At 36.2% G+C, this 144,179-nt stretch overlaps 1 protein-coding gene and 1 long non-coding RNA gene across 4 annotated transcripts; one reads left to right on the top strand and one right to left on the bottom strand.

The window, feature by feature from the left end:
* Positions 1-54,566: 54,566 nt before the first annotated feature.
* LOC139037743 (uncharacterized) lies at positions 54,567-66,904 on the bottom strand. 2 transcript variants are annotated; one of them, XR_011490629.1, is made up of 5 exons: positions 66,818-66,904; positions 64,985-65,064; positions 60,265-60,341; positions 56,559-56,765; positions 54,567-56,395 (listed from the first exon to the last, which is right to left on the bottom strand). It is a non-coding gene; the product is annotated as an uncharacterized lncRNA (long non-coding RNA). The 2 variants fall into 2 exon arrangements; XR_011490628.1 differs by lacking the exon at positions 66,818-66,904 and adding an exon at positions 65,478-66,020.
* A 167-nt stretch (positions 66,905-67,071) lies between these two features.
* On the top strand, positions 67,072-112,982 carry PCDH10 (protocadherin 10). 2 transcript variants are annotated; one of them, XR_011490627.1, is made up of 6 exons: positions 67,072-70,565; positions 72,173-72,231; positions 72,786-72,892; positions 80,992-81,297; positions 88,364-94,622; positions 108,345-112,982. XR_011490627.1 is itself a non-coding variant. In XM_020869416.2 (5 exons), the coding sequence occupies exons 1-5, from the start codon at positions 67,938-67,940 to the stop codon at positions 108,362-108,364; spliced, it is 3,120 nt and encodes a 1,039-aa protein (XP_020725075.2). In that variant the 5' UTR covers positions 67,072-67,937; the 3' UTR covers positions 108,365-112,982. The 2 variants fall into 2 exon arrangements, 1 of the variants encoding a protein (XP_020725075.2); XM_020869416.2 differs by lacking the exon at positions 88,364-94,622.
* Positions 112,983-144,179: the final 31,197 nt, after the last annotated feature.

Below are 144,179 nucleotides of genomic sequence, written 5' to 3'. Positions count from 1 at the left end.
TTTTAATTTCCACAAACCATTCTACTGAAATAAGCTTTTGACTTCGAAGTTACTATTCCCTCTGGCATTACCTACTTCCTCATCTATGTAACTCATTGTTTTCATAACAGAGTTCACACATTACTCAATATAGGGAGTCTTACCTGGCTTAACCTAATCTGACATACCTATTCTATAAAATGTAGAATTCTCAAAGCACTTTTGTTACTTTGGGAATATAAAATAAAAGTTAAAACATACACAGGAACTTCCATTTCCAGGAATACAGCTGAGAAGTAACTTTGTTTATGGTCAATGGAACATGGCTGGCTAGGATTAGGACTCCCTCTTTCTTTGAAAATCACTATAAATGAATTTAAGAGATGATAGAGCAGATTTCTTTTGGCTCAGATCCAAGTAAAAGCAAAATCCTAAGAATTGATTATTCCTGAAGTTGCATTTGCCATGACAGCATTTCCTAACCCTGGGACACTGAACTCCAGAGTTTTCTCTTTAGGCAGCATAAAAAGAAACCAAATGCAGGCTATTTCCCACATGAGCTGTGGAACGGAGATCTATTCACCATAAATGTGAAATTCTAAAGGCATCCTTTAATATAATGATATACCAAATTAATCTGCTTCACCACTCATTGCCAGAAACCTGCCAGGAATTGTGCTAACTTCAGCAAATCTGTAGGTGTAAGAAGCTCCACTGAGGTTGTAATCAACATATCTAAACTGCTTATGTTTCACCATTTTAGCATATTAATTTGATATTTGCAATAAACTAGTTTCTAAGGTTCGTTGAGTGATTATGGTTATCCCTTATTTTGCAAATGGGAAATGTGGAGCAAGGGAGGATCGTTTTTTGCTCAATGTCACAAAGCTAGCAAATGGCAGAGCTGAAACTATCCAAGGCAACAATCTTTCTAAACTATTAAACTGCCTCCCTGTTTCATGTTGCTGCCACAAACATCACTTGAAAATTCTGATTGCCAAAGTCATAACTCAAAAGGTTGTATTCCTACACTCCAGATTTTATGGAATTAAAATGTCATGGCAAGGGTATATGTGAGCATTGAGTTTCTTTCAGATTTCTATGATGATTTTCTGCTGCTAAATCCAAATATTTATACATTTTATAGTCAACATTCATAAATATAATGTTTTACATAAAGTAACTGAATAAAGAAAAGTTAAAATAGTGAACATATTCTTTGTGTATTTTCCATTTTATAGATTATATATAGATGGTATGTAATAATATATGTTATAGGTGTATATATATGAGATTTGCTGAGTTTCTTAATGATCTCATTCTTTTTCTCTTTTCCATGATTTTTAAATCTTAAATCTTTTTTAAAAGAATCTATAGTATCATGGAAACATTTCAATATGCACATGTTCCTAAAAAAGGGAAATAAAAAGATATTCTCTTACATGAAAACACTAAACAATGATATCACTTTTATTAACTAAAAAGTATGTCTAAAATGGAAGTCAAGTTAGGAGAGTTTGAAGCATAATGGAATTAACAGTGAAAATTAAACATGCTAAGAGAAATGTTCACTGTTGATAAATTTAAATAATTCTGGTCTAAAAGTATGAATTAGCCAAGTCCAATAGGAAATAAAACAGAATAGTAACAGAATCCCTAACTCTTAATTTATAACCCAACATTGATTTCAAGGGCTTCCCAGGTGGCACAGCAGCAAAGAATCCACCTGCTAATGCAGGAGATGCAAAAGATATGAATTCAATCCCTGGGTCAGGAAGATGCCCTGGAGTAGGAAATGGCAATCAACTCCAGTATTCTTACCTGGAAAATCCCAAGGACAGAGGAGCCTAGTGGGCTACAGTCCATGGTGTGGCAAAGAGTCAGACACAACTGAGTGACAGTGTGTGTGCATGAGTGCACACATACTCACACACACACTGCTTCCAAAACTAAAGCAACTCCTTCACCCTCAACATGTGTTTTATGTGACCTGTCAGTAATCTTTTGACCATATGCAAGTTAATAAAAAATTAAGGAGTTGTCTCATAGTCTGAAATACCTTACTTCTTCTACAATAGACAGTTAAGAGCAGGGTACTATAACCAGAACACATGAATATCTGAAATGGATTGGCAAATCTCTCTCTCATACAATGACCTCTATCATGCAGCAGTTCTGTTCCCTTTACTCTGACATCTCCATGAAACAACCATGCAGCAGAAATTCAATAATTCTAAAAACATTCTCTCTTTAACTTCTCATACATATAAATGTTTTCTTTTAGGACCATGTGTATTCTTTTGTCCTGAGTTTGCCTGCCAAGAAAGGTGCGTGTACTTAATTTATGTTTCTGTGTGGCTGAAAGCCACTTGCAGTGTTCACAGACTGCCTGATAATATATTCTAGTATCAAATACAACCTATTAAAAGAGAACTTTTAAACTTAAATTCAATTATTTAACTTATTCACAAATGTATACTGTTCATTCACTATGTCACAAGCACTGAGCTAGCTGCCTTGGATAAAACTGCCAAAAAGAAAAACAAGGTTTCTTGGGCAATTCATGGTCAAGTAAAGAATACAGACATTAAGCTTGATAGAATATCCCTAGTGGTCCAGTGGTTAAGCACAGATTCAATCCATGGTCAGGGAACTAAACTCCACATGGCATAGCCAACAACAAAAACAAAAGTCTGTGACAGATGCTTTGATGGGGAAGTGCAGGGTGCTATGAAAGCAAATAATACGGATTCTTCACCAGTTCAAGACTCCATGAAATGATTCCTAAAAGGTAATATATTACCTTTTGAAGAATGAGTAATAATTAGGTGCTGCAGAGGGACTGGAGACATAGAAACTACTTATGGAAAAAAAATCTCTAAGTGAAATACCAGCAGGTTTCTGCAAAGAAATACAGGTGAAGCTAGGTATGTGTAGAGCACAGAATAAGAGAAGAAATCAAACTGGACAGGGAATCTTGGCCTCTGAAGGCTGTTACCATTTCGAGTTTAATGTTAAGCATAATGAAAAGTCTTTGAATCATTCTGATTCAAGAAGGATACGATCAGTTTGCATTTTTCATAGATCACTTGAGTTTGATGTCATAAATTAATTGGAAAGGAGATATACTGGAGACTGATGACTGGCTTTGAAGCTATCATAACAGTCAAGTTAAGATATGAGTGTTGGCACTGGAGGTAGATAAAACTGGAATGGTTTCTGGACTACTCTGAAGCAAGAATAAATCAGATTTGATGTCCAATTGGAGGTATGGTTGAGAGGGGCATGAGAAGCTAACCCAGACTGCAAATGAAGGGATTAGCTTTGGATAAGAAGTGATTACTCTTCCATTCTAAGTCAAAGATGATAAAGATGGGATGGGTGGAAATTTAGGTCAGTTGGCAAAAGCTTAATGAGTCTGTTAGATAGTTTCTATTTTTCAGGGGAGTAGAGGGAGAGAAGTGTGGTAGTTAAGAGGACTAAAGTGTAAGGATAATGATGAAAGTTTATTTAGTATAGCAAGCCAGGAAAAGTGCTGTTGACATAAATAATATTAGATTCTTGAAGTGAAGCGAAGTGAAGTCACTTAGTTGTGTCCAACTCTTTGCAACCCCGTGGACTATAGCCCACCAGGCTCCTCCATCCATGAGATTGTCCAGGCAAGAATACTGGAGTGGGTTGCCAGTTCCTTCTCCAGGGGATCTTCCCAACCCAGGCATTGAACCCAGGCCTCCAGCATTGTGGGCAGACCCTTTAACCTCTGAGCCATTAGATTCTTAAGTAGCATTAAAGGGCAAACTATGTACTTATGGTGAAGCTGATCTAACCAGCTGAGAGGTTTTCTCTAGTAGTTATGGTTTTATCAGGCTGGTAATGATAGTTAATACAGAGGCAATTGAAGTAACCTGATCAACTGCCCTGATTTTGCTGGTACTATCCAGGCTTTAGCACTGCATGTCCTGAGTCCACAGAAATCTCTCAGTCCAGAGAAAAACTGTTATGGTTGGTCACCCTCAGTGTTAAAAAAATATGTTACAAAGTACAGAAAGCTAGATGAAATTAGAGAAAGGAGATGGACTTGAAAAGCCAACGTGGTGGAGGGAAAAAAATTAGGGGTGCAAACAAGTTGTTAAGAAAATAAGTTTTGATTGAAAAGGGATGTACAAATTTATTAGTTCAACAGCCCAGTAGCTACACTACTAAATTCTAGAGTTTAGGTAACTAGGAGTTATAGGAGATAGACTGTTAGAAGTAAGAAAGACAAGGAACTGAGGAGTCAGATTAATTGATTGATTGATTGGAAAAATCAATACTTATTAAAATGATAATCTATAAGACAACCTTTTTAATAAAAGGAAGGACTATCGGTGCATAGGGCATTTCCCGTGGCTCTAGTGGTAAAGAATCTACCTGCCAATGCAGGAGATTTAAGAGATGCAGTTTTGATCCCTGGGTTGGGAAGATGCCCTGGAGAAGGAAATGGCAACCCACTCCAGTATTCTCACCGGGAGAACCCCATGAGCTATGGTCCTTGGGGTCACAAAGAGTTGGACATGACTGAAGCTACTGAGTGCATGGCACACACATATTGCTGCATAGGGTAAAAGGCATTTTACCCTAAGGACACATGGCTTCCCAGGTGTAAAGAATGCATCTACCAATGCAGTATACCCAGGTTTGATCCCTGGGTTGGGAAGATCCCCTGGAAAAGGAAATGGCAACCCATTCCAGTATTTTTGCTGGAATAGAGGAGTCTGGCAGTTACAGCCCATGGGGTTGCAAAGAGTGGGACATGACTGAGCACTTGAGAATACCTAATGACATGGGTCTTATATGGGCAAGAATTTTAAAAAACTAGATCAGCTACTGAGGAACTGAAAAGAGTATATACCATAGTTTGGACAGTGATGTACCTAGAGTATGGAAGAAGGAACAAACTACCAGAAAGAGACACAGAGAAGCATCCTCAGCAGAGGTGTTAAGTTTTTGCTGAAATATGAAATATGAGACAGGTTAGTTGAAGAAGTAAGAGCCTTCATTAATCTTGAGAAGTAAGTTCCAGAGGCAAGTAAAAATGCTATCCAACTTTGTCAGCAGATGATGAATTTTTCTAAACGTTTTTACCACAATTACAGATGGACACTAAATTTTAACAGGAAGAATATAACCCCCCAGACCTCACTCTTAGTTGGGTCATTTTCTTAGTGCTTACCCCAGTGAAAACTTTGACCAAGTATATAGAATTATCTGCAGGTGATGTATAAGTCATGAAATTAGACCCATAAATATAACCTATTCTCAGAATGTGAATATTTATTTTAAAGAAAATAAATTCTGTACTTTTTTTTAAACAAAAATCAAATTCCTTAGTAACCATATTAGATAATGTGTGAGTGTTGGTTTCTATGGTAAAGTACCATAAATTATAAAATGTATGCTTATCACAAGTCTGATGGTGCTGTAATTGACAGAACGATGCTAACACACACAGATGAGTCTCTTAACTCTTAGCTCTGTAAACCACAAACAAGGCAGACTTCTGGACAGAGGTACAAGCTTTCTTGGAGTTCAAATCTTCACAAATTCAGTCAACTGTTGAAAATAATTGTGATTCTCCTGGTGTGTTACTTGTCTTAACTTCAGCACATTCTTAGCCATTTGTTGTAAGGTTGAGTGCATCAAAGCTCAAATTTTTCCTTGCCACCCAGGATTCAGGCAGGCCTGCCTGAGCTTACTAACTGTATGTAACATGTCATAGTAAAATAAGTGATAGCTATGAAATTCTGAAAGAGATGGGAATACCAGACCACCTTATCTGCCTCTTGAGAAATCTGTATGCAGGTCAGGAAGCAACAGTTAGAACTGGACATGGAACAACAGACTGCTTCCAAATCGGGAAAGGAGCACGTCAAGGCTGTATATTGTCACCCTGCTTATTTAACTTATATGCAGAGTACATCATGAGAAATGCTAGGCTGGATGAAGCACAAGCTGGAAACAAGATTGCCTGGAGAAATATCAATAACCTCAGATATGCAGATGACACCACCCTTATGGCATAAAGTGAAAAACTAAAGAGCCTCTTGATGAAAGTGAAAGAGGAGAGTGAAAAAGTTTGCTCAGAAAACTAAGATCATGGCATCAGGTCCCATCACTTCATGGCAGATAGATGGGGAAACAGTGGAAACAGTGGCTGACTTTATTTTGGGGGGCTCCAAAATCACTGCAGATGGTGACTGTAGCCATGAAATTAAAAGACGCTTGCTCCTTGGAAGAAAAGCTATGACCAACCTAGACAACATATTAAAAAGCAGACATTACTTTGACAACAAAGGTCCATCTAGTCAAGGCTATGGTTTTTGCAGTAGTCATGTATGGATGTGAGAGGTGGACTATAAAGAAAGCTGAGTGCTGAAGAATTGATGCTTTTGAACTGTGGTGTTGGAGAAGACTCTTGAGAGTCCCTTGGACTGCAAGGAGATCCAACCAGTCCATCTTAAAGGAGATCAGTCCTGGCTGTTCATTGGAAGGACTGATGTTGAAGCTGAAACTCCAATACTTTGGCCACCTGATGTGAAGAGCTGACTCATTTGAAAAGACCCTGATGCTGGGAAAGATTGAAGGCAGGAGGAAAAAGAGACAACAGGGGATGAGATGGTTGGATGGCATCACCGACTAAATGGACATGAGTTTGGGTAAACTCCAGGAGCTGGTGATGGACAGGGAGGCCCAGTGTGCTGCAATCCATAGTGTTGCAAAGAGTCAGACAGGAGTGAGCGACTGAACTGAAACGAACTAATAAAATGTGATATACCTTACTTTAGTTAAATGACAAGAAATGTTAGAGCTTTGATTTTAGAATTGAGTGTGAGAATAAGATTCAAAGATAAATTGTGATCATGACATTCCAATTTAATTAATGTTCAGTTTCTACTAGCAGTTTGTTTTGAATATTTTATATATAAAATGCTGAACTTGACAAAATCTAACTTTTAATTGGAGACAATTACAAATGTTTGCTTATTAAGGAGGAGTTCATAATCAGATCTATGTTTTGTTAAAAAATAACAACTAGTAGAAATATGAACCACAATTGTTTGGGGAGATACTGAAGTTTAGAGGCAATGTAATGGTATGTGAGGAATCATGGATGGCTGGACTTGGGGCTGGGAAAGGTATAAGAGTAAAACTGAAAAGAAAAACAAAATTCAAGAAAAATGGTACCTGGATAAAATTAAATATAAGGCTAAGAAAGGTGAATGATTCAATGATGGCACCATGATCTCTAACATGTATAATTCAACCAATGCTACTACTGTGCTACTAAGACCAAGGGGGAGAAGGCAATCACTTTATTGATTTAATCCAACTTATAGAATATTTTAAAATTTAATTTTCCATATCATTCTCTGTTATTTGCTTTGTGTCTGTTGTTTACATAAGTTTTGGTAGGAGACTACATCTCATTTTAGATAGAGTCAAGGTTCCTGGGGTCCCACTACATCGCCTTCGTAGGACTCAGCTGCTCACCAGTGGACTTTCCAGATGAATTAATAGTGAAAACCCTTTGTCAAAGGAGGCTTATCTTATGATGGATTATATGCATATCCTAGGATTGTTTCAAAGAATAGGTAACATTTCTGAAGTGTCTAGTGTGGAATGCCTGAAACAGAGCAGAATCTCAATAACTGGATCTTCCCTAATTCATAGAGAAAACCAAATACACACACAAAAACAAATTAAACCTTAAAGACTATGTACTTAAAGAAATAACATTAAATTCTTTTTAAAGGTGACATTTTAAATATTATGAACTATCTCTGTCCTATAATATTTTTAAAAATAATTCTGTATTATTACTGAATTGTATATAACCTCCTAACAGTCTCCCACACTGCAGCCGGATTCTTTACCAGCTGAGTCACAAGGGAAGCAGTGCAGGAGACCAGGGTTCAATTCCTGGGTTGGGAAGATCTCCTGGAGAAGGGAATTGCTACCCACTCCAGTATTCTCGCCTGGAGAATTCCACAGACTGAGGAGCCTGGCAGGCTACAGTCCATAGGATTGCAAAGAGTCAGACACGACTGAGCAACTAACACTTTCACTTTCATAGTGACTATTAAGCCAAAACATTGAACATAATTGTATAAAATTCTGTAAAGATATTACATCCAATATTCCATTCTATAAATTATATGTATTGATGTTATTTATGCTTACAATGTACTTTGATTATCAGTCTAGAACTGTACTGTACTGTCCAACAGAATACAACATGAGCAAACATGAGCAAATTTTATATTCCGTATCAGCTACATCTAAAAATTGCAAAATACTTAAACTTAATATGTTTCATTTATCCAGTATAGCACACATATTACAACTTCAATATGAAATCAAAATAAAAATTATGATATTTTACATTTCTTTTTTCAAACTAAGTCTTCAAAATCCCACTGTAAATTTTATACTTAAAACATATCTCAAATCAGAAATGCTACACTTCAAATGCTCAAGTGTACATGGCACCAGTCTAGAAAATACTCATCCTATAAAATGCTCATCATATAAAAATGTTGACATATTAATATAATTTCAACAACAATCAAAACAATCCTCCTATACTATCAAAATTTTAACCTCAACTTTACCCCAATATCTAAATCAAGAAAAGTTATTTTATCAATTTTACCTTCTGGACAGTTTTACTAAAATTATAAAGATTCAAGAAACTACTCATAACTAGATTCTTCAGGGGAAATAATCACAGGAAAAGAAGTTACATTAGCCATTCAAGAGTATTACTTAATTAAATATATAAATAAATGTGCTCCTGATATGTCATTTCTAAGCAAGGTGGAGCCCCATATGATGAGAACACAGTTTGTCATGTTTTGTTGTAAATTATCTTTTTCTCTAAAAAGCTCAGCTCCCTGCATGTGGGGAGAAAATGATGAAGAAGGAGGATTGTGAGAGTTCAGACATCCCTGTCTGTCATCTATTAGTTTTGTGGACTTAAAGTACTTGCCTTATTGTTATGTAGTCACACTGAGACGATTTTATGTTTATTAAGTCTCAGTATATGAACTGGGACTACTAGAATGATTTTCCCTAAAAATATTTTTAAATGGTAATATATATGTGAAACAGAAATGATCTCAATAATAGTACTTCACTTGACTGTGTATCAGGTGAAGAATGATGCTTCAGAGTCTAATGGAAAAACTCCAATACAGAAATTAAGGAATAACAGTACTTTCTCCACTCTCCCTTACATGAAAGGGAATGCAGAATAATATTTAATTCACTGGGCTTAGAGGAATGCCAAATTCAACTGTCTAATTCCCCATAGTTCTATCTTCTATAGTTAAATCTAAAGAAAATAAGGCTGTGTAGACCCCTGCCATGAATTATAGGTAAAGTGGAGAAAGAAAAATGGGTAGCTTATCCATTCAACATTTTTCCAGTAACAACCACTCAAAGACTGTAGCAAGGTATGATCCAGTAAAATCCTTATTACCATGAAACAGGAAAAGACTTGACTAGAACAACTATAGATGTTATGAAGGGAGAAGGGAGGTCAATGGGGAATGCTAAGTTTAAGAATTCAAAAGATGTTACTAATTATACATATGTATACATATATATATATATATATACACATATATGTCCTTATACAATTAAGCCCTGAAAAGCATAGGATGATTCTAGGACAAGACCATTTGTTGTTGTTCAGTCGCTCAATCGTGTCCAGCTCTTTGCGACATTATGGACTGCAGCATGCCAGGTTTCCCTGTCCTTCACAAGATTTTTTAGTAGTAGTAATTTTAAATTGAGATCAGAATATAAAGGGTGTATCTATTGTGATATGTTAAATAACAAATGGGTATGGCATTGCAGGTATGTATGTGAAAGTCGTTCAGTCGTGTCCAACTCTTTGTGACCCCATGAACTATAACAACCAGGCTCCTCTGTCCATGGAATTCTCCAGGCCAGGGTACTGGAGTGGGTAGCCATTCCCTTCTCCGGGGTATCTCCCCAAGGCAGTGATCAAACCCAGGTCTCCAGCATTGCAGGCAGATTCTTTACCGTCTGAGTCACCAAGGGAGCTCAGTGGCTCAGACGGTAAAGAACTATTTTGTGATGTGTGCAGCATTACAAAATAGTGAACTAAATGCACAGTTCAAGTAAGAACTCATCTGAGAAAGAAGTAAGGTAGTTGGCCAGATGAAAAAATCTTTAACTTAAACATAAACACGGCTCCTATTTTCATCTCTGACATTAAGTAGCTCTAGACACCCATCAAGTATGTATATCTTTAGGGTTTTGGTGTGTTGTTTCTAACATAAACAAAAGAAGAGGATGAGAGTGAATTAGCTCATATAACACTTCCAAAGGAACTGGAAAATATTATCACTGACAAGGCACAGAGCAGAGAAGCCCTTCATAACTACAATTTCATTCATGTAATGTAGATAGCTGATCTGATCATATTTGATTCACTGAAATTAAAAATTTTGATGATGTATATATGCAAAGCATATTCTGCATTTGAGGTTGTAGGATAAAAGAGTTATATGTTATTTTAGGATCACAAAACTAGTCTTAATGTTTTCTCCAAATAAAATTACATGTTTAAACAGTGAATCTGTTGAAAGATATTTATTATTCTGGTTTAGACTTGGATTTTCAACACATTACAAAATAAGCTTTTTTATATATTACATAACCACCCTATGGATAACACAATTAAATTATATAGTACTTTAATTTAAAAGTATAAACTGGAAATTACTTCTACTATCTTCTTAAACTATAGAATTTAATAGTATATAATTGACCCATAACTACAACAGGCATCAGCTCATCTTAAAGAAAACACTGAAGCAATCAGACACCTCACAATTAATTTGGATCTTTACTATCAGGGAACTGAAGTTTCCCTGGTACATATATAGTTGGACTAACATTTATACAACTGAAGAAATTAAGTTTAAATTAGAAATTAATTGAAGCAAACAGCATGCTATTCTTTAAAAACAAATATGTGATTTCAAGAGCATTGGTGAATATGTTAACTGCTTAACAACTTCTGGTTTAACAAAGATGTTTACATTAATGTTCAGAAAAAAAATCTTTTTGAGTTTTCATTTATAAAGCTCTAAACGAGAAAAGTATTTTGCAACTTTATCAAAGAGATCAGCTACATGGAATGCAGAGTAACATGACCAATCAGTCATAGCACATCATATTTTTATTTCTATTGGGTACATTTGTTCAACATAAAGAGATCAAGCAGAGAAAATAAATGACAAATACTTCTTCAGACATCATTTGACCCAGCAAGTGTTAGACTCCCCTGGCAAATCACAGTGGCTGTAAATAATAGAGTTAATTGCAAGCCTTCTTCTTTTTCAAAAAGTCAAGTTGTGATAGCAATAGGAAAAAAAAGTTCAACAGTGACATTACATTAATAAGCAATTCCAATATTTTCCATCATTACTGCTGTTTGTCAAAACTAAGCATGCTGCTCCAAATGGGGGGAAATAAGCCTTCACTTTTGAACTCAGGGTCACAGGTATCAATCTAAAGGAATAAATTTAGTACATAGTGATTGGATTCTCAAATCCCCTGGTTTGCAATATGGGCTATATAGGAGTTAATTTTAAAGTCCCAATTCCCAGGTCCCATTCACATCCAATGATACAAGAATCTTTGGAGATAAATCCTTCCTTGGCTTCATTTTTTTTTTTTTCAAAAATGTAACACAACATTGTAAATCAGCTATACTTCAATAAATATGTGTATTTTTCTGCGTGTGCATGTTCTCAGTCACTTCAGTTGTGTTCAACTCTTTACAACCCTAGGGACTGTAGCCTGCCAGGATCCTCTGTCCATGAGATTCTTCAGGCAAGAATACTGGAGTGGGTTGCCATTTCCTTCTCTAGGGGAATCTTCCCTACACAGGAATCAAACCCACATCTCCTGTGATTCCTGCACTGGCAGGCAGGTTCTTTACCTCTGAGCCACCTGGGAAGCCCATATGTAACATATAAATGAATTTTATGGCATATGTTATATCAAAATAAAGCTGTTTTATAGATATATCAAAAAATGACAACCTAGAGGGATGTGATGGGGAAGGAGAGGGGGGAAAGTTCAAAAGGGATATATGTGTACCTATGACTGATTCATGTTGAGGTTTGACAGACATCAACAAAGTACTGTAAAGCAATTATCTTTCAATAAAAAAATAAATCAATTAAAAGAATCAGACAAAAGATTAAAAGAAAAAAAAATGAGAGAGACATGTGGGATCTTAGTGTCCCCCAACCAGTGATGGAACCCTCACCCTCTATATTAGAAGGTGAAGTCTTAACCACTGAATCACCAGGGAAGTCCCCTAGATCTGTTCTTAATCAAAAGTGCCACTAATCAGCTGGAGATGCATGCTGACTGCATAGAAAACCAAGAATTCTAAGAAAGTTAGGAGCTGACCACAGGCAGAGGTTTATTATATCAAATTACCTTGAATCCTGAAGCTTATCTTTCAATGTATGAAAAGATAACAATGTGCTATCTTCCATACAGTTTGCAGCAGTATTAAAATTATTTTATTACATGAGTGATCACAAAAATTCTCCCTCTCAAAAGACAACAGAAAACATTGAAACTTTTTTTTTTAACTAACCAGCATTTAAAAAAGAGAGCTCCACTCCTAACCACTGCATTGGTTGCTAATAAGTACTGATGGTAGACAAAAGCCCACCCACAAAAGTTTGAATCACTAGCTCAAACTTCTGTTGTTTCCCTCATTTGAGGGCCTTGCCTGATGAGCAGACCTTGCAAAACCAACAGCAAACAAACGTGACATCTCTGCAGAAAAGAGAGTTGATAAAAGAGGTATCTAATTAAGGAGAAGAAAGACATGGAAAATGGAGACTCACAAACCTTACAAAGAGAAAATTACATCCTAAATCCAAATGGCATCTAGAATACTGCTAAGAATAAGACGTCTGATAAAATAACACAAAAATTAATCAAAAAGCCATTTCCAGTCTAGGTTGTAGTGATATGCTAACATATCTGAGACATGTTCTGCCCTTCCTCCTGTGTATTATGAATCCATTCTAGTAAGAGTTAAAAATGAACCATTTTGTAATTTCAGTCTCTCTAGTAAGCAAAATACACCAGAAGGAATAGGGCTTATATTTTGATGGCTGAATATTTTAATTTATACTTCAAGTAGAAAATATCAAAATTCTGTCATATTTCCAAAAATCAGACGTAGATAAAAAAAAGTAAGCTTACTGTATATAAGAAGAGAGAAATGGCTGAATTGGAAAACAGATTTTGTTGTTCATGTAGTGATTTCCAATGTTAGTTCTGACATGTCCTAAATGAAGATTGCTGTATTGTAGCCATTTACTTCTAATGATCCAAAGCAATTCTCTGGAAATCTTGGGATAAACCAAGATATAATTTTTTTCAGATGTTTATAACAGCTTTATTTCATAATTGCCAAAATATGGAAGCAAACAAGATATCCCTCAGCCAGTAAATGGATAAACTGTGGTCCATATGATGTAAATTTGATAGTATGTTTTGTGAATTATTACAGCAAAACCTTAACAACACTAGTAAATGCTTATATGTATGGACAATGTTCAGTGTTCAAATCACTTTACATATTAATCCATCTCTTATAAAAACCAAAAAAATATATTTTCTAACTTCAAAATGACACAATGATTGAGTAAATTGCCCAAAGAATCAAAATTAAGCAATATTCGGAATTCAAACTCAGGCATCGCAAATCATGATTACTGTAGAGAAGTATGCAAATACTATAAACCTCAAAATCCCTTTTCTGTTTTGTTTCTGTTGATGTAAAAATCGAATTCAGTAAAGACAAACTCTTTTTGTCAAACTCAGTTCTATATTCAGAGGATACACTGTAGAGATTTGAGAAGGCAGAGGAAGAAAACACGGTCATTTTGCTAGCTAGCTTGCCTCTACTAACTCCCAAACCTGATCCTTAGATATGTAGTCACTTTGCTTTAGGCAGATCTCTAATTATCAGAAGGAGTTTCACAGAATTCTAAAATAATTGTAATTCGAATTTTAAACACTTAAAATACTTATGTGTCATATAGCTTTTGGGGACAGGAAGGGGTTTTATGCTTCGAACGCCACATATTTTTGTGGGTTTCATCTCCAGAAACACCCCATCCTCAAGTTCTTACCAGCAGCAGAGAGCAGAGAAATACACCCTCATGTCTCTGTCAAGGCATGCTAATTACTTCAAGAGTGTCCAATTCTTTGTGATCCCATGGACTGTAACCTGCCAGGCTCCTCTGTCCATGGGATTCTCCAGGTAAGAATACTGGACTGGGTTGCCATACCCTTCTCCAGGGGATCTTCCCAACCCCGGGATGAAACCCGCCTCTCCCTGCATTGGCAGGCAGGTTCTTTACAACTAGCCCATCTGGAAAGCCCAGCAAAAGGATGGGAAAGGTAAACATTCTGGAATAATCCAGGTGTGTTCTCCATAACAAAGGTCTATACTAGATACTAGAGCTGTATCCTAAATAGGAGAAAGGCATTTCCCCAATTCCAGACTCCTCTCAGCTTCCTACCTCACCTGTGGAGGGGACATGGAAATAAACACAGAAATAAGTGGCTTAGGGAACATTCCCCTCCCTCATCTTTCACTCCAGCACTAGGGCTTCAGTGTAATGACAGCAGATCAGAGCTAAAAGAGCTGCAGAACACAAACGCTCTTGAAGTAACAATTATTAAGAAAGGACAACAGAACAAAAACAAGGACAGTAGGGGAATTTGAAGACCCCAGACCCTACAACTACAGAAAAAGTTAAAAAGAGCCCAACTTCTAGCCAGATTAACATAAATGCTCACCATGTCCAAACGTTTTTCACAATGAACACAACTAAAAATTTAAAGATGAACATTGCCACCGCTACAAAATCTCTTCTGGAACAGGGGAAGGAAAACTCCGAACTCTTTTCATGAGAACTAACATTACCATACTAAATATATTACAAGAAAGAAAAACTACAGACTGATAGCTCGCATGAACATAAGTGTAATATACGTACAATGAAATATTAAGATTGTTTATCCAACATTGTACAAAAAGAATTATATACCACAAAGAAGTATGAATTATTTCTGTCAAGAAAGGCTGTTTCACCATTCAAAAATAAATCAGTATAAACTCTCACATCTGCAAGCTAAGGAAGAAAAATTATATATTAATCAATACACTAAAAGGATTTAACAAATTAACAAAATCTAATACCCATTAAATATAAAATCTCTCCTTATCACCTCACTTATACATGGAATCTAAAAAACAAAACAAGTAAATTAGGAATTATTTTTAATTGAATGGAAATAAAAATATAGCATATCAGAGTGCAGAGAATGCCACTAAAGAAGTTAAGAGAAAATTTAAACTCAAATGCCTGTCTGAAAAGAAAAGTGTTTTCAAATGTCCTCAGCTTCTATCTTAAGAAATTACAAATACAAGAGGAAATTAAGCCCATAGTAAGCAGGAGAAATAATAAAGATCAAGAAATGAATGAAGAAGAAAACAACAACAAAATAAACAGTAGATAAAGTCAACGTAACTCAACTCTAGATCTTTAATAGGATGAATAAAATCAATTAATTTCTAGCCAAACTTACCAGGAAAAATGAAAGAAGACAAAAATGCTTATTGTCAGAATTGAAAGAGATAACATCATTATAGATTCTACACAGATTAAAAGAAAATATTAGCAACAATCATGTGACATTGAATTCAACAACTTAGATTAAGTGAAAAAATTCCTAGAAAGGTATATAACACCAAAGCTCATTCAAAAGGAAATAACTAGATGAACAGATATGTATTTATTAAACTAATTGAATTTGTAGTTTAAAATCTTCCCACACAGAAAAGCTCAGGACGAGGTGGCTTTAATGGAAAATTTTACCAAATATTTAAAAAGAACTAAAACCAACACAGTGTAGTACTCTGAAATCAGTTACAAAAATAGATCAATGGAATAGAATAGAGAGACCATAAATACATACAAATATGGTCAACCAAATTTTTTTTAATTGCAAAGACAATCCAAGAAAAAAAAATTTAGTATTTTCACCAAACTTAACTTCATACCTAGTATCATACAAAAAATGAAATTAAAATAACCTTATATGTAAATATAAAACCTAAAACTCAAACTTCTAGAAGAGAACTTTGGAGAAAATATTTGTGAATCTGAGTTAGGACAACATTTCTTTAATATGACATCAAAATATCACAATTTGCACTTAATGGAAATTAAAAACTTCTGCTCTTCATACAACACTGGTAACAGAATGAAAAGACAAACTACAATATGGAAAAAAACCTACTTGCATCTACTTTGGAAAGTTTGGCAGTTTCTCCAAGACAAAGGAAAGCATATGTCTGTACAAAGATTTGTACCTGCATTTTCATATCGTGTATGTGACAGCCCCTATCAGGAAATGGTCCAAATGTACATCAACAGATGGACAAAAAATTAAATTGTCACATATCCACAAAATGATATACTACTCAGGAATAAACACTGAATGAACTTATGACATAAACAAACCAGAACTTTCAAGATAATTATGTGAAGTGAAACAAGCCAGATAAACAATAAAAATATACTGTGTGCTTCCATGTAAATAAAATTTTAGAATATGAAAAATAATTATTATTGACAGAAAGCAGGTAAGCAGTTGCCTTAAGTTGTGGCAAAGAGTTGGGAAGGGCAGGAGGAAGGTACTTAAAAGGAAAAACGAGAAATTTGAGGGCTGTGATCCTATAGCCCACCAAGTTCCTCTGTCCATGGGACTTCCCAGGCAAGAATATTGGAGTGGGTTGCCATGCCCACTCCGGCGGATCATGCCAACTCAGGGATCAAACTCACCTCTCTTGCATCTCCTGCATTGCAGGTGGATTCTTTACCGCTTGAGCCATCAGGGAAGCCCCCAATCACTATAATGAGTGTAATTAATAAGAGCTCTCCCTTGAGGTTTTCTATATATTAAATTAAATAATCAAAACAAAACTCCCAAAAGAGAGCCTGTAAAATTGCATGGCCAGTACATTTTAAGTATTATTATATGCTTCAACATATTTTAAAGGGAAGTTGCAGGCAATCAGTTCTAGCATAAATTTCTGAGAAGAATTAAATAAACAAACTTGGTTCTGTCTCAACAGAATAGACTTTCAAAGATAATATTTAGCTTAAGAATTTGAACACAGTAAACCCAGTTTAGAAAATTACCACTCCATTATGACAGTGTGTAACACCCATTTGATTGTTTTAAGCTCTACTTACAAGCATTTTCACTCTCCAGATACATTTTCAATAATACTTAGATCAAGGGCATGATTCCTCTGACACTGTTTATAGTTTTATATAACTATATATTTAAATTTTTATATCACACTATTTGCTATCTAATAATTTCATTAGATCCTAGTTTTACTGGAATTCTTACAATGATTTAAGAGCACTATCATGTAATAATAAACTTATAAATAATAATACAAAATAATACAGTCATAAAGAAATACGTAAAGTCCTATCACTAATTGCATAATCACTAAACTATCCATAAACATTTGCAGCCATTATTCATACTGTTCTGATGAATACAATCAGACAAGTGTAAGAAACAAAATATGGTTCTTATTTTCCTTTTCATTGAAAAGTAATAGGACTATATTTCCTTAGCCTTAGGAATGGAATCTGTGAGAAATTCAAGTGCCAAAGGACTCTAAAAATATAACATAAAAATCATTAGTACAGAAAAAAACTACAAAATAGTGGTTTAATATAAATAATGTATTACATTAAAAAACTATTGAAAGTGAAGAACACAATGACCAAAAAAATGGTTTTTAATATCTATTTTCCAACAACAAAAACGTTCCATTTCATAGGCTAACAAAGCATCTCATTAAATACGCAGCCATAGAAAGCTTAGTTAATATAGTGTGTTAGCATTTGTGATTAAAATTGTACATTAAAAAAAAACACAAAGTAATCATTCAAAATATACCTATAAGAAAATTTTAACTCACTATATTAAAATATAAATACCAACTTAATTTTTATTGAAATCAACATGACCTATAAGTACAATAAATTAGCAGCATGGTAGATTAAAATGGCCATGTATTTTTGGCCTTATCTTCCAAAAAGAAATGGAGTCTATTTCTCTTCTCCTTGATTCTGGGCTGGATCCACAACTTTTCTTGACCACTAGACCACAACAGATGTAACCATATACCTTATGAGGTTGGGCCTTAAGAGAGCTGCAGTTCTTGCTTTCATATGTTTAGAAAATCTCCTCTTGGAAGTCACCCACTAGAGAGAATTGCAACGGAGGCAGGGAGGCAAAGTGGAGGCTGGGCAGTGTACTCCCACTGACAATCTCAGCTAGATGTCTGCTTAACAGCCAGCGCCCACCACCAGCCATGTTGAACGAGTTATAGACATTCTAGTCTGCTTCGGTCTCCAGGTGATTGTAGTCCCAGCTGGCTCCAGGTGAAGCAGAAGATCTGCCCAAATGAGTCTACTGTCTTAGTATGCTCAGGCTGCTACAGCAAAGTATCAGAGACTAGGGGGCTTAAAAACAACAGAATTTCTCACAGTTATGGAGGCCAGGAAGTCTATGAACTAAACACCTCCCCAAATCCCAACTTTCTAATACCATCACATTGAGGTTAGGTTTCAACACATACATTTGGGGGACACATGAATATTCACTCTATAGCACCAGTCAATTCATAATATTAAAAGAAATAATAAATCATACTGCTTTTAGAAACACTAAATTAAGGGATGGTTTGCTATGCTCATGAACAGACTGAAATAGAGGGTAAAAGTTCAACTGTGATTTAAAATGAACAGTGACTCTGCAGTCAGACTTCCTGCTTTTGCTCCTTGGGCTGACAGTAGTATAACCTTGGTCAACTCACAATTCATTCCATTTCTGAGTCTCATTTGCAACAGAAATTACTTTATGGATTTTGTTGGGAGGCAGGAAAAGAAGAGTTCATGTAAAGCACTTACACAGAGACTAGAACTTGGTAAAATTTCAACACAGGTTGGGTGTTGCTGTGTTGCTGAAATTGATGTTGAATTAACCTGGTCTGTATGAAATATTATATATGAGCTTTCTCTCTGTTGACAGCTTGTGGTATTCAAGAGGGAATGGATACATTAAGAAAGCATAAAATCAAAGCTACCTTATGCCTGATATACTATTTTAAAGGATACATAATTTTAATAAGCTATTATTTTAAATAATAGCATTGTTGGACAGCAAGGTAATTTTCACATCAAGTAAATAAAGCTATAATTTATTTTTCCTAAATTGTTTCAAAGTACATTAACCTTTGCCATTTTTTCAAATATATTCAAATTGAGGCTTTTATTATGTGTTATTATGAAACTTAAATACCCTAACTTAGTTGACTACCTATAGTTTTACATAATGATAGAATTGATGTCATTGCTTATCTAATAAAATATTTGACTACTTAATATAAAACTGAAAAAAAATAAATAAATAAAACTGAAGTTATCCCAGAAATGGGTCATAGATATGTCTCAATATTATTTCACTACATGCTTCATTTGCTCTTTATTTATCTCATTAAATTTTAGTTTCTGACAAGAACTCTCATTTACACTGGGCATTCAGAAAATCCTTCTCCTCTTTATTTATATTTCTGAAATTTTCCAGTGGTATTCTCTAATTAGCAAGTTTTGACTTCACATTTAGAACGGCTTCTCTTTCTCCTTAAGAGAAAATTAACATTGGATTGATACTAATAACTAGTATCTATTTGTGTTACCCAAACAACAAATATTTTTATCTTTATGTTTGACCAACTGCACATTGTAAACCACTAATTTCACTTGCGAGGAGTCAAACTCTTAATTTCCTCTGTGTTTAGCCTTTTCAGCTCAGCAGGACATGTTTCTTCTCTCAAGCCTCCATTACAGACAATTTATCCAATAGAAAAAGGCAGTCATTCTGATACATAGTTATGAAAAACTGCCACTGCATCCTACTAATCTGTCTACCAAATCTCATGGGCACATCCCTTAAATTTACCCTTTAGAGTTTTCTTATGCTTGAATAGTTTCTATACATTCAAGATATTAACATAAATCCAGAGCAGTTACAACAAATCTTAGGAGAAATGCAAAAGGGAAACAAATAAAGGGGAAATTATATTTCTGAACAAAATAAAATTTTAGTTAAAGAATTGACTAACAAGAAAATATACATATTTAAAAACCATCAAACAGTTCCTAAAGCCTCCATTTAGTGTAGATTTAAGGAAGCCAAGTCCACCCAGTTTGTTCATTTTGTTCTCTCACACAGGGTTGTCTTCCTCAGAAATGTCTTGATCAGTAGGAAATCTGTGTTCAAAACTATTTTCTCTAATTATCTTAGTCAACAGGAAAAAATGGTAGCAAAAATAACAGAATATTTTTCAATGATTAAACAAAAAACCCTAATAGAACCAGAAATATAAAAGCACTTACTTTAAAGATAAAGTTACAGGGATGTTAACCGACCAACATCAGTTAGCAAATTAACAATAAATGACTAACAAAAAATGATGCTTTAGATTTTTTAACTAAAGTTTTGTTTTAGTCTTTTAAAAGTCTTATTGACATAATATGGGTTATATTATTCAGAAAGTATTACTATTGTTTAGTTGTTAAGTTGTGTCTGACTCTTTCTGCAATCCCATGGACTGTAGGCCGCCAGGGTCCTCTGTCCATGTAATTTCCCAGGCAAGAATACTGGAGTGGGTTACCATTTCCTTCTCCAGGGATCTTCCCGACCCAGGGATTGAACCTGCATCTCTCGCATTGGCAGGCGGATTCCTTACCACTGAGCCACGGGGAAGGCCCTCGGAAAGTATTAGGAGGATCCTAAAGCAAGAGCAGCTTCTTCAGTTGTCCAGGCTGCGATGGAACAGACCTCACTCTTAGTCCTTACTACATATTGGTAATCCTCAGTGGATATCTGTATCTAAATACAAAACTGTATATGCAAGAAAGAAGGATAATAAACACAACTTAGTTGTCAGATCAAAGCAACATCCCTATGACAAATCATTATTTATCAGTTATTGAGTTCCTTGTTCCATAGAGTTGCAACCAAGGGTTATATGAGCAAAGCTATCCATCATCTTATAGGTATCATCAGATTCACCTCCCAGACATATAAGCATGTCCAACAATACTCCCAACACCAAGTGAAGTAGTAAAATATAGATTAGAACCCAAGCAGGTTCTCTACACACAGCTAGGCTGAATGTGGAACCCAGCTTAGAGACGGTACCATGTATTAGTATAATTCAGATGTAAAACTGCCGTAACAGTTCCCCCACATTCAGGTGGCTCTAAGAGACAGTGAAGTAAAATCCTCTCTGTGGGCAGAACTGTAAGCAATTCACTTGGCTGGTATTTCTCCTGAAAGAGAGATGGCCAGAGATAAGATCTAAGGAGAGCAGACATTCCTTCTCCCCTGTCCTAGGTGAACAGAGAATGGGGCATTGGGCCATGACTGTCCATTCAGATTCTCCTGGCTTGAATTCTGAAATATGAACGCTGAGAAATTTATACAAAGACACAGTGTCAAATCGAAGAGCATGTCAACTGGTGGAGTTATGTGTCCAGGGGCAGCAGCAGCAGCAACAATAAGAGTCAAATGAAAATAGAACCAGTGTGACATTCTGACCAGACATCCTGGGTTATTGTGCTGACACAGATCCTTGTCCAAACCTAGTTCTACAGCACTCCTTGAAATTCCATGATTTAGCAGATACTTTTCTAAAAATTTTACTATTTGATTCAGGGTAACCAGAGTTATATATTTTTGAAATTAAAAAATCTAACAAATATGTCATCTATATCTCTGATTCAAAAATTTTTATTCACTGAGAAATATGTCTTGAGTTTAATGCTATCTATTTAAGAAAGAAAAATACCTTCACTTCTAACATATGAACATTTATCTATAGAGATTTATATTTCAGAGCAAGACTGACATTCTGAGATTATGTTTTATAGATGTGACAGTCATAGTTAATAATAAATCTCTATAAATTGCAATGCATTGAAATATTATTTGAATGATTTTTCTAACCTAATGTGGAAAATATCTGATTGGTGATTAGAAAATTCCTAAAGTGCTGAAGTTTTATAAACTAATTAATATTTGGTAGCTGTGATTAATGTTCTATTTTAAAGGGAAATATGAAGATTTTTCAGAACCTTAGTTCAGCTGAAATAGAATAGAAATTAAGCTTTAATACATACATTTTAATTGGTTTTAATATGAGAACTAACCTAAGTATACTAATGTGGCAGGACTGTGAAGTAATCAGCAGGTAATAAAATAAGTTTTAAAATGCAAAATTGGAAAGCAAGAATAAATAATGTTTACTTTGTTTTGAATAATCTATGAACTATAATTATTGCTTCTATTTATTCAAGTCTGGCTCAAAATATAAATCAACTCAAGTCCAGGTAAGACGCTGTTTACCTCTTTTGATCTTCTGTTTTTTGAAAAAAAATATTTGCAGGGAGCAGGATTTCTATTGTACCCTTAAGTTGGAGGAAGGTCCTGTTGAATTCATAAATAGAAAACTCAATTTAAAACTTAATATCATCTACTATATAAATTATAATTAAGCATGTGAAGTGGGCCAGGGCTTCAATGTCTGTGTTCATAATACTTGAATATGAATCCTGAAAATATTGTTTCTCATTGAGCCAAGAAAGAAAGAATCATGAAAGGAAGCAAGTGACTGAAAGGAACTGTGGTCACTACAAATGTCAGTGAAGCCAGAAATAGTCCTTTAAAAGTCAGCTATGCTGCCCGTGAATGCAGAAAGGGCAATGCTTATGACTCATTAATATAATCAAAGTAATAGCTGAATGGGCTACTAATCAATTAATAATACAAACTAGACTACTCCAGCATTTAAATTCATTTGGGCATTTTCAATTTAAAAGATCATGTTCCATATACAAAGAGATATAAGATTTATATTACAAAAAATGTTTGTTTTCCTACATTTTTTTAAAGAGAAAAATGCTCTAGAGCCATGGTCTGAACCTCACTCTCAACTTAAACATGAGGGAAAAACCATTAGAAATAATAAAGAACATTCTTCTTTTCCAATCTTCAGGTACACATTTAATCGAAATAATGTAACTGATGGATGTCCTCCACAGAAACATGTAGAGGTGATGGACCATGCCCAAGTTGTTCATAAGGCACTTAATAAATGAGAACGACACAGGGACAGAGACAGAATAATCAAGTATTTTCAGAAGGAGAAGCTATAGGTTTTTCCAGGTAGAGAGTCATAAAAGTGTCAGAATTATTTTAAACTGCTTGATACATAAATATGTAATAATGTCTTGGTATCTCAAGAGATAATGCAACTTGCAAATACTCTTAGGTCAGAATTTATGTACTAATTTTGTCTCATTCAGAATCTAAATTAAAACAAGCCTTGACTCTGATTACATACTGATGCAAATTAGTTTGATGGGGCTATGATAAAATATATACTTTGATAAAGTTAATTCCTAGATCAGGATACACAAGGTGGAGTTGACCCCAGTGACCAAGCCCAGGTCACAAATCTAAACCAAGGTCAGTGTGCACTCTTGGGAAACACTAGTAAGGAAATCCAACAAAGAGCAATCACAGTCCTCCAATTCAGCTTAACTTACTCAGGAAAATAGGACCTGTCAGCCTTATAAGTGGGCTTCCCAGGTGGCTCAGTGGATGAAGAACCAGGCTGCAACACTGCTCTATTCTTCAGTCAGGAAGATCCTCTGGAGGCGGCAATGGCAACCCACTCCAGTATTCTTGCTTGGAGAATCCCATGGACAGAGAAGCCTAGTGGGCTAGTCCATAAGGTCACAAAGAGTAGGACACAACTGAAGCTATTTAATGCAGGCACACACACACACACACACACACACACACACACACACACGGTCTTATAAGGAAATATCTGACCTCCTAGCCACCTGTGCTGTTTCCCTGTTGCTGCTTCTAAGTAAACTTTCTCTCGCTCCAAATTCCTCAAGCAGAACGTTCCATTGCTTGTGAGGCACTGTACTGCCCCAATCTATGGACTGTTTTCCCTTGAATAAAAGAAATCAAACTCATATCAAACTGTTTTATCACTTGATAATTTATACCAATCAATAGGCACATGCTGATGTCACCTGACATGCTCTTTCAATGAGTGAAATATTCAATTCATAATTAAAATGACAATAAGGAAACAGATTTGACAGTTTTTCCCAAACACTCACTAGAATTTCTATGAAAGACGAAAAAGACACAAAGATTTATTTTTGAAAAATAAGACCATTGTTGCTATGAGTAGTTACCCTTCGTTAAAATGTCTAAGAATTTTATTTAAAAAAATCTAATCCTTCTTTCACAACCAAAATGAATCAGCTTCTTAAAACACAAAAAAATAGAAAGATACTTAACCATTCCCTCACTGCCTGCCTACCAGAATGAAATCCTTAAATTGTAGCAACCATACTCTAAAAGCTGGCAGTGTCCCATCACTGTAGATGGTCAGATTTGAGGAAGCTACATTGTCATACTTACAAATGACCTTTAATTTTCTATCTCAAGATGTAGAACTTCTCTGAAATTTCCAATATTTTAAGAAAAAATAGAATTTTCAGGTGGCAGTGCATTATTTTCATATTGCTGCTATAACTACCATGATAATGTCTTTAAAGAGCACATATTTAGTATCTTACACTTTTGGAGGTCAGAAGTCTGATATGGGTCTCACTAGACTGAAATCAAGGTGTTAATAGGACTGTGTTCCTTTATGGAGGCTCTAAGGGGAGAATTCACTTCTGGCCTTTTCCAACTTCTAGTCAGTCAGTTCAGTCGCTCAGTTGTGTCCGACTCTTTGCGACCCCATGAACTGCAGCAGGTTAGGCCTCCCTGTCCATCACCAACTCCCGGAGTCCACCCAAACTCATGTCCATTGAGTCGGTGATGCCATCTAACCATCTCATCCTTTGTCGTCCCCTTCTCCTCCTGCCTTCAATTTTTTCCAGCATCAGGGTCTTTTCAAATGAGTCAGCTCTTCACATCAGGTGGCCAAAATACTGGAGTTGTAGCTTCAACATCAGTCCTTCCAATGAACACCCAGGACTGATCTTCTTTAGGATGGACTGTTGGATCTCCTTGCAGTCCAAGGGACTCTCAAGAGTCTTCTCCAACACCACAGTTCAAAAGCATCAATTCTTCTGCACTCAGCTTTCTTTATAGTCCAACTCTCACATCCATACAAGACTACTGGAAAAACCATAGCTTTGACTATATGGACCTTTGTTGGCAAAGTAATGTCTCTGCTTTTAATATGCTGTCTCACTTGGTCATAACTTAGCAAGTGTCTTTTAATTTCATGGCTGCAATAACCATCTGCAGTGATTTTGGGACCCAAAAAATAAAGTCTGACACTGTTTCCACAGTTTTCCCATCTATTTGCCATGAAGTGGTGGGACCAGATGCCATGATCTTAGTCTTCTGAATGTTGAGCTTTAAGCCAACTTTTTCTCCTCTTTCACTTTTATCAAGAGGTTCTTTAGTTCTTGTCCGCTTTCTGCCATATGGGTGGTGTCATCTGCATATCTGAGGTTATTGATATTTCTCCTGTCAATCTTGTTTCCAGCTTGTGCTTCATCCAGCCCAGTGTTTCTCATTATGTACTCTGCATATAAGTTTTTCTGTAACTCTCTTGCTTTTTCAGTGATCCAGCAGATGTTGGCAATTTGATCTCTGGCTCCTCTGCCTTTTCTAAAACCAGCTTGAACATCTGGAAGTTCACAGTTCACGTACTGCTGAAGCTTTGCTTGGAGAATTTTGAGCATTACTTTACTAGTTTGTGAGATCAGTGCAATTGTGCAGTAGCTTGAGCATTCTTTGGCATTGCCTTTCTTTGGGATTGGAATGAAAACTGACCTTTTCCAGTCCTGTGGCCTCTGCTGAGTTTTCCAAATTTGCTGACATATTGAGTGCAGCACTTTCATAGCATCATCTTTTAGGATTTGAAATAGCTCAATTGGAATTCCATCACCCCCACTAGCTTTGTTCATAGTGATACTTCCTAAGGCCCACTTGACTTCACATTCCAGGATGTCTGGCTCTAGGTAAGTGATCACACCGTCGTGATTATCTGGGTCATGAAGATCTTTTTTGTACAATTCTTCTGTGTATTCTTGCCACCTCTTCTTAATATCTTCTGCTTCTGTTAGGTCCATACCATTTCTTGCCAAGGAGCAAGCATATATTGTACTTATTCTCTAACTCAGCACCTTGTTGGCTTTTTTTCATAGAAGTTACATAATTTATAAATTATTTAAGTTCTCTGTCTCTGTTTTACCCTATCTTTCTTTGTCTCCTTTTCTCTCTCTCCTCCATCTCCTCTTACCCACTCCCTACCTCCATCTCCTCTCCTAGGATTCAATTTACCAACTCCCTGCTGTAATCTCTAGAAGAATAGGAATATGACTGTATTACTTGCTTCTCTAAATTCAGTGCTCAGCACACCTAAGCAACAAATAACTTTATGTATTTATGAAATGACCTCTTTTACAGTGTTTACCATGCCTGCCAAGAACAATTCCTAGTGTCTTACAAATAAAAAAATAAAGACACACTCAGTGGTCCCTCATGACAACCTAGTGAGGTGGTATCATTTTTAGCCCCATCTTACAGCTGAGGAAAGTGAAGCACACAGAAATAATTTCGGATCACTGATGGAAGAGACAGGATGTATACCCCGAGTATATGACTATACGGAAGCTGCTCTTAACCACTATGCTATTGCTGAGTAAATTAATGAAATGTTGTTTTCATTTTCCTGCAAATGGGTTTAACTTCCTGTAACTACTTTGACAGAATCTTTCATATCAGAAGTGGCCTCTGTTTTGCATTTGTTTAAAGACTCACAATAGAAAGACTCCCCTCTTCATGAAAGAAAGAAAAAGAGAGAGAGAGAGAGAGAGAGAGAGAGAGAGAGACTGTCCTTTATGGTGCTTTCACATTATATTACAACCTTTTGAGAAAATATTTGCTAATTTAAAATATAAACACATAAAGGCAGCCATCTTCTTGATTTGAGAATTAAAAGAAATTATTTTTATTTTTATTTAGCTGAAGAGTGTAATACAGCTGCTAAATTTAACTATATCCAAAGGAAGCTTCAATTAAATTAATAAGAACTTTACTGATTCTCATTAAATTTTCTGACTATAACAATACATCTTGAAAAATTCCACTAGCCAGTGAAATATTTTTCATTCAGAGTAGTCGAGTGATCTGTCTTTGGAATAATAGTAAATACAGCTCCCATTTATTTAAGAATGTCAGAAAACCATCCAGTTGACAATATTAATAGAATAGAAAATCTATGTTCACAGAAGCTTTCATGTCAAATATGACAACTTGCTAAATTGCTCATCAGTGCTGACCTACACCCAAGCTTAGATGAACTGTTAGGCAAGTTAACAGTGAGTATAAAGGTAAATAAATTTCAGAATTTCAATGATATCAATACTTATCACTGTACAAATCTTGGACTGAGAAGAGGAAAAAAATGGGAAACTTACCTACTTCCTGTACCCATCTAAGAATGGAAAGTATATTTATACCAAATTCAGAGAAAGGAGACTTTTATCATATATTTATGTAACCATCAAACAAACGTGATGGGGATTTATCCTGATTTATCATCATATGAAAAGAAATGTTAATAAGGATGTCAAGTAAATGTGTATGGTAAAATCAAATGATAAAGATGGTATTTACAAGTAGAAATATTAACTTTTCTAAATTCAAATTTTAATTTCTGAATACTAAGACTAGAAAGTAAGGAATATTTCTATGAGCTAATTTATCATCCAAATATATTGTAATCATTCAGCATATTTCTGGATGAAAGACGAAAGTAGTTCATAAAATTTGAATAATATTTCATGCACTGTATATGGATATATTCTGAGGACAGATGTTAGAAGTTAATTTATTATTATGGTTAACATTTAATGAACACTTACAATGTGGTAGGCACTCGTCATCCTATATAAATTATTCACTTATTAATCAAAATCAAACTATGACAAGGTCCCATTTCTAGCTCATTTTTTTCAGATGCGAAAACTGGGGATCAGAAAATGTAAGAATTTTCTCACTGGCAAATGTAGAACTAAGATTAAAACACAGATATTACACCCCTTCTTCTTAAATAAGAACACTAGGAAGACTTTTATATTAAAGATTTTACAGTATTGGATTTTTGTGTTGGACAAAATTATCCAAGCACATTTCCAGTCTGCAAATCTATCAGTGTCTACAGCAGTTTCATAATAAATTGTACAATAAATTATAATTCATTGTCTTGAATCATGCTGTCTAAAATATTTATAAAAAACTCAGAGCAATTCTCCTTTCATTATATAATAAAGACTAATTTTTATGCGGGAAGAGATCTTATGTTGTACATGTTAATATACCTCAAAAAGTTGAGCAAGATCTGTCAAAACATACTTTGAGTTTATCATTGAACACAGCCCACAGTGACCATGGAATAAATCACACAAAAACAAAGAAGTCAGAAAAAAATCTTAAAACTACTGGGACATTCAGATTTCTCCCTATCATTTCCTGTGAGGTACATTCCGAAGACATTTGAGAATCATTCTGCCCCCACCTATTTTCTGCTACTGTATTAGTTATTTTATTAAGTACATTAAGCAAGAAAATTCTAGATTTCCTCTTGGTACAAACAGAATTTATTGGCAGCAGAGGGAAGTGTTATTTCTCTTAGCTGCATGTAGCTGTGCTACAGACCCACACAGTCTATAGTCAGAGGGAATAAAAAAGCAAAGAAAATAGCTACCATTTAGTGAGCAACATGCATGCTCCGTCACTCAGTCACGTTCAACTCTTTGAGACTCCATAGACTATAGCCTGCCAGGCTCCTCTGTCCTTGGAGAGTTCCTGGCAAGAATACCGGAGTGGGTTGTCATGTCCTCCTCCAGAGGATCTTCCCAGCCAAGGGATCAAACCTGCGTTTCCTGCATTGGCGGGTAGATTCTCTACTGCTGAGCCACTGAGGAAGCCATCATGTTTTATATTTCACATATAAGTGATATCATATGGTATTTGTCTTTCTCTGACTTCACTTACCCGCTTCTGATAATCTTAGTCTGATCATCTCTATTATCATAGATAATATAATATCAGAGTGATCTATGTTGCTACAAATGGTATTATTTTACTCTTTTTTGCAGCTGAGTAATGGTCCACCTTATAATACATACTACATCTTCATCCATTCATCTATTAATAGACATTTAGGTTGATTCCATGTCTTGGTTATTGTAAATAATGCTGCTATGAAAACTGAGGTGCATCTATCTTTTTAATTGATAATTTTCTCCAGATATATGCCCAGGAATGGAACTGCCAGATGATATGGCAACACTATGTATAGTTTTTTAAGGAACTTCAATCCTATTCTTCATGGTGGCTGTACCAATTTATATTCCCAATGACAGAGTAGGAGAGTTCCCCTTTCTCCACACCCTCTCCAGAATTTATTATTTGCAGACTTATCAATGATAGCCATTCTGACTGGTGTGAGGTAATACCTAATTATAGTTTTGATTTGCATTTGTCTAATAATTGCCAATGTTGAGCATCTTTCCATGTGCCTATTGGTCATCTGTGGACTTTAAAGGTGGCACAATGGTAAAGAACCTGCCTCCAAGGCAGGAGATGCAGGGGACATGGGTTCAATTCCTGGGTCAGGGAAGATCCTCTGGAAGAGGAAATGGCAACCCACTCCAGTATTCTTGCCTGGGCAATCCCATCGATAGAAGAACCTGGCCAGCTATAGTTCACAGTGTCACAAGAGTTGGACATGACTGAGCACACATTCACTGGCCATCTGTAAGTATTCTTTGGAGAAATATGTATTCAGGTCGTCTGTCATTTTTTTATTGCACTGTTTGTTTGTTTTCAATGTTGAGCTGCATGAGCTGTTTGTACATTTTAGAAATTAGCTCTTGGTCACAATATTGGCAAATATGTTCTCCCACTCTGAAGGTTGTCTTTCTGTTTTGTGTGTGGTCTCCTTTGCCATGCAAAAGATTATAAGCTTGATTAGATCTCATTTGCTTAGTTTTGCTTTTCTCTATTGCCTTGGGAGACTGACTGAAAACATTGGTATAATTTTTGTCAGAGAATGCTTCATCTATGTTCTCTTCTAGGAGTTTAAAAGTATCCTGTTTTATATATAAGTCTTAAAACCATTTTGAGTTTAGTTTTGTGTATGGTGTGAGGATGTGTTCTAACTTCATTGATTTATGTGGGACTGTCCAATGTTCCCAGCATCACTACTTAAGAGGTGGTCTTTTCTCCATTGAATATTCTTGCCTCCTTTGCCAAAGATTAGCACACCGTTGATGCATGGGTTTATTTTTGGGCTCTTATTCTGTTCCATTGAGCCATATGTCTATTTCTGTGCCTATATCATGCCAAAGATCCACTCTGTTTTACTGGAGCATTGTAGTATTTTATCTTATTGGAGAGTTATGACTCCAGATTTGTTCTTTTTCCCTAGTATTGCTTTGGCAATTCTGTGTCTTTAGGTTCCATATGAATTTTAGGATTATTTTTTCTAGTTCTGTGAAAAGTGTCATAGGTAATTTGATAGACAGCACATTAAATATGTGTAGACTGCTTTGGGCAATATGGTCATTTTAATAGTATTAAGTCTTCCAATACAATATCATGGGACATTATTTCATTTCTTTGAATCATCTTCAATTTCCCCTAATTATATTTTTAGCTTGCCTTAGACATTTACAGAAATTCATTTCTATGCTGCTCATTATTCTTGATTCTAAAAGCTATGACACAGATGCTCACACAGGCGTTCACACCAACATCATGAGTTGTATGTGCATACGTGCATGTGTTGTAGAGTGAGGTGCAAAGATAAAACCTAATAAATAAAATAACCATGTTTAATACATATATGGCTAGGTACTACATTGTTAGATTAAGCAGTGATGTCTTTTCCCTACTTCAGATTTTTGTGTTTTTTACTGATTACCCTTCAAGAAAGCAGACAGGTCCGCACTTCATGTATTCAGGATAGCTATGAAACCGGAAGGAAAGAAAAGAGCTTGCCAGAATTTTTAGCATTTGATTTGTAGATCCTAGACCCAGTGTGCATCATAGTGTTAATTGTAAAGCAAAAAGGATCTTGGAAAAGCAAGAGGCAAGTTGGGGTTAAACTTAAATTACAGTTTTTCTCAAGTTGGTGGGTACCCAGAACTCTGGGCACTAACAGTGATGGGACAGTGACCCAAGGCTTCCAAGAGGGGTGGTCATGAGGAATGCAAGAACCAGTGACCTTTGTCACTGGTCACAGCCTCAGCAGAGATTTTGTGACTGCAAGTATAGAACAGTGATGGTTTAATCGCTAAGTCATGTCCAACCCTTGTGACCCCACAGACTGTAGACCGCCAGGTTCCTCTGTCCATGAAATTTCCCAGGCAGGAATACTGGAGTGGGTTGCCACTTCTTTCTCCAGGGGATCTTCCTGACCCAGGAATCAAACTTGTGTCTCCTGGTTGGCAGGCAGATTCTTTACCACTGCGCCATTGGGCTTCCCACAAATATGGTATGGGAACAGTTAAAAAGTGGCAAACAAGTAGATCGCCACCATTAAGTGTGGGTGATGGGAATATCAGCAGAGACAATCATAGTCACTAGAAGCATTCATTCATTCCCTGGGCACCAAGTAGGCCTCTCAGACTCTGGAGGGACACTAGGTTGCAAAGGAGAACCCACCACACAGAGGACAGGATTGCCTGTGAAGTCAGAAAGCTAAAGGGTGATGGTAAAACAAGTTCTCAAAAGAAATTAAGTTTTCACTTTCACTTACACTTTACACATCTTGGCTTACAGACTGTAATTAATACCTGCCTGGTTGTAAAATAATAAAAGTTTGTGTGAAGTACATAACATGAAAGAAAAAGGTGTGATTAATATGTCACAGAAAAAGTGACATTTGAGAAACTTGAAAGATGACCAAAGGCTTCCTAAGCAGTGGGAATAGCACATGCAAACTTAGAGATAGCTCTAATATCATGCTTTGACCTAGGTACCATCAACAATGCATTAGTGTACGAATGAATATAAAAATTTACAAGCAACTGATTTTAGGAAATGTGGAGTAGAGAGCTCAACATAAAATGTACCCAATGAGCAGAATAATATACTTCAATCACAGTGGTTCTCCAAGTGTGTTTAAAGGACTCCTAGTGACTCCTGAAAACAATTTTTCAGGGGGTCCACAAGGTCAAAAATACTTTTCTAATAAAAATAAAGCATCATTTGCCTTTTTCACACTCTTCCTCTCACAGGAATGCAGTAGCAGTTTCCAGGGGCTACAAAACAGATGAGATTATAAAAGACTGAATGTAAAAACTGAGATAAGAACCTATCTTCTATGAAAGCAGACATTAAAATTTGCAAGAATGTAAAGGATTGCCACCCCCTCACCTTTTTGTTTTAAAATCATTATTTTTCATAATAATACCATATTTAGATTAACATACAATTAAATAAACTTTAAAAGGCTTTGAAGATATGTTTTAATTTTAAACATGGTATAAATACTGTTACATAAGAGGCTTCCAAACAAAAACTTTTTGTTGTTTGCCCCAGTAATTTTCAATACTATGAAAACATTTGAGACTAAAAGCTGTGAGGATCTGTTTTGAAACTTTACATGGTTTCAAACCTAAGTGTATAGGCTTTATATTTCTCAATACTAATATAACTATTATGATAAAATGGAAAATGTGAATAATAAACATAGGCATTAACCACAACTGCAGAGTTGATATAGGGAAAGGATGCCAAAGTATTAATACTAAAGATGGGTATAGAAGTAGTTGCTATAGGTTTAAAATGGAACTGAAGAGTAGTATAAATAATAGTTTTTTGGTAAAAAAAAAAAAAAAGGAAAGTAATCATGTGGTAAGCAGATATGCCTTTTATTAAAAGAAGCCTCACCAACATTATTTTTGCTACGAAGGAGGAAAGAAAAATTTACACAACTAGACATCTACAGATTAACTAGTACTTTATGCACAAATTTTAGGCTGAGTGCCTTAAAAACAAAGGGAAGACCATTTTGTTGCTAGTGTCCAAAACAAATATTTTCTGGGATAAATTAAGATGGTCAAAAATTTTAGACTCAGTGAGAAAAGGAGAAGGTGGGATGATTTGAGAGAATAGCATTGAAACATATATATTACCATATGTAAAATAGATAGCCACTGGGAGTCTGACACATGATGCAGGGCAACCAAAGCCAGTGCTCTGTGACAACCCAGAAGGATGGGATGCGGAAGGAGGTGGGAGGTGGGTACAGGATGAAGACATGGGACAAGTAGGTATCTACATGGAATAAACAAAACTGGACCATATTATCACACTAGGCAAAAAAATAAAATAACACCAGGTGGATTATAGACTTACATGTTAAGACAAAACAAAACAAGAACCCTACAAAGCCTGAAGAGGATAACCTAGGAGATGTAATCTTAGAAAATACCTAAAATAAAACAGAAAAGCACTAACCACAAAGCAAAAACAAAGCAAAAATACAAAAAAAGAAAAAATCATCCACCTAAAACAGTCATCAAGGACAGCATGAAGAAACTTAAACAGACATCACAGAACAGAAAGGGGGTTTCAACATGTGAAACTGACAAAGTGTTTATACTGAGAATACAAAATAAACTCGAAAAGATCAACAAGAAAACACAGACAACACAATGAAGGAAGAAAACTGGGCAAAACATCTCAACAGACACTTCACAGCAAGAAATATCCAAATGGTGTATAAACATAAAAACAACCCAAAGGCCCAAAGTCAAACAGGTTTCAGTGTTAATATACTGTAACATAATTCATATAACGAGAACATTACACAGAAATGAAAGGTAAAAGCTAAATCTACGTGCGACGATCTGGAAAAATTTCATAAACATGGTTTTTAGTCATAATAACACCATACAAAATAATTCATACTGAAAAATTCTGCCATGTAAATTTCAAAACCAGACAAAACCAGACCATACATATGGTTTAGAGTTGCAAACACAGATTTCAAAATTATGAAAGCAGGAAAATTCTTCCCATTTTATGGGTGAATTTCAAGAACCAGAGACCAAGTAGGGGCAAAGAACTCTCTGGTATTAAAAAAGAAAAAACAAACAAAAACCCAAAAAGCAAACAATGTATTGGCATCAATACCTCTATGATCATAGCTACTTAATAATGTACTCAGGATTATCTATGAGGGCAATAACTATTATAATTAATTTGTTTCTAGTTTCTACCATATTTTTACCATGTGTTGCAACCAAAAAATACTGATATTTTCTGAAACGAGTACCAAAATATACACGAATTGATGCTGTCTTTTTCCTCAAACTCACAAAAATTACCACAAAGCTTCCTACACTCATCTTCCACAAGCAAATAAAAATGACAACTGGTATTTGAAGAGAATTAACATGATGAGACACTTTACAGATACAGTTACTATCATTCTAAAACTTTTTAAAGATTCCTACCAATGATGTAGATTCAATGGATTTGTTAAAGCTGAAAGAAGATTCTCTATGACTTTCATAGCACTATCATATAGAGTTGAACAGAAAAGAGCAACCACAAAAGAATAATGTTTGTTGGTAACCTCAAAGAGATCCAAGGTGCTGGATGGCCTAATATTTAAAGTGTTTAAACCATTTCCTTTATTGACAGTATAGGCAAAGGTCAGGGCTACCTGGAACTCTTTCTTCTGTTCATCAAACATCTTAATTTGAGCATCACTTAAGCACAGTCTTGTGTATTCATTAGGACACTTACTACCATTATTATGATCTGTTATGTCTATACTCATTATATTAACTACTCAAGTCTCTCCTTGGATAAATAAACCTGTGGTTTGTTGCTGTTAAGATAGCAACTTGATGAAAACATTACCACTTGGTAACACTTGTTCTGTGATGGCAATGAGATGGATCACATCAAGAGAGACCTTGTTTTCTCTTGCCTTTTTCATAAATCTCAGGGCTACAAACGTATCAGTAGACAGGTGAGCAGGGCAAGGTGTGTGATGCTCACAGTGGTAAAACACCTGTCTTTCCTCCTAATACCCATCACCCCAAGCCATGGCCCACAAGCTTAGTTTTGGAATCTTCATGTGAATCCTTCCTTAGGTTATCCTCACATTCATCACTCAGTGTCTACAAGGGTAACAATGTGTCTCCTTCACCATTTGAAATGTTTTATTTATGACACATGGACTAGGGGTTGATTCTGAGTCTCAGAAAATTTACTACTTAAAAATAAAAGAAAAACTTCTTTGGAAATGACCTGTAAATGCATTACAAATCTTTCTTTAGTTGAAAAAAAATGAAATGTATTTTTCCTTCCTTGCCTAGTGTTAGTCAGATCATATACAGAATAAATAGAGCAAAGAAAGAGAATTACTAAAAGTGATGCTTTTTTTTTTGTCAGCTAAGAAAATCAACTGTCTCGGGGTTTCTCTCCTCTCTCTCCTTGGTTGCTTCTGTCAAATTTTATATAAAATGTATCACTAAAGTGAAAATATATATATATATATATATATATATATATATATATATATTCTGTAAGAAAAGAAATACCTAAACTTTATGTGGTACTCTGAGAATTATTTAGCTTGTATAATTTCTCTGATACTTAAGGAAAATAAATACACTGAAATCTTACTCTGAGATGAGATGATTCATAATTGCACATATTTTGACTTAATTCAATTTTAGGATTTGTTCAAAGGAATTTAGTAACGAAAAGGATTCCACCAATCACAAGAATGCTAGCCTAAAGAGGCTGTTTTGCACAATTTTCTCTTCAATATTTTTAGATTATCTATTTGAACTCCTTCATTTTCCTATATTTTCATATAATCTATTTTCCTTTTCAGAACATTTTTGTTTCATCTTTGCCTTCATTTCACATAGTGTGCATTTAGAAAAAGAATCTGAAAAACCATGGATTAGGGACCAAAAAAAGCTCATAATTTTTTATTTACAAAAAAGAATGTGGTACTTTAAAGCATAACATTGATATGCAATTAATTTTTCTGTCCTTATATAATATATGCTATCTTATTAACTTCCCTGAATGAGAGTTCATCTGAAAACTGACCTTTAATTTCAGAATTCTGTTACTAAGCCCATGCTTAGAAAAAATGAACATTTGCCTGTTGGTTCAACTGTATGTATTTTAGTACACTGTTTAGCCATATTTTTCTTTGGGAGCTTAAGAGTATACTCAGGCCTGCCAAGAAGAGTGTCATTAGTCTGAGAATGGCAGAAATGATTCATGATACAAAATTTGGGACACTCCAAACACATTTCACCTGTGGGTAAAATTGTTGCAGAATATTTTCCAAGATAGACACACGCTCTTTAATGAAAGACTAGTTTAAACTGACAGTATATATTCATTCATGTATGTATATTTTCCCCAAAAAACATTGAAAGAGTGATTTATTACAGTTATCTTCAACTGTAATAAATAGCCCATGAGATAGTCAATTTGCTTTAGGACAATTACAATTAAGGCATAAAGACTAAACTAATTAGACCAAGCACAATTCACATCCAAAAGGGAACTAACCAGAATTTGGAAACACAGAATGCATTTTAAAGGCTTTGGCACTTGCCTCATGCATCCAACCTGGGCTGGTGATCTGTTTCACCCTTGACAGTATATTTGTTTCAATGGTATGAGACAAGTGCTCAGGGCTGGTGCACTGGAAAGACCCAGATGTGATGGGGAGGGAGGCAGGGAGGGGGGATCGGGGTGGGGAACACATGTAAATCCATGGCTGATTCATGCCAATGTATGGCAAAAACCACTACAATATTGTAAAGTAATCAGCCTCCAACTAATAAAAATAAATGAAAAAATAAAAATAAATAAAATGTTAATCTTTAAAACTAAAAAAAAATAAAGGCTTTGGCAGATTGCTTTGTATATTTTTTAAAAGAATTATTATATTCATTTAAGATACGTAACTATGAACATACTAAAAAGAAATACTTATCCGATATCTTGAAAAGGTATCTGTAAATGAAAGCTTTATCGATATAACAAGAAAATAATTTTCTGTCTAAAAATTATACACTGAAACATATAATTTTATACACATATACTTTTAGAAATATACATTATATATAAATTTTATATTTTATAAAAATTGGTTTCATATTTTATAAAAATATATATCTTATATGCTATAAAAACATAAACATATTTACAAATATACAAATTTATTTTATACAAATAGCTCGAGTTTTGGTGTTCAAACTCACTGTTTTCAAAATTATTAAATAAAGATACACTGTAAGCATTTACTATACATTGACAATATAGTAATAAGAATAATAAAATTTTACTACTAAGATATTAATTTTGAAGAATGTGCCATGGACCTGAATTCCATAAAGGAGCAAAGCCCTTCCCTACCAAAGATGAGTTTAAAGACTTCTAGTTCTTTAAAGATGTTCTAGAAACTGTATTATTCTGCCACCTTCTATGAAAATTCTTAGAGCAATTCCTCAGGACTTCATTGGAAGAATAAAGCTATAATTCAGCTAAAATTCACCACTTTATGCTATTTAGGACTATACACAAGCAAATCTGGGGGTTCTGTGAATACACTCTGAGCACAAAAACAGCATAAGGAATTAAATACAGAGAGATGTGCATATATACACACTCTGTAGATGCACACATATAAATGTATGTAAGTATCGTGTTCATAATGCTAAAAATTTTTTACAGTATTGGGGCTCAAATTATATTTATAGGTGGAAATTGTTGCAAATATGTTACTGAATGATCAGGTAGACTCTGAAGTGTAAAGAGAAAAACAAATGGTCCATTTGGAACATCACTATCAACACACTTCTGAAGAAAGTCAAACTGAAGTGTATATATGTATATATGTGTATATATATAGATAGGTGGGGATAAAAATATATATATTTCTATATATATGTATATATAGAAATAGATGGGGAAACAATGGAAACAGTGTCAGACTTTATTTTTGGGGGCTCCAAAATCACTGCAGATGGTGATTGCAGCCATGAAATTAAAAGACGCTTACTCCTTGGAAGGAAAGTTATGACCAACCTAGATAGCATATTAAAAAGTAGAGACATTACATTGCCAACAAAGGTCCATCTAGTCAAGGCTATGGTTTTTCCAGTGGTCACGTATAGATGTGAGAGTTGGACTATAAAGAAAACTGAGTGTTGAAGACTGATGTTTTGAACTGTGGTGTTGGAGAGGACTCTTTTGAGAGTTCCTTGGACTGCAAGAAGATCCAACCAGTCCATCCTAAAGGAGATAAGTCCTGGGTGTTCATTGGAAGGACTGATGCTGAAGTTGAAACTCCAATACTTTGGCCACCTCATGCGAAGAGCTGACTCATTGGAAAAGACCCTGATGCTGGGAGGGATTCGGGGCAGGAGGAGAAGGGGATGACAGAGGATGAGATGGCTGGACGGCATCAGTGACTTGATGGACATGAGTTTGAGTATGCTCTGGGAGTCGGTGATGGACAGGGAGGCATGGCATGCTGCGATTCATTGGGTCGTAAAGAGTCAGACACGACTGAGCGACTGAATTGAACTGAACTGAACTGATATACATGTATATATGTACATATACACATATGTATATAAATTCTTAAAAAGGTTCCAGTGTACATGCATGTGTAGTCACTCAATCACATCCTACTCTTTGCAACTCCATGGACTGCAGCCCACCAGGATCCTCTGTCCATAGAAATTTCCAAGCAAGAATACTGGAGTGGGCTGCTATATCCTTCTCCGGGCATCGAATCTCCTACATTGGCAGGCATATTCTTTATCACTGTGCCACCTGGAAAGCCCCTCAAAGGTTTCAGAGGTCTTCCTTATTTGGATTTCATTACTCAGAAACCCCTATCTAAACAGGACGACTGTAGGAGCCAAGAAACCATGGTTCTAATTGCCATTTTACCAGTATTTCACTTTGTCACTTGAAACAAATCAATTGAACGTGTCTGAATCTGAGCTACCTCCTTTTTAAAATTAGGAACTGGATTAGATGATTTCTGTGGTTGCCTCATGCTCTAATAGTCTGTGATGCTGATTACATTCTGGCTTGAGACCAAAAATCTTTAGTGCAAGATAAGAGACACCGCTTAATGACGCTGTGACCTTTATAAATGATATTCCCACAAATGTAAGAGGGGCAAAAGCTTGAAGGCATAGGATGAAAGGCTTATACTTCTCCAGGGAGCTATATAGTTCATCTCCTCACTTTATTCAGGGCTCTGTTGAAACATCCCCTCATCATAAAGGCCTTTTTTTGTTCCCTGAACATCCCATGTAACCAGTCACCTACTGTTCTCTGCACGGTACAATTTTTTATTTTTCTTTCTAGTATCCCTGGCCACCAGATATTTTACATTTTTAATATTTTGGATGTTTATAATCTTGTCACCAATGTTAACTCCATGAAAGCAGTTTTGTTTTGTCTTGGTTTAATTCACAGTGCTTCAAATAGAATAGTGCCAAAGCTGCTCAAAGTTTGATGACTGAACGATTGATGCTTTCAAGTGTAAATTCATGGACATAACTGGATCACAGAAGTGTGCTGACACTGTGTAGAAGAAAATGATACCGGAAAAGTAACTTGCAACATGGCTATTGAAGGGTTGGTATAACATTCAAAAGCAGATCTAACAGAACTTTTTATGATGATGGAAATATTCTAGATTGGTGATGTCATGTCCTATTCAGTAATCACTATCAATTCAGTAGCATGTCATCTGAGTGCTTAAAATGAGGCTGTGATTGAAGAACTCAATTTCTTTTATTACTTTTTAAATTAATTTTAAACTTAAATATAAGTAGCCACATAGAACTAGTGGCTACTGTATTGACCTATGTAGTTTCTTAGGAATTTGAAAGTTAAGACAACAGGAATCTATACAAGGTCTTCTAGCAGAAAAAATAATGGGATAAGAATTATATTTTTGAAAAATGATAGTGAAAGTAACATTTAGAATGAATTGGAGCAGAGAGAAACTGGAAAGAAAAATGGCTACATATAAACTTTAAAAAAAACTGAATGTTAGAAACTGAGACCAGTTGAACAGAAGGAAAAGAGATGACTGGGAAACATCAAACAGGCAGAATCAATAGGACTGATGTCTTTATCTACGACCTCATGTTTGCTGCTATAGGTGATTAGATGGAAAACCAAGAAAATATACCATATATAACCAACAAAAGAATCCAGGTAGTGGAGAAAAACCATACTTGTGCTAAGTGACATTTACTTTGAAGAGAAAAAAAAAGTCAGGTCATTCTGAATATTTTTTAAATCCAGATACCTACATCTCAATTATGGCCCAGAAAACACTTGCAAATTTAAAAAAGAAAAATATTTGCTTGCTTTCCTAGTTTGTCAAAAACAGAAAACAAGTCCAAAGAAAGTTTGTATCCAACTTAACATGGACATTAAGTTAAAACTGTTTCTAACATTATATGTATGTGTATTTGCATGTATGTGCATATGCATATATACACACACACACATATTCAAGTTTGTAAGTACATAATATGTAGTTTGAAAAATAATGTAAGATCTAAGATATCATCAAATAATCCATTTTGTTCATTTTTCTTGCACACACACACATTCAAGTTTGTAAGTACATAATATGTAGTTTGAAAAATAATTTAAGATCTAAGATGTCATCAAATAATCCATTTTGTTCATTTTTCTTATAAAAAGCCACCTAGAACAAGCAGCCATGTTTTTTGTTCTTTGTCTTTTTAATGGAGGAATATATTTTTATTTTAGGCTCACATCTCAACAGTGAAATCCTATCACAACACAAGAAAAACTTCTCCCATATTGGCAACTATTTTTATATGGTTGGCAGGTTTCAATGAGTCTGAGCATGAATAAAACCCAACTACTCCACCGGATGAAAAGCTCATGAACTTCCGCTTTTAAAGATGAAGTAGAAAACAACTGTCAGATGTAAGAAAACCAAAGAATGATTTAATAGTTCAGCAACAAAGAATGCTTGACCCCTATGTGCACTATTAAAATCTTCATATAACAAACTCATATAATGGGACAGTCAGAATTTAGAAGCAAATACACTTTCTTGGCAGACTGAGGATTTTTGCCATCTGTATCTCAAATCAGAAGGAAACATACCCTGAGTTCAGGCTCTGTAATAAGCATATGAAAGTCAAAGGTGCGTCTGTATATCCCAAGTGAAGTAAAAATGAAAAGAAATGCCTGCAGGGCTCATGTTCTGAATAAAACTGTCTATATTTTGAGAAATTCCACTCTCTATGGACTTCTAATGATTGCAACAGCAGGAGATGGAGCCAAAGAGACTCAAAGCAAATTGAAAAGCATGATTTTAAGAGAAACCCCCCAACACCCAGTAGAATGATAATATAGATTTACCCAGATTTCAATCTATATCCACTAGTAAGACATATATTGGGACAATAGCAGCATGATAGAATATAATTCATCTGAGAGACTGATACATAATGGCCACCTTTTCTATTTTTCTTCTTCTGAAAGAGATGTGATTATAATTATAAAGCACAGAAATTATTTTATAGAAGCATATGTACACTAGGATTGTAAATCTGAAAGCCACTAAAATCTTCAAAATGAAATATAATACTAAAATGTGACCATAGGTAGGAGAATGTGCAAAAGAGAGTTTACCACTTACTTGGTTAATACAGGTCTGACAGATTCAATCTTATTTTGAGTAACTAAATTTTCATTAAAATTCTGTTTTATATGGATATTAGAGTTCCTAAGAATTAATTAAGCCATAAATTGTTCATAGCTTTAGCTAGAAGGGAAATGGAAATTAGAAAATCTCACAACTGTGAGCATATTTATCTGAAGGTACTCTATTAGTACAGATCTTGTATTTTCTTCAGAATTTATCAGTTCATTGCTATATTTCATCTTTTGGTGATAAAAATATATCTTTGGTCAAAAGATCTATATTCTCACTTTTTTTAACACTTCCCTTTCCCATCCCATAAACTGAGAGATGAAGCTTTCCTCATTGGTTTGGGTTGAGTACAATAAATTCAATAAAACTATGAAACTATTTTCAATATTGTTGGTAATTCAGGATATTTAAGTGAAAACTATCATGGAATATACATGCACACCTACTAAATTATCAGATAACTAAAATTTAGCCAGCACTATGAGCTATTAAAAATGTGAAAGCAATGTGAACTCAACATGAACTGCTGATAAGAGCTATATTGCTACAATGGCTTTGAAAAACTGTCACCATCTAATAAGCATATATCTCACATAAACCTGCAGCTATACTAGAATATATAAAAATTACTAAGAGCATTTATGATAGTCAAAAAAATATATATAACACACATATGCAACAAAAGTAAAATGAATAACTTAAGTTGTAAAGAAAATTAACTACAACCAGTCAGTGATATACATGATTCTTGTTGTTGTTTAGTCACTAAGTCACATTTAACTCTTTTGAGACCCCATGGACAGTAGCCTACCAGGCTCCTCTGTCCACACCATTTCCCAGGCAAGACTGGGGTGGGCTGCCAGTTTCCTCTCCAAGGGATCTTCCTGACCCAGGGATCAAACCCATGTCTCCTGTATTGGCAGGCAGATTCTTTACTACTGAGCCTCTCTGCCTGCCAATGTGTATGATTCTTATAGCTATGATGTTAATTACAGGAAGCATAACACAAAATAAGATATATAACTGTTTCATTTACATACAATTCACAAATATATAAAACTGTATTATTTTACTACATGAGTAAAATTTTAAAGGAAAGTGAGGAAGTGATTCTCATAAAGTTCAGATAATATGAGGGATGGAGAGATGATTACTAAAGGAAATAGTGCATTTTCAGAGTGCTGAAAATATTCTATGTCTCCATACCAGGGGTAACTACTCAGCTTATCACTTTATTATTATTAATTATAGTGTATATTATGTATCATGTAGTTCTCCATACTTTTGTTATATTTCACAATTTTAAAATGTTTTTAAAAATTCAGCCTTGATCACTGTCATAGGTTAAAGAGTGGTCCCCCAAAACATGTCCACCCAGAACCCCATAATGTGATCTTATTTGGAAGATGGGATTTTGTAAATGTAACTAAGATAAGGATCTTGAGAGAAGATCACCCTGGATTAGGGTGGGCCCTAAGTCCAATGAGAAATGTCTTTATAAGAAACAAAAAAAGGAAAAGAGACACAAACACAGGGAAGAAGGCCATGCAAAGATGGAGTTGGCAACTCAAGTTCTGTTGGCAAAAGCCAAGGAAAACTATGAGCCACTAGAAGCTAGAAAAGGTCAGAAGGATTCTTCCCTGGAACCTTCAGAAGGAGTCAACACCTTGACTTTGGCCTTATGACTTTCACAACTGTGAGAAAACAAATTTTTGTTACTTTAAGCTACTAAATTTGTGGTCATTTGTTTATAGCAGTCCTAGGAAATGAATGCAGGCATTCTGCAGACAGTATTATAGAGTGAGTCCTTTAGATCTGAGGCTGTGGCATTGGCTTGGTTACAATTCTAAATCAAGCATTTACAAACCTTGGACAATTCACAGTACCTTTTACTTCTAGTTTTCCCATGTATAGAATGAGAATAACATTATCGACTGGGAAATGTCGCAGTAAAGGGAAAATTAATAATTTAAACACCTTGATACACTGCTGCATACGAAGGGCCCAGATAATTACATACACTTATACCCTCCCCTCACAACGAGCCACAAATAATGAACTGTTCTTGAGGTAAGACCAACGTATGAGATGAATGTGTTAGATAGCTGTTATGATACTATAAATTTAAATTAAATTAACTTGCCTTGGACTCATTTCAGGAACACCAAGCAATTGATCCCAGCAGAGGCTTAATTCCATGAAGTAAAAGTGCTTCTCTAGTCTAGTTTACACCTCTGGTCTCTGTTGATTATTTATACTTGGACTTATTCTGCTAGTATACATCAGGTTTCTCTGGTGGCTCAGTGGTAAATAATTTGCTTGCCAATGCAGAAGACCCAGGTTTGATCCTTGGTCCAGGAAGATTCCCTGGAGATGGAAATGGCAACCCACTCCAGTATTCTTGCCTGGAGAATCCCAAGAACAGAGGAGTCTAACAGGCTATAGTCCATGGTGTCACAAAAGTGTTGGACACGATCTAGTGACCAAACAACAAGAACAAAATATACATCAGTCTTTCACTATTAGTCAGTGAGAAATGATACCAGAGAAACAGAAATATCTCAATACATTCAAAGAATCAGGCTTTTAAGCAAAACTTTTGACCATGAAAAATCCACATAAATGAAGATTTTAGGGAGAAACAAACTGTTGGTCCTTCCCTAAGAAGAAACCATACTTTTTTTTTTAATTTTTCTATTCTATACACTTATTTGAACATCTAGTGTAGTAACATGGTTCTAAAGAATAAAACCATCTGACAATATAGTCACCAACTACACAGCCATCTAGGGTACCTTCTTCATAGAGACAAAAATAACTGCAATAAAACATTACCATAGGGTTTCCCTGGTGGTTCAGATGGTAAAGAATCCGCCTACAATGAGGGAAATGGGTTTGATCCCTGGGTTGGGAAAGTGCCCTGGAGGAGGGCATGGCAACCCACTCCAGTATCCCTGCCTGGAGAATCCACATGGACAGAGGAACCTGGTGGGCTACATTCCATGGGGTTGCAGAGTTGGACAGGACTGCGTAAGCACACACACATGAAACATTACCATAGTCATTATAAGTGAACTTTTATTTAAAATTTTAAATGATCATACACCAAATAAAGCTAAATATATTGAAATGTAAAGCCCTCCCCTTTTAAGCAGTTCAGTGAAGATTAGTGGTATTAATTTTACTTAAAATTCTGCTTCAGAAACTTGACTAGAACATGGAACTTTGGCATCTAATTCAGTTTCCTGGTAAAACTGCTTTGAAATCTGTCACCATTAAAAAGTTTTTCACCACTGAAACCTTACAAATATACTGCCCTTTCTGACTAAAACCATCTATTAAACTTCACTGAGCTCCTTAACTTATTTTTTTAAAGAGAATGTAGTAAGTTGGATGGCAATTCAAAGCTGAGATGCTTCATAAATAAGAAGATAGTAAGGTGGGTTGGGGTTATAATAAAGATGACATAGGGGCTTAGAGTAAAATTCTTAGCTTTGGTATTTAGCAACTCTGTGTCTCAGTTTAAGTTACTTAATCTTCCATGCCTAAGTTTATTAACTTAAAAAATTAAGATAGTAATAACACCCACAGCAAATGGCCAGTGCATATAAAAGCATTCAGTTCAGTCTCAACAGCATCATTTAATAAATATTAATTGGTCATCAGTCTTTTCATGTCCTTTTTTTTTTTAACTCACCTCTTTCTGAATTCACTTTAGTGTCCTCTCCCACAAAACCTAAATTTCTGGAGTACTGTCCCTACCACTCTCACCTTTCAGGCAAGCTTCTTGAAGGATTTGTCTCTCTTTTTAGAGCCTCATCTGCCATTTATTGCTCAATCCACAGAAATCTGACTTAAAAATAAGGTTTTTAATATACATACTGTGATTCACACATATCCACATTTGCAAATGCAATCTATACGCCAGTGACTTAATTTAGGACTGTTAGATGCATACTCCATCCTCCATTCCCTCACTTTTATTTAAATATAGTAAGTTATTTTTAGCCTGCCATGATACCACACAGAATAAAGGACCACAAATATGACCAAATTATGGCAAAAAGAGACGAAAAAGGAATGGGTTGGAGGTTGATGAGGTCTCTTTCTAAGGGAGGAACTATGCTATCCTCCTCTCTTCCTTTGTTTTCCTACCAGAGACATCACTGTGATTAAGTGTCTACATCAGAAATTTTGGACTCTGTAGAGGAATGCCACAACCTAGGATGGTAGAATAGAGACGAAGAATGAGCCTCAGTGACATTTTAGAACTCACTTCAGGCAATGTTGCCTTCCACCATGCTCTTCCACAAGATTGAAATAAATTTATTTAATTAAGCATGTGTGATAAGGGAATATTGCTCTTCTGTGTAGTTGAGTGAATCCAATCAATTCTATATATTTAAACCAGAAAATAAAAGAAGACAGTGAAAAAATTGGCTTAAAGCTCAACATTCAGAAAACTAAGATCATGGTATCTGGTCCCAGCACTTCATGGCAAGATGGAGAAACAGTGAAAACAGTGGCAGACTTTATTTTGGGGGGCTTCAAAATCACTGCAGATAGTGACTGCAGCCATGAAACTGAAAGATGCTTACTCCTTGGAAGAAAAGTTATGACCAACCTAGACAGCATATTAAAAAGCAGAGACATTACTTTGCCAACAAAGTCTGTCTCGTCAAGGCTATGGTTTTTCCAGTGGTCATGTATGGATGTGAGAGTTGGACTATAAAGAAAACTGAGTGCTGAAGAATTGATGCTTTTGAACTGTGGAGCTGGAGAAGACTCTTGAGAGTCCCTTGGACTGCAAGGAGATCCAACCAGTCCATCCTAAAGGAGATCAGTCCTGGCTGTTCATTGGAAGGACTGATGCTGAAGCTGAAACTCCAATACTTTGGCCACCTGATGGGAAGAGCTGACTTGTTTGAAAAAACCCTGATGTTGGGAAAGATTGAGGGCAGGAGGAGAAGGGGACGACAGAGGATGAGATGGTTAGATGGCATCACTGACTCAATGGACATGAGTTTGGGTAAACTCCGGGAGTTCGTGATGGACAGGGAGGCCTGGCGTCCATGGGGTCACAAAGAGAAGGACATGACTGAGAGACTGAACTGATCTGAGGCCAGATTTCTCTGAAGAGCTCCAGTCCTACATACAGGTTGCTATTTAGTATTTCAAAAGAACCTCAAGGTTAATGTATTTGAACATGTGTCTTCTCCAAATTTCTTGCTTATATTTCCTATCTCAATTAACTATGCAAAGACCTGCCCACTTATTCAAAGTGTGTACAGTCAAAAGTGAAATTCCCCAGGCCCATTGGCCTGTAAGAGATTAGAAGATTCTACTCTATGAAAATTAGTCCAAAATAAATGATCTTTAGACACTGATATTTAAGAATCCCCAATTCAATGACCATCTGATGCAAAGAGCTGACTCATTTGAAAAGACCCTGATGCTGGGAAAGATTGAGGGCAGGAGGAGAAGGGGACAACAAAGGATGAGATGGTTGGATGGCATCACCGACTCGATGGACATGGGTTTGGGTGAACTCCAGGAGTTGGTGATGGACAGGGAGGCCTGGCATGCTACGGTTCATGGGGTCACAGAGTCGGACACGACTGAGTGACTGAACTGAACTGAAATTCAATAACTCTCCCTAACATTAGAGATGTGCTGCAGTCTCATGCTGATCTTGCACACAGAGCATCCAATCAACCTTTATTTTGAGCATTAAATCAACATTTTAATTCCGCATTTAAAACTGACTAGATGACCATCACACATAAATAACCCTCAAAATGAAAAAGAGTGAATAAAATCAATGAAGAAAAAAGCAAAGGGAACTGGGGGTGATGCGATGATGATGAAAGAAAGTTCACTGATAGCCACTGCAGAAAGGAATAAGATGCTGAAGCTGGAAGTAAAAAAGAAGAAAGCAAGAAAGAAACTAGATTACCTGATTTACATGATGTATCTGTACGGAGAGAATTTTATGGCACTTCTGGAGAATTTGGAGTGATAAGGATATACAACTAAACACATAATAAAGCAAGTGATTCACTCCAGATAAAGTATTGCATAAGAAAGCAATTATATTCATAATACATAGTATTTAGCTCAGATAGGAACACTTAGAGACACATATAACGACTGAATCACGTTTTAACCAAAAGTTATGATAAACCTCTAATGAAACAATGGAGGTAGAGGAAATGTGTTTTCATATGTATGAACAGACTGCTAAAAAAATAAGCTTCTACTCTGGGACATTAATGGATACATAGAATGTAAAACTGAGAAATCCATAAATAGAAATAGAAACAAGCCATTTAGATATATAGGTACAAATGCCAAAAGAAAAATCCTCTGAAGTTCAAATCCTTGCCCCTGATGATTGGGTATCTTGAATGAGGAGAATAGGAGCAGAAGAACTCACATTTTTGCACAGAGTACTATTTTGTTAAGATGTACAGGTGGCTCAGACAGTAAAGAATTAGCCTGCTTTGCAGGTGACCCGGGATTGATCCTTGGGTTGGGAAGGGAATGGCAACCCACTCCAGCATTCCTGCCTGGAGAATTCCATGGAAAGAAGAGCCTGGCGGGCTACAGTCTATGGGGTCACAAAGAGTTGGACACAACTGAGTGACTAACACATACACACACACACACGCTAATTCATTATACTGAAAAAATTAAATAATAGCTATTTTTAAGAAACTATAATAACTTGAAACATGTTATCTAAAACAAACAATTATTTCTTAGGAAGATAAATGCTATAATTAATAAGTGAGTTGAAACTGTCATATCAAAGTGATTGAAAAATAATGCTTTGAACATTTTCAACTATTAAAACTTTGAAAACTGCTTGAAGTATACTTTTCCTAATTTTTTATGCTATTTATTTGTTTAGCATGCTTTTTTCCACTGTGCCAAAATAGTTCAATGTTAGATTCACATTTTCAGAAATTCTAAATTAATCAAGTGTGAATTACTGCATAATACACGTTAGACAGCAAAATTCCAAATACTGGCATAAATTCTGCCTTTGACCAATCTCAACTGTAAAGGAGCAAAACTGAAAATAATCTCCATAAAAGTCCAATATTTTATGAAAAAAACAAACAAAAATACTATTAAGACCAAAAAAAAAAATCTTCACTATCTCCACTGAGGTAAGAAACGCAAAATATGTAAACAAAATGTTCCCTCACTCTATCACTTATGTATTATCAAGAGATTTCAATTCTGTAATTTATATCCTTCCTGCCATGTGTTAATTTTAAAAACAATTACTCTGCTTTTTTACTATAGTGAAAGGGAAATTAAAACCTCTTCGCGACTGGCCTAGTATAATGCATTTGCAAAGGTGAAACCTTAAAGCTAAATGGAATGGGGCACAGGAAATCAAGAGTTTAAGGATGTAACTATAACCAGGAAATAAAAGGTCATTCATTTTTGCAAAAAATCAAAGCAGTCTCTGACGCATCTAATTAATGAATAAAATTCTTATTTCTTTTACAATAGACCTTTAAACTATTTCCACTCAGCAGTCCTTGAAATGATTTCACTAGGAGGTACTGGAGTTATTGAGCCGAAATAGCAGCTGCTGTTTTTCTCGGTTTCCTTTATTTTGTAAAAGGACCGGTAACTTTACATTTGGTTTCCACACACTTCCCCACTGGCAACTCCCCTCTGTTTTGTCTCTCCCCAAAAAGTTTAATCAAATTTAGAGTATTCAAAGCGGAAAGAATTAACTTCTTTTCTAAAAGTAATTAAAAGCATGATGCCTTTTATTCACTTGCTTCTAAATTAGGACTGCCCTTTCAAAGAAATATTAAGCTGAAACATATAAAGTTCATCTTAGTAAATACTACAATTATCTAGGGAAGGAAGGATCTATATGTGAGACAAGCTCTTATACCTGTGGTTTAGCAATATCCACATGAAAAGAAGATTAAGCAGCTCTCAAACTGCATTTGAACTGTTCAGTAGATGTCAGCATATTAAATTCCTTACTCTTAAAGATCAACGAGATATATTTTCATATTTGAATACCTTCTTATCATAAAAATACATTCGGTGCCTTCCTGGTAACAAAACAGGATTGATATTGATCCTAGATTTGACCACAGATTTACAGGCTTCAACAAAATATTACTTAGGAGAAAATATATACTCTGGAATTTTTTTTAGTGAGTCATTGTGGAGAACACAATGAAATCAAATAAAGTGGAGAGACATGAAAAAAGTGAAAAATGCTCTGATTCAATTAACTAAGGGCAAGCTCCCTTAGACGTTTCACAAGTAAAGATTCTTCTGAGGATACAACTACTCTAATTAAATAGGTATCTTTGTGCTTCTTAATTACTTTCATCTCTCCCAGAAAGGTATTATATGAGATTTCACAACCATTCTACAGAAGCTAAAATATAATACTGAAAAAACTAAAACACAGTTTCAACTGTATGGGATGAAATTAAGTTAGAAACTAGACATCCATAGGTTAAGTATGTATAAGATAATTCTACATATGGTGTAATAAAATAGAACTCATTGTGTATAGGTGGAAGAGTGATTTACACATCAATATTTGAATGTTTAGAAGAATTAGAAATGCATTCACTAATTGCATTGAAAATCTATAAAGTGTAAGAAATTCTTTACAGAAAGAAAACAGGTTGTTGCAGCAAACCAGTAAGACAGAAATAGTATAACTAAAAAAATAAAGTGAATAAAATATATAATGGTATAACTGATCCATCCATGTTTAAAAATAAAATCATCCCTACAAAGTAATTTTATTTACAAAAGAACTTTAAAAATTTCACAAACTACTTAAGTATATAAATGTGAACAATTGTTATTAACAATGCAATTTGTTATTAACTCCACATAAAGGACTACTGTGCTGAAATAATTCTGAAATGTATTAAAATGTCTCTGTCTTATTAAGAGGAATATAGGCAACAACATGTAACATTTCTCTGTCATCATTATGACCATCACATATGTAGCACCTAACTGAATTAATGCAGTTTGTGTCTCTGCTTCCAAACCTAGTGAGGCTTCTATGTATGTCTTCACAATCATCCATTTCTCCTTTCCGACATACAGCTGTAATCCAGAAAGAACTAGTCATTCTCAAATTAGGTATTGAGACTAACCATATCACAGTTCCACTTTTCATATAAAAACATTTTTATCCAGGACTTTGTAAGTATTTAGCACAATGTCCCAAACATAAAGGAGTTCATTTCATATTAACATTATTTTAATAAGTGAGTAAATGAATGTATGTAGTTAATAAGCAAATAAATAAGTAAGCCTGGGAGACAGGCATACTGATAAAATCAAACAACGAAATTTTAGCAAGAAAAAAAACCATCCAGAGCACTACCAGAGTGAGCATTTTATACTTCCAGATTTTATATGGACAGAGGACATGACTTGTTCTAAGACCACTGCTTGTCTAGTTAGATCCCTGAATGAATTGAGAGAAACCTTATGAAGTGTGTAGAGGCAACACACCCTATACTCTTGGCAGAACAGCACATTCTAGAAGAGTCTATCATATTGACATTTAGCGTGCTGATGCATTTTTCATTACAACTTGAAGGCAAGTCATATTTTTGTAAAGGTCAATGTAGGTAGGCACTTAAAGCACTCAAATTTGACAAAGTTATTCATCATCAGTTTCTCTAGGAAACGTACTTACTTGATGCTCAAATGACAGTCACTAGACATTGCTTTGCTTTTAATTTCCTTTGTTATTATTGTTTAACTATTCCCCATGGAAGATAAAGGTTTTGTTGAGGCAACCAAGAAATTCTTCTAAAGTCTCAGGCTGGGGATTTAATATCCTAAACCCAATTTTCCCCTCCACCAACACATCCTTAAATACTACTTTTTGTTTCTAGTGGGGGGAAAAAAAAGCAACTATCAAACCTACTCTACATCCCATGTAGACATCCCTTTACTTTTAAAACCTCCTCATCATTAAATGACAGAGTTGTTTTAGTGGTTCTCCCCCTAAAATTTAGTGTTAGGGGCAAATTGCCTAGTGGGAAAACATTCAATTTAGTGGCTAATGAGAAATCTACTTTAAAGCAATTCCTAAAGGAAACCTTAAAAAAAGAACATCTCAAGTTGGGATTGTTTTCTCTTGTCATGGCCAAACAACCACAGACACTTACAAAGAACCCAGTCTACTTCATGTCTGAGTTCTATTACCCTCACAAATCTGAGAAGGAAAAACTGATCTTAATTTTAAATTAAGAGATCCTCTTAACCTGTTCTGCTTTTCCTATTCTGTGGCACTTTTCACTTTCCAACATACTGGTTTATTTATTACACACACACACACACACACACACAAGCAGTTGAGAACATCTGTCTATTTTATTCATAATGTATTCCAAACACCCTAGTACATCATGGTGGCGGTGAGTCGCCAAGTAAGTGTCCAACTCTTTGCGACCCCATGGACTGTAGCCTGCCAGGCTCCTCTGTCCATGGGGATTTCCGGCCAAGAATACTGCAGTGGGCTTCTATTTCCTTCCCCAGGGGATCTTCCTAGACCAGGAATCAAAACCACATCTGCTACACTGGCAGGCGATTCTTCACCACTGAGCCACCAGAGGAGCCCCGAGTACATGGTAGGGGCTCCATATGTATTTCTTGAATGGATAAATGAATTAATCAATCAACCAAAATGTCTTGCCATTTTTCATTTCAAATTCAAGTCATATGGCACATTACATGTTATTAACTTTGGAAGGACCCTATAGTTGATAAATTTGAGTTCATAAAAGTAAAAGATCTAAAATCTAGATTATAATACAGCTTTATGCAAGCACTATGCAAACACAACCTAAAGAAATGATCTTTTTGTTTTCTCTTAGGCTCTAAGTAAATATGCAAAATAATTCAGCTGTACTTATATTGCAATAACTGCATCTTAAAGTTGTTTATTTATTTTTTATTAAACCTAAGCATCAATAGTGGGAAGGATTGAGATCTCAACAAAAACTTTCCTAGGGAGACATATCCAGTGGGACTAGATTAGCACTAAGCATATCTGTTTCAAGTGAAAAGATACTCATACTTAACTTGCTATTTCACTCAGAAGCTATCCAGGAAAGTAAATTATTCAAAAATAGGGAAGATAAAACCTGGGGCCCATTTCATTTCTGCAACCCAAAAAGGAGACTGTGGGTTAGCCTCTTATTTTAGCAGATGTTCGTGCCTTCATTTTATTTTAAAAATGGACTTAATACATTTAGCCAACATCTCCTTGGGTTTCTAGAGATTTGTTCCTATTTCAAACTCCAAATGCCTAAGAGCACTCAGACTTCAGTATGCTGGAGAATTTACACCTCATCAAAAAACAATAAATTTCATTGGAAAGTATTTTGAAAATACTCAAGTTCAGAGAATTTATCTTGCTGACCTTGGAAAAGGGCAGGGAAAAAAATCTGAAGAAATAGTTTCTGAATTTCTTTGTCTGCTTATTTCATATTGGGATTCATCATGCTTATACATCAGCTTGAGAGAACCAAATGATCCTAAAACAACTGGCCAGCAGTAAAGTGAGCATTTGCAAGCAAGCACATCTTCTTGAAAATTATAAGCTACATATGGGCCAATAATTGCAGAGTAATTGAGTGCATTAAGATAAATAAACAAATTATGGTGGCAAAGAGGACAAAGCCAACAAATAAGAAATATTGAAGAAAACATAAATCCAAAGTTAGGATTGCTTACTTCTCCATGTAGTAGTGTGTAATGTCAGCCCTTGACATTGATAATTACTGTCTTGACCCTGGGTAAGTGTCCATCTACTCAGCTCTCAATGTTCCTCTCTATACATGAAGAATTTGAATTAGATAAAAGGATTTTAGTTTAAAAGGGAAGGGGTGTGGTATTTCACAAAGTTCAGTAAGTAAATTAAAACAACAGGAAAACTGCAAGACACCAGGTCAGACCTGCTTACCTCTTAGGCTCTCACTTCCACTATCCCTGCCCTCCCCCTGCCACTCCTACCCAATTTGTCTGTGGGTAACTTTCAAGGAACCCTAGATGCACCATGTGAAAATCTCTGGAAGAAATGGTTTCAATGGACTGCTAACTTTCTTATTCTCCATGAGGTGCCACAGTATGGCTACAGATCATCAATTTAAGCTTATTCTGTTTTGCTACATCATTCATAATTGTATTATTGTTCTCATGAATATAATGCATTTAGAGTGGATAGCAGGCATAAAGAATAGCAATTGTGTACTTAACATGCTCAAAGATAGCTATCCCACCTCAAGACAGTAAATCAAGAAAGTATTGCATTTTTACCACTTAGCAATCAAATCATATTTGCCTATAACTTTTATAACAGAAAATGTAAAGAGACAATAAAAACTTCTCTGTCTTTGGTTTGATATATAATTCTAAAAAATCCTTTCAGCATTAAGATTCTGATTTTAATATTAAATCAACTGCTAGGTGAATATTATACTCTTTCTAGTGTATCTTTATTTGATAACATTAAAAAGAAACTTCTTTAAAATGTTTCAGAATAAGCCTGATACTTAAAACACTTTTTTTGTTATCTAATGGAGTTTATTTCATGCTCTTATAATGACAAAAAAAAAAAAAAGGAAGGAGGGGTTTAAAATGGGGCTAAAGAGACAAAAAGCTAAAAAATAAAATTGTTAACCAACTGAAATATCTTCTATATATCTGCAATAAAACATGGAATTTAGCTGTGTATACTGCCACCTATAATTCACCAAACTATAACACATTTCTCTCAAATAAAAGAAGGAAATGCACAAATGCTCTTGAACACAATAAAAATTCTGCAGTGACTGTGTGACCATCATCAATTTAAGACAGCACCATATTAAAATAATGTCCTTAAATGCCATAGCCCTTTTTCCTCATCCATTTAATTCTTAATTATTACAGTTGAAATAAAACTCTAACAGTAATAACATTTCTGCCTTTACATCTAAAACTCATCTTCATATGTGGGTAAAATTTAAGAGCATAGAAATAAAAAGAGGAATTCCTATTACAGTTGCCATCTATGAATCAGATCTCATGTTCCCATGCATGTATGTCCTTATTTTAAACAAACAAAAAAACACATTACATAGTTAAGAGAATGTCAGCTAAATCCAAACTACTCACTTAAGGAGGAAGACGAGCAGGTTTTGAGAGGGGCCTTTATTTTTAAATTGTAATTAAAATTTCCCATCTCAACAGAGCTTATTTCATAAGTGTTATTGAAAAGAATCATGATAAAGAACAATAGATCTTTAAAATAAACAAATCATATAAATCATATGTTCTAGGATGATATCTACTCATTCCTGCCTTTCCAAGATAAACACAATCTTAGATTATCTCAGTTCTACCAACAGAAGAAATATAGTTAATCGACAAGGGATAATACACTAAAATACAAATAAATGAAGAAACAGAAACTTTTAGAAAAATTTGAAAAACAAAAAAATTCGCATGTGAATTCAGTAAGAAATAACCATACAACAACCAGTAACTTAGCTTTTTCTGATCAGAAGAAATTGTCAGAACTATCTATGCATGTTAGAAGCATTCTCAGCATTCCAAAAGGACTCTCCATTAGGAATCTGAAAAACAGGTCATTATTTAAGGATTCTCCAACTGAGAGAGGGCTTCCCAGGGCCTAGTGGTAAAGTATCTGCCTGCCAATGAAGAAGACACAAGAGACACCGGTTAGATCCCTGGATTTCTGGATTGGGAAGATCCCCTGGAGAAGGAAATGGCAACCCACTCCAGTATTCCCGTCTGGAGAGTCCCATGGACAGAGGAGCCTGGTGGGCTACAGTCCATGTGGTCGCAGAGTCGAACACGATTGAGCACACAACTGAAAGAAGCCTCTTCCTGGAGTTTCTAGAACCTCAGTATCAAAAACTGGAATTTTTTTTTTATATATACAGCTAGCGAAGAATGTATATAAAGGCTAACAATCCCAATTCCTTTCTTTCCAATGTCAAAAGGGACTCACTGTGCAGAGAAGTCTGGTCTGTGAATCCTGGAGTCCCCCTTCCAGAATCTGCCTGTGTCGTCACAATCAGCAGTTTCCCTTGACAGAGGCTACTGGGCAGCAGCTTCCAGGAGAGGGTGACAGCTCTGCTCTAGAAGCGCTTCCTGTTTCTGCTGTCCCTTAGACATTTGGGGATTTTTTTTTTTTTCTTTTCCTCTGCTTTCTGGAGTAGATCTGAACAACAGGACATTACCTTTTAAGAAACTTAACTTAAGGGATCTAAATCCTCCATATGTGAACGGTGGTTTTCAATTCTAAATGAAAAAACAGTATGAAAAGGATAAGCTCACCAACTTCCCTCAGGAAAACAAAACTTGCGTACTGCGTGACTGATTTCCTGTAAATGCATGATTTACATAAGACGGAAACTGACCAATGAACAGCTGCCATCAATCCTGCTCAAGCCAATGAACTTACCGCTTGGACTCCGCGGCGCTCCCGCTCTTTCTGGGCGCTCCCGCTCTTTTCCGGCGCTCCCCGCTCTTTCTCGGCGCTCCCGCTCTTTCTCGGCGCTCCCGCTCTTTCCCGGCGCTCCCGCTCTCAGCGCTCCCTCTGCGGACCTTCTACAGATTTGAGCCTGGGTTGCTGCAGTTTGCGTTTCCCAATTAAAATTCTTCTGCTGTTCTGGAATGAACTCAATTTCTGGTAATTCAAGCTTGACTCAGTTTACTTCATCATTCAGGCTGATAGATACTACTACAGATCTAGTTATTCCATGGTTTTATATTTGAATTAGTGCTCAAATTCACCCGGAGTTCATTTTTGTATATTGAGTAAGATGAAAAACTAAATCTTTCCTTTCATCACAAACATGGAACTTTTCCATTATAAATCAAGCAAACATATAGTATCCTCCAACTCTGATCCATCCTGTTTCATTGATACACATATATTTTCTTATACAGAAAAATACAGTTTTATCTACTGTGTCCTTTTTCTTTCTTATGTGTGTGTACTTTATATTTACACTTAAACCCTTTCATTCTGGTCAGCTAATCCTGGTTTTATTAGCCTGTGAAAAACCTCTCAGATTATTCTTAATCCTTCATGTATAAAATAATTATGATCTAATTACAGAATTGTTTCTAAAGTCCATCATATCTAAGCCACAAACAATACAGGCCTGTCAGTTATGAAAAAGGAAGCTGGGGAATAAGAAAAGAAAAAAATACACATACTATGGTAATCAACAGTTCTTTTTGGAACTGACATCCCTTCATTTCAGGAGACTGAAGAACAGAAGCTAAAAGCAAGACAGTGTCCCCTCTGACTTAAAATTCAGGACATTCATTGCCTTGAATCTATCAAGTCAATCAACATTTCTTTTAAACTTAACCCTGAAACACTTCTAAATTATAATATCTCCTGATTCTACCTAAGGCAGCAAATGTCCTCCCATCTCAGTCATATTTACTTTTAACATCTTAGCATTCTAATCGCGGGGGACTGCTTCTTAGCTTGCCATTCTGACCTGATAAAAACAATTCAGAGTACTATCCATTGTACTTATTCCAGTCATAGTTATACAGTCAGTATAGTATATACGAAATAAAATGAAAACTAGAAAACAAAGAACATTATAAGTTGATAACAGCACTTTTGAGTAGTAGCAGTTCTGAGAGAGAAGGAATATATTTCATGAGTTGTAAATGAGAGATCAAGTGTTTTGAACACACTTCTACAGTGGATTTTCCATTTTAATTTGGGTTTCTTTTGAAATAACCCACTTCAAAGACCTTTCTCAAATACAGATTATTAAAAATATAGCCTGTGGAATTGAGTATAACATCTTAGATATATTTTAAAGATGAATAAAGTGGAAAGTTAAAAGGTCAAGCATTCATTCATTTAGTCAGCACATCTTTATTAAGCATTGGTAATGCAGCCAACAACTCTATCAAAAGTGGGACCGTTCAACTGAATGTTTCTTAGGTTCCTTGAGCTTATGCAATACATTTCTCCCTTATTCACCTACCAGAATGAAAATACGTTTTTGTTAAATTAGATACTTGGTTAGGTAGTCTAACCAGACAAGATTTTTAAAGTATTTTGAGAAAAGCAGCCATCATCACGTCACTATTAAATTAGAAGCAGCAGCCAGGATTCTCAAATATATATGCTAATGAATGAGCAATAATATTAGGTTTTATTATAATTCTAAGGCTAAGCACTGGCTATTAGCCCAATCCATACCAAAAGCATTACTCAGGTGTGAAAGCTAAATGAGGCTCTCACCCAACTCTGCTGACCTTAAATCTGGCCAAATTCTCGTGGGTGGGAATAGGGAGGAATAAATCCAGTGCAACAAAATTGAAGCTGCCTTGGCATCATAGATGTAAGTAACTGGGTCCAAAGTCAGGATGTTGGCCTGTAATTGAAAAGCTCAATTTGCTGTTTTTATGATCTCCATAGAAAAGCTTTTTGCTATCACTATTTTCACTTCTTTACTGTGCAAGTCCCTCTCACCTGCTTTAGATATTTTTTTTCTGCTAATCTGTATAGTACTGTTGCCTTTAAAATCATAACACAAACTGCCCTTTTCTAGAAATCTTTGCTTATTTTATTCTAGTCTTTTCTATATTTCCCATGCACTCATAGTCACTAGATGTTTAAATGTATTTTTATGCCACTTAATGAATTTATCTAAACATTTTATATGCATTATTTATTTATCAAGTTGATGATGAATCCCGGAGAAATATACTCATGACTTACATTTATTTTCTATTCTTTGGGTATTCGTATGGTTCTGCTCCTATCACACCAGCACCAATGCGTTTCTGTTTTCTAAAAGTATAATGAGTTACTAAGGAGAATACTAATAATAGCAATGCTAGACACAGATATAGCAAAAGAGGAGAATGATAAAGAGAAAGGCTTGAGGCTCAAAATTGGTCACTCTAATAAATTCATTCTATCTTAAGTGATTTTTATCAATTTGTTTTTAATCTGGAGAATTTTTGTACTCATTGACATGAATATAGTAGGATGTATTAAGGAATTAGAGGGAAAATAGTGACTATATCCGGAGAAGGCAATGGCACCCCACTCTGGAAAATCCCATGGACAGAGGAGCCTGGTGGGGTGCAGTGCATGGGGTCGAGAAGAGTCAGACATGACTGAGCGACTTCACTTTCACTTTTCACTTTTATGCATTGGAGAAGGAAATGGCAGCCCACTCCAGTATTCTTACCTGGATAATCCCGTGGACAGAAGAGCCTGGCAGGCTACAGTCCATGGGGTCACAAAGAGTCAGACATGACTGAGCAACAGACAATTTCACACAATCCTAAAATGGTGATGATTATAGAAATAAAACAACAGTATTTTATAGTGAAACCCATGTTTTCATTTAAATGATTTTCTGAATCTACACATAAGTTTTATCATATAAACTAAAATGTATAGAAAATTTAAACTTATCTAGAAGAAAATTAAAGTGTTAAAATAAAACGACATGATTATGAAGAGAAGCTCATTGATTTTTATATTTTGATATTTAATAACATTTAGCTAGTTTTGTCTTCTTCATTTATGATTTGCATTCTCTTTAACATTACAATATCCTGCAAAACAAGGACAATGCAAATTGTCCTCAAAGTAAATACTTTAGCATGGATTTCATAAAGAAAATAAACCACCAAGAAAATCAATACTAATTATTCTCAATAAATATCTTATTTAAGGACTATCTTATTCAAAACATCTTGCTATAATATTAGTTAAAATTTATTAAAAGTCTACCATGGGCTAAGAGTTTTACATATATCATTTCAATTTAAGCCTCCAATGACTCAACAAGGTCAATTTTTGTCATATTTTAACAGACGTTTAGGATGTTTAACACACTTTGACAATGTTTCAAAGGAGTTAAGTAATTTGACCAAGTTCAGATATTTGCATAAGCAGGGATTTGAGCCCAATTTGGTTTAATTCTTCATAATTTACCGTATCATCACCCACCACAGTTAGGTGCCTTCATAAATAAGTAACATATAGAACCTTCCTTAGAGGGCCTACATTACACATACTCTGAGTTATTGGGCACACTTCTAAAAGAAATACAATATTTTTCTTCTATCAGCACTTATTACCAAAATAATAATACATATTTTATACTTACAGTAAGTAAATAAGATTCCATCATCTTCTTCCTTTGGTGATTTCTTCATGTATTTAAAATTGTTTTTAAGTCATTTCCTGCAGGCACAAGATTGTCAAATAAATTTCATTGTTTGATTTTCAGAAATTTCAAATTTAAACAACCCTTTTGGAGTAACATTGAAGAAATTAGTATAAAAATGATGGTTGAAATTTTATATATATATATATATATATATATTTGCGCTGTGTAAAATGGGTACATGTCTTCGTTCTTCCTAGATTTTAACAATATCTAAATAAACTAAGTGAACAAGCCAGTACTTCTTGGACCACTGATGAACTTAGTATATGTTTCAGGAATGGATGAATTAGAAGTGGCTTCCTTTTGGACATGGTTGTATTATCAGTTTCTATTTTCAGTTACTAAAATCTGTGATTCCCATGTCAAATGCTTCAAATGTGAGAAAGAAAAGGGTGCTTCATAACCTCACTTCTAAGAAAATGTATTCAAGTTTTAGTCTCCTAATAAATCTCAAAAAAAAAAAAAAAAAAAAGCCTCCTCAAATATGTTTACGAACTCCTCCTTGGCTCAACTCAATGAGGTACTAGCCATTTTGACTGATCTAAAATCAGTACTTCTATTTTACAAAATCTGGATTAAAGATGAACTTTAAAGATTGAACTCCATCTTTAATCTGTAAATTAATTCATTTTTTGTTTTACCTCCAAAGTAAATCCAATCAGATAGACCAGAGGAACATCATAGTGGAGCTTCAACCCGAGAGCATCAGAAGGCCTGGATTTGAATTTTGTACTAATTTGCTGAGTTACTTAAATTCTGAACATCCTGAGTATCACTTATCTATAATGTTGGGATAATAGTACCTGTAGACATGGGGGAAAATACTACAACTTATCTAAGAACGCTTGACATATACTGGCTGTTTAAAAACCTTAAGCCACTTTGACCTAAAAAACAAAAAACAAACAAAAAAAAAAAAACAAGAAATTGCAATCAAATAAAGCGTTTTACAGTATCACATAGACAAGCCTATTTAAATAAGACATCATAGAAATCAGGTTTCTTATAGAAAGAATTATAGTAACCAGCCAAACTGAGAAAGATGTTTTTCTTAAACTGAAATATCTGTGCTATTTATTCTGTTTACTATTATAATTCTAATTACCAATGTAATTCTCACTCTTTGTGTGATAGTCTCTCTGTGGTGCCTGTCTCTAATAACATTTTCAAATTCTTTAGAAAGTAATGCTATGACTTGTAACCCTAATCACAATTTGAGTAATCTCATTCTGTATTCATAAAAATCAAAGGGCTTCCCCTTAAGAAAACAATTTATACTTGCCAGACAAACACTAGTATTTTGCTGACTGTATCAGTGTCAAAAAAAGAAGCAAACTCACTGCAGAAGAAAACAGAATTCTAGACATCTTTTCTCCTACTCATATAAACTTAATCAGGGCTTGCAATTAAATTTTTGAAATTGTTCTATATCATCCTTAATGTTTAAAGCTTCATTTCTACCTCTGGGCCCCATCAGTAAATAAAACCCACATATCATCCCTGTTAGCTGGCTTTTTAAAATGTGATGTCTTATACTTTTATTTACAATCCTAATCACATCATTGATTTCAGTAATCTTCAATAAGAGTAATTATTAATACTGTCAAAAGCAGAGGCTGGGATTCAATTTTTTTCTTTTCCCTTTTTAAAAAAAAATAAACCTGGATAATTAAGATTAAGCTTAATAATGTAACTCTAGAGGCCTCTGGGTAATTAGAAGTTTCCTATGATTGACTATGTAATCAATGTAAAGATAATGTCTTCACTTAAACTTCTATACATACCCCAAAATAATTATATGAGCTACAAATGGTTAAAAAAAATGCTAGGAGTAGTCACTCATCATACCACAGAAGTAACTAATTTTCTTTTTCAGATAGGCACCCCACCAAATTCTATCTGATTGAGTACTTTTCTGTAATTTAAGACAATAATAAATCTATCTTGTCTACTAATGCCCCCAAAACTAAGGCACATGACATTTTTACTAACTCAGGTGTGTCTTAAGGGCACTAAGAAAAATTAAAAAATAAAAAACAGGATAAACCGATAAAAAGAGATGAGACATTTTGAAGAAATCAGATTTTTCAATATCCAAAGCAATTTGTTATAGAAGGATAAGATGAGGTAATGCATTTTGATTTTCAGAAAAAGAGGTCATGATGTAATAAAGATTGTCATTCCATATCAGATCTCTTTATTTACATTCTGAAAGAAGGTGTGGAGCAAAGCATAAATTTCCAAAGGATTACCTATTTTTCACTAAAAGACACAATATGTGAAGGAGCTGACAAGAATGTAAGTGTGCTCAATGTTGATCACCCACCCCATACTCAGGAAATATATTTGGAAACAGTATCAAACACTATTGCCTGATTTTAAAATACTCCTGGACTCCTTACTGATCAATACCTCTTAGAGAAAGGATAAGAGTATAGCATCTGAACTGAAACAGTATTATTAGAAAATGATATTTTGAGCATTAGGATATATAATTCATGTTGCTTTCATTTGCTCAGACCATTGTAAAAAATCCATAAATCATTTTCTTGTTCATGTATTGCTTAAGTGCAATTTGTCATTTTGCATTAAAGGGTTGCTTCAGCTCATCAGTGCTTTTAATTCACTGTTTAGAGTTTAACAAAATGATGGCCCTGTCTGATAACTGAAAAGACACTGAAATGTGAAGCCACACCAATATTAACAAGGTTAAACAAAATGGAAAAAACATTTCTACATTGAATATCAAGTAACACTTAATAGCTAGTATTCTCAGTCCCCCAAACAGGTTGGTTTGTTTTCCATTGGGTTCAAAGCATTAGAACACAGTAACTAAAGAGTTACCTGAATGCTTATAACATATAGCATGTATATGCTATAAATCTTTTCCAGCAACTCTCATCAATACTCACTCTCCTGGAGATGAACAAAAATGAACAGAATGGCATTGGTTCCAAAGCCTTGCCTTCCCACCTCTGAAGTTTGGATACACTGCTACAAATAAACCGATTTAATGGTTACCCATAAGAGCTGCCATACAGCCCAGGTCTTTTGCGTTTGCTCTCTGCACTGTGCTTGCTGGGAATAATTGCAGTGAACCACCCAGCTCAACCCTGGCAGGGGTTTGGCATTTGAAAGACTCCTTATTGACAATTTAAATTTTTTTTTTCCTTCTATTTCTTTAAAAAAGAATTCTCTCAAAGCTCTGGGCACACTGCAATAATAAGAGGATTTAGAAACAAATTGCTTTCAAGTCAAGTTAAATCACTGCAAACACTCATTCATCCAAATGCTAGTTAACAAACTTGTTTCCCTTCCGCCTTTCCCTGAAAAGCGTAGGGAGGAAAGCAGTCCCGTTAGTTAGTTTCAAAGTTTGAAAAAGAAAAAAAAAAAAAAAAACACCAAAGTTTGTAACTACTGTGTACAGAAAACGTGACTGTGAGATTCTTAGCGCCCGCCCTGCCTGCTGCCCTTAGAGGACAATGAAATTAACAAGGATGGTTTATCACTCACACACCAACGAGGACTTCTATGAAGACTGATTTTGATAACCAACCCTCCAAATAATAATAATAGCTACTTTCCTCCATCTGTTTTAGGATACAGTTTGCGTTGGCCCAGAGAGTTGGCTCCTGGAGGGGGCGTGGGGAGGGAGGAGGGTTATATTAGGGATTGCTTCTCCCTGCCGGTTTCAGTTACGGGGGCGGAGGGGGGTGAAGGACGTTGCATTATAAGATATTCTGTACTTCAAAGAGGTTGTCAGCCCCACCACCCGGGCTGTTATTTATGTAATCACGGCCTCACTAAATTCTGGGGTCCGCCAAGTGAAAAAGCAAAGGGGGAAATCTGCTCCATTGACAGGGCAACGAAGAAAGTACCCGGGTTTTATTTAAGAGGCATTTTTAAAAGACAGATTTAAAGTGCTGTTTTGTTCCTTGGGTGACGGGGTGGGGCTGTTTAATGGTGCCAGGGTAAGGAGGCAGAGAAGGTTGCTAAAGCCAATGTCTGAATCGCGGCCCGGGACAACATGCTCTTGCAATTACCCTTGGCTGGAGCAACGTAGAGGGAGGCGGACCGACGGCTCGCGCTGTTCTCATAAGAGGAAGACCCCGTCGTCACCCCGCCGATTCCAGGGCGCCTCGGAGACTTGAAGCCAGAGAGGCGAGACCTCTAGAGGACCCCGGCCGGCGTCGCCGGCGCGGATCCTAGCCTCTGCGACCCAAGAAATCCTGCAGAGCCCCCAACAGGCCGGCCCAGCCGAACCAGAGCCCCAAAGCAAAATTCGCTGGCTTGTCCTGTGCCGCTTTCGCCGCTAGGAGACGCCTGTAACCCACGTTTGTGGAGAGAGTTTCCCTTTCGAACACAACTGCTATCAAAAAAAAAAAAAAAAAATGCAGCTCAAGTATTACAGTGGATGTAGTGATTATTTACAGGCAAATCTGGCCATCTCTCCACGTTCTTATCTCCACCTCTGGAAGCTCTCTGGCTCTAAGCGAACGTCCAAAGTCTGCTCAAACTTCATCTATGTTTTGAGAAGACAAAGCCCCTCCCGCAGTTTCTGGATCTGCATTGTCATTCAGCCGCATGCTTCTCACACGCAAACACGCGCGCACACACAAGTGTTTCCGTACGTGCAAGTGAAATATTAGAAAATTACCGTCATTTAAAAAATGCTCCAGGATTATTCTGATGAGTCAGCTTGAAGACCTCAAAACATTTCATTTCAATCCTGCAGATCTAAGGAAAAATCAGGAACGGGAGGGGGAGAAAGTACAGATGCAATGCCATTATTAATATTCAGATACACTATAATCTCCTTTTCATTGATCCACAGGTTCTTTTAAAAACTGACGCTCCATTCTCAGCTGCAGACGTGACGCTAAAATCATTTTAACTGCAGCGGTTTTCGCTGGGCTTTGGCCAATCGTCAGTTTACTGCAGCTGGAAAAGGATTAGCCATTTTTGCTGGCATCCTTTCCTTCCAACCGCTCAAAGGCTGGACCTGTCTCCATGAAAGAGCCAATGGGGGGCGGGGGGGCCTAGCAGCAGACAGGCACTCGCGGGACTCGCAGAGGCAAGTCTCAGTCTATACTCCCGGCCATGGCCACTCGCCCTTTTTAATTCCCTGCCAGGAGGGAATGACAACATACCTCAGGATCGGGCAAACGACTCTCCTTTTCCCGCAGGTTGTGGCGGTGTTACTCCCGGGTCATTCATTACCAGGAAGCCCCAAGGGATCTTTCTATCTTGTAGCATAAGAACGCAACTGAACAAGAGCTGCATTGGTTGAATAACAACCCCCTACAGCCCATTAATTAATACACAATTATGCTTTAAAAAATCTTTTTGGAGAATTAACATTCAATCCACTCTGGCATTGAAGAGTTCGCGCAGTATTTTAACTTCACAAGAACTGGGTGCGTTTACCCGCCGCTTTGCCCCCGCGCTTCGCCGAGAGTGAGCACTCGGAGCTCCTCAAGCGCATCCTTCGGGGCCCTGGAGGTGTTGTGGGGATGCTCCGTTGGGGCTTATACAGAGCGGTGCGCGGGACCCTGCAGGATGGATGCGAGCGCCGTGGACGGATGTGTAAGCGCGTTCGCAGATACTCGCAGCCTCACACACACTGGGGCCCCGCGTGTGCACGGCCCCAGCCCACGCACCTACCCCCAACCCCGCCCGCACACGCGTTCACAGCCTCCCGGCTGCCCTCATCCTGCGGTCTTGCTCCAGGCTGGGCAAGAATCGGTGCTCGGGTCTAGTGTAGGGAGGAGGAGGAGATCGCCAATTGTCAGAAAAAAAAAAAAAAAAACAGAAAAAAGCTTGTGCGCGCCGCCGCTGCGTTGCACTAGGCAGGGGGAGGCGCAGGGGTATTCGAGGCGCCTTGCCGCGAACGGCAGAGCTCCGTGCCCGAGGCCAGAGAGTCAGCGCTAGGCTGGCGGGCTGGAAAGCAGAGCTCAAATGAAACTCCTCAGTGGTTGATCAAAGGGCTCACAGCTCAAACCAGATCCCCCAGCGAATTAATCTTTTGGTAAGATACTGTAGATGTAGTTTAGGAAGGGAAGAGGCGAGTATAAAGCGTCTGCACGTCTATAGGAGCCGCCAGCGTTCATCCCTGGGCTTGCATCCCCTGGCTGTTTGGGACCCACCTCTGCTCCACACTCCAGCTGTCTCACCCCTTTTCCCCGCAGCCCCTTCAGACCTTCACACTTAGTTTGACACAGCCTACGCCATATCGTTTTTAAATGTCTTGCTAATCTCCGCCAGGGTCCCTCAGTTTGGTAACCCCTGCCAATTAGTGGCCCCTCTGCAACTTTTTCCTGTTTTTCTCGGTGACTTATTTTCACGATGAGCAGCAAGGAAAACACCTTAAAGGAAAAAGAATGTTAGCGTCATTGGAAACCCCGCTCCTGGGAGAGGATACCGCTGCTGCTATTATGTTTTCGCATCTGCTGATGCAAACAGGGAAACCTCTCTATTCCCTCTCCATTACCTGCGGCTGGGGACTAGGAACTTTCCGTGGCAGAGTCCCCAGCTAGCACCTCGGGACCTGCCGGGCTGTTCTCGCTCTCACACTCACACTCACCCCGGCAGCACAGGCGCGGGTTCCATCCCGCCCGGCCCGGTTACTGCGTGACGCGCCTTCTTGACGGCCGGTTTGTCCAATTAGCTCTGACTCGGTGGGTGGTGCTCCTCGGCGATTGGTTGGCAAAATGAGGGCGCTGCGCAAAAACAGAGAAGCGGAGCGCTCGGAGCTCAGAAACTGCCAGCCGAGATCGCAGGCTCTAGGGCTGAGGCAGGAGGAGGAGGGAAGAACTGAAAAGCAGAGAGACAGGTTAGAGGAAAGAAGAGGCTTGGGAAGGAAACAGCAAAAAAGAAACTGCTCATCACAGTTACTGAGAGGCAAACGGCGGTGGAGATGAGGACAGAGAGAGGCAAGACTATGACAGCCAAAAAAGACAAATAGAGAGAAAGAGGAAAAAATGCCAAGAACATCCATCCGGAGAAATGAAGAGAATGAAAGTTTTATGCTGCAGAGCCATTCTATGCTTTTCCGGCACAAAATTCCCTCGCTGTTTTTAAGCCCTTTTGCATTTGCCAGCCGTTGACAGTAAGAGGCATGTTCAGCGGTGCCAACAGCATCTCCTCTTCCTTCTCCTCTTCCTCTTCATCTTCCTCCTCCTCCTTCTCCTTTTCCTCCTCCTCCTTCTCCTCCCATCAGCGAGAAGACAAACCGAGGACAGTCTTGAAATACCGAAATTTCCTCCTTGGGATTTGCCAGCGTCGCGTTGCGCCAAGACTGTCGGAATAAAGGACGCTGACTATTGTATTATTATTTTATTAATTGGTCAGTGGGAAGATTACAGATGAGGAAAGGGGACGCCTGTCACCCTTCCTGCTGTAAAATTTAAAAATGAGGTTGAATTGGGGGAAACCCTAAAATGAAGCAAAAGAAATAAGATTTGTAAGGACAGAAAGCCACAGAAGCCCCCCCACATAGCGCACTTTTATTTGTATTTTTTATTCGAGATTTTTTTTTTTTTTCCGTGGTGGTGGGGGAGGTGATTGGGTGGCTGACTGGCTGCGGGAAGCTGCTTCCTTTCCCTTTGGAGATGATCGTGCTATTATTCTTTGCCTTGCTCTGGATGGTGGAAGGAGTCTTTTCCCAGCTTCACTATACGGTGCAGGAGGAGCAGGAACATGGCACTTTCGTGGGGAATATCGCTGAAGATCTGGGCTTGGACATTACAAAACTTTCGGCTCGCGGCTTTCAAACGGCGCCCAACTCTCGGACCCCTTACTTGGACCTCAACCTGGAGACCGGGGTGTTGTACGTGAATGAGAAGATTGACCGCGAGCAAATCTGCAAGCAGAGCCCCTCCTGCGTCCTGCACCTGGAGGTCTTCCTGGAGAACCCCTTGGAGCTGTTCCGGGTGGAGATCGAGGTGCTGGACATCAACGACAACCCCCCCTCCTTCCCGGAGCCGGACCTGACCGTAGAGATCTCTGAGAGCGCCACGCCGGGCACCCGCTTCCCCTTGGAGAGCGCATTCGACCCAGACGTGGGTACCAACTCCTTGCGCGACTACGAGATCACCCCCAACAGCTACTTCTCCCTGGACGTGCAGACCCAGGGGGATGGGAACCGATTCGCCGAGCTGGTGCTGGAGAAGCCTCTGGACCGAGAGCAGCAAGCGGTGCACCGCTACGTGCTGACCGCGGTGGACGGGGGAGGAGGGGGAGGCGGAGATGGAGGAGGAGGCGGCGGCGGGGGAGGGGGCCTACTCCCCCAGCAGCAGCGCACCGGCACGGCCCTACTCACCATCCGAGTGCTGGACTCCAACGACAATGTGCCCGCCTTCGACCAACCCGTCTACACTGTGTCCCTACCAGAGAACTCGCCGCCGGGTACGCTCGTGATCCAGCTTAACGCCACAGACCCAGATGAGGGCCAGAATGGGGAGGTCGTGTACTCCTTCAGTAGCCACATTTCGCCCCGGGCGCGCGAGCTCTTCGGACTCTCCCCTCGCACCGGCCGGCTGGAGGTGAGCGGCGAGCTGGACTACGAAGAGAGCCCGGTGTACCAAGTGTACGTTCAAGCCAAGGACCTGGGCCCCAACGCCGTGCCTGCGCACTGCAAGGTGATAGTGAGGGTGCTGGATGCTAACGACAACGCGCCGGAGATCAGCTTCAGCACCGTGAAGGAGGCGGTGAGCGAGGGCGCGGCGCCCGGCACGGTGGTGGCCTTGTTCAGCGTAACCGACCGCGACTCCGAGGAGAATGGGCAGGTACAGTGCGAGCTGCTGGGGGATGTGCCGTTCCGCCTCAAGTCTTCCTTCAAGAACTACTATACCATCGTGACCGAGGCCCCCCTAGACCGAGAGGCGGGGGACTCCTACACCCTGACCGTGGTGGCTCGCGACCGGGGCGAGCCTGCCCTCTCCACCAGTAAGTCCATCCAGGTGCAAGTGTCAGATGTGAACGACAACGCGCCGCGCTTCAGCCAGCCGGTCTACGACGTGTATGTGACCGAGAACAACGTGCCAGGCGCCTACATCTACGCGGTGAGCGCCACAGACCGTGATGAGGGCGCCAACGCCCAGCTAGCCTACTCGATCCTGGAGTGCCAGATCCAGGGCATGAGCGTCTTCACTTACGTGTCCATCAACTCCGAGAACGGCTACCTGTACGCCCTGCGCTCCTTCGACTATGAACAGCTCAAGGACTTCAGCTTCCAAGTGGAAGCGCGGGACGCCGGTAGCCCCCAGGCGCTGGCTGGCAACGCCACCGTCAACATCCTCATCGTAGATCAGAACGACAACGCTCCTGCCATCGTCGCCCCCCTTCCGGGGCGCAACGGGACTCCGGCGCGCGAGGTGCTGCCCCGCTCGGCTGAGCCCGGTTACCTGCTGACCCGCGTGGCCGCGGTGGACGCAGATGACGGCGAGAACGCCCGGCTCACCTACAGCATCGTGAGGGGTAACGAAATGAACCTCTTCCGCATGGATTGGCGCACCGGGGAGCTCCGAACTGCGCGCCGGGTGCCGGCCAAGCGCGACCCCCAGCGGCCTTACGAACTGGTGATCGAGGTGCGCGACCATGGGCAACCTCCCCTGTCGTCCACCGCCACCTTGGTGGTGCAGCTGGTGGATGGCGCTGTCGAGCCCCAGGGCGGGGGCGGGGGCGGGGGCGGGGGGTCAGGAGAGCACCAGCGCCCCAGCCGCTCCGGCGGCGGGGAGACGTCGCTGGACCTCACCCTCATCCTCATCATCGCGCTGGGCTCGGTATCCTTCATCTTCCTTCTGGCCATGATCGTACTTGCAGTGCGGTGCCAGAAAGAGAAAAAGCTGAATATCTACACGTGTCTGGCCAGCGACTGCTGCCTCTGCTGCTGCTGTGGCAGCGGGGGGTCGACCTGCTGTGGCCGCCAAGCCCGGGCGCGCAAGAAGAAACTTAGCAAGTCGGACATCATGCTGGTTCAAAGCTCCAACGTACCCAGTAACCCAGCCCAGGTGCCGGTGGAGGAGTCCGGGGGCTTTGGCTCCCATCACCACAACCAGAATTACTGCTACCAGGTCTGCCTGACCCCCGAGTCCGCCAAAACCGACCTGATGTTCCTTAAGCCCTGCAGCCCATCGCGGAGTACGGACACTGAGCACAACCCCTGCGGGGCCATCGTCACCGGTTACCCAGACCAGCAGCCCGACATCATCTCCAACGGAAGCATTTTGTCCAACGAGGTAAGGCTGAAGCGAAAGGACCACCATCTCTCATCTCCTCCATCCGAAAGCCTCCTCTAGCCCGGCCCTTGTATCTCTGGTACACTGTGTATTTATTTTTAGGATATTAGCTTCTTTGTATCTTTGTGGGGGCAGGAAGGGAAAGCTGCCTCTCCCACCTCTTCTTGTGTAACTTAAACTTCGTGTCGTCCCTAATTTTCTGCGCTCCACCCTTCCACATTTATTTTCATTGACCTCCTTTGGTGCTTTGCCACCTTGGACCCTCCTTCTTCCCTCTGGCATCTTTCCTTTAAAATCCTAGTCCCTTCACCCCACCCCACCCCAGTCCTTTCACTTCTTAGAAAGCTGGGGCTAAAGGAGAAAGTGCCCGAGGGGAGAGGGAAATGCAGGGAGGGACCTTCTAGCACTGGCAAAGGCCTTTTTTTTCTCTTTGCATTTGTCCCAGGCATAAAAAAGTTAATTGTTTGGCTTTGTTTATCGATGCCTTCAGTCGCGTGTAAAAGTAAGCTATAGATTGTTTAACTTTGCACAGTTGTCTAAACTCGAATGCATGTTTCAGTAATCCTTGTTCTCTGAACTCGGGTTGCAAAAAAAAAAAAAGCCTTCAGTTCTACTCTGGACAGCATTTACAGACGTTCTTGAAGCCCAACGCCCACACAGTGTGAATTTGAATGAAGTTGCTTTGGCACAAACCCCTGTAAGCGTAAACTCACGGAAAGGCTTCAACAGTTGTTGTCTTACATATTCCTTTTAGCTAATAATCACCTTCTTGCCATCGTTTTTGATGAATCACTGCTGTTGGCTTTCTTCATCAAAGAATTTGGCTTGTCAATTCCGATTTCCTTTTCTAAGATGGAGAAGTGGCAAAGTTGAAAGGAGGGAGGGAGAGGGAGAACAGAGTTGATTTCTGTAAAAGAAAGTTTGGACCGGAAAAGGTGTGTGTGGGGTGGTGGAGGCGGGGAGGAGAATGCAGAGTGTGTTTGGAGCGGGAAAGAATTGGGGTCAGGAGGGAAGCGGGTATTATGAACTCCTTTTTTGGCAGGTTATTTTATTTATTTTAAGTCTTAGATATTATTCATTGACTTTCATGAATATTTGTACAGCTCATTTGTATCTTAAGCACATTTTGAAAATAAACAACAAAATTATTCCATAAAATATCCAACCTTTTTGCTTATTGAGCGTGCTGTTTTTCTTGTGTCAACCAGTATGCACCTAAACACATTTTTAGGCCACTGAAAGAAAGACTGCAGCATATATCTAGGTTGACTCTATTGGAGACAATAGTTTATGAGGGCCAGCTATGAGGTTATTTGCATTCTCTCCTTAAAACGCACACACACACACATACACATTTAAAATTGGCCTTTTATTTGTGTATTTTTTTAACCTTTACTGAAAATCTAGATATGCAAAATCTGCATATCTTCTTGCCTTTACTAGCACTAGTCTTTATAATAACTAGTCTGAGATCTTAGAACAGCTTAGAAATTTCCTTAAAAATGTACACAATTACTTAAGCTAGAAATAGTTCCTAACCTCAAAATCAGACTGTTAGGTCAACCCATAGCGTTCGAATGCTCTTGATTTATTTATTTTTTTTCTAGACTAAACATCAGCGAGCAGAGCTCAGCTATCTAGTTGACAGACCTCGCCGAGTTAACAGGTATGGACTCCTTTTTTTTTTTTTTTCCTAGCTTGGTGTATAGACAAATTGCTACCTACTAAAAGTAGGAATTAGGTATATTATTCAATATCAAAGTAGAAAATGATTAAGTATTTCCAATTAGGACAGGACATAAATATTGATTATATTAGGTTTTCTAGACAATAAATTAAAAAATACTGGTGTGTATTTTTTATATACAACCACTAAGTATATTTGAATATTTTTTCAGTTTACACTCTTACACTGCTTCTGATAATCTTCCTAACTATTCCAGACATATACATATATATCTGTCCTATGAAAATGATATAAACATATGCTCAGCTCCAATCATAGAATAATGATTGAGCTTTACATGCCTTAAGGGCTCAAACTGACTGCTGATGCTCAGGGTTGGAGAGTTAGGCTTAAGGTTTTGAAAACTAGCTTTAAGCAGAAATCAAGAGCTATAAGCATCTGCAGCACCATAGGTGACCATGCGGTGGCAGAAGAATGTTTTCTGTGTTTCTTCAGTCCTTTTGATTCTAACATTCACATTTTTGTACTTCTAGTTCTGCATTCCAGGAAGCCGACATAGTAAGTTCTAAGGACAGTGGTCATGGAGACAGTGAACAGGGAGATAGTGATCATGACGCCACCAACCGCGGCCAGTCAGCTGGTAAGTGTGACTAAAGGGCGATGCTGACTCTTATAGTGGATTTTTAAAAAATAAATCCTCAGAGGATGATGTTTTAGGTAGTTTTCAGTGTTAGTAAACCTACAGAAAACTGGTGTCACCCTATGTTGACAATTGTATACTCAAAGGGATTTGTAATACAGTCTAATGTTCCTTTAGAGAATGAACGTTAGAAATTCATTGCGGAATACGTGAGACCATGAAACATTTCTTTTTTATATCATGTTCTTTCCGGGAATTATATTGTGTACAAAGGACATAGATTTCTCACCTGGTCCAGTCCCCAGTCTTCAGTCAATTAAGCTATTATTAGACTTGCTTATGGATGAAATAACAGAAGGTGAATGAAATTGGTTGACCCGTACAAGGTCACAAGAGGAAAAGTGAATGACTGGGAAGCAAAATCCAAATTTTCTCATTTCCAGAGCAATGCATTTTACATACCACTGAACACTGATGAGAGAAGGAATGGTGATTGAAAGTCATGAATAGATTGAAAGCAGGATTTCCAAATCTGGGTTCTTAGGCTTCAGGACACTAGTAAACACTTGATAATGTGCATTTTCTGAGGCATTCCTCATATTTCCATGTTCAAAATTTGACCTCTGGGTGTATTTGCTTGTAAGCTTGAAGGTATTCCCTGATGGGAGTTACAATGTGATACATATTTTTTACTTTGTTTTACTTTATTTTACTTTACTCTTCTCCTGTATATATGTCCCCTTTAAGTTTTATAGAATCCTGATAACTCTAGTTACTAATAATTAAAGAAAACACTGAAAAGAAATAAAATATGTACCTTAAAATAATGAAAACAATTTCACAAAGTTTGGATTTTCTTTCTACTTTGTTTGCATTTCAACTATGAAGGATGCTTTTTGAATTTTTTTTTAAACTTTTTCTCTTTCAAATGAGTTTTCTGTTTATCTGACACATGAAGCAAAGCAAAGGCAAGCTAACTTGTGTCACTTGTAAAAAACACCCATCGTTCGACTGTATGGAGGTCCAACTTCATTCACTTGAGCTTTAAGCTCTATCGTGATTAGTGATTAAGCCATGGGGGGATAGGGTTCTCCTTCTCAAGGTAACTGATCCTCGAGAGCACCCATTCCTTCACACACTCCATGGGCCTCCGAAAGATGTTGAGGCACTGTGTCAAAGGGCAGTGCCCGCCCCACCGTCGCCTGGCAGCAGGGGTGGCAGGCCTCACTTGGCTCATGTGTGGTGTGTCTGAGGCTGCCTTGGCCTTGGGAAACACAGGCAGGAGGAGGGAGAGAAAAGACTGCTCAAGGGTCTCTTTATATTGCTGCAAGTCATTAATATGCAGACCTAATGAGACTTGAGAACTGCCAAGAATCCCCGGAGGTCCCTGCCCCTTGCGGGCCTTCACGCTAAGTGAACAGAGCATCTATTTAGTGTCTGGGAACCTGACAACAAACCAGATCTTGCCAGAAGTTTATATTTGAGTACAAAGTCCCTTTCATTTTTGGCCTATATATGACATATGATTTATTGTTATCTTTTAAAAGGTGTATGTTTGGAATTGCTCATTCTTATTCTTTTTTTCAGTTTCTAATTCATAGTCAGCCTTTTAAAGCTTTGAAAACAAAATGTTTAACATTAAAAAAAGAAAATCCCCCGCTGCATGTTTCCTTGGGTATATTTTATTCCTTTCCCACCCACCCCCCTTTTTTTTTTCTGTAGCACTCCAGTCTCAATGAACATTTCAATTAGTTTAGTTCCTTAGACATAATGAGCCATAATAACTTAACTGAAGAAAGAGAAAGGAATAAACATCTGCAAAAAGTGCTAAATTTGGAAGCTGGATGGGAATATGTTCTTATCAATGTGCCTTCCCAGCAGCCCTTTTATTTCACAAGCACTCAATGTTGCCATTTTGGTAATATTACTTACAAATTATTTGAGATGTCAAAACATTTGAAAATGTTAAATGCTAAATTGTATTTGGAAAACATGTTTAAAAGCAGGGTAGTTTTCATTTTTCTTATCAAAATGGCAAATTCTTTTTTTCTGTCTTTAGGTTTTTAACATGTAAAAGTATTACAGAGTTAACAATCTACGGATCTATTTCATTAGCATTTATAAGGTTGCCACAACATACTGGGCACAATGATAGCTGTTTTTGAATTGTATTAACACATTTGTATTAAGAAATAATTACACATTTGTGTGCTGAATTGCAGTCAGATTTAATGTATCTAGTTTTATTGTTAAAATGATTTTGCATTGTTTACCTTTTAAAGTATAAAACCCTAAATGCAGAGAATTAAGATGCCTTTACTTAATGACTTTTTTCCAGTCCATTCTTTGTTGTGTACTATTAACTTCACACCAAGGAGCTAGAGTATTTCCTAAAAGTTAAGCCTATCTCAGGCAAACAGGTACATCTGCTTCATTTCCTTGTACAACTAGGTATTGATGATCTTCCAATTTTGCGATATTTAGAGAATATTCTTCATAGCACATCTGTTTCCAGGTTTAGGATATGGAAAACTTTGGAGCTAATAAGCAAATCCCACTCAGCTTTAGGTTTTAAAGGGGAAAGTTCGACTATCATGGAAAAACAACACTGAAAAGATATGAATTCTGAATTCTCTAGTTTGTACCTCATTTCATGTTACATAGTATACACTGTCTAGTTTAGTTCTTCACCTGTTTAAACTCCCTAAGTCTTTATTTATTCCCGCTTTCATTTTCTGTGTTAACATTAATTTATATTTATTTATTTGGATATGCCTTCCGTTTATTCTTCTATGAATAGTTTTCTTTTTTGTTCTTTCTCCCTCCTCCCCACTTGCTTTTCTCCTCTCTAAGCCATTTGCAGTCACCAATCTTGTTCATAGAAGGGCTTTAAACACGAAGGCAGCTGCACAGAGAATCACATAAGCTTTTTCAGTTTTCCACTGCACCTGGCTCCATGGGTGGAATTCCTCGACGTGACCACTGGTCTGTGGCACTTTCTTTCTATAGGCTTGTCAAGGTGCTTTCCGTTTATTTCAGTGCACTATTGATGTATTGGGTAGGTATGGCAGAAGTCCAAGGAGATGTGGTAAATGCTTGCATAAACCATCACAAGGGGAGAAACTGATTAATCACAGCGTAAATAGCCAAAAAAAAAAAAAACAAAGCCAAAATGAACTTAAAACTAGTACATGTTCAATTTTATAATACCATTAGATTAAAAGATAGATTTTTTGGTCTGATTTAAATACTGATACATTTTTAGCTGTATAGTCTTAAACATTTTAGTATTATCCGAGTAGACCTAAGATCTATTTAGCTGTAAGTAGTTGTTTTTTCCCCCCCATTTATTAAGTACTTACAATGTGCACACTAAGATTAAATTTGAATTTATTTTTAATAATTTACCTTCTTAAAATGTATATTGAAGAAGAAAACCCTCATAAGTTAATGTTACTTGTTATAATCTACCTGAAAATTTTCAAATTTCTCTTTTTCTAAATTTTATTTTATTTAAAAGACAGCTTAGCTTCTAAATGTGTTTATTTCTTAACTAATTATTATGAGACTTGTACATGACACATGTTCAAAACTAGAGTATAAATTTAAAAAGTGATTTATATTGTCAGTGTTTTCATACTAGTAGATAAACATATATCATGAAATAAATTAAGCCATTGTACTACTACTGCAATATCAAGAATTTTCGGCCTATCATAAAGTTAAAAATTTCCCTTTCTCAACTCAAAAAAGAATTTAGATACTGGTAATTAGCTTCTGGCTTTATAAATAAAGTGAATTTATACCATAATCTGAATAAGCGAAAGCTTTTTTTCTTCTTCACCAGGTTTCTGGTGAAAATATGAGCTACAACTAGGTAATGCAGTGACACAATTGAAAAAGATATAAGACAAATATTAAGAGAAAATGGAGAAAAATATAAACATATTGAAATATGTTAGGTAGTGAGAAAATTTTGATCTGCATGTTTTGCTTTTTTCGTAGATGAATTATGTTGTAAAATCTCTGCTCCCAAACCAAACCAAAAACTACAGAAATTTTGGTGATTATTGTTAATATCTCTAATTTCTCCAGTGTTAAATAATTAAAAGAAGACTTAAAATTTTCTCAAAAACATGTGTGTTGATTTTTTAACTAATTTATCATATTTGGGGAAAAGTACATTTTTTGAAGGCTTGTTACATGAGAAAGGTCCATGTAATTTTATTGTATTGAATTCATCAGAAAACAGAACAAATTGACTATAATTACATTTTTGAAACCATAGTTTGTTCTCAGTGGTAATATCACAGCCTCTGACTATAAGGGATCAAGTTACTTGCTAGTGTAAAAAGATGTATTTTAAAATTTGTCTAAATATATCTCTATATAACAGGCAGTCTATCACTTCAGCTGTCGTGCCATGTAGAACAGACCATTTCTGAGAAGTGGGAAAAAAATAAATTGCAAGAAATTGCAAATAAAATCTGTATGTTGAAATGTTTCTTAGGAATGACCAAAACTTCCTAACTCAGGTGTGGCCTGTAGTTTTCTGCTATACAAGTCTCACGGGTTCTAAAATAAGGGCATTTGAATGAGAAAAAAAAATGACAGTTGAAGTTATTTTCTCTTGGGCCTGCAACTTGAGATGTTAAAAATTTCCAAAGCAGTGTGAAAGACACGCATTTTTAAATGTCCCTTGTACAGAAATACTTGGCATTCCGGTCCTTTGTGCAGTCATTGACCGCCACAAAACTTAAACATACCTCTGCTTGTCTGGTCATTAAAATAATATACTTAATGGGGACTAGTGATATATGAAAAAAGATAAAGTCATTTTCATTTTTCAGTGCTCCCTAAGGTGAGGCCAGGTAATGGGCACAGTTTATTTGGTTCTCAAACTATACATTTGAGACGAAAAAAAAAATTTTTTTTCAATGAATACTTCTAAAACTTATGAAATTTATTGATATACTTTTTATGTGATTAAAAAAATTGTTTCTACATCTGATATTTTCCTCGTGAGAAATTAGTACACTTGTTTTGTCGGTAAAACGTGTGAAACATATTAATGCCATCTTCCCTCTCTTTGTAGTTTACATAAAGCTGTGTTATCACTATGGGGATCCCACTTTAAAAGGAGTAGCTCATAAATTTATGAGGAACATTATGTACAAGTGTTGTTCCCCTTTCAGGCAGGTAACACTGTTTATCCAACAGAAAACTTTATCATGTTTCTCACTTTTCTTGTTATGCACATAATTTTTTTGTACAGGTTTTCAAGTCAGAGGACTTTATTTCATCATCTAAGGGAATTTTAACTAGCGTCTAATAAGGCAAAGAGGCAGAAAACCATACACTTCAAGAGAAGAAATTTAGCACAATTGAATATCAACTAGCCATGAAGACAAGTTCTAATAAGACCTTCTAACATCTCATAAAAGTACCTTCTAACATCTCCTAAAAGTACCTTCAAATATCTTAAAGATAATGCAGAGAATAGATCACTGAATTTTTTCTGTGTGATTATCATATTGAGAATTATAAGAATTCTTGGGTACAGTGCTCAAAAAGATGTGAAATAATATTAATGGTCTCATGAGGTGTATTTGAAAGGGTTTCATCAGTTATGTGATGAAAAATTGTATTAATTCCAAATTTTGCATTAGTACCCATCTTTATCAGGATCTGATAATATAATTCTATCTTAATATTTGAATTTTTCCATCAACTTCAAATTTAATATGATATAAATGTACTTTTAAAATAATTGCTCATAATTGACTTTTAATGGTACTTCCATCTGTCAAAAAGACCTTTTATTCCTTATCACACTATAAATTGGGAGTGTTTAGAGTACAGTGCATCAAAATACAGATCTCTCTGGTTCTATAGCTTCTAGTTACCTGCTGTGTCAGTGTGCATCGGGGATATTCTTCTTCCCTTCCTCTTTTTTTTTCCCCCCTAATACCCATCTCCTTATAGGAATAGGATAATTTAACTTCCCTGGTGTCTAGAAAATAGTTGACCTGTTTTACTTGCTGATCTTAGTCTGATTCCTTATCCCAGCTTCAACTCATGTTTATGTTCCTCAATAATGCACTGATCAGTGATTTACTTCTGGGTTTATGCATGACAATTATCAATAGATTATTATAATCGAAGTCAGATTTAGTATTATACATGCTGCCGCTGCTGCTATTTAATCGCTAAATCCTGTGAGACTCAGTGTGACCCCATGCACTGTAGCCTGCCAGGCTCCTCTGCCCATGCCTCTTGCCTAGGATTTCCCAGGCAAGAAAGCCGGAGTGAGTTGCCATTTCCTTCTCGAGAAGATCTCAGTGCAAGGATCAAACTCGCCTTTCTTGCATCTCCTGCGTGGCAGGCAGATTCTTTACCAATGAGCCACCTGGAAAGCCCCAGCATTATACACAGTTTAATTTAAAATTTAAAAAGTCATTATAACATGAGATTAATATATGATAAGAAGTTTGGTGTTATTTCTTTAAACAATTTACATAATTAATTGTTTTAAACTCCAAAATACTTGAGGATAATCTGGGGGCTTAGTAATTATGAAAAATTGATTTCTTTGTATTATATAAAGAGCTGTTAAAATATGCACATAAAAAGTAAATGATTGTGTGTCAGCATTTTACAAACTAAAACTTACTCAAGAGCTCAAATCACTCATAATATTTATAGAAGAAACAATCAAGTGTTTTCATTACACTCTCTTGATTAAAAAAATAATCTGTGGTTTTTCCACACCAGGCATTTCATGCATTTGAGAGTTTCTGACATATGGAATAATCACTCTTTGGTTATTTCTAATTGATCCTATTTTTAAACATATTTAATAAACACATTGCTCTGTCTAGAAACACATTAAAATGTGATTTTTGTTTGTGTGCTTACTTTTTTTACATAACACTAGTTATCAAATTGAATAACAGATAGTATTCTGTAGTGCTCCAAAATGATATTTTGCTTAAGAGACTGAGTGAGCTTTCTTGGGTCATAAATATCAGTTTAATGTTCTTGTCAGCCTACAGGAGACAATGAAACTTGAAGATGTCATTTGAAATCTGGGTATTCTAGGATCAGTAAGCAAATATTTCTGTGTTGTCTGGGACAATTGTTTTCCAATATAGAACAAGTAATAAGGTTTTCGTCAATAGCATCTGCAGCTGACTCACCTTGCACTTGGTTACCTTGGTTTCACTAATTACAGTCATTTGTTCTGGGCTTGTCTGAGTGCTAAATGATAAGCAGTTTGTAGTAATATGGACTACAAGAGTGTCACTGAAAAATAACTTGTAGGAAGTCATTTTCTAAGAACCTAAAAAGCATGCTCTTGGCCACTCTTGTTTTATTCTTATTATTTATTGGTATATCGATATGTATACCATGTTTCTGCTGAATTTCACTTTTTATTTCATGTCTAGATCTTATTATCTAAATATCATCACTCACGCTTCCCATATTTCTTCCATTTTTGTCTCTAAGGAAAAAAAATATGGCTTGTCATCATTAGAAATTACAGGTAATGAAGGCTTTTCCGCTTGGGTTTTATTTTTTCTGTTACAAATTTCAGAGATTTTCTTTTTTTTTTTAATATTCATTCTCACTATTTTCCAATTATTTAAATAATTTAGAGTTAATATTTTCTCTCAGCATCCTGACCAGTTTAGAAACATCTATCTCAGACCCCTGTGTGCCAAGAGTCCTACCCTTTACCAAATAATATAAAGCGATTTGGGGCTCCTGTCAGGTTAACACAAGAAAACTCTGTTAAGATACCTTTACCCATTACTCTTTACATCGCCTGTAATTTTTCACTTCTAAACTGGGAAAATTCCCTGGAGGAGGGTATGTATTACTGGAGTATTAATACTCCAGTAATTACTGGAGTATTAGTAAGGAGTAATACTCCACTCCAGTATTCTTGCCTGGAGAATCTCATGGACGCAGGAGCCTGGTGGGCTGCAATTCACAGGGTCGGAAGGAGTCGGACACACTGAGCAACTGGGCACATACCCAGGCAGCTGGTCCTGTTGCTGAAGCCTCCATCCGTAGCTTCTGTTTTCTGCTCACAGGTATGGATCTCTTCTCCAACTGCACCGAGGAATGTAAAGCGCTTGGCCACTCAGATCGGTGCTGGATGCCCTCCTTTGTCCCTTCTGATGGACGCCAGGCTGCTGATTATCGTAGCAATCTGCACGTTCCTGGCATGGACTCCGTTCCAGACACTGAGGTGTTTGAAACTCCAGAAGCCCAGCCCGGGGCGGAGAGGTCCTTCTCCACCTTCGGCAAAGAGAAGGCCCTTCACAGCACCCTGGAGAGGAAGGAACTGGATGGACTGCTGTCTAATACACGAGCGCCTTACAAACCACCGTATTTGAGTAAGTATTACATAAAAGGCTGTATCAAAGTCTTCCCTTTCAGGAAATAAAGTTCAACATGCCATTCTTCTTAGTAAAAATAGAATTCAGGTTGTTTTCGAAAACAAAGATAAAAGTGACTCCGGGATGCAGGCAGCACTTTACAATACGAAAATGAATATACTTAACGGGAAGACAGGTTCCTGGGTTAGTAGATTAAATCAAACATAACTTCTGATGTTGTTGAAAACATTTTTCAAATGATCTTCATATTTTCTTTGAATATTGCTCACATGTTTACTTGACTTCCATGTGTTTTGAAGGGCTTATGTAAGGTGGAAAAACATCCCTTGACACAATTCACAGAGAAATTTTGTTTTCTTATTGATACCAGCATTATTGCTTAGTCATCCTTTCCCCATAAAGACATTAAACATGTTAGGCTAAGTTCAGAGTACATTGCAGCCATCAGTTTGATAATTTTGCATAGTTTAGTAATATGTTGGCATGGATTCAAGTCACTTATCAGAATCAGAGAAACTACATGATGAGAGCATATCAATACAGCAATATTATTCATTTATTTACAACAATAGGTTCTTCTTCTAATATTGAGACTTTGATAAATGTACTTAGCTCTTTCGATTCTGGGACCCTCGTCTCTAAGTGGATTATTTTATACAACCAGTTGAATAACAAATGCTTTAGGATTATTTAGTATATTTTATTTGAGAGTCTCTGTAAGGAAATCATTCCATTTATTCTCTGCTATAAAGGAATCTTTACTTTTTAGTTAATAGTTAAATACCACTGATGATTGAATATTTTGATCAAACCACGTCAACTAATATTTGATAAGAATGGAAATTATAAAAACTTAATCAAAAGATGATTTTTATCTTGTACAGCAAATCCAATGTACATGTCATTTTCTTACTTTCATCTTCCAGTGCAAAAAATAAAAATAATGGAACTATAAATTAGAAACAAAAATGAGCCACTGCAGATATATCATTTCTTTTATGACTTATGAAGTGGGATGAAAAAAATACTTAAATGGAAGAAAAAAGTAGAAGAATTTAGCCCTTTTATGTAAATATGAAAGTTGTGGATTAAATACATGGAGGATAAGGATATGACTACAACTCTGGATATTGATAATAAGAGTTAGTTATTATCTTACGATTAAAAAAGTGAATCTGCCATTGAATACATGCATTCTGATAGCAACAATGATCAAATTGTGTATTTAGAAGGATTGCATTCAGTTTTTCAAATTACTTAGGAATACCATTACCCCAGAATGACATAGTATGTTAGCATTTCAGAACCAAATAATTATGCCTCTCTATAAATTATTGATATTTGTTTTGCTTCATTTTATAGAGTTATGAAATATGAGGGCACAAATACTTAAAGAAAGTATTTTGTTGAACTATCTAACAAAATCTCTTATAGATGTAATTTGGATGCTAAAGTCCTAATGTCTAACTTATACATCCACATACACTATGATTTAAAGCAGCTTAAATTCAAATTTTAATAAATAAGGACAATGATTCACTCTTTGCCACTCAAACTAAATTCTGGATTTAAAATTTTACCTACCAAAGTTTTCCAAATTTAAAACAACATATTCTCACTAGTGTTTCACTTAAACTAAGAATATATACTACAGAAATATATTACCAGTAATGTCAAGGCAAAAATTCAAAGTGTATATGATTCAGAGTAATTCAAATGTGTGTTTCTAAATAAATATATAATATTTTCTGTTAGCATATATTAACTGGTAGTTCTACATTAAATATAGTGAGAAATCCGTTCACCCTCTTTAACTCTTAGTGAATACCAACCTTGATGAAGTTATATTTACATTACAGAACTGAAATTTTGAACATCTATAAAAGTCTTTCTCTACTGACTAGTTTTTCTTTTTAATTTTAAAAATCATGGTAACATTTTTTGTTGATAAAAATTTTAATGCTGCATATATTATAATGCCAGTGTCTCTACTTTAGGAGTCTAGTATTTTCACTTAGATCCTTGATTTCAGGGATTATGAAATATGTTATCAGTTATATGTGCTGCTAGAAATCAAAGAATGCATGTATTATTTTACTAGGAAAATTAAGATTTTTTTGCGTATTATCCAGATGTGTATTTTAATCAATTAATTTTTAATAGCAATTTATGTCTTCTGTTTTAGTCAGCTCAGCTCACATTGCTCAAAATTTAGGGTTTGGGGTAAAGTGTGACCAGGATGAAAAAGAAGCAGAAAATTAGCTATTTTGCTGGTTTTACTTATACTCTCCTCAGTTCTTCATATAACTTTAGTGATATCTTAACTTTTTTTAACTTCCAGTGTTTAATGTCATCTTAGACACACAGTTATCTTTAAAATTACTTTGTGCCTCTGACTTAATAGGAATAGTCAATTTTATGATTAATCTAACCATACAAACTAAATCAGAACCATCCATTCCTGGCTATTTTGCCCCCAAATTCACATAGTGGTAGCTGTTAATATGTGTATCATTTATCATCAGTAATGGAAATATTCTCATCTTCTAAATTGAAAAGTGCGTCCCTTATGTTACTAAAGAAACTAAAAATTAGCACTAAATACCTTTTTTAAAATCAGAGTGTTAAAATAATTCTTGAGAAAGCAGTTTTACTTTTGCTAAACATACATTTAGTTTTTAAATGAACATAATGTACATTTTGATGTTAAAAAAAGTAGCTGTATATTTACTTTTGTGAAGCCCTAAAAAAAGCCTTATGAGGCTAGTACTATCATTTACAAATAATCCCAGGGAAATGGTGATACGCTTAATAATACAAATGAGGTCATTGTCTGCACCCAAGAACTTTCCATTTCTCCACCTCTGATTGCTAGAGTTAAAATAACAAATTGGAGGGAAACAACTTTTACACAAAGTGTGTATATACATGTTTAAAAAATATACTTTGTGTTTCTAAAAAACTACCTGTATTCAATTTTATTTCCTCCTTTTTCAATGTGTAAGAAAAGATCCATGAAGAGTATATATAATGCACTTAATGAAATGGAACTTACTTTTTTTAATCAGGAGTAATTTTGAACATATCTGTTAATATTTAACATTGTTAGTCATGAGCTCTTTACGAGCATGCCTTCTCTTATTTTCGTTATGTTGTAGATTTCTAATACTCTAGTAAGGATCAAAGGAATACACTGAAAGATTGAGAAAATAAATTTAAACGTAGAATATGGTCATACAGTGTTTAGATTTTAATCTTAAAATGTTAATAAATTTTAGCTTAGCTTTACCTTTAATTTTTACTAGAACAATAAAAAATATTAAAATATAACTTTAACTTTTAATAAAAGTTAATCATTGTTTTCAACACTTGCTAAAATGAAATAAAAATATTCTCTGGAGTTTAAAATTCCTTATATTCTTTCATATGGAAGTCAATAATTTCTTTAAAACTATAGACATGTTATTTAAAAATAACATGTGTTTCAAGTGACATGGTAAGTTAAACATAAACTAATCTAGATAGTCCAAGCAAATAAGGAACATAAAAATAATTTAAGTTCAAGAATATAACTGGAAAAAGTTATATTGTTAATGTAATTTAGAAAAGCCCAATATTTAAGATAATATATTTAATATTGGGGACTTCCCTGGTAGCTCAGACGGTAGAGTCTGCGTGGAGTGCGCAAGACCCAGGTTCAATCCCTGGGTTGGGAAAACCCCCTGGAGAAAGAAATGGCAACCCACTTCAGTATTCTTGACTTGAGAGTCCCCATGGACCGAGGAGCCTCAGTTCAGTTCAGTTCAGTCGCTTAGTCTTGTCCGACTCCTTGCAACCCCATGGACTGCAGCACTCTAGGTGTCCCTGTCCATCACCAACTCCCGGAGTTTTATTCAAACTCATGTTCACTGAGGCAGTGATGCCATCCAACCATCTCATCCTGTGTCTTCCCCTTCTCCTCCCACCTTCAATCCTTCCTAGCATCAGGGTCTTTTCAAATGAGTCAGAGGAGCCTGGCAGGCTACAAAGAGAAGTCGCAAATAGTCGGACACGACTGAGCAACTTCACTTTCATTTAATATTATTTTTGTAATCTTTCTTGCTCATGATTTTGGCTTCACATTTTGACATTATCTCTCCAGATTTTTTTTTTTTTTTTTTTTTTTTTTGGTCTGGAAGCAAGTATATCTTTCAGTTTAAATCAGCCTAAACAATACAGTACTAAAGATATAAGGATTTGTGTTTTGGAAACCTGTTGATTTCTTGTCAAAAACATAATCGTTCCCTAAGAATTGAAGACAATTATAAGATAAATGACTAATGAAGTTTCATCTAAAATGTATTTGTGAATATTTCTTTTATTTGTTTAAAGAATCATACAAAAATAAATTATACTGAATAGAGTGAAAAAGCCTACATTGATATCATGACTTTTTTAAAATCCTAAATCCATGAAATTTTCTACGATCCTAGGACTGTAGGAAACCATCTATTAAAAAGTGTTGCAATTGATTCTGTTTTCATATCAAATAACATTTAGAGTGGTCCAGACGTCAAAAAATCACTCTAGCTGTCTCCTGACTTAACTTTGTTTTTGCCTATTTTGGAGTCCTTTTGAACTATCAACCCAAATCATACATAACATAGCATTAAGAAAAGATGTCAGAATTTGGAAACATTGCATTTAAAATATTGCTGTCACTTTATCCTATACTTTTCATTGGTGACCATCATTTTAGGAAAAATTCTTTTTGCTATCTTTATTATTTCTACCTAGAACTTCAAGATTTTAGTTTTTTTTAAATTGTAGAGTATATTTTATTGAGTCACACCTTTTCCAATCCTTTCATTATTTTAGTCTGCCCTCTGAGTGTTGAAGACAAGATTGTGTAGGAGCATATATAGAATTCAAAATAAAGTGACTTTTCTTAGCAGTACAGATTACCCTTATATCCATGTATAGTGTTTTCTTTGGGATTTGTATGTTCCTCTAATGTCATAAACATAGCATCACTTTACCAAATATTAAGTTCCACACAAGGTATTTTTATATGTGGCCTTTTTAACATTTTTGGTTTTTAGGTCCATACATTGCTAAATGAGTGGACATCTTTTTCAGTATTTTTTTCCTTTTTTAAAAATGGCTATGTTTATTTCTGTTCACTTTTTCTTCAAGTTGTGCTGCATTTTAAAAAAATATCCTATTTCTGAGATTTTTGTTCTCTCACTAATCTTCATAAAAATACATCTAGATTTGTGAGCCTAATTGATTACTTTTTTAGTTTATCTCTTTGTGACAAACCTCTAGTCTTTGAATCACACCAGCATTTCTATTTTTCCATTAAATTCTTTTATTTTGTAATTATAAATTAATCTCTCATAGTCAAAAAAGTACTCACCTCAACTCTGTGAGCAGGAAATGTTTGATGACTCAGGATCAGAAGAAACATGACCCTAGTTCATATTCTCTATATATCCACTGTTAGAATTCGATGTTCACTAAATTTTACAATATTGCACTGTTTTGAAAAATGGTAATCTATTCACAATTCATATCATTATTCCAGTTAACTGATGCAGCAGCTGACTGGAATCTTCCAATACTCTAGATAAGTGAGATGTTTTAAGATGATATTGTTTCTTCTCCTTTAGTTGTTGAGTAATGATCTTCCATAACTAATATGATTTAAAGTGAAAGCTATAAAAATCATCTGAGGTGCAGATATAAAACAGAGCAGTTCATTTTAAATCTATACATCTGGCAATTTCTGTGGGCAAGTTGCATTTTACTTATTTAGACAGCAGTGCTTGGTCATTTAAAAATTTGTGCCTTTGGGTGAAACTAGTTAGTAGCTAATACTCTCTTGGCATATTTAGACTCATTATGCAACTATGCATATTATAAGTGCAAAGTAATTATGTGATGGGAAATGAATTAATGAATGAATAAGTTTTATTAAAGTAACCAAATTTTCTTTAATGCTGTCATCGTATTTTAATTTACACACACGTCTACACACAGTTTTGGCATCTCTTGGAGAAGGAAATGGCAAACCATTCCAGTAATCTTGTCTGGAAAATCCCATGGACAGAGGAGCCTGGCAGGCTACAGTCCGTGAAGTCACAAAAGAGTTGGACACAACTGAACAACTAAACAACTACACACAGTTTTGATATTTCTAGGCAAACTATCTGGTAGCTCAGCGGTAAAGAATCTGCCTGCCAATGCACAAGATAGGAGTTCGATCCCTGGGTGGGGAAGACCCCCTGGAGAAGGAAATGGTGACCCAGTCCAGTATTCTTGCCCGGGAAATCCCATAGACAGAGAAGCTTGGTGGGTCACAGTTCATGGGGTCACAAAAGAGTTGGATATGATTTAATGACTGAACAACAACAGGCAAACTCTCTTTTTTCAATTAATAAAACATGCTTTAAATTGCTTATATTTCTCTCTAAATAGTGTCTATAAACTTTTATGAGGGAAAACAGTTTGAACTCATTCAAAATACTGAAATACACCTAACCAAGGTGTTTTGTGAAATATGATTTTTTTAATACTTTAAGATTTTAAATTTCTTTTGATTTATTCAAAGAATTGTATTCATATCCTAAGGAAGAAATATATTTGTTCTTAATTTCTTAACTCTCTTAGAAATTTAATTGCTCCCCTTTCTTACGAGATCTGTAAAACAATACATGTTTTACTTACTAGCAGCTTTCACACATAAGCTCTCATCTTTCACATTTTTTAAAGCTAGTATATTTTCCTTTCTTTGCTCTGTTATAGTCACTTCTTCTTCTTACTTAGTTCCCAGGTAGGAGGTATTTGTGTGTGTGTTATTAATTGCATTTTTCAATTCATTGATATATGGTTAAATAAAATATTAAGGTCATACAGAAAAGACAGTTAATAAAGCTAATTTATATATTTATTCAATGTTTTACACTGCTTAATAAGTGATTCTTTATCTACATAAAATCGTTCTTTTTGTGCACACTTTGCATTTTATTGAATTAACATTTAGCATATTAATATTATTTATATACCTCATTTTATATTACAGATCATTTTCATCCTCTTTCTTATTTTGTACATTGGAAGTAAATCCATGTAAGCATTTGTCCATCATGTGAGCCTAACAAAGGAAGATTATCAATTAAAATATAAATAGAATTATCAATCAAAAGGAATATCTACTTGGGAAATTTTCCTGCCTCATCATTCTGAAGATCATGGGTCAAAATTTAAATGCATTAATTTATAAATATATTGTATATAAGTCTGGAATTTACAAGTTCAATTGCTTATAAATATCATTAAACATTGTTCAATACTCAATGTGCCAGACTTTTTTTGAGTGAGTCTGCGTCTTCTGAAATCCTTTTAATAGAAATTAGATAGCATCATTTAGACAATGTAGTTTAGAAACTGTTTTGAACCATAAGGTTCATTTTTCAAGATTAGATAATACTACTGAGTCAAGACTAAACTCAGCATAATGTGGATCCACTTAATGCTTCCCAAATAGCATTAATAATAATAATCGTGGAAGTTTTATGTTAAAGTCTAATAAGACTCCCTAATTACTGCATTAATGATTTCTAATAATCTACATCAGTTTAGGTGGGGACAGTATAGAAGATTTGAAAGATTGAACCCAAAAATGTAATCACATACAAAATGACATGAATAAAAACAAGTCGTAAGGTATAAAATTTACAGGAAAAAAAATCAGGTCTTTATTTTTTATTCTTTGGTACAATACACAACTTTATGTTTATACATTTTATCTAGGCACTTAACTTCTAGGCACTTCTTTCTCCTAGAGATAGATTATTTTTAAATGTAGGGATTAAAAGTTTATATGTGAACTTTATTTCAATAAAAGTTTTGTAATCTGTACTTTAAAGTGCTATCTAAATCATCAAGCATAGCTTTTAACTCATTGAGTTCAACAAGTGATTATAAATATATTTTCTGTGTTCTATTTTCATGATTCTGTTGTATGGATACAGTTATGCATATGTGTATCCCATAGAAAAGCATTATATTTTTAATTTAGGTTTAATTTTTAATTGTATCTATCAATTTCCAGAGAAAGAATAAACAAGGATTGTGCTTAACATAAGAGTAAATTTATTTAACTAACTGCTACTTCATTATCAGAAGCTATTAGCATGATAATGTAGTGCTTTTTGAGGAACAGATGAGTGATACAATCAAGTTTGGTTGTTCCTTTATTTTTTTAAACTACTAGATGTACTTTTGAGGACCAGTTCATATTGCATAATGTAGCGAAATTAACCATGACTCTCTTGAGAAATTAGATGTCTATATTATAGGGAAGACATTATTTTTACTGCTTGTAAAAATGTTGTAATCAGTAGGGCATTTTTTTCTTTTTTACTGTTGATGTCAACTAGAATCCCACACAAGATTCTAATATCACTTGTGTTGGATGTTTAACTGTATAATTTACACAAAGTAGAAAATTGACATTAGTTTGTCATCAAATATTCCAAGATTCATATATATGCCAGTAACTATGTTTCAGCTGAAATTTGCATAATTACTGTATTATTCCATAAAAAGCATATTTGTAAATGTTTTTGTCAGAAATTTCCAAAATAAGTGTTTGAAAGGTAAAAAAACTTAAGCCTAGAAGTAATACATAAATAAACTCAATATCAAATGTATATTTCCTGGATTATATTGTTAATCATCCTGGGTAAAGAAATAGGGTAGGACACTTCTCTTATACCTAACTAAACACTGTTGGGCTTTGTCTCAAAGGGCAGCATATGATAGGAACTTTTTGAGTCATAAATGGCGACAATAGATAAAGTATACATAGCAAGATATCTTGATGATGTACACTTGATGATGTATTTAAGATAAAATACTTCCCGTGTAGGTTTAATTGAAATGGTGGTAGGTCCTCAGATAAGAAAGTAAATGTTATAGTTTGACAGTTGCTATCAGTTTATTTTTAGAAATATGTAGAAAACCTAGAGACTGACCTATAGAATTATTGTACTTTTCATCTTTAATAAATCTGATGCCAGAACTAATCCCCTTGCTAATGAGTAGCAATGTGGCTTCAAGTTTTATTTACCATAGAATTGTTGATCAGACGATTGCATTGGAGGTCATGAATCGAGATCTGTCCTTGGGGAATATATCTTGGTTCTTGACTTATCTCAGTCTTTTTGATAAGAACAATGATAACAGAGAACAATATTATGTAGAACCCATACATTCTACTAAGTTATGTTTTTAAACATTTGAAATGATGGATAATTTCAAGCTTGTTCAAAAAAGAGTTCAAAAAGAGTTCAAAAAGAGTTTACTAAACTCTCCACATTCTCCAGCTTAAACAATTATCAATTCTTGGCCAAATTTGTCTCATCCAAAAGCTAAATACTTCCTCTTCGTTCAGATTTTGTAAAGCAAATCCAGAAACTTTACTGTTTAATCCATAACTATTTCAGCAGGTTTACTAAAGTTTAGCATAACCAGAAGAATACTCTCTCTCTTGAAAATTTTCTTGCTATCGTTCATGGGTCATTTTTCAAACTTCCATAATTTTCTCATAACTCTTATTTGCATTTATAATTAATTTTATTCATGATTAAAGTCAAATTTGTTGATGGAAACCCATCTTTATTTTAAAAGTTTGATTAATATATGATATGTATATTGGACAGGCACGGCATGCACATCAAACCCATATAGAAAAGTACAAAAATCACAAATGGATAACTCCAGAAGTTTCCAGAAAGGGAACACTCCTGTGTCACCTGGAAGCACATTAACTGAGTACTGAGCCTAGTAGCCAGAACATCACTGGCATCTCAAAAAGTCCACCATTCTGTCCCCTTTCAGTTACTGCCACTCACGGGGTTACCTAGACAAAGATTAGTTTTTGTCCTGGGCTCTAGCCAAAGATTAATTTTTCCAGTTATAAAATTTTATGTAGTTTGAATAAATAGTGCAGTATACTTGAGTTAACTAGAATATAATAGCTAGTTATTCTCTCTGATAACATAGGGAAAGCAAATATAGCTAAAATATATCAGTGTGTAAGCAAAAAAGACAATTTACTTAGGATATATTCTCCTTGGATATGATTTCTCTTACTATCTTCAGAGTTCTTACCACATCTAATATTTTTTAAGTCCTTGATATATCTCATTATATCTTCTTATTGAAACATAATCTTCTGTTAACTTCGTGGTGTTTTACAGAAACAAATATTTAAATATGTTGACTTGAATACCAGACTATAACAACAGAGTAGAGAAATTGAAATGTCTGTTTCACATTTCTTTGAGTCTCGATTAGAAGATCGTTGCAAACTGGAGACCAAGATGTTTAAAGGAGATTCTGAATAAGGTAAAGAGATGAACATTTTGGAAAATAGCATATCTGAGGAGAGTCTAAAAGGTTTGAGGGACTGCAAATTGAGAAGAAAAGGGGATCAGTAACAAAGCACATGTTAAGTGTTTAAACAAATATGACACAGATAAGATAGCGATCAGTTAATCTGTTTTTATTGAGAGCAGAAAAGAAAAGAAATGGATCTATATTGAATCCTGAGAGATTTAAATGACACGTTATGGTAAATATCCTGACGCTGACATTGGTATTCGTTCCTGAGAGATATGGAAACATTATCTAGAAAGTTTACAAACTACAAACGTATGCAATATGGAAGAGCACTTTCTAGCCCTGTGATGTATTCCCGAAGAAGGCTTTTCTAACACTGGGCCTGGTTGAAAGGAGCGAGGGGATGAGGTTCAGTTTTACTAGGGGAGAAAAGAAAGGCAGTTGAGAAAGCCTGTGCTTTTATATATTTCCTGCCCTTCCTGTTTCTACGTAGATGACTTCTTCTCTTTTCTACTTTGGAATTTTGGAAAGGAAATATTTGGTTTCTTAAATCCTTTTTTCCCCTCTCACACATGGAATTGAATTGAATGATTAAATGTCCAGGAACAGATATTAAGAAATCATAGTTTTAAAAGGAAACTTGGGAAAATAATACATAATCTGAGTATGAAAATGTCTAGTATATTTTATGTATGTGCAATAAATACCATTGGGTTTGTCTATTAAATGCATGTATTATGACTTAAAGATTTAAGACTTCATATTATATAATAATTTTTAAAAAGAACCCATGACTATAGATTTCAAATATCTATATGAAGATATTTTAAATATTTTAAATGTCTTACTTCATCAAATATTGAATCTTTTCTTCATTGAGTTGGCTTGTTTCTCTTATAATAAGAATTTTCCACTTTAGGTATTATATTTTCCTCTGTTGAGCAATTTTAAGGAAAACCCTTGGTGTTAGTTACTATGAAATGGCTCACAAATAAAATGAAACATTAGTGATTCAAGGTCAAGTTGCCTACTCTCCTTAAACCTAGTAGTGATATATGCTTTCTTAATTATTTTGGAAGATATAGCAAACAGGCTATATATGATCATTATATCTTGGGTTGATTATTTTGGAGAGTAAATTAAAATGTAGCATTAGCATAGTAATGTGGAGGCATGAATTCATTACACACTTAAGAAAGGAAAAATAAAGGGGAATTGTGCTAGTTAAACATTAAATCTAGATTTAATAATAGTAGCAGCTACCTCTGAAGGCCTATTTAATATAGGCATGAGAAGATGAAATAGCGTGATAGTTATTCTCATCAGTCAAGGGTGATGAAATAAGCTCTATGAATTTCAGGTTATAGTATGTAATTTTAGAATTATTGTAGAATATTTTATGATTATATAAATCCACTCAGTTTTATATAGGTAAAGGGGGTTTAGTATTAGACAATGTAGCAATGACTTTTTTTGGTAAAATGCAGTGAATTTTAACTCCTTTGAGCTTGAATTAAGCTGAAGATTTGAGAAATCTACATTTTAAAATTATATTATGAAATGATGGGAAGATAGTTATTTCTCAATTATAACAAAATATTGACTTTATTTAAATGTTACTGGGAAAAGTATACATTTTTAAGTGCAGGTTTACTTTAGAATTGGTTTTAGGAAAATACTTGACGTTGAATAATTTAATTTTCATCTCATACTTAAAACTGAGCCCGAAATCTAGAAATACCATCCTGGAGAACTTAAATTATTTTGAGTTTGGAGGAATTTTGTAGGAATGTTTGTAGGAATTATTCATAGAAATTGTGATTTCTAAATGTTCATAAAAAGTGTGCTAAGGTATCTAGTATGAGGGAATATTGCCTTCACTTTAAACAGAAACATTTAATGTAGTTCACGAAAGGCATATTCTACTGCTTTAAAATTAATTTTAAATATATGTCTTTAAAAAAATCATTTAAAGTTTTTCACATTTCAACTATCTAATTCTGAGGGGTATACATCCATAGGTCCTATTGTTTGTAATACTCTTCTTTAATGCCACGGCCATTTAAAACTGTAAAATGGTGTTTAACCAGCTGTTTTAAACAAGTCTTCCCAAACACTGTGACCCACATTCAAGAAAACTTATTATTGAAGACCTACTATATTGTGGGCATGGTGGTCTTCAGTTTTGTTTGCCCTCGATCTAGATTATATGAATGTTCTGAAGACTGGCCAAATATGAAAATGATTTTGGCTCTTGAACTCATCAGAGTGATGTGAAAATAGGATCGATATCATAATTTAAGATACAGATGTAATAACTGAATCAACTGAAGTACTCCTGGAAGATATCCAGGGGAAAATACCATGAGAATTCTGGTTGAAAATGTGTAAAGGGCGTCCGATCAGCTTTATTACTGGTGATCACAGCCTCGGGCATCCTCACTCTGTCAGGACACTATGCTTCATGCACAGGTCAAAAAACTGAGTTTGGGTCATTTCAGTGACATCTACTCTGGGCCGTGTTAGAAACATGCAAAAGCATTTTTAATTATTGATATCCCTCCACTCCATACCTCATAATACCTCATACAAACCTTTGAAATAATTTTGAAAAAATGAATGAACCAATCTCAGGCATATTATAATACCAGTGAAAAGTTTTCTTTTCTTTTGAAGCTGTTCACCTAGGTGGACTGTGGTGTCCTTGTTGTTGTTGTTGTTTAGTTGCTAAGTTGTAGCCGTCTCTTTTGTAACCCCGTGGACTCTAGCCCACCAAACTCCTCTGTCCATGGGATTTCCCAGGCAAGGATGCTGGCGTGTTACCATGTCTTTCTCCAGGGGATCTTCCCGACCCAGGGATAGAACCTGTGTTTTCTGCATTGGCAGGTGGATTCTTTACCCCTGAGCCTCCAGGGAAGCCTGTGGTGTCCTTAGTAAGTACTTTAAAAATACTATAGTCTTATTGTTTTCAGGACAGGTTTTTCTAAGCATCACTAATTTTATTCATTTTGACTTTATAATAGTTTGGAATGGTTAATTTCACAAGGCATCATTTTCTGGTTTTGTTCTCAAAGTATGCATGTATTTCCTTTGGACCCTTAGCTTTCTACAAAATTATGAGTGGATCTTTATTCTGATCCTCATGTCAAAGAAGTGAGGTGTGCTTAATAGCTCGGGTTAGAGAGCCAGTCTGCCAAGGTTCACATACTGACCCAGTCTGTTACTAGCTGTGTGACCTCTGTAATTTCTTTAACCTTCCTGGAACTCATTTTCCTCATCTGTGACATAGATCCTCCAAAGCTCATTGTGGAGATTAAATTATTTAACATATTTAAAGCAGTGAGTGCCTGGCCCAAAGGAAGCACTCATTAAGTGTTCAACCATATATTCAGTTAAAATTGGAACAATGACATCAGCCTGAGTATAGAGAAAATTTAAATTCTGGGTTTAAATAGAACTAATTATGCTTTCTTTTACTCCCAGAGAAAAATCAGACTCCAAATGTTCTTTTCATGATATATCACTATTTTACATCTGCAGTATATATTCTTTCACATAATACATATGCTTTAAAAGTACAGTATGACTATTTTTCCTTTTCATCTGTGAAACCAATGAAATGTGTAGAAGAGAACCAAAGGCATAATGCACAGCAAATACTAAAGTTTCTTTGTTTCATAATGATGTTAGTCACAAAGCATGGTTATAACTTTTAACATTTCATACTCTCATTATATTACTTAACTTCTGTATTTCCAGTGAGTAAAGATATCAATTATGTACAATAAACAGTAAAAATAATCTGACAAAGAATACTCTTTTTTTGGAACAACAGATTGGTATTTCATACAGAAAGCAGCAGAATATATTTGATGATTGTAGAAAAATAAAGAACTTATATTTTTTAAAGTAAAAAAAAATTTAAAAGTGATACAAAGAGATGGCCATATCCAATTTGACTTTATCTGAATTTTGACAATTGTACTGACCCTTTAGAGTAACTACTGGCCTTGGGCAAGATATTGTTATTCCAAAGAGTTCTGATAGCCCTGGGTGAGAGACATAAATGCCCTAAAATTATCACACAAAGTAAATGTAAAGAGTCTATTAGTGTGGAAAATTGGGTCTTTCTATAAGATATACTAGGTATCTATGACTGCCTTAAATCAGTCTTTACACACAGAAGCTCGAAGTTTTTCCTGCCGCCTTTTTCTTCTTTAAAATCCTGTTATCTGGTAAACCTGATTCTCTCAGTCAACCTTATATTTATATTTTTATACTTTTGTCTTTCAAAGTCAGAAAGAACTAGAAAATGATGTCATAAGCCCTTTTGACTAATGGCTGAAAAGCTGCCCAAATTTTACTCTTTGTTTATGGCTTATTCACTGGACTCTCTCCAGTATAATTCTCATGATTTTATGATTTTCTATGTTTTCTGTCTTCTGCCTTCCACTTCAGTTTTGCATGAAAGTGAAAGTGTTAGTTGCTTATTGGTGTCTGGCTCTTTATGACCCCATGTTCTGTAGCCCACCAGGCTCCTCTCTTTAGGCAAGGATACTGGAGTGGGTAGCCATTCCCCTTTCTACGGGATCTGCCTGACTCAGGATTTGAACCTGGGTCTCCTGCATTGCAGGAAGATTCTTTATCATCTGAACCACCATGGAGGCCCATAGATATCGTTATTTTCCTAGAAAGCAAGAGGCCTAACAACTAAGCTGTTGTTAGGTGCCCAGTTGTGTTCATCATATGTGCTTATTTCTTTTTATGTTTGGCTCCTATGAAAATAAAATTTCTTATTTTTTATTAAATAGTAAAATTTTCCTGCATTTATAGTGCTGTTTCCCAGCTATGAAAGAAATGACATCTTAAAATAGATTTAGCTTTTTTCCACCTAATAGATTCGTGAATGATATTAATATCAACTGTTTTAAGCATTGTCTCTCAAAATGCAATGGTTTTCAGTAATTCTATGTTCTAAGTTTACTCTGCTAGAATAAAATGGCTTTGGTTATTGTTGGGAAAGATCCCTAAGAGCAGGGGTCCCCAACCTCCAGGATCTAATGGCTGGTGATTTGAGGTGGAGATGTAATAATAATAGAAATAAAGTGCACAATAAATGTAAAACATGCTCCTCCACTCTAGTCCATGGAAAAGTTGTCTTCCACAAAACCAGTTCTTGATGCCAAAAATGTTCGGGACTGCTATCTTAGAGTGTAATCAAAGAAGAATTTATAGAATTCTCTTTGGGGACCAATATTGGAGCACTATGTGATTTTTAACTGATAGACAAAAAGTACGGACTTTCATGAAGAAAAGTATGGGATTAGAGAGCAAAAAAATATTAAGTGAATATTCTAGGTTTCTAAATCTTTAAACTAAATCCAGGATGAATATTGGAAGTTAAGTTTGAAAGTCATGTTTTGGATAGATTCAGACGTAATTTGAATGATAAAACCAATAGTAATAGTAGCTAACAATTGTTAAGAACTTAATATGTTCCTGGCATTACTCTAAGAACTTTTCAGAAATTAATGCATTTGAATCCTACAATAGCCAACTAAAATAGGTATTTTTACTGTCCCCATTTTATAGATTATAACATTAAGAAAAAAGAGATGATTGGGAGCCAGCCCATGGTGTACGTTGGCATCTGATTCTAGTGTAAACATCTCTAACCAATTCACTGTTAAATCCCTGGCTTAAGAAATTGGACACTAGAACGAAGTTAGCATGGATTTGTTGCATGAGGTTTAATTTTTGGTGTTGTACTAACAGAGTTATTGCAGTTTCAAACTTTGTGGTAATATGGGCCCAATGGAGAATGAAAATGAAAGGATTAGAGTAATTTTGGGGGAAAAAAATTATAGCATTAGAATTTTAAATGCAACAATAAAAGGTAAAGGAAGTATTAATAGTTATCAGGGATAGTTCTCAGGGCTTCCCTAGTTGCTCAGACAGTAAAGAAGGTAAAGAATCTGTCTGCAATGTGGGAGACCTGGGTTTCTATCCCTGACTTGGGAAGATCCCCTGGAGGAGGGCATGGCAAGCCACTCCAGTGTTCTTGCTTAGAGAATCCCCAGGGACAAAGGAGCCTGCTGGAGTCCATGGGGTCACAAAGAGTCCCACATGACTGAGCGACTAAGCTAAAGGGTAGCTCTCAAGTCTTGAGACTGGATGATTGGAAGAAGGTTGCATCTGCGATCTCACAGTTGTGAGATGGTGTTAAAAACAAATGTGCTTTCTTTTTTACATTAAGATACTTAGACATGAAAAGTAGACACTGTGAAAGATGATAACTGAAAATATTAGGAGGTTGAGATGTAACAGAACTTATTTTTGCATAGGAAATATTTGATCAAATGTATGTGACCTTTAAGATGGCTCAGTGGTGGAGAATCTGCCTACCAGTGCAGGAGATATAGGTTTGATCCCTGGGTCTGGAAGATCCCCTGGAGAAGGAAATGGCAACCCACTCCAGCATTCTTACCTGGGAAATCCCATGGACAGAGGAATTTGGCGGACTACAGTCCATAGGGTCCCAAAGAGCTGGACACAACTTCACCAGTAAACGACAGCAGCAAAAATGAGAACTTTAATCACTTTAAATATGATATTTTAAACGCCATGATTAAAATTGTCCCTGTGTCATCACCATTTCTGTGAGTTGCAGACCAGATGCTTCTAGGGAGTGATTTACTTTACTTGTGAATGTGTCTCTGTGAAAAAAGAAACCCTGAAGCAGTATTTTATTTTAAAAAATATTCACCAAAATCTTTATGTAAATCATGTATAAATCTTATATATAGTTAATATTAGTCTGTGATCCTAGTCTGAGCCCAGTTTGTCTTTGTCAAAATTTGTGAGAAAATAAATGTCCGATGCTTTTCTAGAGGTTCCTGGTTTTTATTGCTGCTGATGGAACCCGAGGCTTGAGGTTGTTGGGATAGAATGACTTCTTTTAGCAGCTCATAAAGCTGTTTTTTTTTTTTTTTTTCTGTCACAATTATGCTTAGAATTGAGTTATCAGCCACGAAACATCCAGGCAGTCATTTTGGCTGCAAAACATTTTGTCACTTTTGGAAGATTTAGGGTGATGGAATGCAAACTATTTCCAGATGTGTGAAGTATAAACTCTGGATCCTTGCTTTTTCTCTGTGAGAAGACACAAATATGCTTTCCTTTGCATTCCCTGAACCCAGGCTTTTTTTTCCTAATTCATCAAAATTAATGAAAACCCCTCTACTTTTCTATTTGACTTCCATTGTCAAATAATTAGAGAATATATTTACATCCATAAACATTTGACTGTAATATTCTCCACTTTAAGAATGCCGAGAGGCTTTCTGTGTGGCTCTAGCAATTCATATTTTTATTAGCTTTAAGGGCTTTTTTGTTTAAACCCTGCCTGCAGTTTTTCTTTCATGCCATTCAATGATTGCTGGCTCCTTTATATACCACTTTTCCAAGGCCCTTATACTTTGGCATTCCTTTCTCCTTCTGGAATGCTCTCTCATCTACAGATCCACTCCCCACCGTGTCTGCTTGAACATCTACTCGTCAATCAAGATTCAACTCCTTTTACTTAAATGGAAAGTCTCAGACAACGATACATATATATGTTCTTCTTGTAACTTCTTATAGGTTTTATACGTAATTGCTGTTTTTAAAATATCCTGTAAAACTAGTTAAGCTATTGGAAGTGTAGATCTCTTAGATAAGAATCCATGAATCTATCCTTGAATCCTATTTCAAGGTCTCAAAACCCAGAACTTTGTCTGGAGTGAAGTAAATACCCATAAAGGCTTATTAGACTACATCAATGAATCAATAGATGAAACATCCTGAAGCCAAAAAAGCAAGTGCATTTTTTCTCCTTAGTTGTTTAGATATCTCCCCAGTTAACATAAATTAATATAATTACAGTAATCTCTGGATGGGAAAACAAACAACTCCCCCAAACATAACCATTTCCGTTCCTAACATACACTGTCCTGGATTTCATCGTCTTTCAACCTTCCGTGATTTTCATGCTCTTTTATTCTGGCCTTACATATTTATTATTTTCTGATTGGATTAATAACCTCTTAATCCTCATACTTCAATATCACCAACTGCTAATGTCACTATATATCTTTTTAATTGTCTGTCACATATAATTCACAAAGATATATATATATAAACATTAAGTAAAACTAAGGTAATCTTATACATGAACCTAAAACACAATCCACTACAGAGAAACAAGTATGAGCAAGAAATTGTTGATAATTCAGGACAACTATGGCTAGAGGCAATTTTTTTGGCTTTCCTGTAGGTTTTTGGGGTTTTTGTGTGAACTTTTAAATCTTTGGTATTTTTGCTTTTCATCATTATCACATAAGTTATTTTCAAATTTTTTCTTTATGGTATTGTGGCAACTAGAGAATATCTCAGATGCTTTTTTTTAAACAAAGATGCAAAGTTTTTATTTTGCTCTATGAGAACTGTATTATCAGACATGTAGGTATGTTCAGACTCTAGTTATATTTTATTAATGATATAGATATGTTACATATAAATATACATTATTAATACTATTTAACCAGAATCTTTTACTGGCCTTAACAAAGGTTTATTATTTAAAACTTGAACTTGTTCCTGGATTTATTGTGATACTTTCCATAGATAGTAAATGTATTACATAACTTTTCCTTTTATTTTTTACTTTTATTGGGTGGTTAAATATTTGCAGTAATTAGGATAAACCTTAATCAAACACAAAGTTTACAGTTATGGAATGTAATATAACTGTTTAAGGATTTAAACCTTGTCATTTAATTAGAATATAACTAAAGTGATTTTTAATGTTTAACAAGCATGGTAATAATCTTATTTTAGCAATTTAGCATTTTTGTGATGTTTTAAAGCTGGGTTTGATTCACTGCTTATCAGTTTTAAAATCTCTAATCATCCTATTCTAGATTAATTTGAAAGACCAAAGGGAGGTATTTTTAATGAGTTTCCAGAAGAGAACTGAAATGAGAATGTATATTTAGGTTTAAACTTTAGAAATAAATAATTTAAAATTATACTTCTTAAAGAAAGAAGAAAGAACATTTAATCAAATATGCTATAGCTACCTCACAGAACAAGTATCTGACTCAAAGTCAAAGTTAAAATTTAACTATAATACAAAAAAATTTAAATGACAAGATCGTATTCATGTATGATCATAGATAACTTATTTTTTTTATTTTTATCTCCTTTTGAATTCTGCCATTTTAACTTTAAAATTATTTTATATGGAAATATGTACAAAATTTATTATATGACAGAGTGCTATGGAATAATTAGAGACTATAGTGTAATATTTTTCTAGGAAACACAGCATAACATTTTCCTAAGTGATAACTAGTATCATATGTGGGATCTTGTAACTGATGCTTTGAGACTAGGGTTGCCAGATTTAGCAAATAAAAATACATGATACCCAAATATTGCATGGGGTGTATAAACAATTATTTGTTGTTTTTTCTGAAATTCAAATATAACTAGACTGTCTGTATTTATTTGGCAACCCCACTCAAGAAGTTATTGATGCTGATGTCTATATTCTTAGATTCCTAACCTGTTTAGTGTTTGTTTTTTGTTTTTTTTTCCCTAGATAACAGAAAACTAGTGGTTAGCTTTCACTTTTTGCGGGTGTCAGCATTTCAATCCTCTTCTGACCATTTAATTCCTGTTATTAATTTGTTGTTTGTTTTGACATAGAAGCAACTGAATGATGTTAGGGGAATTCAAGTATATTAAATAAATAGCCATACTTTTACACACAGTTTCTTTAAGTCATGTGTGTTGTCTCTATTTTTTTTAATAATGACCCTGTAAAAGTCATGCTATTAGTATAATATTTTATTTACCAGCCCAGAAGATTTTCCACTTATTTTCATAGCTTAGCTATCTAAAGTGTTAAATTATTTTGAAATCTTATCCCTGTTTAAGTAGGCTATTATCTATTAATAAATTGGATACACGGCTATATATTTCTAAAATGAAGATCTTACGGATTTGTTCTTAAAATTTCCCCATCTTTCACTGCTGGAATTTCTGCTTGGTTTTCACATAAAAGATGAAGTTGTGCATGTCACTAATGGTTGGTTTAATATTGTGATACAGTGATGTTGGTTGTTGTAAATAGCCTATACAGGTATAACATCCCTATTCTTAGAGGAGTGACTAATGACATGCATGAATTTTCCAAACTTTTGCTTGGAAAATTAATGTTATTTCAGCTTCACAGGGAAGTAACTAATTTGATCTCTCTATAATGTTGTTTTGAAGGAAACTACTTGAAATGTCAGTAAATATTATCAACTCCATAATTTTCAAAGAACAAAAAATGAACCATTTATTCTTTAAAGAAGCATATGAATATCTTGCTAGAATTTAGATACACATGATAATGGTATTTGTCTAAGTTAAATGAAAGATCCTTTGTCATTAAATAGATAATTGAGTGGATTGTCTTCACAAAAAAATTCATGGCATTTCTTTATTGCCAGGTAAAGGATATAATTTTCAAATAGTCATGGAACGAATCATAGTTTCTATACATGATTGTAGTAAAGTTTTCCAGAAATTTTTTCAATGACATTATGAACATGGAAACAGAGTTTCATTTCCTAAATATGTGCCTATATAGCTTCAGAGATTTAAAAATAATTCAGTCTTCAGACTTGATTGTGAGATACCATTGAGGCAAGGGGGTTTTGTTTGTCAAAGAGATGGTGGCCAAAGATTTCTGGGTAGGGTCATGTCTTATTATTTTTTCCTCCTCAGGGAATATTCGTTAAGCTTATGAAGCATAATTTCTGACATTTTTAGATAAGTTTGTAACACATCCATCGAATCTATAAAACTTTATGCAAGTACATCATTATGGTAAAATTTTTAAGCATGTATTTTAATGTCAAAGTTTAATTCTTTAGTGTTTAAAAAAGACATTTAAAATATTGATAACTTTTGTGTCTAGATGATTACCATGTGTTTTTAAATATCTTGCTTAAATCAATTCAAATAATGATAAAGTATATTGTCTAAATAAAGGAGTTAATTACTATCAGTATTTTTTTCTTGTAGATTTAAAAGCACTCCTAGTTAGTATAATTAATTAGAGACAAAGATTTTTAAACAAAACAAAATTGAGTTACTATAATTATGCCTACCCTGTTAAAAGTATTAATGATAGTTGGCAAAATTGCAGTAACCTATAGAATAGATATTTCTTGATGAAATACCTTATTGCCTTAGTAAGCTTCCCAGGTGGTTCAGTGGTAAAAAATCCACCTACCAAACAGAAGACTCAGGTTTGATCCCTGGGTCGGGAAGATCCCCTGGAGAAGGAAATGGCAACCCACTCCTATATTCTTGCCTGGGAAATACCGTGGACAGAGCCATCTGGCAGGCTACAGTCTGTGGGCTCTCAGAGAGTAGGATACAACTTAGCAACAGTGTCAGCATCACCTTTAATAAGAATATAGTTTTGAAGTATACATACACATATACATCACATATACACAAATACACACAAGTATGTAGAAATTTCTAGAAGCCTGTGGATCCTCTATCGAGAAGAAATTCATGGTGTTTCTGGAGACTGTCTTCCTCAGAGCTATATGAAGGTAATGGTATTCTCTCATACATTTGGACTGTGCTTGTAGACAAATAGAAGCCCGTATTTTCAAGGCTATTAAATCTTTTAATTAACAACAAAACAGGCCTTAAAAATAAGTTTCAAGCAATACTAAATTCTGAAATTTTCACAGGTAGTAAATTCAGGACTTTGCATAGTGCATGAACTCTGCTTCATCCCAAGGGTAACTTCCAACTTATGAAATGAATTCCATCTTTGCACAAACCATTCTTAATAAGCAAATGATGTCCAATTTATTTTTATTTTCTAATCTTAAATTGATATACAGTCTACATCATAACTAAAAAATAAATGTATTGGTAACTAGATTCTTAGGTAAGATGGTGACTATTTAGGGGTGTCAGAGTTGCTAGACCTAAAGTGTCAATGTTTATCTCTTATTTTAGAAATGATTCATTTTACTCATTTATTGATATACATTTGTAATCCACAAAACTACAGTTGCCGATTTCTTATCTCTTAAAATACCCTTGGGTTTATCTTTTAATTTAATAGATATTGAATAACTACAAAGTATATTGTAAGCGTTGCATGCCTATATAGATTAAACTAAAAATAAAACACCTGGTTGTATGACATATTTCTTATATGAATTTTCTGAAGGCTTTTTTGAGTCATTTATTTCAGTTTCCTTTCTAAAAGATTAATCAGGTTTATAGGTGGAAATCACCTTCTCCAAATGAACTCTTTCTAGATATATTCTATAATCTCTTAACTCTGTCAAAGTAGAATAAAGAGGTGTATTGTTTGATGAAAGGAAAAAAATAAATTTAACATGAGGGTGGTGTGAACAATATGAAATAAATATGAGAACTCAAGATTACATTCCTTTGAGCTCCTGTAGTTAGAAAGACAATCTATATTGTACTAACAGAAGGCTTTTGGTCTTTATAATTCATAATAAAGAATAGCATGTAATGGTTTTAATTATATACATATCTAATTTAAAATATTTTTGCAATTTTTGAGAGGGGGAAACATAATATGAACAATATGCAACTATATTGAAAAAGAAAAGCAAATATAAGTGTTCAAGTGGGAAGATAAGAAACAAAGCAGTAACTTTTAATAGTTAATGCAACTATGCTTATTTCAGAACTTCAGGGTTAAAGAGAAAAAAAATTCTTTAGAGACATTTTTGAAGATTCTCTTCAAAAATGGTTTGAGAATGAGACAGAGGAAAGTTAAAAGAACTGATTATTCAGCTGGAAAGATCTCTAATGGGGGCTTGCTTTTAAATGCTTTTTCAGTTTATGATAGGCTTTCACACAGGGAACAGAGAGCAGGTGTTTCAGACTCCTACAAGGGGTAACGGGCTTAAACTCTTGTGTGCTAGGTTGACTTTATACATAAAGAAGTGTCCTGACCGTGAGACTCATGAAACATTTGAATGACCTCCCAAGTCGCTTACTGATCTCAGCTTCTAGAAGTTTTTCACTGTAGTGGAGAGTCTCAATCATGTGGGATATTTGAAGGCTGTTCTTTCTTCCAGTGGCAGAAATAGATTAGATCACTTCATAAGCTTTATTTATTGCTTTAGCTTCTGTGAGCTACATTGTCATAAAGTATAAAGGGTATTACGCTTCTTGCTATGCAAGCAGAGGAATATGACTATCCAAATGATTAAATTGTCATTTTAATATATCATACAAAATTATTTTTCACCAGATTATTATTAAATGATAGTATGCTGAATAAATAGAATACTACTAGTGATTTTTTCAATTATTTTTGCAACATACATATTTACAATCATTCTTCTTAAGTCATTAGAATTTTTAAGTGTCCAACAGTTTAATATCATACATTATAAATTACCAAAGGCAACAACATGATTCTCCAATATAAGAAAAAATTTGCCTCATGGAACTTTCATTAAAATTGTACATATATGCTAAAATATACATATATACATGGTAAATATACACATACATATATGCTAAATTATGAGAAGGTGGGTATTTGAATCTCTTCTACATTAATAGTAATTTTTCATATGTAGTTAAGACTGTAAAACAGCTGTCTTAAATGTAACATTTTTATGACTCATTATGAAGAATAAATGCAGTGAATGAATCTAGGAGGAATGGCAATCATCTTTTTCCTATTACTTTTGATTTGACTGAAAGTAAAATATTTCATTCATATCAAGTGATTAAATCCCCACATATGCTAATGAACAGCTAAGGAAAAATGTATTTGTGAAATGAAAAGAAAAAGCAGAAATTCTTCAACTATGCTTTGATAATTCCAAAATATATATAGAATACATCAGAAAGCATAGAAATTCAATGTATTAGACCCATAGTCTCTAGCCTGAAATGCAACAAATGCACTGACATAATAGTTAATACTATGGAACAACTGTCCTTGGTACAGAGCCTAAAATGTAAAAAGATTGATTTTTCTTTTTTATTCTGTGCTACTTGTTCAACCTGAATCCATACAGCACCTAAAGAAAAATCATTATTCAGTATTCAAACTTCTTAAAAGTTTTGAAACAAAATGTATATAACTATAACTTTAGTAAATAAAACTTTTTATTTTCTCTAGCTTGTCTAGCAATCCTTAACATTTATGACATTAACTTTTGAAGTAAAAGAAATCTTCCCTCTCCATTCTAATTTCTTCTGATCATTAACCTCAGTCCTTACACTTGTCTTATTCACATTTGCATCCCTGAATTAACACATAGGTGGGAAAAAGTAAATTTAATGAAAGGTGGTTTATATTATTCAGATCACTACTGGAATAGGTGCACTTTAAATAAAAGCAGCACATGTAACCTTAAGCAACAATAAAATAACCCTTTCAACACTTAAGCTTTTGTTTATATTTCAGATATTAATTATAATTGTGAACTATTTTCATAACATTATTTCTTTTGGTACTCTAACTAAATCAAATAAACATATAATCTCTATGCTAATAGCTTTTTTCATAAGTGATCTTTTAACCTAATTAGAAATATTTTACTGATTTAAACCTGTGTTAGGTTCACCAATTTCTGTATTTATACTAAGATGCAGATTTTCAGTATAATTTATTTTTTTCACATAAAGTGTTGGTTTATAGGTTGAAATAGGTTATTCCTGAGTTTCTTTTGGTTTTGAACTTAGTAGAATGATGGTTCCTATAAATCAGTAGTTTCTGATTTATACTGTTTAAGCAAACACTTCAACCTGTAAGTAATATCTCGAACTTATTTTGAAAACAAAAATTATATTATTTGTAAGATGATGGTATATTCTGGGTTGTCGGAAAAGTGCAAGAGCATGTCTTGTAGAGTTATTAATAGTGCTCTCTTTCAGCCACACAGTTGTTCAGTTTAGACAGTACGTTGTTTGATCACAACAACTATATGTTCTGACTCATTTTATAAACCCAAGTTTCTATGATGGCTCAATATTTTAATTTCCTGGAGAATTTTAAATCTTGATTGATATATACAAAATAAAGCATTCATTCATATTTATTAATTTTATCATGAAGCAGAGAATTTGAATGCAAGGGCATATGGAAAAGTAGGATTTGATTTTTCGAAAAGAGCAAAGTTTCTATTTGCTCTAGTACTATGTGTAGCATTATGACCAGGTAAGTTATAATAGCTACCATGTGGTCCCCTATTACAGCTAACTCATTTTATAATTCATGATGTTATATATTATAAAATACATTTGATTATTTTCAATACCAGTTTACTACACAGAATAAGTGTATATTTGTTTTCACTTTCATTTTTGTCAGTAGTGGTACTTGATTTTTACAATTTTATTTGATGGGTCTTTTCTAAAAGGTCAACAAATGAAGAAATGCTTGATGATCTGGTCAGGAACTGAGTTTTTGAGGAGAAATAAATGAGATAGTCAGCAAAAATAAATTAAGTATAACATATAACTTGAAACTCTACTTGAAATGAGTAGAAATACTGTAAAAGAGGAATTGAACTCAGCGTGTTCTTACGCTCGTAAGAAACAGTAAAAATATAACTATTCACCGAATTGAAACAATTCAGTTATGCTATTTAGCATAGCTCTTAATTTCTCACGAGATACACATACATGTATTTTTAAATCATGATTGAACTATCTTGATTTTTAGCACATTTTTATTATATATCTTACATGCCAGATACTGAGCTAAAAGACATAGTTTCTCTTCTCATTGTGATCGAGGTCAAATATTACAAAGATAATGAATAACTGGGAAGAAATAGCCTTAATTTTTTATAAATAAATAAAAACTTAAAATCATAAATCTACATGATTGAATCTGGATATTCTGCTTCAAAACTCAATAGTACATTCAATAATATCTTTTTTTCCCCTTCACTTTTTCCCACTTCAGGAGAAAACTGATTCCTCTGAGGGGATACATTTACCTTAAAAAATTATAGCCCATAAAAAGATTTGATCTTTATATAATTCTAAAAAATTAAACAAAACAAACCTTAAAAATGTGAATCATCCTTTAATTTTTAACTACATAAACACTTCCTGGTATAGTTTTCTCTTATTATTTGTAGATTTAGTATATGAAATATAGAGCTTATTAAGTTAAATATATATCTAGTTATTCATCGATATCCTGAAGACTTATTCTGGAAATGTAAGGACTACAAATTTTTCCTCTATTCTGACTGTACATAGTGAAGTGGGAATTGTTTTGTACATAACCTTAAAAAGTTAATAACATAATTGGGTATTGGTATTTAAAGCTCACATTTCCCTTGCAAAACCAATTTGTATAAATGTCAAAATTGTCATTTTCAGAAAGTCAAACAGCAGAATGACTATGATTATTAGAAGCCAAAGGGACATGGAAATATTTTGCCATCACAGGGGTCTTTTACAGGGATACAACTTGTTTCTTACCGTATTTGTTTCTTTTACAATAATGTGCAATTCTAGCCACCAAAAGTCAGGCTGTTTTTCTTAGAGTATTTTTCTTTTCTTTTTCACAGCACGGAAAAGGATATGCTAGTCAATTCTACAGGACTTACCTGAAGCAGCATGATTTGCACAAAGTCGACCAACAAAAGCATCAACTTTTCAACTTCATTTATCTTGGCCATCCAGTTAGTTGTGTGTGACTGAGTATTAGATTGCCGGCAGAGTATCATGGCCAATTATAGGACCTAATTGCTCTCAGCAGGCCTGAGAAATGAGTTGAAATGTGCAGAACTGTAGAAACTTTAGGCAACTGATTTTGCCTCTCCGATCAGTGTGTGCCTGTTTACAGCACTATATATCTTTCTCTCTCCAAATGTCACTGAGCCCTTTAGATGTTTATATTCACCACAAGAAGCCAGTCATAAAGATAAAGGAAATTTGTGCATTATAAATGCAATATCACTGTTTTAAACTTGACTGTTTTATATTATTTTTGTGTGATCAAGTGTTCCCCAAACTATTCCAACTTTACAAGAGATTGTGATTATGTTCTTTTCACCTGTGGGTTATAAAAAATGTATTCTGAAGACCCACAAAATATCAAAGACATTCTGTAGTTTATACACCGTGTTGCAAAGTGTTTACTGTACTATTTCAAAGCTTCTAAATAAATATAAAATATATATATTATATTATATAACTTTCCTAAAATGTGGTACAACTCAGTTGGTTTTTAAATGGATTCATACAATCCGCATCATATAATAAAATAAAAGGTAATTCAGGGTCCCAAAGATAAGCATATGAAGGAAAAGAAAATCATTTATAGTTTCCTCCCAGTTTTCATATCTTTTTCAACCCTGTTTTTCCTTGTTTAAAAAAATGAAGCTCCAAGCTACAAAATTTTGTCAAGAACTCGTACTGAATTTTCAATGCCAAAGATATAGCTGTCGATGTTATCAAAAGAGCACTGAACACGTCCTCTCAAAATATCTAACAATCTACATAATCTCAATTCTACTTCTATGGCTTTGAATTTAGAATCATTTAAAGCTTTTATAAAGAATCTATACCTTTACCTGTATTTGTTGTTAGCAAAAAAAAAAAAGCACTGGTGTCTGTACATTTTGTGGTGTAAAATATATAGCTGAAAATTATTATTTTAAATGAAGTCCTCAATCATACAACTCATACAGAATTTTATTTTACATAGTTTTGCATAGTTTCATGACTTCTAGTAACACATGCTACACATATAAAATCTATAACTCTATATGAATATATAGAGATACATAAATACCTAAACTGGTAAAGAATAACTATAAGATATAAAGGATCTCTAAATTTAAAACAAATAAATTTGGAGATAGAAACATGGTACATTACTGTTTCAGTATTATCTTATGTGTGAGAATTATAGTTTAAATATAGTCATTATTTTATTAAAGAGAAAATTCTTCATGAGTCAGCCTTGAAAAGTGAAGTTTTCCTTTTATGTCAACAAATTGATTATTAAATTCAGTAATCTGCATTTTCCTCTTTTACATATATCCCTTTTATTATACTGCTGTTTATTGCTTGTTAAAGTACAAATAAGAAAGGGAAAATCAGAAGATGTGAGATAATCTTCTAAGCAAAAACCAGCTTTGTCACAGTTCCTCTCTAAAAAACTCCTTCAACACTTTATCTAAGTACTTTCCCAACCCAAATTGCAGACTGATTTTGAAATATTTTCCTTAATTTTAACAGATTGCATGTTCTATGATAGTTTGAGCCAGACTGTTATTAAAGAACAGACTAAACTTGATACATAACAAATGTCTTCCACCTAATTTTATGTCATTTGAATGGGAATATTTTCCTAGATTTAACAATAAAATGCATATAAATATGCATATATATTCCTAGGTCATTGCTGTGTATATTTGAGTGATATCTTGGTATCACTTATTTGTCTTATCAAAATAGATATTAGTATGTCACAATCCCAACCAATTTATGTAACAAAATAATCTGTAGCTTTTGGGGACCTTTTAAAAATATTTGAAGCTAATCCATCACATATGACACAAAGGGCACACACATTCACTAGAGGCAGCAGTAAAATTTTCTCACAACTTTTGCTTTACTACGTTAATATTTTAGATGATAGACTGTTTTAGTAAGAAACTATATGTTTTTAAATAATTTAACTGGAAAAAAAGTCTGTTCATTGTAATTGCTTTTTAAACAAGAAAATTATTTTCTTGTTGAATCACTCTGCTTTAATTAAAACATTTCATTCACAATTTTACAAATATGGGGGGAAACCCACATCCATCAGATTTATTACATGCATTGAAAATAAATTATACTCTAAGAGCTATACTAATTCATCTGACCAAAAAATTATTTAATTGTTTATTCTTTCGTATCATTGAATATAATCCCCCTTGAATCAACTTCTCATATCATATATTTGTCTATTTTTATAATATATTGTAGCAAACACATACTAATTTGCATTTTAGTTCTTAAATTTTATGATCTTCAAAAATAACATTTTTTTTGCCTAATCTGTGATACAACTAGAATGATTTAAACATGAAATAGTAAGTGATTAGTTATTAATCTATTCATTCCAACCAGGATAAATCAGAAGTTACAACACAGTAAGCATACGACTTTATTAAATTGGCCAAAATATTAGCTACCAGTGAGGGGGATTTTAAGATGGAAAGATTCAACCAACCAATAATGAAGTTTTCCAAATGATCATTTACTAGGTTTGTATGAAAAGAAAATTTAGAATAAGTTTTCTACTTAATCTAGTTATCCTTATATCCAATCTTCCATAATTTTATACACATCAATGCAAAACAATATCCAAATCATTAGACAATATTCCATCAATGAATTATTTCAGAAAAGAATAATCATGACATTTACTCCTTGTTAACATGGTTACTTTTAGAGTAGTAGAAAGTTAATATTTTCCTGTGGAAACAGTGTCTTGATGTTTCAAAGGTATGTCAAATGACAATTTTTAGAAATATTTCATCTGTATGTAAAATTCCAATTTTTAACTTGTGAACTTAATTTCGTGAAATCATTTTAAATCAGATATTTAAATATTGCATCACAATTACCTTACAGATATAAGGTGTTTATATCATTACAAGCATATCATCTATCTTAGTAAATACTAAGGAAATATGTATATTTATTTTATGAAGATATTAAATGCAATGCCTTTATCAAACATTGCAAATTAAGTGCTACAGTAGATTTAAATATTTTAATTATTTTTTCTCCTGTTTCATTTCTTAATAGTGTTATAATTTGCTGTCAGATCTTTTGTAATGTAGAAACCCTCCTGCATCGCCAGTAAGAGGAAGAAAGAAAATCCTTACAGTTTGTGACATAAACTTCAATAGCTGTGCATTAATTGTACCATTTAACTTCCAGAAGTTATTTACTGGAGTAAAGTTCATCTTTAATATAATTATTCAGTCAGAACGTTGCAAGTGTTCAGCAAGATAAAGAAAATAATTCATGTCACTGACTGATAGTTATTTGTCATTGCATGCGGTTTTTTTTTTCCTCCCCTTTATATTTCTGTGTGTGTTTAATATCCAAGGAATTCAAAAATACTGAAAACATTGATATACTTGATAATTTTTCTGAAAATATTTTATTTTTCATATTGCAATTTCTTAGGTTATCTTTTTCAACTCAAATTTTGTAGTGGTAAAGGCTTTGCACTTAAACATCCTTTTTAACAAGGAAAAACAGAAAATTACAAAATTCCATATTTTTTATGCCATGGAGTAGTAAAATTACTTTATATATTGTTAGCATTTCAAGGAATATCCCTCAAACAAAACAACAAGACCCTAAGACAGTAATTTGTGAAACTACTGTTAGGTTTTTTTTTTTCTTCTAAAACTTGGCATAGGTTTTAGATTATAGAGTTCTATGAGAATGGGTGGTTGTTGTTGTTTGTTGTTTAGTCGCTAAGTTGTGTCCAACTCTTTGCGACCCCAGGGACTGTAGCCTGCTAGGCTCCTCGGTCTGTGGGATTTCCCAGGCAAGAATACTGGGGTGGGTTGCCATTTCCTTCTCCAGGGGATCTTCCTGACCCAGGGATTGAACCTAAGTCTCCTGCATTTTCAGGCGGGTTCTTTACCACTGAGCTACCAGGGAAGTCTGTGGGTTGCTGGGTGCCGCCAGAGTATTGCAGGCAATAATATGACTAAAATTCTAATACCTTTAGTGTGCATGCATGTATTTCTAACCACTGCTATTTTTAAGTATTTGTAAAATTAGAAAAACGGCTTTTATTTCTTGAAAACTTGTCACATGCTTAGTTTGAAGTTTTACACTCGAGATGTTTTTGAGTTGCATGAAAATAATGCATTAATAATGCAAAAAAAATTAAATTTTCACATGAGACTCAAAAATTTCTGAGTGACAGAACTCAGACTTCCAATACATTCATACATGCTTGAGCTGAAAGTAAGCAGGGAATTTCAGCTCTAAACACATTTTTGAGACAGTTATCTGTGAGTGAAAACAGGGTATTATAACAAAAGATGAGTTTAAATCTTAACTATAGTGTTTGTTACTGTGAATGCTATAATAATACATAAGTAAAATGAGTGTAAATGTAATATATTATTTTATACTGCTGTATACATATGAAATAAATAAAACTAGGATACATATTATGCCATTTTTCCATGCATGGGTCTTCCACTTACGCCTGTGGGAGCTTTGAATAAAAATCAGAGGCAAAATGTGGCCCTAAGTTTAAAAACATCTAATACTGATTTAGTAATTTTAGTCTTAATATAACAGGTCTAAGGGGACATCTGTTCAAAACCGAGTCTCATTTGAAGCAACATATGCTAGGTTTAAAGGATTTCACTATATTTATAGTTTTGAAAGTAGGCATTTAGTTCCATATGAGTCTCATGATAGCAATAATGAATATTTTATACATGTATTTTTCCACCTAATGTTATATTTTCTTTTTAATTTTTTAAGTTGTAGTAATACAAAAGTCCACAAGGATTAAAACAAAGTTATATGTAGGATATGAGTGCCTTCAAGCAATAAAAGAAAAAAAAATTTATCTGAAATTTTAGAAGCAAGCTCTTTCATATTTAAATTCAATGGAAACATTAAAAAAAAAAATCACATGGGTATCATTGCCCAAGTTGAAAACATGAATTAAGGTATAGAATTTTCTATAATGTAAAAAGAATCTGAATGAATCATAGAAATTTATGTTCTTTAATAGCTAAAAGGTAATAGAAAAAATGTGTGCTTCTTAATCCCATGTGTGGTTTGCATAACTTATTTTCTTGAGTTCAAACTACACACATCTGGACAGACGTTCATGTTACAAAACAAAAGAGAAGACTAGGTATTTGAACATGTAATTAAGCCAATCTGATAATGGAAAAGAAGCAAAATAAAATAGACAGGAATGATTGTTCTCAGTTAAATGTTAACAGCTAAAACTACAAGTAGCTTTGGTCCCCCTGTGCTCCTGTATCTCCTATCCCTTACTATTATCTGCTCTGTGAATCATATCATGAACTCTTCTATTTAATCCAGATTATGAATTTTCAGAGGTAAAGTTAAATTTTATTAGATTCTCAACATATATTATGGTTTGACAATGAGGGGATGTAACATGGTAAAATCTGTCTTCAAGAAAATTCTATTAATAATTTACTTTGGGAACCAAAGAAATAAGAGGAGACTATTAAATAATAAAATGATCAAATAATTCAGTGATCACATTTGTGGTCAAAACCCAACATTGAGTTGTGAGAGCAATTCAATACATTAAGGTGGTAGCATAAGATAAAAAATAAGTATTTAGGGCACAAAAACGTCAATTCAGTTCAGTTGTTCAGTCGTGTCCAACTCTTTGTGACCCCATGGATTGCAGCACACCAGGCCTCCCTGTCCATCACCAACTCCCGGAGTTTATTCAAACTCATGTCCATTGAGTCGGTGATGCCATCCAACCAATCTCATCTTCTGTTGGCCCCTTCTCCTCTCACCTTCAGTCTTTCCCAGCATCAGGGTCTTTTCCAATGAGTCAGTTCTTCACATCAGGTGGCCAAAGTATTGGAGCTTCAGCTTCAGCATCAATCCTTGCAATGAATATTCAGGACTGACTTCCTTTAGGATGGACTGGTTTGATATCCTTGCAGTCCGAGGGACTCAAGACTCAATAGTCTTCTCCAACACCATAGCTCAAAAGCATCAATTCTTTGGCACTCAGCTTTCTTTATAGTCCAACTCTCACATCCATACATGACTACTGGAAAAACCATAGCTTTGATTAGATGGACCTTTGTTGACAAAGTAATGTCTCTGCTTTTTAATATGCTGTCTAGGTTGGTCATAGCTTTTCTTCCAAGGAGCAAGCATCTTTTAATTTCATGGCTACAGTCACCATCTGCAGTGATTTTGGAGCCCCCAAAAATAAAGTCTGACACTGATTCCATTGTTATCCCCATCTATTTTCCATGAAGTGATGGGACCGGATACCATGGTCTTAGTGTTTTGAATGTTGAATTTTAAGCTAGATTTTTCACTCTCCTCTTTCACTTTCATCAAGAAGCTCTTTAATTCTTCTTCACTTTCTGCATATGGGTGGTGTCATCTGCATATCTGAGGTTACTAATATTTCTCCCAGCAATCTTGATTCCAGCTTGTGCTTTCATCCAGTCCAGCATTTCACATGATGTACTTTGCATATAAATTAAATAAGCAGGGTGACAATATACAGCCTTGACATACTCCTTTCCCTATTTGGAACCAGTCCATTGTTCCATATCCAGTTCTAACTGTTGCTTCTTGACCTGAATACTGATTTCTCAAGAGGCAGGTAAGTGATAGGGCCCACGTGGGGTCTCACTGATAAGATGGCTCGTTACATTGACCTCACAAAAAGATTAAAATCACAGTGATCTGTGAGACTGACCAAATTGTCCAAATGGCATCCTGTTATCTCACTGCTGCCTATCTTCTCATAGGTGCGAGACCACCAGATTCCAGACATCTGGCTACGTGACCATCCCTTCAGAGAATTTTTCATTGGTGGGGTATAAGAAGGACTCCATCAGAAAGGAAGGACGCTTGTTCTCCTTGAGAGCCAGTCACCCTGTCTTTTCCCTCTAATGCATTTCCCTCAGCTTGCCTAACTGCCCAGCTGGCTCTTTTTCTCTGCACTGGCCTTACATTCTGGTGCTGAAACCTGGGAGGGAAGATCCACCGCAAGTAGGTGGGCTCCTCTCACAAGCCCATGTGCAGTGGTCCCCTCACTCGGACCTTTCTGAGAAACAGGCGAGCTCTGAGACGTTACTCGCCACTTGCCTTGCTGGACTGACATCCACACACGGGCCCACATTTCATCCATTGGTTACAAGGGTGAGTGAAATCCCATTCCCTCGGATCCTCCCTCTCTCACCTCCTTTCCAAGTCCTAGCGCTAGGTGGGAGGACCTAGGCCCTCAGGCCCTCGGGCTTGTGCCCCATCTGACTTTGGAATAGGGGGCACCCATTTCTAAGCAGACTATTATTACTCTCTGAAAAAGTCCTGAGAACGGGGACGCCTTTTCTCTAGGACTTTTCTCCTCACTTTTTCTCACCCTGTCTAACCTCCCTATTTGGCCACAATGGGAAATTCTCAACTCCAGCCCTCAAAATCTACTCCTCTAAGATGCCTTCTCTGAAACCTAAAAGCCTTGGGCTTCCAAGGGGAGATAAGACCAAAAAGACTTATTTACTATTCTAACACTGTCTGGCTGAAATAAAGACTTGATAACAGCTCCCAATGGCCAGAAAACAGAACTCTCCATTATAATGCTCTATGAAACCTTGCTAACTTCAGCCACTGCCTCAAGGGAAAGTGGTTAGAAATCCCTATGTTCAGGTTTTCTTCACTCTCCGCTCTCTCTGTGAATCTTGTTCTACTTCTCAAATACTCTTAGCCCACTCTGGGCCCCATCCTCCTAATAAAATGCCTCCTGATCCCTGTTCAGACTTTTCTTCTTCCTTGGACCCTTCTGACCACAGCCCACACCCTATAGCTCCCAATCCCCTTGCAGCAGCTCCAGATGCACCTTTTGGAATCCTCCAGCTCCACAACCTCCACTTCACGTCCCCTCCTCCCTCCCTCCTTCTTAAGGAGGCCTCCTCCACCTGCAGCTCCCAACCCTCTCTCCCCGGTCTGTGCCTGAGATAAGCTCTGAGAGCTCAGCCCCAACCTCTATCCTGAGGGTCCCAAGGCTTTACCCCAGCCTCCCTAGATCTCCTCCCCAGACCGGTCTGAACAACTTTAAATCAGGAAACTTCTCCGCAGGATCCCGCTCCTTCCCCTGCCCCAGTTCTCCCCTCACAGGAAGCAGCTGGAGCAAGAGGCATTGTTTGGGTTCCTGTCTGTTCTCCCTCACCGATCTGTCTCAGATTGAAAAGCATCTTGGCTCCTTCTCCTCAGACCCGGATAATTATCTAAAAGAATTCAGGTATCTTACCCAGTCTTAGGACTTAACCTGGCATGATATTTACATCATACTTTCCTCCACCTTTCTCCCAGAAGAGAAGGAATGAGTTTGGTGAGCCTCTCAGGCACATGCTGATGAGACACACACTATGTCCGTAGGGGCAACGGCTGTCCCCAGAGATGATACCAACTGGGATTATCAGGCAGGGAGACCTGAATGAGCATATGATTGCTTGCCTGATTGTGGGCCTTCAAAAGGCAGGGCATAAAGCCCATAAAGCATCAACTTTGATAACCTCCAGGAAATAACTCAAAGACTATATGAAAACGTGGCATAATTTCTAGCCAGGTTAACGGAAGTGTTACAAAAATATACAAAATTAGACCCCACTTCAGCAGAGGGCACCATTGTCCTTAACATCCATTTTATTTCCTAGTCATCCCCAGATATCCAAAAGAAACTAAAAAAGGCAGAAGAATGCCCTCAAACCCCTCAATGAGACCTATTAAATTTAGCCTTTAAGATTTTCAATAACCAGGAGGAACAGGCAAAGCTAGAGAAGGCCCAATGAGATCAGGCCGAATACCACCTTTTAGCCACTGCCCTAAGTGGCTCCAAGCCTCCATCAACCAACAAGGAAAGGAAGCCACCTGGGCCCTGCTTCAAATGTGGCAAAGAAGGCCACAGGGCCCGCTTATGCCTAAGCCAAGGTCCCCTCCGGCTCCACATTCCAGCTGTGGCATAAAGGAGCATTGGAAGGTCGGCTGCCCAAATCCCCCTCCAGGGATCCAGACATCCCCTCCTGATCCTGAGCGGGAGTCCTCTGACCCAGCTCTGCCCAGCCTCCTTGGACACACCACTGAAGCCTGAAGGTGCCCAGGACCCGAGGCCCCAGCTCTCATCACCTCTGAGGAGCCCAGAGTGTTGAGGGTTTAATATCTATGCCATGAATAACTGAGCCTCTACCCTGCACACTTTAAGATACCCCATTTTCCCATCCTTTTCTCATACTCCCTAAATGCCCCACTCCTATTCGTGGGAGAGACCTCTCAAAATTCAAAGCCTCTGTTACTATCCCAAGCCCACCCTCTGATCTAGCCTGGTTACTGCTCCTTAACACCCACCACTTCTCACGTGCGTCTACAACAGGCTCCTTTCTGTTTTTCCAGACAAAACTCTATGTACAATTTTTTTCCTATGTACAATTCTTACCCCCAATTAGGAACTATACTGCCACACCTCTGTAATCACACTTCACATCTCTCCTTCCCTTCAGCCAATCTATCCTGTCTCAGGAACTGCAGGACATTCTCTTAGGAGACTCCCTTCTGCATATGGTATAAATACTCCTCTTGTGGGGGCTACACTAGTGAGTTCACTGTCAGTTTCGGAGACTACTAACAAGTTCCCAGAAAGACTCCTATTTGCTATCAATTTCAGCTGTCGTCTTCTTACTCCTGAATATTTTTCTTATGTGGAACCACTACTTATTTGTGTCTTCCCACTAACTGGAGAGGAACATGCACCCTGGTATATCTGGCCCCAGATATTCCTATTGCTCCTAACAATCAGACCCTTCCTATCCCACTAACTCACAACAGACCCAGGCAGGCAATTCAATTCGATCCTCTATTAATCAGTTTAGGAATAGCTGGGATTGGGACAAGGACCGCAAGACTCACAACCTCTTTAAATTACTATCAAAGCCTTCCTAAAGACCTCACTGACAGCCTAGAAGAAATAGCTAACAGCCTTATCACTGTTATGCCCGAAGTCCGAATTCCCGAGCGGGAAGAGAGAAGGCCTCCAAGACAACGCAACTCGCAAAAAGGGAAGTTTATTGCTGACTCGAGTCAGGGCTCCTGCCGCATCCAACGCAGTGGTGCAGGGTCAGAGAGCCCCGAGCCCAAGCTGTTACACAAATGTATAGGGTGAGCACACGCCGTTGGTAGTTGGTTTAAGAGGATTGGTTACAAGTTTGCAAAGCAATTTCATTGGTCAAACACACTCAAAATTTTCACACGCAGGACTTTCCCGGGGGTTTCTGCCCTGTTCCTAATTGGCAAACAGTAGTCAGTGTTAAGCTGATTGGTTGTATCCAGGTGGCCTGATAATCTTACCACCCAGAAGTAGGAAGGCCTACTCCTAATCTAAGCTGCCTGCCATGGCATTACTTCTGCTCACCTCACAATCACTATGCAAAACCAGCTAGATTCCCTGGCAGCCATGGTCCTCCAAAACAGAAGAGCATTAGACCTCCTCACCACAGAAAAAGGAGGCCTATGCCTATTTTTGGAGGAAGCCTGCTGGTTCTAGGCCAATAAATCAGGCATTGTAAAGGAAGCAGCAAGAAATCTGACAAACGGCCTGGAGAATATACCAACACCTCAGCAATTCATGGGAAAACTGGTAAAGCAATTGGAATTGGATGCCCTGGGTCCTACCTTTTCTAGTCCTTCTTCTTCTATTTACCCTAATTCTAACTTTCTGCCCATGTTTAATGCGTCTTTTTTCAAAATTTCTTCAGGATTGCTTACAAGCCTTCACCAACCGAACTATCCATGAGCTACTTCTAACTCACTCAGATTATCAAAATTTTCTCAAAGCTGTGAGACCACCAGATTCCAGACCTCCAGCTATGTGGAGAACATCCCTTCAGAGAATTTTTCATTGGTGGGGTATAAGAAAGATTCCATCAGAAAGGGAGGATGCTGGTTCTCCTTAAGAGCCAGCCACCCTCTCTGTTCCCTCTAATAAATTTCCCTTTTCTTGCCTGACTGCTCAGCTCACTCTCTTTTCCTCTGCACTCACTTTACAGTAAGGTGGTCTGGTATTCCCATCTCTTGAAGAATTTTCCACAGTTTGTTGTGGTCCACACAGTCAAAGGCTTTGGCATAGTCAATAAAGCAGAAGATGTCTTTCTGGAAATTCTTGCTTTTTCTATGATCCAACAGATATTGGCAATTTGATCTCTGGTTTCTTTGCCTTTTCTTAATCCAACTTCAACATCTGAAAGTTCTCGGTTCACATACTATTGAAGCCTCATGTGGAGAATTTTGAGCATTATTTTGCTAACATGTGAGATGAGTGCAGTTATCCAGTGGTTTGAACATTCTTTGGCATTACCTTTCTTTGAGATTGGAATGAAAACTGACTTTTTCTAGCCCTGTGGCCACTGTTGAGTTTTCCAAATTTGCTGGCATATTGAGTGCAGCACTTTCATAGCATCGTCTTTTAGGATTTGAAAGAGCTCAACTGATTTTCCATCACCTCCACTAGCTTTATTCGTTGTGATGCTTCCTAAGGCCCACTTGACTTTGCACTCCAGGATGTCTGGCTCTAAGTGAGTGATCACACCATTGTGGTTATCTGGGTCATGAAGATCATTTTTGTATAGTTCTTCTGTGTATTCTTGCCACTTCTTCTTAATATCTTCTGCTTCTGCTAGGTCCATACCATTTCTGTCCTTTATTGTGCCCATCTTTGCATGAACTGTTCCCTTGGTATCTCTTGGTATACTAGAGAACTCTTCAAAAAAAATTATAGATACCAAGGGAATATTTCATGCAAAGATGGACATAATAAAGGACAGAAATGAAAATTATAGCATAGAAAAATATCAAAACTCATCATTTGTGATAAAAGCCAATAGTTCTTTGTGAAATATTTTTTTCAGATACATGTGTGAACTAGGTCACAATGTGAAATGTATTTTTTACTGTGAACATTGCCCTAAATGTTAGAAAAGCACTGCACCATATGATCCATATTTCAAATTTAGTTATTTAATGGATCATTGAAAAAGCAAGAGAGTTCCAGAAAAACATCTATCTCTGCTTTATTGACTATGCTAAAGCCTTTGACTGTGTGGCTCACAATAAACTGTGGAAAATTCTTCAAGAGATGGGAATACCAGACCACCTGATCTGCCTCTTGAGAAACCTATGTGCGGGTCAGGAAGCAACAGTTAGAACTGGACATGGAACAACAGGCTGGTTCCAAATAGGAAAAGGAGTATGTCAAGGCTGTATATTGTCACCCTACTTATTTAACTTATATGCAGAGTATATCATGAGAAACACTAGGCTAGAATAAGCACAAGCTGGAATCAAGATTGCTGGGAGAAATATCAATAACCTCAGATCTGCAGATGATATCGCCCTTATGGCAGAAAGTGAAGAGGAACTAAAAAGCCTCTTGATGAAAGTGAAAGAGGAGAGTGAAAAATTGTCTTAAAGCTCAACTTTCAGAAAACTAAGATCATGGCATCTAGTCCCATCACTTCATGGCAAATAAATGGGGAAACAGTGGCAACAGTGTCAGACTTTATTTTTGGGGGCTCCAAAATGACTGCAGATGGTGATTGCAGCCATGAAATTAAAAGACGCTTACTCCTTGGAAGGAAAGTGATGACCAATATAGATAGCATATTAAAAAGCAGAAACATTACTTTGCTAACAAAGGTCTGTCTAGTCAAGGCTATGGTTTTTCCAGTAGTCATGTATAAATGTAGGAGTTAGACTATAAAGAAAGCTGAGCACTGAAGAATTGATGCTTTTGAACTGTGTTGTTAGAGAAGACTCTTGAGAGTCCCTTGGACTGCAAGGAGATCCAACCAGTCCACCCTAAAGGAGATCAGTCCTGGGTGTTCATTGGAAGGACTGATGCTGAAGCTGAAACTTCAATACTTTGGCCACCTCATGTGAAGAGTTGACTCATTGGAAAAGACCCTGATGCTGGGAGGGATTTGGGGCAGGAGGAGAAGGGGTCGACAGAGGATGAGATGGCTGGATGGCATCACTGACTAGATGGACATGAGTTTGAGTAAACTCTGGGAGTTGGTGATGGACAGGGAGGCTTGGCATGCTGTGATTCGTGGGGTCACAAAGAGTCGGACACAGCTGAACGACTGAACTGAACTGAACTGAACTCAAATGAATGGGTGTGAAAAGACAGGCGAGATCTTTTTGAAAAGTTACTTCACATCTGAATCTTTACCTTTTAAAATATGGGGAAGTACACTAACTAAGCTGTAGAAGAGAATTAGGTGAATTGATGTATGCTAACACACAATAAGTGGCATATTTTATTATTAGTATTTTTTCTATCACTTTATTCTTGGTTACCTAAAGCATAGAATACAGTATGAGAATGGAAATAATTCCTCTCTTAAAATTCCAGACTGCTTCAGAGTTGTACTTAAGCAATACTAATTTCAAAAATTTGGTACCCACTCATCAGCTCAGTCCCTGGGTGCCTCTTTATTTCTTGGTGATATGGTGTCCAGGAAATCAAAAATCACCACTGACTTTGAATCTTCTCTCTCAACCTCATTTTGACAATCTCAAGTTGCTGTCTGTCTATACTAATGAAAAGTGTATATGTATGATTGCCCTGATCTTGGGTGGCCTAAGCCTGCAGTGGCTTAGAGCAGGGCCTGGGTTCCCAGCTGGAGATTGAGGCCAGGTCACAGTGGTAACAACACCAAATCCTAACCACTAGACCAGCAATCAGCAACAAGGGCCCTGGCTCTTGGGCTTTGCAGAAAAGAATTTCCATACAGATGGAAAGTAGTGAAGAAAGTTAAATATTTATTAAGAGGAAAAGAGTACAGTAAATGTGGATAGACACGGGGGAGAGGAGGGAGAATCCCTGAGTCATACCCTCCTGACAGTTTGAATTATTTCTATGGGGCATTTCTTCCAGGTTTCCTTTGGCCAATCATTTTGATTTGCCTTGTTTGTAGTCCATATTTGGTATATCTTAGGATCATCCCAAGAGATGTGCATATCTCTTAGCCAAGATGGATTTTACTGTAAAAGCCTGGGGGTAGATCATCCCTTGGCATCACTCCCCTTTGGCCTCAAAAGAAGCCTTTCTGAGCATGCGTGGTGAGGGAGATCTCCTGACTTCAAGAATGAGAAATGTATGGTCTAAGTAGGACCAACCTCCTCCCTCAATTGTCCTGCTATTCTCCTCAATTGTCCTGCTATTCCTGTGTTTTGATCCACAGGAAATGAATCTCCAATCACTTTTCTCTGGGGGGCTGGGGAGTCGTCTTATCTCCTGCCTCAGCACTAGGCCATATATACCTGATTTTTTGACCTGACCCCAATGCGCTTTCTGAATATCTTTATATTTCCATGCAAATAAATGAGTTGGAATTAACTGCCTATATGACAGAATCACATTTTTTTTTTTTTGATATGACTTATGTTATAAAAGTGAATGTGGGCAGCACTCACTATCTGCTCAGTGGAAATTGGATTTCTTTGTAATCATTCTAATTGTAGACTTCTTGAAGTTGTCCTTTCTTAGCTAGGCAGGCTGTATTCTCCAGAGCTGTCCTTCGGCTTTGCAAAAAGTTTAAACATTTTTTTCTCTCTTTCTCTTTAATCAATTGGAAGGTTTATGTTCTTGTAAAAAGTAGGATTCAAATTTATCAGCTAAAATAAGGCAATTCTTATTCATCTTTGACTAAGTTAATGTTTCTAAAGGAGCATTTATAGTTTAAAGAAAATTTATTAGTCCATGTAAAAATTTCTATTGAGAATATTGTGTAGATTAAGATACTTTTGTCTTATTTCCTCTCAACTTATGCACTTTTGAGAGCAGTTGATAATCATTGGGCAACTCCTCAAGGAATCCACTTAGGAGTAAGGTACATTTAATTAACACTGCCATCAGGTAGTCTGGAGCATAATTCCCATTCTCTCCCATCCCCTAATCAGCGTGAATAACTCCTCTTAATCATGACAAAGGGAGGAATACAACTGTTGACAGAGTGAATTGCATAAACCTGAAATTTTGAATTTTATTCTGAAAGTGTGAGACTTCTGTCACTCTCAGTTATGTTTCCTAATTAACAATGGATTGAATGGCCATTTTCAAAGTTTTCTGGCAATTATTTGTCTCAAAATTGATATCTGTGTGTGTGTGTGTGTGTGTGTGTGTGTTTGATGGGTAAAGGTATTAATCAGCACCAAAGAAACATGTGTGGGTGTCTCTTTCAGATCTGGTTTCCTCGGTGTGTATGCCCAGAAGTGGGATTGCTGGGTCATACGGCAGTTCTATTTCCAGTTTTTAAAGAAATCTCCACACTGTTTTTCATAGCGGCTGTGCTAGTTTGCATTCCCACCAACAGTGTAAGAGGGTTCCCTTTTCTCCACACCCTCTCCAGCATTTATTGCTTGTAGACTTTTGGATAGCAGCCATCCTGACTGGCGTGTAATGGTACCTCATTGTGGTTTTGATTTGCATTTCTCTGATAATGAGTGATGTTGAGCATCTTTTCATGTGTTTTTTAGCCACCTGTATGTCTTCCTTGGAGAAATGTCCGTTTAGTTCATCGCAGCACTGTTTATCATAGCCAGGACATGGAAGCAACCTAGATGCCCATCAGCAGATGAATGGATAAGGAAACTGTGGTACATATACACCATGGAATATTACTCAGCCATTAAAAAGAATTCATTTGAATCAGTTCTAATGATATGGATGAAACTGGAGCCCATTATACAGAGCGAAGTAAGCCAGAAAGATAAAGACCATTACAGTATACTAACACATATATATGGAATTTAGAAAGATGGTAACAATAACCCTATATGCAAAACAGAAAAAGAGACTCAGATGTATAGAACAGACTTTTGAACTCTGTGGGAGAAGGCAAGGGTGGGATGTTTCAAGAGAACAGCATTGAAACATGTATATTATCTAGGGTGAAACAGATCACCAGCCCAGGTTGGATGCATGAGACAAGTGCTCGGGCCTGGTGCACTGGGAAGACCCAGAGGGATCCGGTGGAGAGGGAGGTGGGAGGGGGGATCGTGATGGGGAACACATGTAAATCCATGGCTAATTCATGTCAGTGTATGACAAAACCCACTACAATATTGTAAAGTAATTAGCCTCCAACTAATAAAATAAATAAAAAAATAAAAGTTTTCTGACAATTTACCCCCCCCCCCCAAAAAAAAGAAACTTGTGTGGATGAATACATGAAGAGACAGAATTTTGTGCCCTTCTCTTAATTAGTGTTTAGAATATTGAAATGCCTGGTTGGAAGGTAATAATATTTGATCATCAACAAGCTGGGTTGAACTTTTCCACCCTTGAGCAACCAATGGTCAATTTTTTTTTTTTGGCATGTGTGAAAACCATTGCTGCTTATTACTGGGCTACATGGACCACAATGAAACAACACAATGGTTACAATAAAGTACGCTGAGTAACGTTGAATTAGAGAAAGAAAGTGAGAAATGAGAGAGAGAAAAAGAAAGATAATACAATAATTTTCTTTCATTCTATGGTAAGTTTTAAGAGACTGAGAAGCAGTTTTGATTTCTAAAGTCCATGTTGTTATACACCTATGTAAGTTAAAATAAGGAGAAAAGCAATGAAAATAAATGATTGTTGAGTAATTCTAGTTAAAATATTATGAAGAATGAAATGAAGTGATAGAGTATGCCCTGCTGCTGCTGCTAAGTCGCTTCAGTGGTATCCGACTCTGTGCGACCCCGTAGACGGCAGCCCACCTGGTTCCCCCGTCCCTGGGATTCTCCAGGCAAGAACACTGGAGTGGGTTGCCATTTCCTTCTCCAATGCATGAAAGTGAAAAGTGAAAGTGAAGTTGCTCAGTCGTGTCGACTCTTTGCGATCCCATGGACTGCAGCCTACCAGGCTCCTCCATTTATGGGATTTTCCAGAGTACTGGAGTGGAGTGCCATTGCCTTTTCTGAGAGTATGCCCAGTAAGAAGTAAAAGAGGGAATAAATAAATTCATTTTATTTAAAATATAGTATTACCAACACTTTCCCTGAAATGCCTAAGTAGATGCTTCCTTGGTTTCCACTGTTTCTTTGACAAAGATGTATGGATTCACATGTCAGTGTTTGCAAGCATTACTCAGACTCAGTTCAAAGGTGTCTCAACGACCTTAGGATAACACACTTGTAATTATAAAAATCAGAAAAGGGAAAAATAGGTTATACCATTAACAAATCATGTGGAATCACGTGATACTGGTACAACTCATCTCATAAATCTATATGACAAAGTTGTTGCACTGTGATTATCAGTTCAAGATATTGCTGCTGAGGTGGGAAACAAGTTTTCAACTGTAAATCAGTTATGTGGAGTGAAAGAGGTATATGTATTAAGTATATTTCAAGTTTAGACCTTAGCACAGAGTTTTAGTTTAAGATGCAACATTTCTTTTAACACTCTTTGCAGAAGAATCTGTTCCAATGTTAGATGCAACAACAGTTAAAAGATGAAAATAAATGCTGCAAGTAACTAAATATTATCACATTTAGATTTAGTAAGACAACTCATAACTGTGGGGGAATAAGAAGAGAGACCCAATGTTGTATAGCTCCAGCTAGGCAACAAATGAGCACAGTTAACTTCAGACTGGGCTAGTAAAAATGGAGGTGTAAGGACAGAATTGAGAGACATGTCAAATGACAGATAGATTGAACCTCCTCTCAGATTAGATGGTCAGCTGACTGATGAGGGAGAAGTTGAAGTTATCCCTGAGACTATTTGTTTGCCTGAGTGGATCTTTCTGCCTTTAACAAGACAACAGAAAAGAAAGGAAAAGGTTTGTGGAGAAGATAAGCTTATTTGTAAAAGGGTCTGATAACTTTATCATTCAAGCTCTATTAAGCTTGTTATCCAAATGGGACCTGATCAGTCTTATGTTTTAAAATTCCCAGAGAATTTTAGACTTTTACCCTTATGTCAAATAAAAGTCTCTCTACTGTATTCCACTTTATTCTTCGTGTAATAACTGATGATTATTATTACTTTTTAAATGATACTTCCTCAGTTAACTTTTTTCAGTAATTATGTTTATTTGGAAATCATTCTATAAATATGTAATATGTCAATTATGAATATTTTTAAAGTCTACTCTTTTTTTCACGTGGAACTTTGGCTAATGTATTGTCAAAAATGTGCTTGATCAAGTTAAAAAGGATACAGATTAAATCAAATCCTCTGGCTCTTCCTTTTTAATTTTTTTGTGACACACACACCTGCCATTACCCAATGAAGAGGAAGAAATGTAAATAAAAATAAATAAAAGAAACAATAAGTGTAAAAAACTTATTTTGTAACCTACCCTTGCATCTGCATTCAAATAATGTTTTTAGCAACTATTTTTGAAAAAGTCAGGCTTCCCAGGTAGCTCAGTGGTAAAGAATCTGCCTACCAATTCAGAAGCTGCAGGAGATGCTGGTTTGATCCCTGGGTTGGTAAGATCCCCTAGAGAAGGGAATGGCAAACCACTCCAATATTCTTGCCTGGAAAATCCCATGGACAGAGGAACCTGGCGGGCTAGAGTCCGTGGGGTAGCAAAGAGTTGGACACAACTGAGTGACTGAACACACATGTACACATCCTACCTATTGAAGATGAGACAAATACAGACCAATTGATGGGAGAACCTAACCACTAGCCTAACTCTTCTCACCTAGACCCTTTCTCTTGACTCACAGTCCTCAGTCTGGGCTAACATATGCTTCCAGTCCCTGTGTCTTATTTTAAGTTGAAATCCTAGGAGCGACTATACTTAAAAATACACAAATACGTTAAAGCATCTAGAACTTCATTTTATATTTTAAAATTTCAGTGCTCTCCCTGCCACATGCTCATCTGTAAGTATGATTCTCATGTATAAGACACCATGAAATTGGAACTAAGAAACTAAAGACAGTTCTGACTGTCCTTTTAGGATTTATATTTAGAATGTTGCTTTAATATATGCATTTCTATTCGCCTTAACAACATGCTAGTTGGCAGTGAATAAGCAAAACTAGAGTCACACAAATATGAGAACATCTCCCAGAGAAATCATATTCAACAAACTGCTGCTTCACCAAGAATAGGTCTGAATAGCCTGATTTTGTAAAATCATCATCATCCCACCTAATAAGTTCACCCAGTGGAGCTCAACTTACTTCAACTAATGTAGTCAAATACTGAAATATAAATAAGGTCGAAAAAGGGTAGTTTAATCATCAGCTATCCACCCTATTAAGGAAGTCAACCCTGAATATTCCTTGGAAGGACAGATGCTGAAGCTGAAGCCTCAATCCTTTCGCCACCTGATGCGAAGAGCCGACTCATTGGAAAAGAATCCTCATACTGGGAAAGGTTGAGGGCATGAAGGGAAGGGGTTAACAGAGGATGAGATGGTTGGATGGCATCACCAACTCTATGGACAGGAGTTTGAGCAAGCTCCTGGAGATGGTGAAGGACACTATCCTTCACTAACTGCATGGACCAGTGGACTGCTGTAGTTTACGGGGTCACAATAGACATGACTTAGCAACTGAGTAACAAGAATCCACCGTATTGATGAGGGAGAGACTTCCACCCCAGGGTTATAGAATGAAGAACACATGATACCTGAAGCTGGACAGACAGATGAAATTGACAGCAATCTATTAGTTATATATTCTCACAGTTTGGGAGGGAAGGATACCCCACAAAACACAGGACCTCAGTGTTTTTAAACTCAGGGATAGAAGGAACTCCAGAGACTATGAGAAGTTGACTTTTTTTTAATATATTGAAAGGAAAGTTTTCTCCTTAGTTCCTCCTGGAGCATGTGATTGGCTTATTTGAATTCACTGAGGCTGGCAAGGAAATGAAACTTACTGATAAGGAGAACACTATGCCTAAGGGATCTTGTCTTTGAGTGGAAAATGAGGAAGGTGAGTTTCTGCCATTAATGACACTCCTGGTTATGCCAGCTTTCAAAGCAGCACATAACACTAGGCCTTAATTTTAGTTCTTAGACCATAATTAACTACTTGATGCTTTGCCATCAATTTTTATATTGGTGATTAGCTGAGATTTCCAGGGAGTAAAAGTGCCTCTTTAGGATGTCAAGTAGCCACTTGAGGAGGAAGAACACCACATAGTGAGGTGATTTTCAAAAACAAGAATTTTAGAGGTCTTCCTTTTATGGACAATAAGGGAAACTGAGGAACCTCTGTGGCATTGTATGGAGAGTGCTTGTCCCCAGGGGACATGGCTTCAGGCTGATCCATGCCTGTGGCAATAGCAGGGGGTCCATGTGCTTTCTTTGGGCTGGGGTGGGGTGGAGGGGGGGCATTTTATCTCTCAACTAAACTGGCTGCCTGGGGTGAAGTGCATTGAATGACTTCTTAAAAAACTCAACATCATCTATTTTGAGAAGTGAAGAGAATGCCCTGGCCACTATCTATGATCATTGGAATTCTGAAGGCAATAAAGGGTGTTCTGGTGAGGCCTTGAATTGGGGGCTTAGTGCAGATAGTGACATCTTTACCTTTATTTAAAGTTTAGGTCTCTGTGAGGCAAGAGATTTTCAGAGTCCTTTACCTCTTTAAAAAAAAAATTATTTTTGGTTGTGCTGGATCTTCGTTGCTGCCCGCAGAGAGGACGGGCTCAAAAGTTGTGGCACACAGACTTAGTTGTTCCATGGTTATGTGGGATCTTCCCAGACCAGGGATCGAATGGGTGTTACCGCATTTGCAAGTGAATTCCTATCCACTGCACCACCCACGAAGTCCCAAAAGGAGCAATTCTCATGTAGCACATGTGTGTGTGTGTGTGCTAAGTTGCTTCAGTCATGCCTGACTCTGTGCAACCCTATGGACTGTAATCCCCCAGGCTTCTGTCCATGGGGATTCACCAGGCAAGAACACTGGAGTCGGTTGCCATGCACTCCTCCAGGGGAACTTCCCAACCCAGGGATCAAACCCTGGTCTCCTGCATTGCAGGCAGATCCTTTACTATCTGAGCTACCAGGGAAGCCTGTGGCACATATTAGTTTGTTTTAAAAATGTACAGTAAATGGGTATTTACTGGCCTGAGTCTCTGGTCCTAAGGTAACTTCTGGTGTGTAGTCAACTGTGCTGACCCTCGGGTCCCTATCACCTATTAAGAACATACTGGATTAGGAATGGGAAGCAGCAACATTCCCCTGAGCTCCAGCACATACAATGGTGACAGTATGGCACATAAACTGTATAAAGTCCCATTAATGTTCACTCAGTTGCTCCCAAGAGACTCTCCAGGTTGCAAAGGGGGCTGGGAGTATGCTGACCTCCCAGCACCATGACATCTGACAAGGGATTGAGGAGAAGTGAAGCTCTTCCTTCTGCAGGGTGATAAGTTAGAGGGTCTGAGTTTGGCTCCAGCTGTAGAAAGGAGCCATGATCACTGTGCAGAGCTGGTACAGTGCTGGCTGCTTCCATAATGTGAGGAACAAGGGTCAGCTTGGAGTGGAGGCATAGATGTCCAGGGTCTGTGAGAGACTCTTCTGAATAGCTTAGCATGTGGCCAACAGTCATCACTCTAACGGTATATAGCACAAGGCCAAGGGGGCAGTTTCCTGTATGAGAAGATCATAGGCAACTTGTGGCCTCTGTACATGGGCCAGAGACTCCAGGAGCCATGAGCAGAGGTTGCTAAAGTCCCTACAGGGAAGGAATCTCTGAGGACACTAAAGGGAGTACCTGCAGATTTCAATCTGGACAGATTCTAAACCTTTTTGTTTGAAGGTTCTCCAATAAAGTTGAGCTGATTTGTAAGCAACTGCATAAATGGGCTTAAGTAAAACTGTAGATAAGTAATATGTGGCTTCCTAAACTCCTGAAGACCTGAAAGATGTTGGATTGTATAAACATTGTGGGTGCTGAGAAGGATCAATTGCTGTTTTGTTTTTTTTTCAGTTGGGATGGGGCAGCCCTCAGTTTGCCAAAGGATTTTCAGGAATTTAACAGAAGTTCCAGGGCCTACCACTCTGGAGAGGGCAATGGCACACCCCCTTTTTGTGAGCTCCTTTGTGAGAATTTGTATGTCCTAAACATATGTGTGAAATGAATCTCCTCAGATGTCATCAGTTTAATACAATGCCTGTGCTCCTGGAGAAGGCTGCATGCAATTCCTGTCTTAGCAGCAAAGACTGTGTGTGATAGCAAGACTGCTGGGGTCCCATGGGTAGCCTGATAAAGGTATATTACCTTGGAGGTGAAGACAGCATGTGGCTTAGAGTTTGCTGAAATAGGCATTAAATAGAACATAATAGCCAAATCCATAATTTTTGTCCACGGGGTTACAAAGAGTCAGACACCACTGAGCAAGTGAACTGAACTGAATAGTCAAATCAGTAGTAGTTAAATAGGTATGGGTTGTTGATTGGATTAAATCAATAATTAAAAAAAAAAACAAACTAGGTATTGAGGATTTCCCTGTGGCTCAGACAGTAAAGGCTCCATCTGCAGTGCAGGGGACCCGTGTTCAATCCCTGGGTCGGGAAGATTCCATGGAGAAGGGAATGGCAACCCACTCCAGTAATTTTGCCTGGAGAATCCCATTAACAGAGGAGTCTGGAGGGCTACAGTCCATGGTTCACAAGAGTTGGACATGACTGAATGAGTAAGCACACAGGCACACATATTAGGTTTTGAGTGTGAGGGCCTTATTGGATTGAACCACAGCACTAAGGTTGTTGTAATCTACCATGAGGTGCTATTTATTTTAAATTGGAGTACAGTTGCTTTACAATGCTGTGTTAGTTTCCACAGCACAACCAAGCCAATCAGCCATATGTACACATATATCCCTTCCCTCTTGGAATTCCCTCCCACCCACTCCCCGCCCCACGCACACAGGTCGTCACAGAGCAGTGAGCTGAGCTCCCTGCCCGCACAGCAGGTTCTCACTGGCCATCTGTTTTAACACGTGGTGAAATATACACGTCAGCCTCAGTCTTCCAATTCAGCCCTCCTCCCTCCCCCTCCACTTGTCCGTTCTCTATATCTGCATCTCTATTCCCGCCCTGCCAATAGATTCCTTTGTACCATTTTCCTAGATTCCACAGATAAATGGATAAAGATATGGTAGGTGTACACAATGGGATGCTATTAACTCTTGCCAGGTTTAAGAAAAGGCCAAAATTCAACTTGGGAATGGGATCCATGGGGTTCCATTTTTAGGCCAATTTTAATGCCAAAGATTTATTTTAATTACAGAATATTACTCATTGTGTCATACCATCCATGCCCACTTTAGAACAAAATAAGGGCAGCAAGTGCTACAACCATGGGAAATTTAGGAAAGTTAATGGTTGGATGATTAAAGTGGAGTTCACCAATTTATTCTCTATTTTATATCCAGTCATTCCTCTAAAATTATAAATGTTATTACATTTAAATTTGGTGGGATTTCCAGTATACTGCCATTTAAGTCCCAGTTTTGACTAAAGTCATAAAGTTTTGCCATTTGGTACATTTCAACAGATGTTAGTCAACTCAGAACTTACATTGTAGACACACAAAGCCAATCAGTGGTGTTCTTATCTTTTTGTTGTATATATTCTTTTAGTAAAATTTTAATTTCCAAGGCCAAATTGTGTACATTTGTTTAATTTTTTTTTTTGTTTCTTCCCCTTCCCACTCCTTCTTTTCTTCCTTACTTCTTTCCTCTTTCTTTCCTTTCCTGTTTGTTTTTCTAGATTCATTTTGTTGGTGGTGGAGGTGGAGAGTTCTTTCTAACCTGCTCTCATTTATTAACTTTTTTTTTTGACTCCAGAAAGCCTCAAATTACTATCATCAGTATTGTAGCCTCCCCCAAGGCATTACAGAATGCAAGGATCCCCTTAGCTTTGCCATAGAGGTGCATGGAGGTTTTTTCTCTATCATCCCGTGAATTAGGATCTTTGTTGCAATAGAGAAGGAGACAACAGAGTTCCAGGCCCCACATCCAGAGGTCAGTTATTTAAAATCAGCCTTTGCTATATTCTTAGGAGCTTCCTTCTGTTTTGTTTGTCCTTTTCCCTCTGTATAATTTTTTTCAATATATTTTCGATTTATAGACATGTTAAATAGTCATGACTTTCAATGTCTTCCTTTATCTGATCACCCTTGGGGCAGACCTTCTGGGCTGTTGAGGGGAAAGAGCTTGGAAGCTGAGCTACCCACCTGTAGATATCCATCTCCTCCTCCAGAGAGCATCAGGCAATGTCCCCAGGGTCAGGGACCACTTCCAGTAAGGATAGTTTGTCTACAGTGTTGATAGGCAAACAAGCCCTGTGATCATATTACCCCTTTGGCCTACTGGTAAGGAGCAGCACTAAGAAAAGCCTGGGCACATTGCCTAGGGGCTTCTTATCAGTAAAGCAGTTGTGTCACCACCTCCATTGTCTTGGGAAGAGCTGGTACCCAATACTTCTTCCTCTTAATCTCATTATTATTACTGTTTTTTTCATCAGTGCCTGGGTCCTGAGTTACCACGGATATGTACACTTTGGGCTCAGGAGAATACACGGGACAGCAATATGGGAAACAGTAGCACAGGTAGCTACCTTGCCTCATTAATTCTTATCAGATGATTTGAGTGCCAAGCTTAAGTCTCCATAGATGGCGATCTCCTTCCTTTACACAAAATTCACAATGAATCATCCTAGGTCCCTCCTGAGGTTGTACGATCACAAATAACATCCATCATGGCTGTCCCAAGCAGCCAGTCACGGTTACTAAGTTAGGTGCAGTGACTAGAAAGCTCTAGCTTATCGTTGGTAAGGGGGACTCAGGTACCAGCTGACCAGTTAAGGTGCCGTGTTGTCTCTTTAGCTGTGTGAGAGCCAAAAACAGACTGAATCTGAAAGAGCCCCATGCCAAGCTACAATGAACAATTCTCCTCTTGAGGATAAGATCATTTTAATGTGGGAAGAGAGGGTAACACAAGAAAAAGGCAATACAACACCCAACAGGCCAAAATACAAGTCCACTCTGCCAGCTTTTGGCCGTTGGCTTCCCGGTAGCCTTCCCTGTGTCATGAAACCACTCATCTATCTAAGAGCAGTTAATTCAAGTTGACTGTGTATCCCTACTCATGGCTGGACTATTCTGTCAAAGATTGTCATACTTGCCTCCTGTTCATCCTGTTGGTGAGGGAAGGAGTCCCAGCGTAGTGTCAGAGGGATGGAGAAGACCAAAATCTTCAAGAACCCTCAAAGAATTTAGCTTTTGGTCTTGCTGGGTTCAAGCCAAATTTGTCCCATGTGATGCTTAGATTCCTTGAAAAGTTTTCCATATTGTCTTCCAAAGCAGAATATTTTCATAAATAAACTTCTCATGAGTTCATGTGATTTGATGTATAATCATTTTCAAGTACCACATTGTAGGTACTTAGTAAATCTTTCAGTCTTTAAATGCAAATCTTTCAGTTTGGGGGAATTTTTCTGAATTATTTGTTTTATCATTTTTTTTTAACCCTATTTTCTTCATCTTTTTTCAATTCCTTATTTGTAAGTTGAAACTCTTTCACTGACCTGTACATTTTCTTCACTTTTTCTTCTCTATTTGCTATATTTTAAAAATCTGCTTTCTGGGAGATTTTCTCACATTTGTCATCCAAGTTTCTGCTGAGCTAGTTATTTAATTACTTCATTATTATTTTAAATCTAAGAGATCTTTTTGTTTTCTGAATATACCTTTTTAAAGCTATTTTGAACTCTTTCATGCAGGCAATGTTTTCTGTTAGTGATCCCACATTAAACTGGTCCTGCTGACTTCCAACCTAAGAATCTCTATTTTAACCTCCTTAAAGAATAAATCTCCTATCTTTCAACCAGAGGGGGTAATTGATCACCTGCATGTGTGGTGTCCATGAGGGCAACTTGAAGTCTAATTGCTTCTTAATGACACTTTTGATCCTTCTTTTTATTTTTATATTTACTCCCACTTCAGAACTAATTTGTTCTATCGATTACTGAGCCTTTGGAATTTTCTATAGGATAAATCAGATTTCTTTTTCACACTCTAAGTTTCAGTTAAAGATTAAATATTTTCAAAACCACTGAGTCAATTATAATTTATTGATCTTCTTCTAAACTTTCAAAATGTTGTTGGGATTTCCCTATGGCTCAGATGGTAAGGAATCTGCCTGCAGGAGACCTGAGTTCCATCCCTGGGTCAGCAAGACCCACGGATGCCATTCCCCCTGGAGAAGGGAATGGCAACTCACTACAGTATTCCCTGGAGAATTCCATGGACAGAGGAGCCTGGTGGGCTACAGTCCATGGGGTCGCAAAGAATTAGACACGACTAAGCAGCTAACACACGCACAAAATGCTGTCACTGTTGTTTTTCTTCCTTATTTATTTGTCTTTTATTTGTTCTTTTAGGTTTTACCTTTAATTTTTTTATTTTAGTGGAGTTTTAGGAAGAGTGAAGGTTAGTGCATGAATTCATTATTTCTCTCTCTTTAAATGGAAGCCTGAATTGAGCTTTGGGTTCATGAATGAAACCTTATGACAGAGAATGTCATGAAGATTCACTAGATTAGTGAGAGTTTGTGGGATCCTTGATGGCATATTTTTTGTTGTTACTAAGGCTGTATGGAAGGCACTGATATGTTTGCCATTGGATCATATTTGGAAATTGATAATCTAAATACAAAATATAAATAATTTATTTCTTTCATTACAAATCAATAAATGAGACCACAAAATATAATACATAATCCCATTTTCCCCAAAAGCAACTATTATAATAATTTACTTTTCATTTTGATTAGTAACAATTTTATCCTTATCTTGAGATTGAGTTGAATTTTAGTTCAATAATGATAATATCAAATGTGATATGCATTTGTTCTATTTGATATAGATTAGAATGGTGATTATTTATACAATTGTCTTTAAGGCTATAATTACATACAAAAATTCAATTTAAAGCCCGATAGAGCTTTTCTCTCATTACTTTGGTTTACTCAGCACATTACTCTAGTTTGAATAGCATCTGAAATTAGTGTCCAAATAGTATCAGGCAACTTGCAAGCTTCAGTACTTGAGGTCAATTTAATTACACTGTGCATGACAGAAACTAGGCCATTTGGGTATTGCCTTTGCCACCAGCAATTGACACCTGAGTGTTAATGAGCTGGTAATTAAGAGCTGGCACATACAGACACATTTTACTGTTTGGGACTAGGATAACCATATGCTACATAACTTCAGTGCTAAGTATTTTGTTAGCTCCAGAATTTACACAATTATGTTTGTGAGGGAGTTATTTTTTATCTCAACTTTTTCGTAGTAAAAAAGGAAAGTTATTTTAAAGATTTAAGGAACTGTAGTCACCATTTTCAAGTTGTGAAACTTTCTGTAGCTAGCAGGATTATAATTGGAGAGCAAATATTCAAAACAAAATAAACTTGCAAAATTTGTGTAATAGCAATTGCTTTCAGTTTGAAACCATGTTTTCAGGACTTGTATTTTGGAAATTCTTTGGTGATATTAAAAAAAATACCAAAAATGACTTAATATGAGTATATCTCAGTGGGGAAGGCAGCCTCTAGAATGGCCTATAACGATTTCTACCACCTGGTAATTGCACACCTGTGTTTAGAGGTTCACAAGTGTGTGATTACCCCTTCCCTGAAGGTAGATGGGAGGGAGCAACCCAATTCAAAGAGGGCTTCCCAGGTGGTGCTAGTAAAGAACTTGTCTGCCAATGCAGCAGACATAAGAGACATAAGAAATAGAATGGTAATAGAAATGGTGGTAGAGTGAGGGGATGTCACTTCTGACATTAGTTATAAAGGGTGGTGGCTTCCATCTTACGGACCTTCTTATATCCGCTCACTCTCTGTTGGATTGCTTGTGGAGATGTCATAGAGGCAGCTCTGTGAGACCCAGGTGGCAAGAGACTGAGGCCTAACAACCACCATATGAGCGAGCTTGGCAGCGAACCCTTTCCCTCGAGTGAGTTCATCTTCAAAGGACACCATGGCTCCTGCCAAGAGCTTGACTGGGATCTCAAGAAAGACTATAGTTAGAAGCAACCAACTTAGCCACACCAAGTAGTTTTGAACCCCAACAATTGCAGGCTATAGTCCATGGGTTTGCAAAGACCCTGGACACAACTGAGTACATGGCACACACACACACACACACACACACACACACACACACATGATTATGAGATAAGAATATGTTGGGGTATATTTTTATGCAGCAATAGATAACTAATACAATATATAAGTGAGAATGTTAATGCCTGCTACACAGTTATAAGTATTGATTTTTTCTGGTGTGATGTAGCCATTTCCAATTAACAATTTGTATAATGTATTTGTACCACCTCATTGCTTTCCTCCTCAGTTTTCAGGTATCCATTCCCCTTCTCCTCCTGACCTCACAAAAAAGTCCCCATCAGTTTCTGGATTCATCTTCTAGAGACTTTAGAAAAAAAAAACAAACTTCTTATCAGATAAAAAAATGTATTAACGTTAGTGAATTTTAGTTGTGGGAATTCCTTCTAATTTTCTTCTTTGAAAGAGTTTGCATTTCCATCCAACCCTCTGTAGGACATATAGCCTTTTATATGCAGATTGGTATAATTATGCTTTGAAATAGCTTTGAATTCCCTGTAGCTGAAACTGAGAACATGAAAGGCCAAATGTTATATCGAACTGAAGGATATAAAAGTGCACGTACATCAGTCCAAAATGAGATATAGAAATGAACAGCTCTTTACACAGTGATGTCAGTTTTTGACAGATTATTGAAGGATCTTTATAACTGCCGCGACTGCCTTGGGTAGGATGAAAACTACCCCCGGGGATAGGCTTATCAGTTTGTATTTTTTATTCTTTAAGTACCAAAAGGTGAGTAGATGTTAAGTGAAACAAGAGAAATATCCTGTGACAAAAGCTTTAGCTCTTTTCTCCTAAGATGACACCTGGCCCCAAATGGTAAAACACAGTGTGATCCGATCATGGAATCATCTACCCAATCTGTCACGCTAGAGATGGCAGCCTAGATGAGAAGGTTACATTTTAGGAAGTCGATAGAAAACCCACATGGCAATCTTCACCTCCGAAGAGATCCCAGTGACAGACAAGGGCCTCCTCTGCACGGGAGGAGAGTTTATCGTGTTAGTGGCAGATGCATCGAGAGGATATAAAGCACCCACATTCTTTCTTATCACCAGCAGGAAGATAAAAGAAACACAGTGACTTTTTGTATGTTTAAAACCTCGAAACCAATACCATGTTTATTAAAAACAGATTCTTAAAAAAACCTGATTTTATACTGAAAGAGTATGTCCTGTGAACATTTAATATCCTGACTGCTACAAGTTAAGTGAAAATACCTCCCAGAATTTTATTTTGTATCAACTTTGAATAAAGATTTTTTCCCCCTACTTAAAGGGCATATCTTCTCCTGAAATTATAATGCAAGAAAAAGAATGGAATACCCACCCCATCTCAGTTTGTAAAGTAGAAATGAAAATGTCTTAAATTTGAAGATAAAAATGCTCTAAAATTCTGGTGTTTCTAGAATGTACAGATATTGTGTACAATTGAAATCATAACAAGAGGAGTTAAAACATTGTTTCACAAAATATATAGTTCAGACAATAAAGAGTCTTCCGTTATTGCAGGAGAGCCAGGTTTGATCCCTGGATTAGGAAGATCCCCTGGAGAAGGGCAGGGCTACCCACTTTAGTATTCTTGCCTGGAGAATTCCATGGACAGAGGAGCCTGGTGGGCTACAGTCCATGGGGTAGCAAGGAGTCAGACATAAAAGAGAAACTAACACTTTCACTTTCACACACTTTTAAATTATACTGATTCCATCAGAACTGAGTAGGTGATGTGTGTAATATTTGTGTATTCAACCTAGTCCAGGAAATTGTACCATGTTTGGCTGGTTGCAAAGCAAACCACTTACTAGTTTGCAAAGTAGTTTTTGAGAAAAACGTAATTGTTAATTAGCTCTGACATTGCAATTAAAATAACCTCAAATGCCTCTTTTCTGAAATAATCAGCATGAATTTGAAAACAATTAAAGGCTTTAAACATATAACTCAATGTAGACATTAGGTTAGTACCACTCTCCATTAACTTCGATACTGTAGGAAATATTATATACAGACTGTGTAAAGGACAGAATGATGTCTCTGAAATTATTTCAAGCTGGGTTTTATTCTAGTTCTATCGCTTAAGATGATGTGACCTTGGTAAAGTTTTGCAGTTAATTTGGAGACTGAAAGCAGTTCTCATATCTAAATTAGGGTCATGAATTGAATTTTAGTTGGAAACGATGTCAGACAAAATCTCCATTTTGTAGGGAGACTCTTCTATGTTCTGGGAAGGGGGAACATACTCATCCAATAAATTTACATGCATTTCTCTGTTCAGTGGAAGTGTTGGGTAGAAATAAAAACACACAACACCCTCCCCCCAGCTACATTCTGAACAGTCTACTAAAATGTTTCTAGTTATTAGTGATAGGGAATAGCAACTTCTACATTACGCTGGCAGGTATTACAGGAAAACTTTTCCTGAAAAAGATGAGAAAAATGCATCTCTACTATGAACTTTTATACAAATCCAAACTGAAGCACAAACCAAGATAAGCATAGAGGACTTGCCTTAAAATCAAAACTAAGATAGTTCTAAAGTTAAAGTGAAAGCTAATGTTTATTGAGTGTTTCATGTGACAAGTATTGTGCCTGTTATTACAACACTTATATGAAAAAGATGATAGTTTTAACCCATTTACAGATGGTGAAACTCTGAGAAGCTTATATACTTGACTATTAATTATAAGGCTAGTGAGTGTTGGAGCTGGGAGCTAACTTCTGCCTTAAGGAACCCTGCTGTTAGCTACCTTAAATAGTATGGAATAAGATAAAATGAAGCAATTAAGCAAATAATATTTCATTAGAAATGTACAAAATAGATTTATCATATACTGAATTTTAAAGAGAAACTATTTTTAGATACATTAAATTCCTCTCACATTTAAACCTCGAAGCCTTGTGATTTAAACAAAGCTTATGCTCCAAGTATCAGAAATGATAAAAAGACTCTAAAATATAAACTGTAGGTTGCATTACTTTTTCTCATATTTTCAAGCTATAATAGTATGTCTCACACTACACTGAGTATGTGTGTGTGTTGTGTGTGCATGCATGCTCTTGTGTAAAATGAGACTGGGATTGGATGGTCACAATATTGAAAATAAAATATTACAGAACAACATATGATGGAGTATACCAGAGTAAAATAGGATTTAGAAATATCCTTGTCTAAAATTCCTAAATCAACATTCCATGAACCCTCATCTAGATTGAAGGTGGGAGAAAAAGGAGTATAAAAATTTTCATTTTCAACAAATGGATGTTCAGCCTAGTAGTTCTTACAATTGACCATGAAAATCTTTTTTTTTTTTCCTACAAAATGAGCATATCAAAAGGATAGTTTTGAGGTACAAACTTCAGGAAATGTTAATTTATCATTTCACATATTTTGTGGAAGAGGAAAATCAAGCCCTTCAGAGTGTGAATTAAAGTCATGCAGCAACCTAGTTGCAGAAATGAACTAACCACAGGCAGTGCATTTTATACACATGTCAAACTTAGGTTATAAAATTAGATGATCTGGGTTAAAATCTATTTTATAATACTTTAAATCTGTGTGGCTTTTGCAAAATCACTTAAGCAATCTGTTTTTTTTTTTCTTTGTAATTTGCAACTGTTGATTTAACTTTTTGCACTGGGTTGTTGGCACATTCTATGTTTTAATTCTTATGAAATTTATATTATTGAACATATGTGTAATAAGTGTAACATCCATGTTACTTTTTTTATTATAGTATGCTATATATGCTTATATATATTATAGAAGTGAGAAGAAATGTTACAAGGCACTTTGTGCTACAGATTCTATATGCTTCTTTTTCCTGAATCTTGCAGATAGAGGTCTAGGATTTAATTTTGTATCATGAGGAATATAGAGATGGTCCTATTTAATTTTTACCTTAAAAAAGCAAAACTTTGGGCACTACCTTAAAAGAATTTCATGTTCGACACACTAGTAGTAATCTGGCAATAATTAAAATGGCAACATGGGCTTTGAAATCCATGTATGTGGAATCTAATTTTGGCCAAATGACTCATTGTAATGGACAAACACTGACTATTAGAGGATTAAATAAGTCCCTCTGTAAGTAGCATTTTTTAAACAATATTTGAAAAACATTTCCATTGGTTCTGATTATCATACTTGTAGCAATGATTTTTCTTCTAGAAGTCAAAATGAATCAGACCACTTATCATGGACTTCGTAATGTCAGTGGTGTTTGAATTTCTACTGAAAGACTTATTGGAGAAGAGTATTGAAAAGAAGGAGATGGATTGTTAAGTCTACAGGAAGATAATAGAAATGGTTTATCAGTTTAAGAATATTTAAGAGTAAAAGAGAATCCAAAATGACTATAATTATGACAATGGTGAAACACTTTAGAATCTGTTTTTCACATGTTTTACTTTTTCAGGAAAATAGTGCTTGTCTTCACCTGACTAACCATTTCCTCCTCAATAGTACAGATTTGATAGGAGTTATGTCAATGGATGAATGTTATATTTGAATTTTATCTAACTAGACCTTAAATAGGCTTCCCTGCTGGATCAGACCATAAGGAATCTGCGTGCAATGCTGGAGACCTGGGTTCGATCCCTGGATAGAGATTGTAAATGAACTTTCCAGGTGGCACTAGTGGTAAAGAACCCACCTGCCAATGTAAGAAATGTAGGAGATGCGGGTTCAATCCCTTTGTCAGGAAGATCCCCTTGAGGAGGGCATGGCACCCCACTCCAGTATTCTTGCCTGGAGAATCCTGTGGACAGTGGAGACTGGTGGGCTGCAGTCCATAGGGTCACAAAGAATTGGACATGACTGAAGCGACTTAGCACGCATGCACACCCTAAAGTACTCATATAGAAGAGCTTTAGCTGAGTGCTCAGTTTGTAACAACGTTGACTTTCATAAAATTATTTTATATTATCAACATACAAAATTTCAACCACTTGAAGAATGCATTGTTTTTATATGGTGTATAGGGAACCTGGGGACACATCTATAAGATTATGTCTATAAAAAAAGTGCCATGTTTTAAAAGTTCATCTTAAGTAAAGGAATTATTTGCAAGTTGGGGACTGTTGAACAGTAAATTTTTTAAACCATATCTTTTGAATAGTACCAACGAAAATAAAATTAACTGCTTTTTATTTCCCTTTCTGCATATGTAGATAAAAAACTTTTTATTGATATGACCTTTAGAAAATTGCGTAGTGGTGTAATTTCTTTTACATAGAAATACAATGAATACAGGCATGAAATTTATTTTTATTTTCACATACTGATATGTTTGAATTCTCATAATTTCTAAAATCAGAAAATTAAAAAATAAACATGCTTTTACAAAGTTATGTGTAGAATATATATATATATATATATATATATATATACACACACACACCTATATATTATATTTCAGGTGTATGTGTTTGTAAATACATACACAAACATAAATATGGAGACTCCTGTGTTATATTTATATATCTTTACACACATATATAATTTATAGATGCTTCATCAAATGATCTAAAAGTATATCTATCATCCTTCTGAAACCATGTGAAAAAACAATGCTCTTTGTTTAAAAACAGATTATTAGTAATCGATTTGCATGTAATCAAGGCCAGTAAGGATCTCTTTAAGACACTGATAAATTGTATTCATTATTTATTCTTAATTAAAAAAGGATTGAAAACACACCTTGAGGGACAGAGGGGAATTAATGTAAGCATTTGAAGGAATAATTTTCCCCCTTTCTAATAAGATTTCTAACATGATTTACTTGATTAATATTTGATGTGAACAATTATCAGTAATAGCACATCATGTAACTATTTTTTCAAGTTTGAATAGTTCATGCAGGGTAAGAATGCATACATTCCCAATTCAAAAAACAAGGAATATGAAAACCAACATAAAACTAGATTTAAGAAATTTGTTCTGAGAAATGTTTTTCACTAAATTTGGTTTGTCTCACATAGTTTGTTAACTTCATCAAATCATTTAACACATAGTGTAAATATTGCTCTGCAATCTCACTGTAGTCTATTTTCAGTTCCTTTCCTTTTCAAATGTTATATTATAACTACTTTTCTCAAACCTGAAATCCAAGCCCACCTCACTCACAACTTTCAATGGATGATCTTACTTCCGAGTTCAGAGACATAGTTTAGACATCATAAAAGACCTTCCAACTTCTTCTAGGAATCTCATAATCTCAAGATTATCAGTCCCCATCTTATATTTTAAAAGGAAAATTTATGTAACCATTTGTATTAATCAGGATTGCTGGGATTACAAGCCACAGAGTGTCAACCCTTGTTGTCTTAACAGAAAAGAACCACTTGGCTCAGGTAACTGATAGAGCTATACATGGGTTCAATGATTCAGATAAGGGAACAAATTCTCTAATTCCAAGGCTGAGGCAAACACCAGTGTGTTTAAGGTCATTTCTTCCTGTCTGCTTTCTTTCAAGTCATTCTCCATCAATCATCTCTTTAACTTCCTCTCCAGTGTTTTTTACCCTCAGTGTATATATATATATATATATATATATATATTCAAACTTTCCTAACTTAAAATTATATCCTTCCATATCTAGATTAATTTACATGTGTATCAATACACTCACTTTGCTTCAATACACCCCACTCAACTACCAGGTGTACCTTTACCTCAAGCCCTCAAGTTCAATGTCTCTCCTTAGACCCTATAGAACTTGTTCTGGGTGCTACTGATTTACTTCTGCCACAGAAGTGATTAAGGTATTTTTTTAAAACCAACACCATTCATAATTCAATGTCTGAGTACCCTTGGCTTCTAACTCCTCTGCTGACTGTTTAAGAGCCTTTCAAGCTTCACTTATAACTCATACAAGCCAAGGCCTCCTCTTCAGCTCAGTTCAGTCACTCAGTCATGTTTGATTCTTTTTGACACCATAGACCACAGCATGCCAGTCTTCCCTGTCTATCACCAACTCCTGGAGCTTACTAAAATTCATGTCCATTGAGTTGGTGATGCCATTCAACCATCTCATCCTCTGTTGTCGCCTTCTCCTCCCACCTTCAATCATTCCCAGTATCAGGGTCTTTTCCAACGAGTCAGTTCTTCACATCAGGTGGCCCAAGTTTTGTAGTTTCAGCTTCAGCATCACTCCTTTCAATGAACACCCAGGACTGATCTCCTTTAGGATGGACTGGTTGGATCTCCTTGCAGTCCAAGGGACTCTCAAGAGTCTTCTCCAGCTCCACAGTTCAAAAACATCAATTCTTCAGTGCTCAGCTTTCTTTATAGCCCAACTCTCACATCCATACATGACTACTGGAAGATCCAAAGCTTTGACTAGACAGACCTTTGCTGGCAAAGTAATCTCTATGCTTTTTAATATGCTGTCTAGGTTGGTCATAACTTTTCTTCCAAGGAGCAAGTGTTTTTTTAATTTCATGGCTGCAGTCACCATCTG

The sequence above is a fragment of the Odocoileus virginianus genome, chromosome 12 (genome assembly GCF_023699985.2).
Source record: "Odocoileus virginianus isolate 20LAN1187 ecotype Illinois chromosome 12, Ovbor_1.2, whole genome shotgun sequence".
Lineage (NCBI taxonomy): Eukaryota > Metazoa > Chordata > Mammalia > Artiodactyla > Cervidae > Odocoileus > Odocoileus virginianus.
The sequence above is the reverse complement of the archived record's forward strand: the minus strand, read 5'-3'. Positions and strand labels throughout refer to the sequence as shown.

Coding starts and splice junctions, on each gene's coding strand:
- PCDH10 (XM_020869416.2), top strand. CDS start 67,938: ATGATCGTGCTATTATTCTTTGCCTTGCTCTGGATGGTGGAAGGAGTC. Junction 70,566..72,172: donor GAAGCATTTTGTCCAACGAG/GTAAGGCTGAAG, acceptor TTTTTTTTCTAG/ACTAAACATCAGCGAGCAGA. Junction 72,893..80,991: donor CAACCGCGGCCAGTCAGCTG/GTAAGTGTGACT, acceptor TTCTGCTCACAG/GTATGGATCTCTTCTCCAAC.